Raw genomic sequence first — 144,179 nt, forward strand, 5'->3', positions numbered from 1 at the left:
GTATGTAGTATGTATGTGGTATGTATGTAGCATGTAGCATGCATGTAGTATGTATGTAGTATATATGTAGTATGTATGTAGCATGCATGTAGTATATATGTAGTATGTATGTAGCATGTAGTATGTATGTAGCATGCATGTAGTATGTATGTAGTATGTATGTAGCATGCATGTAGTATGTATGTAGCATGTAGTATATTTGTAGCATGTAGTATATATGTAGCATGTAGTATGTATGTAGCATGCATGTAGTATATATGTAGTATGTATGTAGCATGTAGTATGTATGTAGTATGTATGTAGTATGTATGTGGTATGTATGTAGCATGTAGCATGCATGTAGTATGTATGTAGTATATATGTAGTATGTATGTAGCATGCATGTAGTATATATGTAGTATGTATGTAGCATGCAGTATGTATGTAGCATGCATGTAGTATATATGTAGCATATATGTAGTATGTATGTAGCATGTAGTATATATGTAGTATGCATGTTGCATGCATGTAGTATATATGTAGTATGCATGTTGCATGCATGTAGTATATATGTAGTATGTATGTTGCATGTAGTATATATGTAGTATGAATGTAGCATGTATGTAGTATGAATGTAGCATGTATGTAGCATGTAATTTTTTTTTTTTTTTTTTACATTCAACACATTAGCCGGATGATGGGACTACTACTGTCCCATCATTGGCTAATGTGTCAATCACTGTCATGGTAGCAGGCATCGCCCGATGGGACTTGTAGTCCCATCGGACGATGCCTGCACAGACCCCCGAAGCCTGCACAGCCCCCCGGCAGGCCTGCACAGCCCCCCGGCAGGCCGGCACAGCCCACCGGAGCCTGCACAGACCACCGGCAGGCCGGCACAGCCCACCGGAGCCTGCACAGCCCCCCCGGCAGGCCGGCACAGCCCCCCGGCAGGCCGGCACAGACCACCGGAGCCTGCACAGACCCCCTGGCAGGCCGGCACAACCCCCCCGAAAGGCCCGTACAGACCCCAGAGAGGCTGTACAAGGCAAAAACAGGGTTTTTCTTATTCCGATACCAGAAGTCCCATAGACTTGAATGGGACTTCCGGTATCGGAATCGGCGATACCGATACTTTTTTTTAAGATCGGCCGATCCATTCCGATCCGATACTTTGAAGTATCGGACGGTATCGCTCAACTCTAGTCTTTGCTCATGCACTAGGTGGATGAGTTGTTCATTTTCTATATCCAGAATGGCTGGTTCCCATTGTGAAACCTATAGATGAAATAGAAAAACAAATTTTTAAGTAAAACTGAAAAAATTGTATTCCAACTCTGATGAAACAAATACTTACACCCCTGTCTTTCCTCCCGAGACACATGAGCCCGACGACCCTGGGAAAATTCCTCTCCACTGGACTGCTCCTGCTCTTCATCATTGCCAGGTACCTGTAAAGAAATTACATGATTTAACACATGTGGAGTATTGTCAGTCAATACATACCAATCAGTAAAGCGAAGGTGATTACATAATCTTTGTCCACTCCACCCAGGGAAGAAGTCTGGTCTTCAGTGGAGGACATGGTTAAAGAGCAGGCAGTAGCCAAGTGAAACACTACAGAAAAAAACTGAAGAAAAATTAAACTTGTAAAGATCAAAAAACAATGTAGACCAAAAAAAAAAGAGCAACAATACTTACATTACAGGCAGTAATCCAACATCACAGCAGTCTGCACAGGCCAGGGACAGATGCAGCAACAGGAGCCAACCACAGCACCAGGAGATGACCACAGGAAAACCGCTGCACCAGGAGAGACACCCACTGCACTACAGATAATCTAAGGTAGTCTCAACCTAGAGCTGGATGACACCTTCTACTTTATTTAGGGCTTCTCCATCAATATGGAGGTGAATGAGCTACGCTGTTAGTTTGCCATGTGTTAGGCGTCGGATTTCTGCGTTTACTCCGCAGGGATCCAGACCCTCACATTCTGTAGTCTCCTGCTGTTTATCTACTGCAGAGGAGATTGCCTTGCAGCAAATCTCTCCTGAGGCTAAGTCCTTCTGTCCTCCTACTGAGCATGCTCATGGGACGGTCTCCCTTTAGAGATGGTTCTCCCACAAGCCGTAGGGGGCAACATGGAAGAGGTGTTCGTGGTGCACACAGCCGAAGTGGCGTTGGACACAGGGGTTTCATGACCATGTTGTGGACTGATTTTTCAAGTACCGCTCACACGACTGGTAATACTGCATCGATTGAAAGTGACAGGAGACAGCAGTTGTCAACGATGGTTACAAACTACTTCTCCTCCCATATCGATGTTCTCCCTCACAGGTCAGTCCCCTTTGACTATTGGGCCTGTAAACTGGACACCTGGCCTGAATTGGCACAATATGCCTTACAGGAGTTCGCTTGCCCTGCTGCTAGTGTGCTATCTGAAAGAGTCTTCAGTGCTGCTGGATCAATCCTGACAGAAAAAAGGACCCGTCTGTCGATCCAAAATGTTGATGATCTAACCTTCATTAAAATGAACCATGCATGGGTTTCAAAAGATTTTGTCCCACCTTCCCCTGCTGACACGTAGGTTGCCAGAAAAATGGCTCGCTTTTTTCCTCCTCTTCCTCGGACTTCTCCATTTCCTCCATTTGCAGCTGCTGAATGTCTAACATCAACATATGCCATTTTTTCAACCTCCCTAACTGGGCTAACTCCCCCCAGGACTGGGGTTACAACCTGGGCCACGCACCCGTGCGAGTGCCGTTGCCCTGGACAGGTGGGTGGGCCCACTCTTGGGCGATGGCACTGGCACAGGGTCCCTCATAGTACAATCAAGTGTCTCTGATGGTGGGGGTACACACCCGCCGTCAAACACATCGGCGTACTATGAGGGGCCCTGTGCCAGTACCGCCGCCCACGAGTGGGCCCCCCCTGCTTGCTCAGGGCCCCAGCACTTGCAATACTTACCTCTCCCTGCTCCACCGCTGTGTAGTCTGGGCTGTTATATCCTTTACTGGGACTGCCACTACAAATTTGGTGAGCTGATAGATGATGGTTAAGGTGTAGCTATGCCCTGTCCTGCTGGGCTCTATCTTCAGATGATCAATGGCTTCCATTTGTTATGGACGTCGACTCACAATGAGATGCAGTGGTGGTTTATCATCAGCTTTCACTGTTTTCCTACTCACAGACGTGTGACATTCCTGCCCACATTTTTAAATGTGTCCTCTCATGCCAATCCAATAGAATCGCCTACGGCCTGTGGCTTCTGTCTTTTGCACTCCAAAATTACCTGACAGATCATGATAGGCAGTGAGGACAATGTCTACATCTCTCCCTGTGATCACAATTTGATGGAGATGAGTAACGGTGATGGAATTCACGGTACTGCGATACAGCAAACATTTCTTCACAAGAACTGTTTTCGCTGTCTCCACAGACAAAGTAATTGAGGGTCAGCATCGCCTCTGAGAATTCTCCCGGGAGTTTTTCCTGTGATTAGCAATTCCAAAATTTCTGCAATCACTCGACTTTCCGTCTGTACTTGTATCCATCTCGTTTCCTCTTGCGGAGAGTCTGGACTGTCTTACTGAGACTGAAATATATATGAAGATTGAAAAATACCCCAACAGTGTATACTGGTGCACGCTTCAAATACATTACCCTTTTTCTACTTTTTAGATTCTTGTCTAATCCATACTGAGGCTGTGAGTGTATTTGTCGGACTCCGGAAATATACACGGAGATTTTTAATGTTTAAACTATGCTATATACACTCACTGGCCACTTTATTAGGTACACCTGTCCAACTGTGTGTTAAGACTTAATTTCTAATCAGCCAATCACATGGCGGCAACTCAGTGCATTTAGGCATGTAGACATGGTCAAGACAATCTCCTGCAGTTCAAACCGAGCATCAGTATGGGGAAGAAAGGTGATTTGAGTGCCTTTGAACGTGGCATGATTGTTGGTGCCAGAAGGGCTGGTCTGAGAATTTCAGAAACTGCTGATCTACTGGGATTTTCACGCACAACCATCTCTAGGGTTTACAGAGAATGGTCCGAAAAAGAAAAAAAATCCAGTGAGCGGCAGTTCTGTGGCCGGAAATGCCATGTTGATGCCAGAGGTCAGAGGAGAATGGGCAGACTGGTTCGAGCTGATAGAAAGGCAACAGTGACTCAAATTGCCACCCGTTACAACCAAGGTAGGCAGAAGAGCATCTCTGAACGCACAGTGCGTCGAACTTTGAGGCAGATGGGCTACAGCAGCAGAAGACCACACTGGGTACCACTCCTCTCAGCTAAGAACAGGAAACTGAGGCTACAATTTGCACAAGCTCATCGAAATTGGACAGTAGAAGATTGGAAAAACGTTGCCTGGTCTGATGAGTCTCGATTTCTGCTGCGACATTCGGATGGTAGAGTCAGAATTTGGCGTAAACAACATGAAAGCATGGATCCATCCTGCCTTGTATCAACGGTTCAGGCTGGTGGTGGTGGTGTCATGGTGTGGGGAATTTTTTCTGGGCACTCTTTGGGCCCCTTGGTACCAATTGAGCATCGTTGCAACGCCACAGCCTACCTGAGTATTGTTGCTGACCATGTCCATCCCTTTATGACCACAATGTACCCAACATCTGATGGCTACTTTCAGCAGGATAATGCGCCATGTCATAAAGCTCGAATCATCTCAGATTGGTTTCTTGAACATGACAATGAGTTTACTGTACTCAAATGGCCTCCTCAGTCACCAGATCTCAATCCAATAGAGCATCTTTGGGATGTGGTGGAACGGGAGATTCGCATCAGGGATGTGCAGCCGACAAATCTGCGCCAACTGTGTGATGCCATCATGTCAATATGGTCCAAAATCTCTGAGGAATGCTTCCAGCACCTTGTTGAATCTCTGCCACGAAGAATTGAGGCAGTTCTGAAGGCAAAAGGGGGTCCAACCCCTTACTAGCATGGTGTACCTAATAAAGTGGCCAGTGAGTGTATACCAGGTGTCCAGTGATACTGTACCCTTTCTCAACTTTCTACAATCTTGTCGAATCCATACTGGGCCTGAGACCGTCTGAGTCTGTGTCCTGATATATAGACATAGATTTTTAATGTGTAAACTATGCTACATATATACCTGTAATCCGGTGATACTGTACCCTTTCTCAACTTTCTACAATCTTGTTGAATCCATACTGGGCCTGAGACCGTTTGAGTCTGCCTCCTGATATATAGACATAGATTTTTAATGTGTAAACTATGCTACATATATACCTGTTATCCGGTGATACTGTATCCTTTTTCAACTTTCTATAATCTTGTCGAATCCATACTGGGTCTGAGACTGTCTGAGTCTGCCTCCTGATTAGAGATGAGTGGTGTTCGAGTCGACCTGTTCGCCAAGTTCAAATTTGAACTGTTTTGGGCGGTGTTCGAGCCGTTCGTCGAACTCGAACACTTTGCTTAAAATTCGGCTGTTCGAGGTTCCATTCGAGAACGGTTTGTTCACCAAAAGCGTAACTTTATTTTCACATTAATAATGGTTTTCAATGTTAATAGACAATTTCATGGCATAGTAGCTGTGTCTGGTAGCCAGCGGTGTAGTACACCTGTCAAGGAGCTACACCGTGTGTGTTTCTAATAATTTTTTATCGCATCTTGTCCCGAAAATCCTTTTGGGCCTTGTAGCACTGTCTGCTACTCAGCAGAGGAGCCCACCCGTGAACCTAGCTATGCCGGCTGTTTATGAAAGAACCAGTTTTTGACTGCATTTAGCCCAGTTAATACTTTGGGTCTAGTAACTGTGTCTGCTACTCAGCAGAGGAGCCCACCCGTGAACCAAGCTGTGCCGCCTGTTTATGTAAGAACCATTTTTTAACTCCATTTAGCCCAGTGAATACTTTGGGCCTAGTAATTGTGTCTACTGCTCAGCAGAGGATCCCACCCGTGAACCTAGCTATGCCGCCTGTTTATGTAAGCACTGTCTGCTACTCAGCAGAGTTGCCCACCCGTGACCCAAGCTATGCCGCCTGTTTATGTAAGAACTGCGTGCTACTCAGCAGAGGAGCCCAGCTGTTAAGCAAGCTACAGCACCTGTGGTTTGGACACTTAATTTTTTCACATTCTTTCTGGAATGCCGGTTAGGCCTAATTCTGGAATTCCGGTTAACCTGCACTTACTAGGAAATCCTCGTTCGCGGGGAAGAATTGGAATCCCAGATCCCCATCACTAATGGGGTTCAGCGGGTTATCTGCACCTGTAAGCGACACACGCTGGTCCTTTCAGTGTAGCGCGCATGCAGCCCCGGACAGGGTAAGGGCATGACAGACCTGTTATTGCTCGATCTCGCATGCCAGAGCCTCGTGTGTTCCTCTAGCAAGCTGGATGCGGACCGCGGGGGCATGCCGGAGTCTTGTTCGTTAACGTAATTAAGCTGACAAATCGCTAGCACAACTAAAAACGGCCATGCACCACCACCCACAGAATCGAAAAAGCTTGCAATCTGTCCATCTTTTCCGTGGCTGGCATGGTTGAGGTTGCCAGTGTGGAGTCCAATTAAGCCGCAGGCTCCACTCCTGGTGGTGTCCTTCTGGACATCCTTTAAGGTTCAGCTTTGCAACCATACTGCCCCCGGAAACCAAACACTTTGCCTTCATGGACGCTGTTTGGAGGGTTGTGGGAATAACGCCGCCCGATCGGCAGTTGGCATAATTTATGGTGGGAAGTCCAACGGTATATGATCGTCTTCGATTTTAGAATTTTAGACTTTTTTTTATTTTAGATTTTTAGTCCAGCCTTTCTTGACTTTATAAGGGCATGACATGCCTATATCTGTGTCTCCTCCTCCACCTCTTTTCTATATGTAGTTGCCCTTTTCCATATGTTATTTTTGTCTTCTGAGCATTTTGTCTGCTTTTGGACACTTTTTAAGGTGTTTTGTAATTGTTTTCTATGTATTTGTATGTGTTTGTGTTTGCCTGCCATTGTTTTCAATGGGGTTCGACGGTGATCGTCGAATGTTTGACGAACATTCGACAAACTTGCCTCCTGTTCGACGGACCAAACTGAACCTGAACACTAGCATGGTGGCTCAACACTACTCCTGATATATATACGTACATTTTTAATGTTTAAGCTATGCTATATATACCTGGTATCTGGTGATACTGTACCCTTTCTGCCAGGAAGTCCTCCTCCACCCACCACTCTAAGTGTATCATTGACACCTGGAAATTTGGCACACATGTGTGATTATTTCTTGCAGATCTTCTTTTTATATTGTGGTGTGATCCATCCTGAGCGTGTGAGAGTCTGTGGGTTACACCTGCAATTTATATGTAGATTTAAAAATTACCCCAACACTGTATACAGCTCTACGCTTGTGATACATTACCCATTTACTGCTTTTTATATTCTGGTCTAATCCAAACTGACCAAGTGAGAGTCTGTTTCTGATTGTCGAAATAAATACTGAGATTGACAATGACCCCTACATTGTGTACAGCTGTATGCTTCAGATCCATTACCGTTTTATGGCTTTTTATATTGTGTTGTAATCCATACTGAGCCTGAGAGCGTCTGTGTCTGCCTCCTGAAATATATATGGAGATTTAGAATGTTTAAACTATACTATGCAAACCTGGTATCTGATGATGCTGTACCCTTTTTCTACTTTTTATATTCTTGTCTAATCCATACTGAGCCTGTGAGCGTCTCTGTGTGACTCATGAAATATATAGGGAGATTGACAATTATCCTTTGACTGTATACTGTACGCTTCTGATACAGTACCACATATCTGATGTCATTTTGGGTACATTTTCTCCAAAATTTGGAAGTATGGTGGAAGAGGCCGCGGACGTGGACGTGGGGGGGGCCAGCTGGTACTGATGGTGGTGGTGCATCTGCTGGTAGTGGCAAAAGCACAATAGCAGCTAAGGCAGGAGGTGTTGAGCCTGCATCATTGTCTAGCTCCGGAACACCTGGAAGGCTACCATTTCTGGAAGTAGGTTAACCGCTTTTAAAGCTGGAGCATCAGGAACTGGTTTTTGGCTTACATTGTCGAAACAGACTCCAGCAAATATGCCCTCCTCTTCTGAAGTTTCAAAAAATGCAAGCACTGAGTCGTCAAGTGCTGGCTCCTGGTCAGGAAGAACCCCTTTCCTTGTGTTCTTCACCCCCACCAAAAGTGAATGATGCAGCAGGCCACACTTCACATTAGTCCATGTAGCTCTTTCTCACATACCATGCCTAGGTTATCAAGTCAAATCATGAATTCCCCGGTCCAAGATGAATCTGACATGGAGTGTGGGTGGCCAGCCAGGGCAGTGTGGTTAATCGGTACCGGGCCGGTGTCTCAGAGGGATGTGTCACGGTGGTGGTGACCCAGTCCGTGGGTTTGGGCGTCCATGCAAAGGGGTGAATAACGTTTATAGGTGAATGATACGTGACGCCACCTGTGGTTTCTGATCAGATTGACCCGCGCTGCAGTGTCGCTTCTCTGGGACAGATGTTGTGGTGCAGCTAAGATGTAGAAGCCCTGCACAGGTAGGGCCGTAGTCGCAGGGCAGATGAAAGAGTTGGTAGATGGTGTGCAGTACAGGATGAAGCAGAGCAATGCACCAGGTGCAGGAGAAAGATGACAGACACAGTCGTGCAGTTTCTTTACCTGTACTTGGCAAGTGCCGTCCAGGACCCAGAGTTGGTCAGCCTGGAAGCAAACTAGCAATTCTCTCTCTGCAGATAGGTAGTGTGGCCTCCGTTCTAGCGCTTATCTGAGGTACTCGCAGTACTGAGTTCACTGAAGTTCCCCCTGTTGACTCTTTTTTGAAAATTTCTCTTATGGCAGGCAGCCGTAGCCTTTTCCTTCTGGCTCACACAAGTCGCTGTTGGGGCCTCCGAGCCTTAGTTGGGAACAGAGCATTTACAGCTGCTACTTCCTCCGGTTTCTGCTGCAGGACCGTCAGTGTACCTACAAACTCGGAGACCGGAATCCGGACCATGCGCTCCAGCTAGGAGTGAGCCTTAACTCTGCTTATCCTCCAGCTCCCCTTCTCACATCCACACACTTCCCCTTCCCTTCACAGACTGCCCTAACTTCCCTCCTCCCGACCACAGAGAGCAGCTCTTCAGCAGTCAGGTTCAGAGGTCTCCCTGCTGGCCTGGAGTGGGAACTGTGTTGTGTGTTGGTTTAACTGCTAGAGAGATCCTTCGTTGCCCCCAAGCATGACATCACACTCCCTAGGAGGAAGGTAATGCCACTGTGGCGACCGTACTCCTGGGGGCGCCACAAGTGCACTGTTGCCCAGCCACTGCTAGATGATTCTGCTGGTACATTGACCCAGACCACTACATTCCCCTCGCACTCTACACAGCCAGAATCTGACCCTGATGAAACTCAGGTTCCCCTTCCCGCATACTATACCACCTTACACGGTGACAAAGAGGAAGGTGCAGATGAAAGTGCAGGTTCCTTGAGCAGGTGGGGGGCATACTCATGGGCGACGGCACTGGCACAGGGCCCCTCATAGTACGCAAAAGTGTCTCTGCCGGTGGGAGGGCCCGGGCCCACCCGCCATCAGACACACCACCGTACTATGAGGGGCCCTGTGCCAGTGCCGTCGCCAACGAGTGGGCCCCCCCTGCTTGCTCAGGATCACAGCACTTGCAAAGTTGAAATACTTACCTCGCCCTGCTCCACCGCCGTGACGTCTTCCGAGTTTCCTGACAGTGACATTCTGGTCAGAGAGCGCGATGACATCACGTCTGTACGCCCTCTGCCTAAACAGTCCAAGTGCAGAAAGATGGAAGATGGGGACGACGAGGAGTCCAGACTAGTACAGGGATTCCCTAGTGAGGAGACTTATTTAATTGTTTTAAAGGTTGGGAGCAATTTTTGGGGAGCACTATACTCTGGAGAATGATATATGGGGCCCACCATACACTGGAGCATTCCAAAGGTGGACATCAGACACTGGAGCAGCATTTACAGGGCCCATTATACACTGGAGCATTAGAAATGGGGCCAATTATATATGGAGCATTATTTGGGCCCATAAGACAGTGGAGCTTCATCCATGTTGACCAACATATACTGCAGCATTATGTGGAGCTCATCATATACTGTATGGAACATTATATGGGACCAATGATTCTGTATGGAGAAATATATGGGCCTCATTACTCTGTATGGCGCACTATGTTATGGCCATAATATTGTCTGGAGTTATATACTGTCCCTTTTTGGAGCTATTGGAGAATTTAAAATGGATATCAGTCATGTGATGTAAGAAGTGAAGTATTTTTCATTGTACTATACCGCTATTTCTCTGCCGTATCAGAGGATCATGAATTTTGGCATGTGTTAAAGGAGCCCATTGACACTCTTTGGCACTGGGCCCGCGAAAATCTGGAGCCAGCCCTACCTCCCCCACAACTTTAGCCAAATAACCCCCAGTTTTTCAACGCCTAACTATTATTATAAAGTAAATTAAGGTTGACAAGCTTAAGTAAAAAGAATTGATGTTTTTGGCATTAAAATGGGCACTGTAGGTGTGTTTCCTGTCCTCCACTCACTGCCAACTTTTCTTCCCCATTAACTTGCATTGGGTTTCATGTTTCAGTCGGCCTTTGACTTTTCACGATAATCGGTCGATTACGTTCGACCCGAAAAAAGGCAAAGTCGCTCATCTCTAGTGTAGAGATGAGAAAGTTCACCTTTATAAAGAAGCCATATGTATTGCCTCCTAAGTAGTAGAGTGGAATGATCTGCAGAGGAACGAGTTTTAGTCGAGTTTCCTGAAAACTTTGGTTTTACACGCAAAAAAAAAAAAAACCTTGCCCTGGCACTAATTTTTACACTGATGAAACACCAGAGAGCAAGCCAACGTCATTTTACATTGCCATACAGACCTCCCTATAATTTTCTACAGCTATGACAACTAGTGGATTATCATACCCTGTACAATGGTGGTCAGTACCGGGGCCATCACAGATCAGCGATTTGTACGACATTGCATCAAATAAATTCAGTATGAATTGAATCCCAAAGGAAGAAGTGAACAAAAAAATCTTATACTCGCCTCGGCCCTCTTGATAGCTCTTTGATTCCCCCATTTGACTTCTCTGTCTTCTCTTCCCCGCTTCTGGACCTCCTATTGACACATGTTGCGTAACGCACATGACTGCAGTCACTTATGTGCATCATTCTGATGTTACAGAGTTACAGAGCAAGGCCTAGTGGAGGATAATAGTGTTGATATCTCGTAACTGGAGAAAACAGAAGAAAGATGGTAGAAAAGAGAAGACAGAGGAGGAGGAACATTTGGCAATTTGGCATGGCAGAAATGAGGCGGATGAAAAGACAGGTAAGATAAATAGATTGTTTTAACCCTACTCTTCCCTAAACATTCCAGCAATATGGCGACTGTACGACTGTATGATCCTCATTCTGCTGGAGCTTGCATGAATAGAACCTTAGGCGAATCTGAATTTTCAGAAAATTTGTAGTAAAATAATTGATTTAGCAATATTGACAGCTAGAACTACCTTCATACAAAATATCTGTGTTTTACTCAACCCCTTCATAGAATGCTTTTCTACATTCCTTACTTTTCCTTCTCGTGCTCTTCTAAACAATGGTTAGCCACATTATTTCGCAATGCTGAACACACACTCTTCCTCACAGGCAATAGCTCTAGTCACAGTGTTGTATTCTCATGATAAACTGGAGTCACTACAGTCTATTATGTAACACAACTGAAACCCTACACTTAACCTATACTCGCCCAACCCTTCCGTAGGAATCACATGTTGTTTATGATGTTCCCTGTCTCAGCTTTTTCTTATCAGGATTAAATATCCATACATTGTGCACGTTTGGGTAACGGTAGGATGGCAGTGAATATTACTGCTACGCTATTGGTAACTATTGGAGTCACTATCCTGATATATCTTATTAAATGGAGGAATAGAATGAAACAGAAGAATCTGCCTCCAGGACCAACACCTTTACCTCTCCTGGGGAACATGCTGCAGATTGGCACGTCTGATCTACCACAGACTTTAGTTAAGGTATGTATTTTTTTTAACTATTGTAAGCATGCCCATAGAGTTGAGAGAATAATTTAAAACTCAAATTCGCTAACTTTGCAAAATTTCCCCCAAAAAGTTGATTTAATTTCTATACCGCGAATCACAACTCTGGAATGCTTCTAATTGCTATGAAAATACATGTATAACACTCTGAGGTCTTCTAGGGCTTTATTAAAACCCTTTTGAGATCCTTAATGCAAACATTATTAGCGTCCAAATGACCTCAACCTATCTGGCTGAGGGAACTTGGTTGGTAACGAATAGCCTATTAGACAACACACTGCAATATTATGGTCCAAAAAAAATATCTGTTTTGGGGGACTGGTGTCTGACTTTCTGATGTTTATACACAGGGAGTGCAAATGAAAGAAGCTGAATCTTTTTCACATGGGACGATGCAAAAAATATCCTTGTTTGAGGAATGTCAAGAGCATTTTTCTTTGATAAATGAAGAATTTTTTTCATAAGGCATCCAAAAATTATCCCTTTATTTGGGGAGCAGGAACAGTTTGGCAGCATTGAAAGTGAAGAAGTATGACTCGTGAACTAGGATTGGAAACTTATCATTTTTTTTAGATCCGCAACAGGTTCGATTCTATTTAACTAGGACACGTGTAATTTTGGTTTTTTTCACTAACGGACGACCAAATGCATGTTTATTGGCAGACAAAGGGTGAAACAATGATGCAATACAGGAAGTGCAGGATGAAAACATAAGGAAGCATAGTAGATGAGGATTATTACAAGAACAAGATATTATTTGTGAGTGCAGAATTGTTACCAGAATGACGATCACAAGGAGAAAGGCAGTTTAACTCATCCTCATCTTGCTGGTCAGTTTGTTTTTCCCACATGTGATGTATCAGGCGTGGGTATGGTAGGAGGCAAGTTGTGGCAATGCTGCACAGCCAAATGAGATAGCAGAGCTGGATATATCAGTAAGCACACTGTTGCAATAAAACAGAGCATAATTGTGTAGCTGAGCTTGGTATATAAGGATGCACACTGCAGTGAAGTACCAGAGCCAAGCAGTGTAGTATTGTTGAGTTTGTCAGGAGTGTCACCATGGCAGAACAGCAAAGTTGAGTAGATCTGGAGGCTATCTTTGGTGAAATAACAGAGTGGATTCAGCAAACTGGAACTGTCTACTAAACCTGAGTTTGCAATGAAGTTCTAGGGACAGGTGGCAAAGTATTGTAAGGATTGGCATGGATGTCAACTACTTGAAGTCTCACTTGGTGATCAACCCTTAACCTAGCCTATAAGGCCTGTTTCACACTTCAGTTGTTTGACGTCAGTCAAAATCCACCATTTTTAGAAAAAAACGGATCCACCATTTTTTTTGGCGGATCCATTTTTTTCCCATAGACTTACATTAGTGACGGATTGCGACGGATGGTCATCCGTTGCATCCATTTTTTGACGGATCCGTTAAAATTTTGGCATCCACTGTCTTGAATGGACAGACAATGTAACGTTTTTTGCCTGCATTGAAATGGTGGATAGCAACGGATCCGTCGCTAACTGCCATGTGACATAATGGACGCCTGTAATTTAACCCCAAAACCCATAAACAATCTCTCTCTCATTTTGACTGACGTCAAACAACTGAAGTGTGAACCAGGCCTAAAGGTACTGTCACACTTAGCGATGCACCAGCGATCCCGGCAATGATATGACTCGGTCAGGATCGCTGGTGCATCGCTAAGTGGTCGCTAGTGAGCTGCCAAACAGGCAGATCTCACCAGCGACACAGCAGCAGTTGGCAGTCGCTACTTACCTGTCAGACGAGGCGATGAAGACATCCTCCCGCCCGCGTCCACGCGTCGCTCGTCGCCACAGCCGGAAGCTGACGACGAGAAACGGCCCAGGCCGTTCTCGCGCAATCAGCGATAACCAGCGGGGGAGCCGGTTAGAGGTAAGTATCACACATAGCAATATCGCTGCTGCGTCACAAAACCAGTAACATTATAGCAATATTGCTAGCGATATCACTTAGTGTGACGGGCCTTTAAGCCCTAAAATCATGATGCTGGAGGTGTGCAGTGGATAGGACATGAAGAGCTGATACAGCAAATGAAAGGAGGCAGCAGCACCTAAATTTGGAACCAGAATAGGTGAGTATCTGTAGGCTAGTGCCAGCTCCCCTTCATGGTGTTCTGTTCCCCATCCATGCAGGGACACTGGCTTACTCACTGCCCTGGCCTTCGGCGTAGTAGTCCCCCGATGTGCTCCTGCCACCTCCTGAAGTATCCTGTGCATGCCGTGCTGTGTACCAGTGGCATGCTTAGTGCACGCGTGCATGTCCCTGTTCTTAAAGGGGCAGCATGCGCATTAGCTAAGTGCTCCCAACTAATAGCTGGGTGGCACTTAGTTAAAGTTCTTACTTCCAAGGTGTCTCCTAGCCAATTCCTGAGAGACATTTGTATAAAAGGCACCCTACCCTATTGGGAGATGCCTGAGCGACCACTATAGTTTAGTGTTAGGTGGCTAGTGTGTGCAACTGTATATTGTCAGGTTCCCTGTCCTTAGTCTGTGTAAATGGTTCCTGTATCTTGTGTACCATTAGTCCAGTATAGTTTGTCCTTGACTGGCACTTTGGGGGCTGAGTACCCAGGCCTGAACCCTGATACTGAAACCACATTGGCGGTGCCTGAACTGTTTCCTGAGACCAGTGTGTCTATACTTGTCCCTGTAGCCATCCTGTTGGCACAAACTGAACCTGTCCTGTGGGCGTCCTGTCTGCTATCCGGAGACTGCATGTTCTGAACCTGTCCCCGTGGAAATCCTGTCTGCACAGACTGAACTTGTCCCAAGTGTCTGTCTTGCCCTATTGAGAATCTGAACTAACGTCTCTGCCCTTTGGTGTCAGTAGCTACTGACGGACGACACCCTGGAGTGGCACCTGGCAGCACAAGTCTGACCTTACCACTAGAGGTTCCAGCGATCACCAAAGTAGCTGCTTAGTCACGCTCCTCCAGGGTAAGTTTGGTCTATGGTTCAGTGGGTCCACGTACCAGTTTGCCACCTAGGAGCGTAACAATAACACTTGCTTTTTGCACTTTTCTCAATAAATACATAGACTTCCCCTTATTTCCTTCAGGTCTTGTTTATTTGTGGAGAGATATAAGGTATGGAAAACTATCCTGCAATAGTACTCTTTGTTAAGGTCAATTGATACTGTGGTTGCTATTGAATATGCCACTAAAACGTTGAATGGCTAGGACTACAGGTTCTTCTGATTCTGAACAATATATTGGGAATCCAGTTGTCAGCCATATTGAGGTTTCTGCTGAAAATCTCACTGGAAACGGAGATTGCTGGTAAAAAAAAAATTAAGTAAAAAAATTGGTTTTATTATTATATTTTAAATTTCACATTGCTCCTTTTCACAATGACTTCCTAGTCTTTCACCTACATCTCTTCCTACCATGGTCTTAGCCTTTCCTTTGCACAAAATATTATTTAAAATTCTAGTCTACAAGCTTTTACAACATGAATACCAAATAATAAATACTCATGCCAAATACCAATTTTTATATTCCATTGTAGCTGAGTGAGAAATATGGACCTGTGTATACCATCTACTTTTCCAGCCAAAGTGCAGTCATACTGATTGGCTATGATGCTGTGAAGGAGGCACTGGTTGACCATGATGATGAGTTCAGTAGTAGAGCAGAAATCGAAATACCAGGTTTTAAGGATTATGGTAAGATTTAAAGTCTATACCTTTCTAAATAAGTTTATTTCACACTCATATTATTTTTATACAAAAACAGAGTTCTAAAAATTCCTTATCCTTATATCTGAATACTTTCTCCAAGGCTCCCGGACACCTAGGACTTCTCTGGTGATCTCTGTTCCTTCAACCAGAGTTCTTCTTTCTTCTACTGCAAATGAAAAAATCTTAGTTGCCATATGACTATACATTTTTCTTTTTTGGAACATTGATCACAATGGATTTGCACTTGCTAGTCTATAGTGCCACAATATGAAGACACATGTGAACCTTCTATAAAAAGAAGCTGGAGTGATCAGCCTTGTTTGCTGGGAAAAGTCCATTTACCCTGAAGTGGGCACTGCACAGGTGACATTAAAGGGAACCTGTCACTAGATGCATTTTGCCCAAACCATGGGCACTACAAATCAGAACCTGGCTTTACAATTGCAGCCTAGCATCTTTTCACTCTGAAATACTTTGACATGTCAGAAAAAAACATAGTTTGAAGAACTAGGAGGTATAGGAAGATACATGACTAGTCCAGTGTGGTCTGTGGACATCTTCCAGTTGATTCACTTGTCTCTCCCATGTGTGTACATGGGGATCTTGCAGTTCGGCTCTGAATCATGCTGCTTCTGGTTTGCCGGAACAGAACAGATGCACGACACCTCTGGTAGTGACATATCCCTTGAAAACAAAAAGGATTGGAAATTGAAATTCCAACTGACTGATCCATCTCTTCTCCAACGTTATCTGTTAGGGGAGATTCAGGGGGTCCACGCTCAAATGCAGTTGGCTTTCCCACTGAAATTGGTGATTTTGGCTGACTTTCGTCTGATTTATGTGAAGGTCATGTATTGAGATTGAGTCCACCACTTGTGGCCTGGAAAGATCCGACATGCAATAAAAATGTAATGTTTCACTCACATGTTGTGCTTTATTTGGCTATCAAAATAGATTTTTGGGCGTGTAGCTATAGAGATTATAGAATTAGATGTCATAACTGAGCACTGCAGCCTGAAGGGTCCCAGAATGTACTTCTGTATCATAAGATAGCGGTATAAAGATAGAAAATGATAGAAAAGGCTTCTGAAGCTTCAAATTACCATAGGTTTTTTCTCGTAGGGTATTTCTGTCATAGAGAAATCACTATTAGTAATAGTAGAAGCATTTCAATGGCTGAGTATGAAATAAATTTTAATTTCTTCTAATACTAAACTTTTAGGGATCATTATGAGCAATGGAGAAAGATGGAAGACTCTTCGTCGATTTTCTCTTATGACTTTGAGAAATTTTGGAATGGGAAAAAGGAGCATTGAAGAGAGAATCCAAGAAGAAGCCCGGTGTCTTACAGAGAGATTTATGAAAATAATAGGTAGGTGATGATTAGAAATGATGTAAACAACAATTGAACATCAATGATACTTAGACAGCTGTAATAAACAAGGTTGGGTTATCATTAGGGTAGGGATTTTTTTTGCAACAGTTGACTGCCCATGTTGGAAAAGGAATATTTAATGGGTTTACCACTAGAATTATATTAATGACTGACTTAACAGTAGACTAGATTATTAATATCTAAATGATTGAGGTCTAGCACCCAGCACCTCACTGACCAATTAATTGATAATCTTTTTGATTCTGTGCCCGGAGTTTATGGCAGATTTGAAAATCAGACGAATAATGCATATTATGAATTCAAATACTGTACAACTTTAGATTAATTTCTGTAACAAATTCAAGATGATGAAGTATTTATATAGTCACTGACTCTTTCTAAATAATTTATTACAGGCACCCCAATTGATCCAACGTATTTATTAAGACTTGGTGTTTCTAATGTTATTTGCTCCGTTGTGTTTGGTGTGAGATTTGAATATGAAGACAATAAATTTATGTCTCTCCTATCATATATTCAAGCCTTTGATAAGCTGCTCAACAGCCGTTGGGGACAGGTAAGTGATGAAAAAATTCTTGAATGGTACAAAACATAATCTAAACCCCAGGTTGTATGTTTTGTAATCACTTCTTTTCAGCTTTTTTATGTATCTTTTTCCCATAGATCATAATTAGACTTACCTGTAATTTGATTTTCCACTAAACTTCATAATGTCATTGATATTACTCTGCTCTCATAATCACACAGAGTTCTGCAATCAGAACTAACACAGCACAGCAGAACTGAATTATGCCTCATTACAAATGCATTTGTAGTTGCCCTCTCACACTGCTGTCAGCTCTGATGCGCTGCCCCTACTCCCACACTGGCTGCCTGAGGCACTTTGAGATGGCAACTGCAGCTGCAAAGTGTTTGTAATGAGACAAAGTTCACTTCTGCTGTACCGTGTTTGTAGTAAACATGCACAGATATGCACTGAGATCAGAAGAGCAAAGTGTCATTCATTACATGTCTCACACTGGTATCACTCCCTTTCATTTAAAATTAACTCTGGAGGCAGATTCTCAAGAAGATCTATGTCCAGCCCATAGATCTTAACATCTCATTTACATATAAAGAACAAACATGGATTTCTCTGGAATAAGACATTATAATGTGGATATCAGGGTATCATTTGGGGTTGAACCTACTGACAGATTCCCTTTAATGACTTTTGCCCACAACAAACAGAGTAACATGACTGAACACAGGAGTCACTTCTATCTACAGCATCCAACAGGCATTGCCGGAAAAAACAGACTGTCCCTACCTTAACCACACACCTGCAAAAAACATCTCCTACCAGACCCTAAGAGATTGGAAGAAACTAAAGTAAATAGCAAGGAGGGGTCTTTTATTTGCTGTCATTAAATTATTTCCTGTCATAGTGGGGGTGTTTGGGAAAAAATCTGCCAGGGGCCCCAGTATTGGTGATACTGCTGTACCATCTATATACTGTAGGTCCAATTCTATTCTAAAGCCTGTTCAAATTGAATATCTCCATGATGCGGATTATAGAAGACTTTGCATATTATTAGTGTACAAAGAAGAGAGGTAATAATAAAAATAAAAAGTTTCCATTCTTGCCTTATGCTGGCCAGTCGGACAATAGGGTCTGATGATATTACCTATCCAGACATTTTCAATGAGCATTGGGCTGCTATGGAAGATTTTCTTCAGGCCACTTACTAAGGTGTCAATATGAGATAAATATTGTTCAATTTGGAGTTTTTAATATAAGCAATTCAGAAGAAAAAAAAATTGGAGCCTAGGCAGGCATATTTCAGGAAAACAATATTTTGAGAAGCTATAAGGCAGCAATAATCTAATGAATAATCTGCCTAATAATTTAGACATGACATTTGAATTCAATTTGAAATATGGTCAATAATTTTTTTCACATTGTAATTGTAACCTTGTTTTTTTATTTTTTATATTTAGCTTCTTAGCCTATTTCCAAAACTGATGGCCCGTATTCCTGGCCCTCACCAGACACTCTTTCAAAGTATGGAAAAGTTAAAAGGATTTGTGACGGATGAAATGAAGGCCCATCAGGACACTTTGGATGAAAATTGTCCTCGGGATTTTATAGATTGCTTCCTCATGAGGATGAAAGAGGTGAGATTGTGCATAGGAAATTTAAAGTACCAGCTTAACGTTTTGTAGAATGGTTGGGTCCACTGTTTCTGGTTTCCATTTATACTCTTGTTACTTTTATCAGTGGTGAAGGATGTCATTTATTATTATTAAGCTAATGTTAGAGTTGAGTGAATCTTATGAAATTTGATTCACCAGATTTGCTCAACTTCTCCTGGGAAATTAGATTGGCACTAAATGTATTCAATGACTAAAAAATATTGCTCGTTAAAATATATTTTTTAATAATCTGAGGTCTCTCCAGACCTCCGAGCATAATAAACAGAGAGGTTAAAAAAAATTATACTCACCTCACACCCCTCACACGTTCTGGCACCACAACTCGCCGCCTGGTCCTCTGCCGACTCACTTCCTCCCTCCAGCTTCTGTCCGCTCTTCTGTTCTCAGTCTTCTTCACTCCTTGGCATCTCTGGTAATCAGTAGGCCTTATGCAACGTCTTGACATGCATCACCCCACGATGTATTTATGCCTGTGAAAGGAGTAGGTTCTACTCTGAAACGCGTTGTAATAAGTTGGACGTTTTTATAGAGCACCAGAGATCCACCGTACTCCTTCATTATGTCACTTGAGCCAGCACCATAGGCACCTATAAGTGAAGACTGAAGAGAACACTAATTGGAGACAGAGAGGGGATCATGTGGGGACCTGCTGTGCCAGGATATGTGAGGGATGAAGTATTTTTTTTTTATTATTATTTCACCCCTTTCTGGCTATTGAAAGAAACAAGCACAATGGCAGCCTGAATTGAGAAAACCAAATGTCAAAACCTCAAGTTCTGGTGAAACCAAATTTTTCTGTCATTTTGAAGCAAATTTGTTCTTCTGTAATTAAAATGTAAATATGTTTTCAGGAGGAAAAAAATCCAAACTCAGAATTTCATGAGATGAACCTGCAGGCAACAGTCATAGACTTGTTCTTTGCAGGAACAGAGACTGTTAGTTTGACAGTCAGATATGGCTTCCTCATACTGATGAAATATCCAGAAATACAGGGTAATAAACGAAGATAAAGTACACAACTAAATTATATATAAATATATATAGATATAGTGTATGACATTTCCTTTTTCTGTAATTAGACAAGATACACAAGGAGATTGATCATGTCATTGGCAACAGTCGGTTTCCATCAATGGAAGACAAGAGTAAGATGCCGTATACCGAAGCTGTGATTCATGAGATTCAAAGATTTGCAGATATTGTCCCTGTAGCAATGGTTCATGCTGCAAGCAAAGATACTACATTCAGGGGTTACCATATTTCAAAGGTAAGCTGATCTTCTAAAAGAAGCTCTCTCATCAAAGTTGTTATCCTCTTAATATATTGCAATCATCATATTATACAGCACTGTGCACTTATAATTGCACATTTTGCCTTTCTACCCAGATAATTCTTCTCTTTTCTTTGCTCAATGTAGAAACAGGAAGTCTCTTTTCCCTGCATTTATCATTCCCCTCTTTAACTCCTGACCCAGCTGCTACTGTCTCCCCCTGCCATTGTCACGATGTGACTTGGCCCTGTGTGACACGACCCAACGATCAGTCGGTCACTAAAACAACCAAGACAGACAAGGGGAAACCGGGGACACAATTACAATGGTGGGACCTGCAATAGGGAAAGGGGAAAGGGACTCCTCCTGCACTCTCCTGAGTCTGTGTCCCTGAACTAGCCTGACGTCCCTATACGGCTTCTTTCAAACCGTCGCCGACCAGGATACCTCAGTCCTCACTCACCCTGCACCTATCCCTAGGGAATTGGTAAGTGCGGACACTGGTCCCACCGCTGCATTAATACAACACAAGGGAAAATGGACAGGGAAAAACAAACAACTTAGCTTTGTCTGCTGCCAATGCTCCGAGGCAGCAGAGTAAGGCACCCGAACTCAGCTTTCAGCAGAATCACCACTGCTCCAGATAAGCTGAAAAAAGCACTGCTCCAGATAGCTCTTCTCTTCTCAAAGGTTGGTTTGCAAAGGACCTGCTATTACCAACAGTCAGCTGGTGTACCAGGTGACCTTATATAGGAAGGCGGGCCACCAGCAGACTAAACATGTAGTAACACCAGCGGCCACTGGGAGCAAAAACTGATATTAACCCCCAATGGCCTGAAAGGAAAAAAGTTTATATCAGAGAATCCGGAATCTGACCGATCCAAAAATGGATCATGACAGTCATAGATGTTTGCTTTGACTCATGAGTTATGCATAGAAAACTGACCTCTTGTTTCTAAATAAAGCTTAGAAGGATTCAGCTAGTCAGTTTTTATTCATGTGATGTCATTGACCTAATGGAAAATAATTAGTGAATAGAAAGGGGAAATGAGCAATTGTATGAACAGAGTGCTGAAAATATGATGACTGCAATATATTAAGAAGGTATTAAGAGGATAAAACTTTTGTAAGGGGATCGAAGAGGCAGCGAGTACCTGCGTGCTGGGTCCGGAACTAGAGAGGCTGCATCCACTGTTCCTGGGGGGAAGTTTGAGTGAGGCAGACCTTTCCCTGTTGCCTGGGGGAAGCTCTAGAGAAGAGGGGCTTTCTGCTGTCAGAGGTAGGCGGAAGAGGAAAAAGGGAAAGAACGCGAAGAAGGTCAGTTTGGCGCCAGGGCAGAGCAGCGCACAAGCAGGGGAGTGGTGCGCTCCACTCCCCATCCTGGCACAGAGTAGTGGTGCTGCGACAGGTAGGCTGCAGATGATCAGAAGGGCAGGGACTACTGTGCTGAGGGAAGCAGTGTGCTCAGCAGTAATCCAGAAAGAGAGAGCCATGGAGAGGAAAGCTGTGCAGAGCAGAGCTGTGCAGAGCAGAGCCGTGCAGAGCAGAGCCTTGTAGAGCCATGCACACAGAGCTGAGCTGAGCCGGGTGTTGAAGCAGCCACAGAGAGTAGTGCTCCGTCCGGGAGCACCAGCACCAGCGCCAACCAGATCAGCGTCACCCGCCACCAAAAGCGGGGACCAAGGACAGCGAGACGTGCAGTGTGTGTCCAGTGACCGCCAGAGAGAACTAGGTGCAATACACTACATGACCTTGAATACCGCACATGCACTGCCCAGAAGGGACCACGTATTAAACTGACACTTGCACCCTTACGTTGTCAGCAGATAGTTGCCCTGACACTTGTGATCTGACTGCACCAGGAGCCACGTTGGGTTCCTACAGGGCTGTAACCCATTCATTTTTAACCACCTGCAGTATATATGGACTAGGGGCAGTGGAAAGTACCGGAGACCGACCACTGCCACCACAAGACGGACCATCGTCTACGGTATAATTCTGGAAAAGACACTGCGCCCGCCGTTGCCAGCGCTATTGAGCACATAGCAGGAATTAAGGACTTCCTGATACAAGTGCTACCGAGCTGCTTTGTTCTTCATCTCTCCATATCTTTTGTCATTTATTCTGTTTAACCCTTTACCTCCCCACGTGGAGTATTCCTCTGTAAATAAATCTGTTAACCCTTGCTCTGCCTCCCATCCATCACTGCATCCCACAACCTGCTTACAATTTGATGGGAGGAAAGCTTTTTTAAAGTGGATCTGTCACCAGATTTCACTGTAAAATATGCTAAGTTTATTAAATAGATCTCATAAACCTAATACAGAGAGTGTACAGAATGGATCTACACAATAATCCTAATATTAAAATGATAAGTTCAACTGTGGAGTGAAAAAGATCATTAACTCAAATGTATTCATACTTTACCCACCCAGATGGACTGACAGCTGCAGCTTGTACTGAGCAGTGGGAGATCTCAGCAGCAGTAGGAGGCAGGACAGTTAATGGGGTATTGTCAGTCAGATGAAGAGGATGGGGGGATTGAGGCTGCTAATGTGGGTCAGCTCACTGTTTCCTTATTGACTCAGATTTTCCCACTTGATATCCTTCTAAGATTATTCTAAATTTTCAATTTTTTTTGCAATTTTTACCTTCACTGGCTGTATAGATGTCTCATGTTTAGGATCATGTGATTATTTTGTTTTAAAGCACAACCACAACCGGCATGTTTTCCAGTTGACTGATTAAAATTTCCCACTGTGAGCATTTTTATTATATAATATTGCGGCATGGCCAAATTTATTATATACCATTAAGTTGCAATTCCTGATTCAGTCCATGGACAAAAGTGGCGTTGTTTCTGAAAAAAAATCTAATCTCAGAAATCACTATGTACCATACTCATTAACAAAGGCTGATTTATTTGTTTCCATTATTTTTTTATGCTTGTTCACGTATTTCATACTTTTACTTTTTAGGGAACTTTGCTATTTCCAGTCCTGACCTCCATCCTTAAAGACCCAAAACAATTCAGAAGCCCCGATATGTTTGACCCTGGACATTTTTTAGATAACAATGGTGGCTTTAAGAAAAATGATTCATTTATTCCATTTTCTGCAGGTATTATAATTATTACTTATATCCCATATCATAAATCTTGATGGAGATTTATCATGTAAATGTGGACAAAACTTAGGTGTAGGTGTTTATGCAATGACGGTTAATTGTGTATAATCGTTATGCTTCCTTAGGAAAGCGCGTGTGTATGGGAGAAGGTCTGGCTCGCATGGAACTCTTCCTCTTCTTAACTACAATACTGCAAAAATTTACATTAAAGCCCACAGTGGATAGAAAACACTTGGACATTACACCTGAACCCAATACCAATGGCTCAAGACCCCGATCATATGAGATGTTTGTTGTCCCTCGCTGAGAAGGTCCTCTCTACTTTAGTAGCTCAATCGAAAACCTTCATGTTTCTCTTAAATCGGGAAACAAAAATATAAATCATATAATTTGATAAATTCTATGGACCTGATATAATTCCTGGTTTTTGACATTTCTGTTTTAAAAATCTTTTCTGTACCAAAATCCTTGTAGTGTATAAGACCTTACCCACATCTACTGTTGTTATGCCTCCTTACAATGTTCTGGTCTAGACAATTCTAGGCAATCGTTGGACCTTAATATAACACTTATGCTTCCAAATGAACCTTCCAATATCATGAGCTGAGTAAATAGTAATAATATATGTATATGTAAATAACATAAAGTTATTAGTCAATACTTTTGTGATAAAAAAGCATAAAAGCCATCAAATTGCAACCATGTGTACCCCAATCAGGATGGTCCTATCTCTAGCTTTAGAATCTCACCTTGTGTCAGTCAACTTCAATTTAGATGGGGATAAAGCAGGACTGGGGTCCGACTGTTCAGACACCTGCCCATAAGCATTTCATCTATTGTATAAGGCTTCCTATCTCAAAAAGGGGGAGCTACGCACTTAGTAGGACCGTCCCGATTAGGTGCACCTTCTCAAGGTGTGATGGCTTTTACACTTTTATGATCAAAATAGTGTTAACTTTAATGATATTCACTTGTATTATTACTATTTACTTACTATAGTGTATATGCTCATTTGAGACTTTTTTGGGATTTTATTATTTCTAAAAAGGAAGGGAAAGTATTCTTGGTTACACCATGATGGAGTAGTCCGAAACGTGTAGTGTGTTACAGTTTACAAGACACGTTGGTTGAATATCTGTATACTTTGATTGAATAAAATAAAGGAAAAATACACAATTTTTCAGTCAGTGTTGTCATCAGTTTTTTTCCAATATTGATAAAGAAACAATTAGATTTAAAAGAAATAAATTATAAAGCTTCTTCTATACTTTGCAATGTTAAACACGGCAGTACACGTACAGCACATGAATCGCACATGAATCCCACCTGTGTACTGTACGTGGTTCTCACAGACTAATAGACTTGTATTAGCTGTTATCATCCATGCTAATGGAAAGAAATGGACATATCTTCTAGTGTTTTGCATGTACACACGGTCCATGTAAAAACAAGGACATGTGCATAGCAGCATAAGTTATAATGAGTACGCGTGTTATCCATAAAAAAAAAAGATACCACATGAACGCGAAACATGGACATGTAAAGGAGACCTTATAGCCACGAGCAGAGCCTGCAACTGTTAACCTGTCAAATGGTGCTGTATAGTTTCGAAATGCTGTGAAGAAAACATTGGTAATCCACAGTGATGCGTTCAGTTAGGGGATACATAGGAGCAAGAGAACTTTTTAGCAAGGATTTTGTTAAGTCAAGATATTAAATGCAAATATTTTTAAAATGCTATATACAAAGTATACATTTTGGTAAAATATGTGATATTTAAAGGGAACCTGTCAGCTGCTTAGGCCGCTATAAGATGCGGCCACAGCCTTTCAGGGTTTATCTACAGCATTCTATAATGCTGTAGATAAAGCCCCCGGTCCGACCTGAAAAATAAGAAAAATACGTTTTATTATACTCACCCTGGGGGGCGGTCCGATGCGGTCCGGTCCGATGGGTGTCGCAGATCCGGGTCTGGCACCTCCCATCTTCTTGCGACTCTGCCCTCCTGTTTGTTTCCTCGTTCCTGGCATCGCAATTCTGCACAGGCATACTTCTCTGCTATGTTGAGGGCAGAGCAAAGTACTGCAGGGCGCAGGCACTGGGAAAGGTCAGAGAGGCCCAGTGCCTGCGCACTGCAGTACTTTGCTCTGCCCTCAACTGGGCAGAGAAGTACGTCTGCGCAGAAGTGTGATCTCAGGATCTATGAAGCAAGAAGGAGGATGGCGTCGCAAGAAGATGGGAAGCACCAGACCCGGACCTGCAACACCCATCAGGCCTGACCGCCCCCCAGGTGAGAATAATAAAACTTATTTTTCTTATGTTGCAGGTCGAACAGGGGGTTTATCTACAGCATTATAGAATGCTGTTAATAAGCCCTCAAAGGCAGCAGGCGCATCTTATAGCGGCCAAAACAGGTGACAGGTGCAATTTAACAGATGGAGGAATCATAGAATCATAGAATCATAGAAACATAGAATCGTAGAGTTGGAAGGGACCTCCTGGGCCATCTGGTCCAACCCCCTGCTCAAAGCAGGATTCGCTAAATCATCCCAGTCAGATGTCTGTCCAGCCTCTGTTTGAAGACTTCCATTGAATGAGAACTCACCACTTCTCGTGGCAGCCTGTTCCACTCATTGATCACTCTAACTGTCAAAAAGTTTTTTCTAATATCTAATCTGTGTCTCCTCCCATTCAGTTTCATCCCATTGCTTCTAGTCTTTCCTTGTGCAAATGAGAATAAAGTTGATCCTTCTACAATGTGACAGCGCTTTAGATATTTGTAGACAGCTATTAAGTCTCCTCTCAGTCTTCTCTTTTGCAAACTAAACATTCCCAAATCCTGCAACCTTTCCTCATAAGGCAGGGTTTGCAGACCGGTCACCATTCTGGTCGCTCTTTTCTGAACTTGCTCCAGTTTGTTGATGTCTTTTTTAAAATGTGGTGCCCAAAACTGGACACAATATTCCGGATGAGGTCTGACCAAAGAGGAGTAGAGGGAAATAATGACTTCACGTGATCTAGACTGTATGCTTTTGTTAATACATCCTTGAATTGCATTTGCCTTTTTTGCTGCTGCATCACACTGTTGACTCATATTCAGTCTGTGATCTATTAGTATACCCAAGTCTTTTTCACATGTGCTGTCACTTAGCCCTATTCCTCCCATTCTATATATGCTTTTTTCATTTTTATTGCCCAGATGTAGTACTTTGCATTTCTCCCTGTTAAAAACCATTCTGTTAGTTGCTGCCCACTTCTCCAGTTTATTTAAATCTTTTTGAATCCTCTCTCTCTCTTCTCTAGTATTAGCTATCCCTCCTAGCTTTGTGTCATCAGCAAATTTAATCAGTTTACCCTCAATTCCTTCATCTAAATCGTTGATAAAGATGTTGAACAATACAGGGCCCAGGACAGAGCCCTGTTGTACCCCACTTGAGACATTCTTCCAACTGGATGTGCAGCCATTTACGACCACTCTTTGGGTCCGATCACTAAGCCAGTTATGAATCCACCTAACAGTTGCCTTGTCCATTCCATACTTAGTCATTTTTTCAATAAGGATTGTATGAGAGACTTTGTCAAATGCTTTGCTGAAGTCAAGATATACTATATCTACAGCATTTCCTTGATCCACCCAATCAGTGATACCGTCATAGAAGGAAATTAAGTTAGTCTGACATGACTTATTAGTTACAAACCCATGCTGACTCTGTTTAATCACTTCATTCTTATCCAGGTATTGACATACATGTTGTTTAATAATTTGTTCAAAGATCTTTCCTGGTATAGAAGTCAGACTCACCGGCCTATAGTTGCCTGGGTCCACCTTCTTCCCCTTTTTGAAGATGGGAACAACATTTGCTCTTCTCCAGTCTTCTGGCACTTCTCCTGTTCTCCAAGAATTTTCAAAGATTATGGAGAGGGGTTCAAAAATTTCTTCTGCTATCTCCTTCAGTACTCTGGGGTGTAATTCATCTGGACCTGGAGACTTGAATTCATTTAGGTTAGCTAAGTATTTCCTCACTATCTTTCTGTTTATAGATATCCTGGATTCTTCTATTCCCTTAATAGGACAGTGAATAACAGTTGATGTTACATTTCCTTTCTGAGAGAAAACAGATGCAAAATAGGAATTTAAAAGTTCAGCCTTCTCAACATCCTGTCTTACCATTTCATCATTTTCATCCTGTAAAAATCCTATAGCATCTTTGACTTTTCTTTTACTTTTGACATATCCCCAAAATCCTTTATTATTGCTTTTGACATCTCTTGCAAGCCTCAATTCATTTTCAGCTTTAGATAATCTGATCTGTGCCCTGCAGGTTCTGCAGACAGCATTATATTCTTCTTTAGATATGCCTCCCTCTTTCCATTTTATAAACATTTTTTTCTTCCTTTTTAGCATGTGCTTAAGTTCTGTGTTCATCCATCCTGGTTTCCTTAAATGCTTCCTATTCTTCCCTCTTTTCGGAATTGTTAACAACTGTGCTTTGAGAATTTCATTTTTCAAGATTTCCCATCCTTCCTGGACATTTTTGTCTTTAAGGATATCCAGCCATTGGATCCCTCCAATTCTCTTTCTGAATCCCTTAAAATCTGCCTTTCTGAAATCTAACCTTGACGTCTGAGTCTTCACAGGTCTTCCACCTCTAGTTATCCAAAATTCTAAAATAGCATGGTCGCTACCTCCTAGGGTCCCAGCCACTTTTACCTCCTCAACCATTTCCTCCCTGTTTATAAGGATTAGATCCAAGGTAGCAGTTCCCCTTGTTTTCTCCCCTACCTTTTGGAAGATAATTCCGCTCTGTCCAAGAACTCTTCACCTTCCTTAATGATCTTCAACGTAGCTAACCTCTCTTCGAGATTTTGCAACTTTTCCTCCAACAGGGACACAAGCTTGCATTTGTGGCATGTGAAGTTTGGCTTTTCCACTGGTAAATCTGTGAACATGTAGCAAGAAATGCAGCTCACCAAATGGCTCCTGGCCTCTTCCATCTTGAGATTTCTTAAAAACGATGAAAGATGAGCCAAAATTCGCGCGCCGACAGGCGCGTGGTTTTTCCGATTTCCTCTTTTCAGCTGCAACGGCCAAAACCCAGTGATCGTTGAGCTCGCGGAGACTCTTCACTTATCCCAGAAGACACTGGGAATATGCAAATGATCTCCTCAAGACTCTTCCCCTGGTACATTTCTTTCACGTTTCTTATAAACCAAATATTAGAGAAGAAAATTCATGGCCATTCTTGAAACTGTCGGGTTAATTCTTTTGTTAGCAGTATCACGGGTTTACCGTGATAGAGAGGAGACAGAAGACCGCAGCATCTGATTTCTCCTACTCTTGCACTAATTAGGCTGGTTTCACATTTGCGTTTTTTAGCGCTGGAAAAAAACGCATATGTGCGCATGCGTTTTTTCCCCTATATTTAACATGGGTGCGCATACCTGCGCGCTTGTAAGCGCATGTATGCGATTTTCATGCGCTGCGTTTTTTTGGGGTGTGCGTTTGTATTTTCCAGACGCAGCATGTTGCATTTTTTGGCCCTGCAAAAAAGCGCATGCGCACATATGCGCACGTTTTGCGCTAAAAATGGCCATTATAGCCTATGGATGCGCATATGTGCGCACTGGCATGCTCATGTATGCGTTTTTTTGCATATGCGTTTTTTTTTTTTAACCATGGAATTTAGGGGTTTGGGTTAGAGTTAGGGTTAGTTAAGGGGGTTTAGGGTTAGGGTTAGGGTCAGGGTCAGGGTTAGGGTTGGGGTTTGGGTCAGGGTTAGGGTTAAGTATGGTTTGGTTAAGGGTTAGGGTCAGGGTTAGGGTCAGGATTAGGGTTAAGTATGGTTTGGTTAAGGGTTAGGGTCAGGGTTAGGGTTAGGGTTAGGGTTAGGGTCAGGGTTAGGGTTAGGGTTAGGGTTAGGGTCAGGGTTAGGGTTAAGTATGGTTTTGTTAAGGGTTAGGGTCAGGGTTAGGGTCAGGATTAGGGTTAAATATGGTTTGGTTAAGGGTTAGGGTCAGGGTTAGGGTTAGGGTTAGGGTCAGGGTTAGGGTTAAGTATGGTTTTGTTAAGGGTTAGGGTCAGGGTTAGGGTCAGGATTAGGGTTAAGTATGGTTTGGTTAAGGGTTAGGGTCAGGGTTAGGGTTAGGGTCAGGGTTAGGGTTAGGGTTAGGGTTAGGGTCAGGGTTAGGGTTAGGGTTAGGGTTAACTATGGTTTTGTTAAGGGTTAGGGTTAGGGTCAGGATTAGGGTTAAGTATGGTTTGGTTAAGGGTTAGGGTCAGGGTTAGGGTTAGGGTTAGGGTCAGGGTCAGGGTTAGGGTTAGGGTTAGGGTTAGGGTCAAGTATGGTTTTGTTAAGGGTTAGGGTCAGGGTTAGGGTCAGGATTAGGGTTAAGTATGGTTTGGTTAAGGGTTAGGGTCAGGGTTAGGGTTAGGGTTAGGGTCAGGGTTAGGGTTAGGGTTATGGTCAGGGTTAGGGTTAGGGTTAGGGTCAGGGTTAGGGTTAAGTATGGTTTTGTTAAGGGTTAGGGTCAGGGTTAGGGTTAGGGTTAGGGTTAGGGTTAGGGTCAGGGTTAGGGTTAGGGTTAGGGTCAGGGTTAGGGTTAGGGTTAGGGTTAGTTAGGGTTTAGGGTTTGGGTTAAGTATGATTTGGTTAAGGGTTAGGGTCAGGGTTAGGGTTAGGGTCAGGGTTAGGGTTAGTAAAGTCATGGTTTGGGTTAGTGTGAGGGGCCACCTAATGTTGGAAAAAAATGCAAACGCGGTAAAAACGCACTAAAAACGCATACAAACGCATAAAAACGCTGCGTTTTTTTCATGCATGCTCATAAAAATGCTTGAAAAAAACGCAGCAGTTGTATGCTTTTGTATGCGTTTTTTCAATGCGTTTTTTTGCGGGAAAAACGCGCTGCAAAAAAAAGCAAGTGTGAAACTAGCCTTAGAAGCACTTCACCTTCATATTAAATGGTGTGAGTTTCTTTTGGCAGTAAAAGGATTAATATGCTCAATTGAGAACTGCTGTCTCAGCTGTGCACTGTTAGCCACTCCCATCTCCTATATAATCTGGGTCCTGGCTAGCACTCACTGTCATAGCTGGCTTATGCTGCATGGCTGGAGATTGTTGGTGGTTAATATTGGAGAAGGGGTTTGGTGGATTTATCTGTGACTGTTGCTAGGTTTTGAGTGTGTGATAATTCCCTTTCTTCTACTACTTTGGTTTAACTCCAACCTACACTACCCGGTGCATTCCTCTGTTGCATGTGTGAGTATAGTTGTATGTTTTGTATTTTTCGTTACCCCTGTTCGCATTACCTTGTTAATCTGGTTGGTGTATTTTGGTATACTACTACTCCTTTCTTCGCTGAGTGAGGGAAGGGTACAGACTGAGGGCGGATTCAGGAGTTAAGACAAGGTACGGCGTCTTCACCATCAGAAGTAATCAAGGGAACATGGAGAGCTAGAGCTCCCCTTGCGTTAAGGATAGGGAAGGAGCCCCTCATACCAGGACACCCGACAACAGAGTCTTGACAATCTGTTTTTTTCTGTTGTGCTTTCTCAGTTGTTCTGAACCTTTTATCAGAACCAGTGCCACTTATGGCTGTGTTTACTGTGTCTAGTATTGCATTGTATACATTATATACCTATAAGAATTGCTTAAGCAGAGGTGTTCTGTTGCGACTTTAGGTATCACTGACATGGGTTCCTCTATGGGTGTGTGATGTTATTCCCTTCAGATGTTTTTCACTCAGACTCTCAGGTCCAGCCTACACATTGCCTCTTCAACCTTACTTCGAATGTGCTGTCTCAGGGTTACCCACAAACCACAGCTGTACCTTCTTAGTCTTCCGTACCCCTCTATAGTTGAGGACTCTTTCCTTGTATGTTCCACTTCTCAGAATACAGGATGTTTTGACGATATTAAGATTTATACTGCCTTTTTATCTAGTACGGTTATAGGGCTTGCTATATCAAAAATCTCCTCTTTGCACACACATCCAATATCTGGCTTGTTCAGTGTCCATGCTATAACTGGCTTCACTTTTTTCATTTCACAATTAATTGCTAACTAGGAAGGAACTATCATCTTCCTCCCAAAATCTACTCCCCACTGCAGGGCTAGCTGACTGTAACAATTTCTTTACCCAGTGCCAGTGTAAAGGGGTTAAGTAAAATGTTCAATGTTGTATTTATTATTGTTTGTAAATGGTACTGCTACATGTTTACATGTATTACCACACATATGGAATGGTACTGCTACTCCTTTTTGGGTATTACCATTGTTGGTCTCTGTGTCTTATTGTTATTGTTGTTTTTATCTGCACATAAGTATAATAATGTTTACTACACTTCAAGGTTTGCCATTTATAGAATAAGGAAAGCGTAGAGCTCCTTTTGGACACTAGAGGGGGCACTCTAGTATATAGAACTCTTAGTGGCATAGGGTTAAGTGTAGGAGGGGCTGCCGGGAGTTATAGTTAGATGAGGAGGGAAGTTAGTTCAGACGGGGTCATCCCCAGGACGGCTCAGCAGCCATGCAACATTAAGCAGCGACAGTCCAAATTATCCACATCAATACAGTGGGCCAGTGCAGTAGAGAGAAGATGTGGCAACTCATAGCCTGGACGGATGCTTTTAGGGTGGGAGTTGGATGGAGTGAGGAACAGAAGGATGCTGAAACTTCACAGGGAGCAGTACAGATGGATTGGATGCTTTTCCAGAGGCAACCAAACCAGGTGGCAGATGATTTCAAGTCTGGGACGAAACAGGCAGAAGGAATTGTCATCATGGCGAGGTTAGGCCAGAATGAAGCTGAGAAGCAGCCTAAGACAGTCCGGTCTGGGCACGTACCGTATAGAAGCATCAGCAAAGTAGGGAGAGCTGAGGAAGCAAGAAAAGATGAATGTGCATTGTACGATGTGCCAACTGTGGATATCATATATTTTGTGAAGTTATCAGTAAAGAAACCATTCAACTTACTATGGACTGTGTCTCAGTTACTAGGAGTCACCCCAGAGAGGGGCCATCGCCATTTGGGAAGCGCCCAGGGGGACCCAAACCTGGAGACGCTGGTACGCCAAACAGTGGATTGCAATTTACTGTGCGGGAAGGCTAGGACACTGATGCTTTTAGTGTCTCTGGCCATGACTATAGTCCTGGCCGACCCTTACACCTACAATGTCACTGTCATTTTAACAGTACTTGCGCATTAGGAAACATTAATTAGCTCATGACCAGCCACATTTTCAAGTGTTCTTGTATGTGCACTCTTAATGGATCTAAAAAAAATGTTCTCTTTCAAATATTAAAATTATTTTTGCCTCATTTTTATATTTTTTTTTAGCTGAAACCTAGGGGAAAAAAAACAAGTTATATATATATATATATATATATATATATACTGTATATATACACATATATGTTGCAAGGAGGCTAATGGCCACGTAATCTATGGGAGGTATGTGTCACAGGGATGGCTGCACCCTGTGATGTAACCCAGAGAATTTGTCTTTAGTGCACGTAAGCGCTAAGATGTCATTTACTGCACCTGGGTTGGGGTTGCGGGTAGCTATGAGAGATGGGCAAGGTCTGGCTACCCACATACCTTACCATGGGTGTTGTTACAGCCTACATATTCGAGGCTGTTGTTTAGCACAGGGTCTGTGTGCAGAGCGGTAGGAGACTTCCTGTGAATAAACCCGCAAGGACCTTGCAAAGAAACGCGCCTCCTGTTTTCATCCTGACACACCTGAGTGAGTACAACCCCTACTATATATATATATATATATATATATATATATATAAAATACATGTTTTTCACATGTTTTTAATTCTTTTTTTTTTTGCCTACCACATTGGACCTCTGAAAACATTTTAAATTTTGTTTTCCTTTCCGTACAAATACATTTTATACACCCTACATATTTTCTTCCAATTAGGATGGGGGTTAAAAGCAATGTTTCCTATTGGCAATATTTTTCTGTTTTGTTTTATTTATTTTTTATCATGCTTTTTTATTCACTTACCGTATATACTCGAATATAAGCCAAGATTTTCAGCCCATTTTTTTGGGCTGAAAGTCCCCCTCTCGGCTTATATTCGAGTCATATACACCGGGGGGTCGGAGGGGGAGGGGGGGCGGGGGTGTCAGGTCAGGTCATACTCATGAATATGAGCATATTCATGAGTTTTAATGAGCGGTATCACATGACTGCTAAAAGCAGGAAGAGAGAGCGCGGAGAAGCTGGGGGCTCAAGAGACAGCGTCAGGATGGGTTAGTATAGCGATACTCACCTGTCCTGCGTCCATGGCTGCTTGCTGCTGTCTGTCATCGGTCAGTGACTTCAGACAGCAGAGGGCGCGGTGACGTGATTAGTGCGCCGCGCCCCCTGCAGTCTGAACGTCACTGACCGATGACGTGGCAGATAGCGGTGAGCAGCTATGGACGCAGGACAGGTGAGTATCTGACACCCAGCGACGGAGAGGTGAGTATGTCATTTTTTTTATTTTTACATGCAGCAGCAGCACATGGGGGAATAATCTAAGGAGCTTCTTATGGGGTCAGCATAAGAGGGAATAATCTAAGGAGCTCCTTATGGGGTCAGCATATTGAGGAAAAATCTAAGGAGCTTCTTATGGGGTCAGCATATGGGGGAATAATCTAAGGAGCTTCTTATGGGGTCAGCATATGGGGGAATAATCTATGGAGCTTCTTCTGGGGACACCATATGGGGGAATAATCTATGGAGCATTTCCCACCCTAGGCTTATACTCGAGTCAATAAGTTTTAACAGTTTTTTGTGGCAAAATTAGGGGGGTCGGCTTATACTCGGGTCGGCTTATACTCGAGTATATACTGTATTTATTTTTTTATTTTGCACACCGTACTCTCAATAAAACCTATAGGGGCACTGTAACATATTTGTTTTGTTTATAATTTTCCTTTTAAGTTAGACTGGTATATTTTCCCCAGTCACAAGAGAACATCAGTCTCTTCTTTGCCTACCATAGCTGTCTGGGCTTCCTAGGCCCCAACAGCTCATGTTCTATCATTTCTTCTGGGTCTGGAGAAGGAAGCATGATCAGTGCTTCCTCAGCTGTATACACAGTGCCTGCTCAACACTTTATTTTTGTTTCTATTTTTATATCTATATATTTATACTTATTTATTTTATTTTTCTTATAGTCTTATTTCTTCTTTTTCTTTATTTTTATATTTTTATTTTTTTTGTTTTTTCCTCTAGCACTTTTCTAGTATCTCATTATATTTTCTATTATTTCCTTTTTTCTTCCTTACCCATGTATCTGTCAGGACCTTCTGGTCACCTGACAGTATTCTACCAATGAGGTTTGTTCATTAGGATATTCTGCTTATTCTGCAGGATCTTCTGGTCACCTGATTATATTTAACCAATGACGGTTGTTTATCTGGATTGTCTTTTCACCTCGCAGGACCTTCTGGTCACCTGACTCATACCCACCAATGATGGAGGGCCAGGAGGAATGCGCGCTGACGTCGGCATCCCAGGGATCTCAGTCTGCCGCATCCACGTCCCCTGTGATCGTGATGTTTATTTGCGGCTGCGGGGATCACGTGGGGCGGAGGGGCGGGATCTCCTGGTGGCATCTGACGGCGGCGTGCATCACACCACTCTGTCCCCTCTCTCATTGGCGCCTCATTACATAAATACCTACCCATTCCTGGATGACGCCACCCCCTGACGAAGGCAGACGCCAAAACGCGCGTCGGGGTCGAGCGCATCCTAAGAATCCCTCACCACCAATACCAGGTACTTGCTGGGCATTTCTTTTGCATATACTGCTTTGGTTTCGGGCATAATTCTACTGAGATAGACACATAAAACGGCCATTGTGCCTTTACCTTATATGCCTATGTATGCACGTTTTAATATGTATCACCTATTTTTTCTGCGCAGCATATATTCAATAGGTGTTTAAAGTGGCCATTATGCCTGTACTTTTCTAGCACATATCACCTTATTTGTGGCGCAATACATCTTAAAATAGGCATCCAAAGCGGCTATTAGGCCTTTACATGTTCGTATATGCATTTATCTTGGCACCTTTTTTGCATTTGCACTTTACATATTGAGTATTATATTCTTGCCCTTATTTATTTTTTTTGTAAGTGAAACTTCACAAAATGTATGTATATGATCATTTTATGGATATACATAAGGAAAAATTTTTTTCTGCATTGGCACTTTAATTATTGTATTTATTCATATTTTTGTGAATTGATTTTTTTCACCTGGTTAACACTCTGTGCATATTCTGAAGCACTTTGGCACTTTATAGGTATAGTTGCACATTTTTATATTGATTAATCCATTTTTCATTCATTATATTCATATGCTTCATTGTGGTGTTATATGGATTCCTAGGTTTTGCCCCTTTTCCATTTGGTATGTGTTTCCCACCATTTTCTGTATGTTATTAATTTTATGAATAAAATTTCTATTTTAATTATTGGACGTTTGCTTTTCGGATTCTTCGCTGTTATATAATTCAAATTTCTGATTTGTCCTTTTTTCCAATTCTGTATAATTGTGCATTTGACTATTTTAGTTTATACTATGAACAATATAGGTTAATATGCACATGTGCCTTGAACTTTTGTTGTAAGCAACCAAGAAGGTAGACATTATAATTAATCATGTTTTCCTTCTTTGCAGGGAGTCTAGCAGTGTTTGACAGTCACATCCCTGCTATCGAGGCTGTACAATGTGTGCAGCAGGTCTACTATGTAGTGACGTTATTGAAAAACACTGCAGAATAGAACGAGGCCCATCCGGATGTTCAGGCTACGTTACCATGATGAATTTTTGCTGCTGCATATTTTCACTGCATCAAAATGCAGCGACTAAGGCTGTGTGCACACGTTGCGGATTCTGCTGCGGATCGGCAGCGTTTTTGGCCCTGCGGATCGGCAGCAGATTTTGCTGTGTACAGTACCATTGTATTCAATGGAAATTAAAAAACGCAGTGCACATGATGCAGATTTTTCCGTGCGGATTTGCTGCGGTTTCAAATCCGCAGCATGTCAATTCTTTGTGCCGAATACACAGCGGTTTTACACCTGCTCCATTGTACAGGTGTGAAACCGCTGGGGAAAACTGCAGGCTAATCTGCAGATAAACTGCAGGTCTTTTCACCTGCGGATTTTGCCAAATCCGCGCTGAAAAATCCGCAGCACCATCCACTACGTGTGCACATGGCCTTAAAGTTCCAAAAAAGTGGATGGGATTTATAGAAATCTCCTGCCCACTATGCTACTATTTTACTCAGCATAAACTGACCTGTGGTGTATGTTTCAAATTTGCAACATGTCAGTGTCTTGTGGGTACGCTGAGTTCTTTGGGTGGATTTTTCACATAGACTTGCATTAGATGCTGAAAATCTGCAGGTAAAAACACATGCGTTTTTTAGTGCATTTCTAAGTTATAAGTATTAAACACTAGCTGAAGAGCCCGGCGATGCCCGGGCATAGTAACTAATTATGGTTAGTTATAACAAATTATAATGATTATATCTATATATAAAGCTGATTGCAGAGCCCCACCCACTCCGCATAGCCACATTCACTATAATATCCCACATCATCCCATCAGCCAGAGCCACCGGACTACTACCCCTAATATCCCACATCATCCCATCAGCCAGAGCTACCAGACTACTACCCCTATTATCCCACATCATCCCGTCAGCCAGAGCCACCGGACTACTACCCCTAATATCCCACATCATCCCGTCAGCCAGAGCCACCGGACTACTACCCCTAATATCCCACATCATCCCGTCAGCCAGAGCTACCGGACTACTACCCCTATTATCCCACATCATCCCGTCAGCAAGAGCCACCGGACTACTACCCCTAATATCCCACATCATCCCGTCAGCCAGAGCCACCGGACTACTACCCCTAATATCCCACATCATCCCGTCAGCCAGTGCTACCGGACTACTACCCCTATTATCCCACATCATCCCGTCAGCCAGAGCCACCGGACTACTACCCCTAATATCCCACATCATCCCGTCAGCCAGTGCTACCGGACTACTACCCCTAATATCCCACATCATCCCGTCAGCCAGAGCTACCGGACTACTACCACTATTATCCCACATCATCCCGTCAGCAAGAGCCACCGGACTACTACCCCTAATATCCCACATCATCCCGTCAGCCAGAGCCACCGGACTACTACCCCTAATATCCCACATCATCCCGTCAGCCAGTGCTACCGGACTACTACCCCTAATATCCCACATCATCCCGTCAGTCAGAGCCACCGGACTACTACCCCTAATATCCCACATCATCCCGTCAGCCAGAGCTACCGGACTACTATCACTAATATCCCACATCATCCCGTCAGCCAGAGCCACCGGACTACTACCCCTAATATCCCACATCATCCCGTCAGCCAGAGCTACCGGACTACTACCCCTAATATCCCACATCATCCCATCATCAGAGCCACCAGACTACTACCCCTAATATCCCACATCATCCTGTCAGCCAGAGCCACCAGACCACTACCGCCAATGTCCCACATCATCCCATCAGCTAGAGCTACCGGACTACTACTCATAATATCCCACATCGTCCCGTCAGCCAGAGCTACCAGACTACTACCCCTAATATCCCACATCATCCCATCAGCCAGAGCCACTGGACTACTACCCCTAATATCCCACATCATCCCGTCAGCCAGAGCTACCGGACTACTACCCCTAATATCCCACATCATCCCATCAGCCAGAGCCACCGGACTACTACCCCTAATATTCCACATCATCCCGTCAGCCAGAGCCACCGGACTACTACCCCTAATATCCCAGATCATCCCATCAGCCAGAGCTACCAGTCTACTACCACTAATATCCCACATCAACCTGTCAGCCAGAGCTACCGGACTACTACCCCTAATATCCCACATCATCCCGTCAGCCAGAGCTACCAGACTACTACCCCTAATATCCCACATCATCCCATCAGCCAGAGCCACTGGACTACTACCCCTAATATCCCACATCATCCCGTCAGCCAGAGCTACCAGACTACTACCCCTAATATCCCACATCATCCCATCAGCCAGAGCCACCGGACTACTACCCCTAATATTCCACATCATTCCGTCAGCCAGAGCCACCGGACTACTACCCCTAATATTCCACATCATCCCGTCAGCCAGAGCCACCGGACTACTACCCCTAATATCCCAGATCATCCCATCAGCCAGAGCTACCAGTCTACTACCACTAATATCCCACATCAACCTGTCAGCCAGAGCTACCGGACTACTACCCCTAATATCCCACATCATTCCGTCAGCCAGAGCCACCGGACTACTACCCCTAATATTCCACATCATCCCGTCAGCCAGAGCCACCGGACTACTACCCCTAATATCCCAGATCATCCCATCAGCCAGAGCCACTGGACAACTACCACTAATATCCCACATCATCCCGTCAGCCAGAGCCAACGGACTACTACCCCTAATATCCCACATCATCCCGTCAGCCAGAGCTACCGGACTACTACCCCTATTATCCCTTCATCCCATCAGCCAGAGCCACTGGACTACTACCCCTAATATCCCACATCATCCCGTCAGCCAGAGCTACCAGACTACTACCCCTAATATCCCACATCATCCCATCAGCCAGAGCCACTGGACTACTACCCCTAATATCCCACATCATCCCGTCAGCCAGAGCTACCGGACTACTACCCCTAATAACCCACATCATCCCATCAGCCAGAGCCACCGGACTACTACCACTAATATCCCACATCATCCCGTCAGCCAGAGCCAACGGACTACTACCCCTAATATCCCACATCATCCCGTCAGCCAGAGCTACCGGACTACTACCCCTATTATCCCTTCATCCCGTCAGCCAGAGCTACCAGACTACTACCCCTAATATCCCACATCATCCTGTTAGCCACAGCTACCGGACTACTACCCCTAATATCCCACATCATCCCATCATCAGAGCTACCGGACTACTACCCCTAATATCCCACATCATCCCATCAGCCAGAGCCACCGGATTACTACCCTTAATATCCCACATCATCCTGTCAGCCAGAGCCACCGGACTACTACCCCTAATATCCCACATCATCCCATCAAAGCCAGTAAAAGTAGAATAGTGAAATTGCGCAGAAACATGGTTCACTAAGATCCCAGGTTTTCTACTGATCAGGCTGATATTCTCACTTATCTGCCACCATAAATATCGCAGTCACGCTTTTCACCAATGGACAGGCACAAACCTTATACATTAGTACAGTAGAGAAACCTTCACACACATTGTCATGCACCGTCACCTTGTAATTTGTCCGGCTGAGTTGCTCATGGATGTACAGCATCTGTATGCAGTATAGTATCATATTTAATGGGTTGTTATGGGAAAAGCATTAAGTGTTATATGGGTACATTCAGGTGAATTATGGGGAAAGCAGCACTTAAAAACGCATAGCATCAGAGCATAGTAACACATCAATAATGCATAAAAGTGTCTGTGAGAAAATATTAAATCCACATGACATTTAATATGTGCACTTTCCTACATTCATGTGTGTCACTTAATGATACCACACGGGAGGGGAGGATTTATTTCTGTCATGTACTCACTGCTCCTTTCTGGGGGACAGACGATGGCTGGAGCTTATGTTCCTGGGGATGCTATATTTCTCCCACCATGTCAGTGTCTGCTTCTGCTTCATCTTCTGCTGAAGTGTTGTCAAGTGGGAAAACTTGCGCATAGCAACCAATCACAGCTCAGCTACTTTTAACCAGCTCTGGCGAAATGAGAGATGCTTAGTGATTGGTTGCAAGGAAAACTGTTGGTTATAGCAACCAATCACAGCTTAGCCTCTTTTCAACAGCTCTGGTGAAATGAAAGATGCTTCGTGATTGGTTAGTGATACACACACACATACACACACATTGATTTTTATATATAGAGCTTGACCAGTAATTTCTCATTTTTCAACAAAATTTACAAAACCATTTTTTTTAAAGTGACTTTGAGGAGTCTATATGACAGAAAATGCTCAAAATTGACACCATTCTAAAAACTGTACCCATCATGTACGCTAAGCCACATTTAAGAAGTGTATAAACCCTTCAGGTGCTTCACAGGAATTTTTAGAATGTGGAGGCAAAAAATGAACATTTAACTTTTTTCCACAAAAATTTTACTTTAGAACTATTTTTTTTTTCATTTTCACAAGGGTAACAGGAAAAAATGGACAACAAACTTTGTTGTGCAATTTCTCCTGAGAATTTTGATACCCCATATGTGGGGGACAACTTCTGTTTGGTTGCACGGAAGGGAAGGAGCACCCTTTGACTTTTTGCATGCAAAATTTGCTGGAATAATTAGTGGACACATGTCGCGTTTGGAGAGCCTCTGAGGTGCCTAAACAATAGAAACCCCCAACAAGTGACACCATTTTGGAAACTGGATACCTCAGTGAACTTATCTAGATATGTGTTGAGCACCTTGAAGCCCAGGCGCTTCCCAAAAGTTTATAACATTAAGCCAAGAAAATGAAAAAAATCACATTTGTCCCACAAAAATGTTTTTTAGCCACAAATTTTGCATTTTCACAAGGGTAACCGTAGAAATTGCATTGTACAATTTGCTGTACAATTTCTACTAAGTACGTCAATACCCCATATGTTTGGACGCATGTCAAGGCTCAGAAGGGATGAGCGCCATTTGACTTTTTGAATACAAAATTTGTTGGAATAATTAGCGAACCCCATGTCATGTTTGGGGAGCACCTGATGTACCTAAACAGTGGAAATTCCCCAAAAGTAACACCATTTTGGAAACTAGGCCCCTCAAGAAACATATAAATGGGCGGTGAGCACCTTGAAACCTCAGGTGATTCACTAAAGTTTATAACATAGAGCTGTAAAAATAAAAAAAATAAGATTTTTTTCCACAAAAATTTTCTTTTTCTCCCCAAATCTTTTATTTTCACTAGATAACAGGAGAAAATGGATCACAAAATATCTTGTGCCGTTTATCTTGAGTCCTCAGACACCCCATATGTGGTGAAAACTTTTGTTTTGGTGCAGAGCATGGCTCAGAAAGGAAGGAGTAATGTTTTTGAATGCAGATTTTGATGGAATGGGCTGCAGGTTTCATGTCGCGTTAGGAAAGCCCCTGATGTGCCTAAACAGTGGAAACTAGACCCCTCAATGATTGTATCTAGATGTGTGGTGAACACATTGAACCACCATGTGCTTCACAGAAGTTTATAACATAGAGCCATAAAAATTAAAAAAAATCACATTGTTCCCACAAAAATGTTTTTAGCCAAAAATTTGGCATAAAAACAAGGGTAGTAGTAAAAATTGCACTGTATAATTTGCTTTGCAATTTCTACTAAGTACATCAATACCCCATATGTTTGGGCACATGGCAGGGCTCTGAAGGGAAGGAGTGCCATTTGACTTTTTGAATACAAAATTTACTGGAATATTTAGCAGACTCCATGTCGTGTCTGGAGAACCTCTGATGTACCTAACAGTGGAAACTCCCAAAAAGTAACACAATTTTGGAAACTAGTCCACTCAGGGAACTTATCTAGATGTGTATTAAGCACCTTGAACCTCCAGGGGATTTACAGAAGTTTATACCATAGAGCCATGAAAATAAAAATTCACATTTTTCCCACAAAAATTTTCTTTTTTTCCTAAATTTTTTATTTTCACAAAGTAACAGGAGAAAATAGATCACAAAATTTCTTGTGCAGTTTATCCTGAGTACTCAGATATCCCATATGTGGTGAAAAACTACTGTTTGGGTGTAGGGCAGGGTTCAGAAAGGAAGGAGTAATGTTTTTGAATGCAGATTTTGATGGAATAGACTGCACATTTCGTGTCGTGATTGTAGAGCCCTTGATGTGCCTAAACAATGGAAACTAGACCACTCAATGAATGTATCTAGATGTGTGGTGAACACCTTGAACCAACAGGTGCTTCACAGAAGTTTATAACGTAGAGCTGTAAAAATGTAAAAAAAATACAATTTTTCCCACAAAAATGTTATTTTAGCCCCAATCTTTTATTTTCACAAGGGTAACAGGAGAAAATGGACACCAATATCTGTTCTGCAATTTCTCCTGAGTATGCGATACCTGATATGTGCGTCAAACTTTTTTTGAGGCACAGTGCAAAGCTAAGAAGGGAAGAAGCGACATACTGGAATTAAGATTTTGCTTGCTGGTTTATGTGTGCCATGTCACATTGGCAGAGCCCCTGATGTGCCAGAACAGCAGAATCCCCATAAGAGACATCATATTACAAACTACAAGACTCAATGAATTCATCTAGGGCTGCAGTGATCATATTGACACCAGACACCAAATGTAGGTCACAGAATTTTATATCATTGGGAAGTGAAGAAAAAAATAATTATATTTTTACCACCAAAATTTTGTTTTAGCCCCGGATTTTACATTTACATTTTCACACCGGGAAATGGGTAAAAGTGGCAACAAAATTTGTCCCACAATTTCTGCTGAATGTAGAAAAACCCTGTACAGTACTGCTTAGCCACATGTCGAGACTCGTGAATGACTGAGCGCTATATGTGTATCCTGGAGCCCAGATTTTCCTAGAATAGCTTGCAAACGCCATACACAGAGCCCCTAAGTGCTAGAAGACCAGAATTTCCTCTCAAGTGACAACATTTTAGAAATTATACCCCTTTGAAAATTTATCTACAATTGTAGTCATAATTTTGACTTCATGGGTGTTATCCAGAAACAAGCAAAAGTGGATGTTACAGGGTAAAAATGTAAAACTCACATTGTAGTGACCAGTACTGGAAACATGCACATGTAAATTAGATGGGCTCTTATCACTACTGAAATGTCAAACATTTGGATTCCAAATGTTGTTTAGGCACACTGTGGGGCTCAAAAAGGAGAGAGGTGTTTGGATTTGGAGTGCAGAATTTGGCTGAATTTCTTTTAGGGTGGAGAGGAGCTATTTAGCTTTTCCAGAGCCTTTGAGTTACCAGTAATGTGGAGGCCTCCTATATTTCCATTAACAGAGGACGGACCTTAGAAAGGACTTTTTTTGTGGATTGAGTTGAAGCTTTTATTGGGAATATTTTACATAATGTTTTGGATCACATTTATCTGGCGCTCTATGCTGACCACTTTCTTTAGGGTTTCCATCCAAATCTCTGAGTGAAGTGATTCAGGTGAAACCTCCAAAGGATCCCTGCACTATAATGAAGCAGCAGAGATACTCTGGTCTGGCCTATGTTCAGCAGTATCCTTTTCAGAGGTGCACAAAACTGTGGCGGACCATGCTTTTATACACGATAAAAAAGACGAGCACCGTCCAATCACAGGCCAGACTGCAATACAAAGTGTCTCCATCTGCCTCATTATAGGGAATTTTCCACCGGGGGTTCCGTCTGAATCATGTATTTCAGAGATTTACACAGAAATTCTGGTGACACGCTCAGCGCAGGACACAGGATAAATGTGAGATGATCTTTACTGTGATCTGTGGGAGGCATCATGAACAAATCAACATCAAGTGAAAAATTAGTTTTATTTATATATAATAACAAATATACACACTGGCACTTCCTGGTGCAGATAGGAATGGATATGTGCAATGCAGCTACTGCTGGTATATATACTGGGTCTGTGCACACCCAAAGAAAAAACCATATACAAATAAAAAGAATACCTGCTCTGGCTAACTACTGTATATCCAAAAAACTACCAATAAAAGTGAATGTGGATTGTTATACCACTCACGTCATAAAAGTTGCAGAACTGCAAATGGATCCAGCGTGCACCACGTGTGGAGATAACCGTGCCGTGGTGGTGAAGAACAGAGATGCAGCACCAAGGAGGCGTCCCTCCTATAAGTGGTGGTGCAGTAGCGTCTCTGGAACTGGCAGCTGCTGGGCGTGATGAACAATGGCGGCGCACTCCGGCCGAGAGGTGCCGCCGGCGTGCAGCGGCTAGGGCGGGGAGGAGGGATCAGGTGACGTCACCGGGATAAAAGGGAAGGGAGCGCGTGCAGGCCAAACTAGAAGCCAACGTGTTTCTAAGATCTACGGACCTTCTTCATCAGCTGAACATACCCATCATGTCCAGGTGTGTAACAGGCGCCGACTTGTGTACCCCTACGTGCGTTTCGCGGTATGCAAGACCGCTTCCTCGGGGGGCGTGGCTATAGCTGTGATCGTCCCAATTAAATGTCTGGCTGAGAATAGTCACCTGGTTGTTGTACACCTATCAGAGGGATGAGCTCCGCACATGCGCAGTACTGACGGTGCTGCTTCCTGACATACTGACGTCATCTGGGGGCGGCCAGTCAGACCACTACCCAGGCAACGGCAGAACCAGGAGTACATGGGTCGCAATGAACAAGCGTCACGTGGGGGCGGCCGGCGCTAGACCGTCACCCAGGCAACGCTCGCCCCATGTATTGCATCCTAATAACGTACTACTATCGCATGTGATAGGCATTCATCCCTCCATGATAGAGTCATTATCACAGAAGGTGACTAATCTCCAATGAAATAGGGCAAAAGAGGGGAGAGGAAGGGTACAGGAATACACTTTGTGTGCATTAACCCTACATGTGCTAGGCAAAAATAACATATATGTCAAAAAGACCTTTGCAGATTCTAAAAGACAGACAAAAAATACAAACAAAAAATATATATTTGTGCATCCATCAGGCGAGGGGAATAGTTGAGAACAGACTTAGTATGATCACAAATAAGTATCCTCCTATTCATATTGAGTCCTCATTCCAAATGCTTCAAATGTTTCTTCAATTAGTGCGCCAAGCACATGATCATGTGTCATTTCTGGTAAGATGATAATTTTGCCACGTAGATCCTGTGCCATATGTTGTTGAAATCTCAATTAACATCTCCAATCCAGTGCATCAAATGGTATGAATCATATTGTCTAAAGCCAGACAAGTAAACAAATAAAATAAATACAGGGTGCAAAAAAACACCCCCCCAGACCATTCCATCATTCATTCCGGCATTCTGGAGAGGTTTGGCTGGCCATGTGAAGGATGCTCTGGCCACCAGGGAGAGTCCCGCTACACTGGAGGAGCTTATCACTGTCTCCACCCCTATTGATCTTCACCGAGCGAATGTTGGAGCGGGCCCAGTGTAGGCAGAGGTTTAGGTTGGCACCTAGCTTTGCTAAACCTCCTGAATCTTCCGATCGGACGTCCGAGCGTCAGGGGGCTTCCCGTGAGGGATCCAGGCCCCAGTCCGCTCGAGCTCCTGTGAGCTGTCATGTTTGCCGGCAGTCCGATCACCCTGCAAACCGGTGCCCAAAGCAGCAGGGAGAATGCTCGCGCCTAGTGGCCGTAGGAGGCGGCGCACTAGAATCAGCGACGTTTTCCTCCAAGCTGTCCTTTAAGGGGACACTTGAGGTTGATTCTTCCACTCTGGCGGTGGAGGTTTGCGTGGATTCCGGGGCAGGGGGCAATTTTATGTCGTCAACCTTCGCTCAACGGCACGCTATACCTCTGGTTATGATGTCTACACCAGTCACCGTCAGAGTGGTGAGAGACGCCACTCTACCCTCACAGATAACCCACCAGACTACCCCCTTGTTACTCTCAGTGGCTCCATCTCATCAGGAGACGATATCCCTCCTCATCATGCCCGAGGGTATTGACCAGGTACTTCTAGGGGTCCCCTGGTTGCGGTGCCACTCCCCTCATATAGAGTGGTCCTCAGGGAGGATTATTGGGTGGAGTAAATCATGTGAGTGTAGATGTCTGAGGGAGTGCATTCAGGTTGCCTCCACCGAGGCTCCCGCAGATCTCTCCTCGCTCCCCAAACACTATCGACAGTGTGCGGATGTGTTCTCCAAAAAGGCGGCGGAGACCCTTCCACCGCATCACCCCTATGACTGTCCTATTGACCTCTTGCCTGGTGCTGAGCCTCCCCGGGGTCGAGTCTATCCCTTATCTCTCCCGGAGACAGAGGCCATGTCTCAATACATCAGGGAGAATCTGGCAAGAGGATTCATTAGGAAGTCAGTGTCACCAGTGGGGGTGGGATTCTTCTTCATCCAGAAGAAGAGTGGGGAGCTACGTTCTAGCATTGATTACAGGGGTCTTAACGCCATCACTGTTAAGAATAAGTATCCTCTGCCCCTGATATCAGAACTGTTTGATAGGCTATGGGGAGCGAGAGTGTTTACCAAACTTGATCTGCGGGGGGCTTACAATCTGATTCACATCCGTGATGGGGATGGGCACTATGAATACCTGGTGATGCCCTTCGGCCTCTGTAATGCCCCGGCCGTCTTCCAAGACTTTGTGAACGATATCGTCCGGGATATGCTTACCACCTCGGTTGTAGTCTATCTGGATGATATTCTCATCTACTCACCAGATATTGACTCCCACCGGAGAGATGTTTGCAAAGTTTTCGATCGCCTGCGGGCAAACTCCCTCTATACCAAGTTGAAGTGTGTGTTTGAGCAGGAGTCCTTGCCTTTCCTGGGCTATATCACCTCCGCCCGGGGGTTAGCCATGGATCCTGCCAAGCTACAGGTGGTGATGGATTGGCAGGAACCTCATTCTCTGAAAGCGGTTGTTAGGAATCTGTGTCTTGCCATACATATGCAGAGATCCAGATCCTCACATTTGTCTCCAGAGGCTAAGTCCTTTCAGCCAGCTTCTGAGCATGCTCGTGGAATGAGTTCCCATTGGAGTTCAGGAGGCAGGTGCTCAGGTCCTGCTCCTGATTCCATTGGTTCAGCTCAGGGCTCTGGAGATTTCTGGCAGGTCCTGTACGCTATAAAAAGTGCGCATGGCCGTTCCGCCATGCGCTAGTATTTTCATATTACTGCTGTATGTATGGTGATGGATGCTTGATCTGGTGACTGACTTATTATGAAACCCCTTCCCTCTGATATTACGATTGTGTGAGTGATTGGGCAGCCACCAGTAGCAGCGCCAGCGCGCCTAGCTCCATCTTAGTCAGTAGCTTAGTGTCTGCATTGCACCAGCCGTTTGCAGCGTCTTGCCTGCGGCTCTCGCCGCGCTGCAGTTGCAGGCTATACCCGCGTCCGCAGTTGCGACGCCTCGTGTCTTATCAAATGGTAGGTCTAGAGGGAGTAGTCCTGCCTGCCTAAGGCTACTTCTGTGACTGTAAATACCGTGACACTTTCGCTGAGACTCTGTGAGTCTAAAAACAGACTCAGCGTTATTACACATGTATGTATGCTTGCAGCTCTGTGGGTGTAACAGAGCTTGTATGTGCTTGCAGCTCTGTGAGTGAAACTGAGCTCGCTCCAGCATTACTTTATATGTCTTTATGCTTGCAGCTCTGTGTGTGTAACAGAGCTTGCTTTCTGCATCTGGGTCTCGTCCAAACCCTGTGCACTTCACCGCCTGATAGCTCTGCAACCATCTAGCAGCGGTTTTTCCAACTACCGCACGGTGGACCCTGAGCGGTGAACGCACTTTATTTATAATTTTATTTAGTGCGTTCCACCGCTCATAACAGCGGTGCAGCGCTTTATGGGGTTCATAAATTACTATCGCCAATTCATCTCCCACTTCTAGACTTTGGTAGCACCCTTGGTAGCCCTCACCAAGAAGGATGCAAACCCCAAGTTGTGGTCGGAACCGGTCTCCAAGGCCTTCTCCTCCATTAAGTCCCATTTCGCTAGCGCTCCCATTCTACATCGCCCCGATGTAGATAAGCCCTTCATTATGGAGGTGGATGCCTCTTCCGTCGGTGCTGGAGCGGTCCTGTTTCAGAAGGACACGCAAGGTCGGAAGCACCCATGCTTCTTTTTCTCCAAGTTCTTCACTCCAGCAGAGAGGAATTATGCCATCGGGGACAGGGAGTTGCTAGCGATGAAGTTGGCCTTCTCGGAGTGGAGACACCTCCTGGAGGGGGCTCGCCATCCTTTCCAGGTGTTCACCGACCACAAAAACTTGGTGTATTTACAAACAGCCCAGCGGCTAAATTCTTGCCAGGCTAGATGGTCTTTGTTCTTTTCCCGGTTCCACTTCACCCTCCATTTTCTCTCCGGGGAGAAGAACGTCCGGAACGATGCCCTCTGCTTGGTGTCATCGGAGGAAGAGGAGGAGGAGCCCCGGCTGATCATCCCATCCAAGAGCCTGAGGACTGTGGCTCCGGTTGCCCTTGAGTCAGTACCTCCGGGCAAGACATTTGTCCCTGCCAGTCTGCGACCGGAGGTCCTCTCTTGGGCTCATTCGTCCAGGGTGGGTGGACATTTTGGGATAAAACGGACCTCTGAGCTTGTGGCGAGGACTTACTAGTGGCCGCTTATGGCCCGAGACGTCAGGGACTAAATTCAGGCGTGCGTCTCTTGCGCCCTGAAAAGGTCCTCTCGGCAGCGGCCCGCTGGGCTTCTTTTTCCTCTGCCAGTAGCGGACAGGCCCTGGGAGATGGTCGGTATGGATTTTGTGGTGGGGCTACCCAAGTCCAGTGGCAGCACAGTCATTTGGGTTGTCACCGACCATTTCTCTAAGATGGTGCACCTGGTACCTCCTCCCGGTTAGCTTCTGCGCAGGGCCTGGCAGTGTTTATTAAGCACGTTTTCCACCTGCATGGCATGCCGGACAAGATTGTCAGTGACCGGGGTCCTCAGTTTGCGTCCCGGTTTTGGAGAGAGCTTTGTTCCCTGCTCAGCATTGAGCTGAATCTCTCCTCGGCCTATCATCCCAAGACGAACGGGTTGGTAGAGAGAGCCAACCAGACCCTGATTACATATCTTCGACATTTTGTCTCGGCCAGGCAGGATGACTGGGCATCCTTGCTGCCGTGGGCAGAGTTCGCTTTGAACAATGCTGTGGCCGACTCCACCGGTCAGACCCCATTCCTCCTAAATTACGGCAAGCATCCACGCGTCCCTGTGCCCATGCTCGTGTCATCCACCGACTCCAGGGTGGCAGACTGGGCGGTGGAGACACACGACATTTGGGATCGCACCCAGGATGCTATCCGGGCTTCCAAGGAGAGAATGAGGACCTCCGCTGATGCACTTGGTGTGGCTCTCCGCCCGAAACATCAGGCTGCGGGTGGAGTCCGCTAAGTTCGCACCGCGCTACATTGGCCCCTTCAAAGTCCTAGAGCAGATTAACTCTGTGGTCCACCACACTTGGCTATCTCTGATACATTCCACGTGTCCCTCCTTAAGCCTGTTCACTTGTCCCGGTTCTCCGAGTCATCTGCCGGGACATCAGACTTGTCTTCGGACGAGTTTGAGGTCAATGCCATCGTGGGATGCAAGGTAAAAAATTTTATTTGGTGGATTGAAAGGGTCATGGTCCAGAGGCTCCAACCTGGGAGCCAGTGGAGAACATCCACGCTCCACTCCTCATTGCGGCATTTGAGCGTAGCGAGGCTCAGAGGGGAGGGGCCCTAGGAGGGGGGTAATGTTAGGCGTCGGGATCCTGCCACTGAACAGCAGGAATCCAGAGCCTTGCACCCAGCAGTCTCCCATTCTTCTTCAGCCGCAGTGGAGCCTGCTCAGCAGATTCGTCGGTCCCAGCGTTCTGCCCAGGCCAACTCCGTGGTTTTGCTCGCTGCTGCCACCTCTGGCACAGCTATGACAATGCATGCTGCTCAGGAGCGAGATTCTCCAGGGACTAAGTCCTCATATCGGGCCACTGAGCATGCCCGTGGAGTGATCTCCCATTGGAGATCGAGGGTCACGTGCTCAGGTCCTGCTCGTGTTCGGATTGGCCCTTCCGAGAAGCCAGGAAGGTCCTGGACGCCTGTGGCTATAAAAGGTTCGCATGGCCGCTCGCCCATGCGCTAGTGTAGACTATATTTACAGACTATGTGGAGTGAGTGATGTATGCACGTATGAATGTCTCTGGTGAATGACTCATTAAGAAACCCCTACCCTTGGTACGCATGTGTTGTGCAGCCTAGCCTGCTAGCGCCCAGGCTTAAGCGTAGGTAGGTCTGAGATTGAGTCAGGCATCTGGCCTCACCAGAGACTCAGCAGGCCTCAGTGCACGTGCTCCATAGCCAGCGTCTATAGCGGCGCTCGTGGCAGTGACCCCGCGCGTTCAGTGGGCCTAGAAGGACTCTAACCCCATGTCCTTGGGGTAGAGTTCTGTGGCCATACACTGTGCGCTCTTTTGGCCGAGCTCTGTGAGTTAACAGGCTCCGGCATCTACTTTCAGCGGTGGTGCGGTTCTGTGCAGTAACAGAGTTCGCCATGTTCACATTGGGTGACGTAACCCATGTGTGACTGGTTTCACACCGCTTAATTCTTCCGCCATTACTTAGCAGCAGTGTACCACCTCTGCACGGTGGACCCCAGGCTGCGAACGCACCTACTATTATTTTATAATTTGGTGTGTTCCGCCAGCCCTAACAATATGGGTACTCGACTATGGGATGGAGGATATGTATGATGAGTATATGGGCACGGGCCTATGGGATCGTGGATATGTATGATGGGTATATGGGCACGGGACTATGGGATGGAGGATATGTATGATAGGTATATGGGCACGGGCCTATGGGATCGTGGATATGTATGATGGGTATATGGGCACGGGACTATGGGATGGAGGATAATTATAATTTGCTATAACTAACCACAGTTAGTTACTATGCCCGGGCAGCGCTGGGCTCTTCAGCTAGCATCTATATATGTATATAAAGCTGAGTGTATAGCCCCGCCCACGCCGCAAAGCCACATTCACTATAATATCCCACATCATTCCGTCAGCCAGAGCCACCGGACTACTACCCCTAATATCTCACATCGTCCTGTCAGCCAGAGCCACCGGACTACTAATATCCCACATCATCCCGTCAAAGCCACCGGACTACTACCCCTAATATCCCACATCATCCCGTCAGCCATAGCCACCGGACAACTACCCCTAATATCCCACATCCTCCCGTCACTGCCGCCAGACTACTACCACTAATATCCCACATCATCCCATCAGCCAGAGCCACCGAACTACTCCCTCTAATATCCCACATCATCCCATCAGCCTGGGGTCAGAACCAGAGCGCTGAGTGGATTAGCGCTAACTTCCATACCAGGAATCCCTTTAATAGAAGCCTAGGGTGAAAATGAGAGTGCTGAGGGATTTACCCTAACTTCAGTACCGGAGAGCCCTTTAACCCCTTCACCCCCAAGGGTTTGCACGTTCATGACCAGGCCAATTTTTACAATTCTGACCACTGTCCCTTTATGAGGTCATAACTCTGGAATGCTTCTATGGATCCCGGTGATTCTGACAGTGCTTCCTTAATAATTATCCAGAGTTAACATCCCTGCTCCATAAGGTGTGAAGACTGTGCTCGCACATCCATCGTTCAAACATCCACTCCACTAGTATGCAGAAGCTGCAGCGATTGCTTCACCTCCCCAAGCACCGCCTAATCATAGACATTGCAACAAGGTGGAACTCCACCCTGCACATGGTTGAGAGGCTATGCAAACAGAGGCTGGCTGTAATGCATTTATGGGAGGATAGACGGGCAGGCAGTTTGAGGGAAGACATGGAATTGTTGGGTGTGCAGTGGTCAAAGCTGAAAGACCTCTGTAAAGTCCTTCAGTGTTTTGAGGAATGCACACGGCTGGTAAGAGCAGACAACGCCATCTTAAGCATGAGCATCCCACTTATGCGTCTGCTCATGCAAAGTTTAATGCACATTAAGGATCAGGCGTCTGCAGCGGAGGAGGAGGGAAGCCTTGATGACAGTCAGCCATTGTCTGGTCAGGGAACTGTCCTGGACGAGGTGGAGGAAGAGGAGGAGGATGAGGGGGATGATTATTTTTTGCAGGAGGATGCTTCTCAGGGGGCAAGAGAAAAATGTTGGCATTCCAAGGTCAGGTACAGTGTTTGTGCGTGACTGTAGGGATGTGGATTTGCCAGAAAGTGCTCCTCCACCCACCACTGGCAGTGGATGAATGACACCTGGAACATTGGCCGACATGTGCAATTATGCCTTGTGGATCCTAAAAAGGGACCCCCACATTGCCAAAATGATGAGGGATGATGACTACTGGCTGGCCAGCATCCTTGATCCATGCTAGAAAGGCAAATTACACAACATCATGCCACAGGAGAACCTAGAGATAATATTGGCTAACAAACAAGCAACTCTGGTAAACCGTTTGTTTGAGGCTTTCCCAGCACACAGCAGAGTTGCTGGTTCTCCCACGAGCCGTGTACTCAAGAACCGCTCACACGACTGCTAATACTGCATCGATTAAAAGTGACAGGAGACAGCAGGTGTCAACTATGGATACAAACTACTTCTCCTCCCATATCGATGTTCTCCCTCACAGGTCATTCCCCTTTGACTATTGTGCCTCTAAACTGGACGCCTTGCCTGAATTGGCACAATATGCCTTACAGGAGCTCGCTTGCCCTGCTGCTAGTGTGTTATCTGAAAGAGTCTTCAGTGCTGCTTGATCAATCCTGACAGAAAAAGGACCCGTCTGTCTACCAAAAATGTTGATGATCTAACCTTCATTAAAATTAACCATGCAGGGGTTTCAAAGGATTTTGTCCCACCTTCCCCTGATGACACATAGGTTGCTAGAAAACTGCCTCGCTTTTGTCCTCCTCTTCGTCGGACTTGCCCAATTCCGCCCTTTGCAGCAGCTGAATATCCAGCCAACACATCAACATATGCCATTTTTGAAACCTCCCTATGTAGGCTGCCCACCCCCCCTTGGCTTGGGTCAACACCTGGCGCACCTGGGCAAGTGCCGTTGCTCTGAATAGGAGGATGGGCCCACAGATGGCCTACGGCACAGGCACAGGGCCCCTCATAGTACAATAGTGTCTCTGACGGTGGGGGTGCCCACTCGCTGTCAGACACACCAGCGTACTATGAGGGGCCCTGTGCCAGTACCGTCGACCACGAGTGTGCCCCCCCTGCTTGGTCATGGCCACAGTACTTACAAGTTGCAATACTTACCTCTCCCTGGTCCACCGCTGTGTAGTCTGGGCAGTTACATCCTTCACAGGGACGGCCAATAGAAATTTGGTGTATTGATCGATGATGGTTAAGATGTAGCAATGCCCTGTCCTGCTGGCCTCTACCTTCAAATGATCAATGGCTACCATTTGTAATGGACGTCAACTTACAAGCGGATGCACTGGTGCTTTATGATCACCTTTAACAGTTGAAAAATGAGGATGATTGACCTCATGGAAATCAACATCCAACACTGCGGAGACACCATCACGTGTTTCTCAACACAGTGATTCTAGAGCACTGCCCCCATCCCTCATGGGAAATATGCAAAACATAAGCCGCGGAGACACCATCACGTTTCTCAACGCAAGCAATGACTAGCCAGGTCTTTCACCGGGAAGGAACAACCACGGGAAGGGCAGTCTCCAATGAAGGAAACCACCTATGCCAAAACATGGCATCCATCCACAGACAGCTGTTTCGGGGTATTTGCCCCTCATCAGTGTGGAGTAGGAAACTGGCTAGTGGGAGCAATGCCTAGTGGAAGACTATGAAAAATGAGGATGATTGACTTCATGGAGATCAACATCCAACACTGCTGAGACACCATCACGTGTTTCTCAACACAGTGATTCTAGAGCACTGCCCCCATCCCTCATGGGAAATATGCAAAACATAAGCAGCGGAGACACCATCACATGTTTCTCAACGCAAGCAATGACTAGCCAGGTCTTTCACCGGGAAGGAACAACCACGGGAAGGGCAGTCACCAATGAAGGAAACCACCTATGCCAAAACATGGTATCCATCCACAGACAGCTGTTTCGGGGTATTTGCCCCTCATCAGTGTGGAGTAGGAAACTGGCTAGTGGGAGCAATGCCTAGTGGAAGACTATGAAAAATGAGGATGATTGACCTCATGGAGATCAACATCCAACACTGCGGAGACAACATCACGTGTTTCTCAACGCAGTGATTCTAGAGCACTGCCCCCATCCCTCATGGGAAATATGAAAAACATAAGCCGCGGAGACACCATCACATGTTTCTCAATGCAAGCAATGACTAGCCAGGTCTTTCACCGGGAAGGAACAACCACGGGAAGGGCAGTCTCCAATGAAGGAAACCACCTATGCCAAAACATGGTATCCATCCACAGACAGCTGTTTCGGGGTATTTGCCCCTCATCAGTGTGGAGTAGGAAACTGGCTAGTGGGAGCAATGACTAGTGGAAGACTATGAAAAATGAGGATGATTGACCTCATGGAGATCAACATCCAACACTGTGGAGACACCATCACGTGTTTCTCAACGCAGTGATTCTAGAGCACTGCCCCCATCCCTCATGGGAAATATGCAAAACATAAGCCGCGGAGACACCATCACATGTTTCTCAATGCAAGCAATGACTAGCCAGGTCTTTCACCGGGAAGGAACAACCACGGGAAGGGCAGTCTCCAATGAAGGAAACCACCTATGCCAAAACATGGTATCCATCCACAGACAGCTGTTTCGGGGTATTTGCCCCTCATCAGTGTGGAGTAGGAAACTGGCTAGTGGGAGCAATGCCTAGTGGAAGACTATGAAAAATGAGGATGATTGACCTCATGGAGATTAACATCCAACACTGCGGAGACACCATCACGTGATTCTCAACGCAGTGATTCTAGAGCACTGCCCCCATCCCTCATGGGAAATATGCAAAACATAAGCCGCGGAGACACCATCTGAAACAGCTGTCTGTGGATGGATACCATGTTTTGGCATAGGTGGTTTCCTTCATTGGAGACTGCCCTTCCCGTGGTTGTTCCTTCCCGGTGAAAGACCTGGCTAGTCATTGCTTGCGTTGAGAAACATGTGATGGTGTCTCCGCGGCTTATGTTTTGCATATTTCCCATGAGGGATTCGGGCAGTGCTCTAGAATCACTGCGTTGAGAAACACGTGATGGTGTCTCCGCAGTGTTGGATGTTTATCTCCATGACGTCAATCATCCTCATTTTTCATAGTCTTCCACTAGGCATTGCTCCCACTAGCCAGTTTCCTACTCCACACTGATGAGGGGCAAATACCCCGAAACAGCTGTCTGTGGATGGATACCATGTTTTGGCATAGGTGGTTTCCTTCATTGGAGACTGCCCTTCCCGTGGTTGTTCCTTCCCAGTGAAAGACCTGGCTAGTCATTGCTTGCATTGAGAAACATGTGATGATGTCTCCGCGGCTTATGTTTTGCATATTTCCCATGAGGGATGGGGGCAGTGCTCTAGAATCACTGCGTTGAGAAACACGTGATGGTGTCTCCGCAGTGTTGGATGATGATCTCCATGAGGTCAATCATCCTCATTTTTCATAGTCTTCCACTAGGCATTGCTCCCACTAGCCAGTTTCCTACTCCACACTGATGAGGGGCAAATACCCCGAAACAGCTGTCTGTGGATGGATACCAAGTTTTGGCATAGGTGGTTTCCTTCATTGGAGACTGCCCTTCCCGTGGTTGTTCCTTCCCGGTGAAAGACCTGGCTAGTCATTGCTTGCGTTGAGAAACATGTGATGGTGTCTCCGCGGCTTATGTTTTGCATATTTCCCATGAGGGATGGGGGCAGTGCTCTAGAATCACTGCGTTGAGAAACACGTGATGGTGTCTCCGCAGTGTTGGATGTTGATCTCCATGAGGTCAATCATCCTCATTTTTCATAGTCTTCCACTAGGCATTGCTCCCACTAGCCAGTTTCCTACTCCACACTGAAAAGGGGCAAATACCCCAAAACAGCTGTCTGTGGATGGATACCATGTTTTGGCATAGGTGGTTTCCTTCATTGGAGACTGCCCTTCCCGTGGTTGTTCCTTCCCGGAGAAAGACCTGGCTAGTCATTGCTTGCGTTGAGAAACATGTGATGGTGTCTCCGTGGCTTATGTTTTGCATATTTCCAATGAGGGATGGGGGCAGTGCTCTAGAATCACTGCGTTGAGAAACACGTGATGGTGTCTCCGCAGTGTTGGATGTTGATCTCCATGAGGTCAATCATCCTCATTTTTCATAGTCTTCCACTAGGCATTGCTCCCACTAGCCAGTTTCCTACTCCACACTGATGAGGGGCAAATACCCCGAAACAGCTGTCTGTGGATGGATACCATGTTTTGGCATAGGTGGTTTCCTTAATTGGAGACTGCCCTTCCCGTGGTTGTTCCTTCCCGGTGAAAGACCTGGCTAGTAATTGCTTACGTTGCGAAACATGTGATGGTGTCTCCGCGGCTTATGTTTTGCATATTTCCCATGAGGGATGGGGGCAGTGCTCTAGAATCACTGCGTTGAGAAACACGTGATGGTGTCTCCGCAGTGTTGGATGTTGATCTCCATGAGGTCAATCATCCTCATTTTTCATAGTCTTCCACTAGGCATTGCTCCCACTAGCCAGTTTCCTACTCCACACTGATGAGGGGCAAATACCCCGAAACAGCTGTCTGTGGATGGATACCATGTTTTGGCATAGGTGGTTTCCTTCATTGGAGACTGCCCTTCCCGTGGTTGTTCCTTCCCGGTGAAAGACCTGGCTAGTCATTGCTTGCGTTGAGAAACATGTGATGGTGTCTCCGCGGCTTATGTTTTGCATATTTCCCATGAGGGATGGGGCAGTGCTCTAGAATCACTGCGTTGAGAAACACGTGATGGTGTCTCCGCAGTGTTGGATGTTGATCTCCATGAGGTCAATCATCACCATCTTTCCTAGTCTTCCACTAGGCATTGCTCCTACTAGCCAGTTTCCTACTCCACACTGATGAGGGGCAAATACCCCGAAACAGCTGTCTGTGGATGGATACCATGTATTGGCATAGGTGGTTTCCTTAATTGGAGACTGCCCTTCCCGTGGTTGTTCCTTCCCGGTGAAAGACCTGGCTAGTCATTGCTTGCGTTGAGAAACATGTGATGGTGTCTCCGCGGCTTATGTTTTGCATATTTCCCATGAGGGATGGGGGCAGTGCTCTGGAATCACTGCGTTGAGAAACACGTGATGGTGTCTCCGCAGTGTTGGATGTTGATCTCCATGAGGTCAATCATCCTCATTTTTCATAGTCTTCCACTAGGCATTGCTCCCACTAGCCAGTTTCCTACTACACACTGATGAGGGGCAAATACCCCGAAACAGCTGTCTGTTGATGGATACCATGTTTTGGCATAGGTGGTTTCCTTCATTGGAGACTGCCCTTCCCGAGGTTGTTCCTTCCCGGTGAAAGACCTGGCTAGTCATTGCTTGCGTTGAGAAACATGTGATGGTGTCTCCGCGGCTTATGTTTTGCATATTTCCCATGAGGGATGGGGGCAGTGCTCTAGAATCACTGCGTTGAGAGACACATGATGGTGTCTCCGCAGTGTTGGATGTTAATCTCCATGAGGTCAATCATCCTCATTTTTCATAGTCTTCCACTAGGCATTGCTCCTACTAGCCAGTTTCCTACTCCACACTGATGAGGGGCAAATACCCCGAAACAGCTGTCTGTGGATGGATACCATGTTTTGGCATAGGTGGTTTCCTTCATTGGAGACTGCCCTTCCCGTGGTTGTTCCTTCCCGGTGAAAGACCTGGCTAGTCATTGATTGCGTTGAGAAACATGTGATGGTGTCTCCGCGGCTTATGTTTTGCATATTTCCCATGAGGGATGGGGGCAGTGCTCTAGAATCACTGCGTTGAGAAACACGTGTTGGTGTCTCCGCAGTGTTGGATGTTGATCTCCATGAGGTCAATCATCCTCATTTTTCCTAGTCTTCCACTAGGCATTGCTCCTACTAGCCAGTTTCCTACTCCACACTGATGAGGGGCAAATACCCCGAAACAGCTGTCTGTGGATGGATACCATGTTTTGGCATAGGTGGTTTCCTTCATTGGAGACTGCCCTTCCCGTGGTTGTTCCTTCCCGGTGAAAGACCTGGCTAGTCATTGCTTGCGTTGAGAAACATGTGATGGTGTCACAGACGTGTTACATTCCTGCCACCATTTTTCAATGTCTCCTCTCATGCCAATCCAATAGAATCGCTTTTGGTCTGTGGCTTCTGTCTTTTGCACTCCAAAATGACCAGACACATCATGATAGGCAGTAAGGACCATGTCTACATCTCTCCCTGTGATCACAATTTGATGGAAACGAGTAACGGTGATGTGATCCACGCTACTGCGATAATGCAATCCTTTCTTCACAAAGAACTGTTTTAACTGTCTCCACAGACACAGTATTTGAGGGTCTGCATCGCCTCTGCAACATCTACTGGGAGGTTTTCCCGTGATGAGTAATTCCCAAATTTCTACTAACACTCGACTTTCCATCTGTAATTGCATCAATGTAGTTTCCAGTAGCGGAGAGTCTGGAATGGCTTACTGAGATTGAAATATATATGAAGATTTAAAAGTACCACAACACTATATACTGTTGTACGCTTCGACTACCTTTCCCTTTTTCTACTTGTTAAATTCTGGTGTAATACATAGTGAGCCTGTGAGTGTCTGTGTCTGACTCCACAAGTATAGACGGAAATGTACAATTACCCCTAGACTGGATACACCTGGTAAGTGCTGATACAGTACCTTTGTTCAAAATTTTGTATTACGGTATCATCCATAGTGAGTGAGCGTATGTGTTTTACGCCTTCTATATATACGGTGGATCGGAGATACCATTTTTTTTTACCCTATACTCGATACAGCTTGTATCTTGTTATACAGTACCTTTGTTCGACAATTAGTATTACGGTCAAATCCATACTGAGTAAGCATCTGAGACTGACTACGGGACTATATATACAGAGATTTCAATTGTACCCTATAATAAATATATATATATATATATATATATATACAGTGGGGCAAAAAAGTATTTAGTCAGTCAGCAAGAGTGCAAGTTCCACCACTTAAAAATATGAGAGGCGTCTGAAATTTACATCATCGGTAGACCTCAACTATGGGAGACAAACTGAGAAAAAAAAATCCAGAAAATCACATTGTCTGTTTTTTTTTTCATTTTATTTGCTTATTATGGTGGAAAATAAGTATTTGGTCAGAAACAAGCAATCAAGATTTCTGGCTCTCACAGACCTGTAACTTCTTCTTTAAGAGTCTCCTCTTTCCTCCACTCATTACCTGTAGTAATGGCACCTGTTTAAACTTGTTATCAGTATAAAAAGACACCTGTGCACACCCTCAAACAGTCTGACTCCAAACTCCACTATGGTGAAGACCAAAGAGCTGTCAAAGGACACCAGAAACAAAATTGTAGCCCTGCACCAGGCTGGGAAGACTGAATCTGCAATAGCCAACCAGCTTGGAGTGAAGAAATCAACTGTGGGAGCAATAATTAGAAAATGGAAGACATACAAGACCACTGATAATCTCCCTCGATCTGGTGCTCCACGCAAAATCCCACCCCGTGGGGTCAGAATGATCACAAGAACGGTGAGCAAAAATCCCAGAACCACGCGGGGGGACCTAGTGAATGAACTGCAGAGAGCTGGGACCAATGTAACAAGGCCTACCATAAGTAACACACTACGCCACCATGGACTCAGATCCTGCAGTGTCAGACATGTCCCACTGCTTAAGCCTGTACATGTCCGGGCCCGTCTGAAGTTTGCTAGAGAGCATTTGGATGATCCAGAGGAGTTTTGGGAGAATGTCCTATGGTCTGATGAAACCAAACTGGAACTGTTTGGTAGAAACACAACTTGTCGTGTTTGGAGGAAAAAGAATACTGAGTTGCATCCATCAAACACCATACCTACTGTAAAGCATGGTGGTGGAAACATCATGCTTTGGGGCTGTTTCTCTGCAAAGGGGCCAGGACGACTGATCCGGGTACATGAAAGAATGAATGGGGCCATGTATCGTGAGATTTTGAGTGCAAACCTCCTTCCATCAGCAAGGGCATTGATGATGAAACGTGGCTGGGTCTTTCAACATGACAATGATCCAAAGCACACCGCCAGGGCAACGAAGGAATGGCTTCGTAAGAAGCATTTCAAGGTCCTGGAGTGGCCTAGCCAGTCTCCAGATCTCAACCCTATAGAAAACCTTTGGAGGGAGTTGAAAGTCCGTGTTGCCAAGCGAAAAGCCAAAAACATCACTGCTCTAGAGGAGATCTGCATGGAGGAATGGGCCAACATACCAACAACAGTGTGTGGCAATCTTGTGAAGACTTACAGAAAACGTTTGACCTCCGTCATTGCCAACAAAGGATATATCACAAAGTATTGAGATGAAATTTTGGTTCTGACCAAATACTTATTTTCCACCATAATATGCAAATAAAATGAAAAAAAAACAGACAATGTGATTTTCTGGATTTTTTTTTCTCAGTTTGTCTCCCATAGTTGAGGTCTACCTATGATGTAAATTACAGACGCCTCTCATCTTTTTAAGTGGTGGAACTTGCACTATTGCTGACTGACTAAATACTTTTTTGCCCCACTGTATATATATATATATATATATATATATACTTGCTATCTTGTTATCCAGTACCTTTTTTACAACATTTTTTACTATGGTCAAACCCAGACTGAGTGAGCGTCTGAGGGTGACTCCGGAAATATATACCGAGATTTCAAATTTGGCCAACACTGTATACAGCTGTACGCTTGTGTTACATTACCCATTTACAGCTTTTCATATTCTTGTGTAATCCATACTGGGCCTGAGAGTGTTTGTATCTGCCTCCTGAAATGTATGCAGAGATTCAGAATGTTTACAGTATACTATATATACCTTGTATCTGGTGATACTGTATCCTTTTTCACCTTTTTATTTTATTGGGTAATCCATACTGAGCCTGTGAGCGTCTGTGTATGACTCATGAAATATATATGGAGATTTACTGTTATCCCTAGACTGTATAAAGCTGTACTCTTCTGATACAGTACCATACATCTGCCAGTATTTTGGGTCGATTTTTCTAAAACATGAGGAAGTATGGTGGAAGAGGACGTGGGCATGGGGGGCCATGTGGTACTGATGGTGGTGCATCTGCTGGTAGTGCCAAAAACACAATAGCAGCTAAGGCAGGAGGTGTTGAGCCTGCGTCATGGTGTAGCTCTGGAAGGCCTGTAATTCTCCATTTTCTGGGAGTAGGTAGACTGCTTTTAAAGCCAGAGCATCAGGAACTGTTTTTGGCTTACATTGCTGAAACAGCCTCCAGCTCTATCGCCTCCTCTTCTGAAGTTTAAAAAAATGCAAGCACTGAGTCGTAAGTGTTGGCTTCTGGTCAGGAGCAACAACTTTCCTTGTGTCCTTCACCCACACTAAAAGTGAAGGATGCGGCAACACACTCTTCAGATTACTCCATGGAGCTCTTTTCACATACCGTGCCTGGGTTAGTTAAAAATGGGGCCCATCATATACTGGAGCATTCAAAATGGGGGACATCTGTCACTGGAGCATCATCCTTGAGGCCCATTATATACTGGAGGATTCTAAATGAGGCAGATCAGACACTGGAGCAGCATATATTTGGCACATGATACACTGGAGCATTAGAAATGGGGCCCATTATATATGGAGCATTATTAGGGCCCATGAGACACTGGAGTATCATCCATGAGGCCCATCATATACTGGAGCATTCCAAATGGGGGACATCAGACACTGGAGCAACATTTACGGGCCCATTATACACTGGAGCATTAGAAATGGAGCCCATTATAAATGGAGCATTATTAGGGCCCATCATACACTGGAGCATCGTCCATGGGGACCATCATATACTGTAGCATTATGTGGAGCTCATCATAAACTCTATGGAACATTATATGTGGCTAATTATTCTGTATGGAGAAATATATGGGGCTCATTCTGTATGGCACACAATGTGGTGGCCATACTACTGTATGGAGTAATATACTGTCTTTTTTTTTAGCTATTGTACAATTTAAAATAGATCAGTCATGTCATGTAAGCAGTGAAGTTTTTGTCATTGTACTACACCTATATTTCTGTGCCGCATCAGAGCATCATGAGTTGTGGTATGTGTTAAAGGGGCGCACTGTCACTCTTTGGCCCAGGGCCCACGAAAACCTAGAGCCAGCCCTACCCCCCCCCCACAACTTTAGCCAAATAACCCCCTGTTTTCAATGCATAAATATTATTATGAAGTAAATTAAGGTTGACAAGCTTAAGTAATAAGAATTTATGTTGTTGGCATTGAAATGGGCACGGTAGGTGTGTTTACTGTCCTCCACTCCCTGCCGACTTTGCTTCCCCATTGACTTGCATTGGGTTTCGTGCTTCAGTCGGCCTCCGACTTTTCCTTATAGTCGGCCGATTTAGTTCGACTCGACTTTTGAGAAAGTCAGGTTTCATGAAACCCGACTCAACCCTGAAAAAGGTAAAGTCGCTCATCTCTATTGAGAAGCTAATCACATATCGTTTGATTTTGCAGACTTCAGCAATTTGCAGAAAACGCTAAAAAAAATTGATTTGCATCAAATCTACTTACTCTTGTCTAATCAGAGCCCCTGATACTGGTTCTAAATAGCTTTGTCTGTTCTCACCCTCCCTTTTCTGTTATAGACAGCAGTATAAAGGAGAACGTACATGTATCTCCACAGCGTGGAAAGGAAGGAAAGTATCCACAGCTTGAGAGAGGACAACGAAAACAGGCTATAGAAATAGAAAAACACATAAAGATTAAATAAATGCAGAAAAGAAATTGTGCTGATATTAGCAAATGAAGACCACAGCAAACTTGATACCCACAAACCTCGCATCCTGCCTATATTACCAAAAGGGTCACTCCCACAAGAGAAATTTGAAATTTGGCTCAGGCTTCAAACTGCAAAACATAATATCTGGAAAATGAATGACAGAATGAAGATTGCAGACTGAAATATTTTTGCCATATGAAACGTGTGCAGTTTTATTTGTAAACCTCATATTTTTTCATTGACTCAAAAAATGAAAAAGATGAAAAAAATATTTTTATTTAAGAGGTTCCAAAATGGTTTAGTCTTGAAGAAGCCAAGATTAACCCCTTTCTGACATCAGACGTACTATCCCGTCCATGGGACCCGGGCCCCTATGCCCATGGACGGGATAGTACGTCTAGCGCGATCAGCGGCGCTCACGTGGTGAGGCTGCTACCTGATATCCCACCACTATTGCCCTACTATAGCTCTATAGTGCTATTAACCCCTTACTGCCATCAGACGTACTATCCCGTCCATGTGCCCTGGGACTTAATTCCTAGGGACGGGATAGTACGTCATAGCGATCAGCGGCGCCCACGTGGTGAGCGCCGCTGATCGCGGCCTGGTGTCAGCTGATTATCACAGATGACACCCGTTGGTCACGGATCTCCCCCGACATGTTAACCCCTTGCACACCGCGATCAAACACGATCTGGGTGTATCGGGGGTTAAAGAGCAGCATCGGCAGGAAGGGGGCTCCCTCCGTGCTTCCCTGAGCCCCCCACAGCAGCTCAATGTGCAGCGCTGCTGCGGGGGGGCTCCATCCCTGCAGGTCCCCGAATCCAAGATGGCGACGGGGACCTTTGGGGGCCTGCAGGGAGCTGGCTTCCTCAGTGCCTGCAAAGCGATCTGTCACATGACAGTTATGTCCCCCCTGGGACAATGTAATAAAGTTAAAAAAAAGTGTAAAAATTTTTAAAAAATCGCTAAATAAATTTAAAAAAAAATATTGCCTAATAAATTCATTTTTTGGAAATAAAAAAAAAACAATAAAAGTACACATATTTGGTATTGCCGCGTCCATAACGGCGCGCCCTATAAAACTGTCCCATTAGTTAACCTCTTTAGCGAACCCCTTAAAAAATAAAAATAAAAAACGAAGCAAAAAATAATGATTTATTATCATACCACCGAGCATAAAGTGCAATAACGCGCGATCAAAAAGACGCATATAAATATCCATGGTACCGCTGAAAACGTCATCTCGCTCCTCAAAAAACGAGCTGCCATTCAGCATCATCAGCAAAAAAATAAAAAAGTTACAGCTCGCAGAATAAAGCGATGCAAAAATAATTATTTTTTATATAAAATTGTTTTCATTGAATAAAAGCGCCAAAACATAAAAAACGACCTAAATGAGGTATCGCTGTTACTGACTGACCTGAAGAATAAAACCGTCTTATCAATTTCACCGCACGCGGAACGGTGTAAACGCACCCCCCAAAAGAAATTCATGAAACGCTGGTTTTTGTTCATTCTGCGTCCCAAAAATCAGAATAAAAAGCGATCAAAATATGTCACGTTCCCGAAAATGGTACTAATAAAAACGTCAACTCGTCCCGCAAAAAATAAGACATCACATGACTCGGTGGGTCAAAATATGGAACAATTATAGCTTTCAATATGTGGTGATGCAAAAACTATTTTTACAATAAAAAGCGTCTTTTAGCGTGCGACAGCTGCCAAACATAAAAACCCCCATAAATAGTAAATCAAACCCCCCGTTATCACCCCCTTAGGGAAAAATAATAAAATTAAAAGAAAATGTATTTATTTCCATTTTCCCGCTAGGGCTAGAGTTAGGGCTGAGATTAGGGTTAGGGGTGTGTTGGGATTAGGGTTGGAGATAGAATTGGGGGGTTTCCACTGTTTGGGCACATCAGGTGCTCTCCAAATGCAACATGGCGCCTGATCACAATTTCAGCCAATTCTGCGTTGAAAAAGTCAAATGGTGCTCCTTCCCTTCCAAGCTCTGCCATGCGCCCAAACAGTGTTTTACCCCCACATGTAGGGTATCAGCCTACTCAGGACAAATTGCAAAACAACTTTTGGGTTCCAATTTCTCCTGTTACCCTTAGGAAAATGAAAAATTGGGGGCAAAAATATCATTTTTGTGGAAAAAAATGATTTTTTTATTTTCACGCCCGGGCGTTATAAACTTCTGTGAAGCACTTGGGGGTTCAAAGTGCTCACCACACATCTAGATAAGTTCCTTAGGGGGTCTAGTTTCCAGAATGGGGTCACTTGTGGGGAGTTACAATAGTTTAGGTACATCAGGGGCTCTCCAAACGCACATGACGCAGACCATTCCATCAAAGTCTGCATTCCAAAACATCACTACTTCCCTTCCGAGCCCTGAAGTGTGCACATACAGTAGTTTTCTCCCACATATGAGGTATCAGCGTTCTCAGGACAAGTTGGACAACAACTTTTGGGGTCCAATTTATCCTGGTACCCTTGGGAAAATAAAAAAATTGGTGACTAAAAGATCATGTTTGTTGAAAAAATAGGATTTTTTTATTTTCACGCCCGGGCGTTATAAACTTCTGTGAAGCACTGGGGGGTTCAAAGTGCTCACCTCACATCTAGATAAGTTCCTTGGGGGGTCTAGTTTCCAAAATGGTGTCATTTGTGGGGGGTTTTCACTGTTTTGGTACATCAGGGGCTCTCCAAACGTGACATCGTGTCCGATCTCAATTCCAGCCAAAAATGTCAAATGGCGCTGCTTCCCTTCCGAGCTCTGCCATGCGCCCAAATAGTGGTTTACCCCCACATGTGGGGTATCAGCATACTCAGGACAAATTGCACAATAATTTTTAGGGTCCTGTTACCCTTGGGAAAATTAAAATTGGGGGTGAAAACCTTTTTTTGGAAAAAATGATTTTTTTAATTGTACCGCTGTACGTTATAAACTTCTGTGAAGCCCTTGTGGGTTCAAAGTTCTCACCACATAACTAGATAAGTTCCTTGTGGAGTCTAGTTTCCAAAATGGGGTCACTTATGGGGGGTTTCCACTGTTTAGGTACATCAGGGGCTCTCAAAACGTGACATGGCGTCCGATCTGAATTCCAGCCAATTTTGCATTGAAAAAGTCAAACGGCGCTCCTTCCCTTCTGAGCTCTGCCATGCACCGAAACAGTGGTTCCCACCCACATATCAGGTATCAGCGTACTCAGGACAAAGTGCACAATAACTTTTGCAGTCCAATTTCTCCTATTACCCTTGGTAAAATAAAAAAATTTAACCTGAATTATTTTTTTTGTGAAAAAAAGTTAAATGTTCATTTTTTTTTAAATATTCAAAAAATTCCTGTGACGCACCTGAAGGGTAAATAAACTTCTTGAATGTGGTTTTGAGCACCTTAAAGGGTGCAGTTTTTAGAAAGGTGTCAATTTTGGGTATTTTCTATTATATAAACCCCTCAAAGTGGCTTCAAATGTGATGTGGTCCGTAAAAATAAAATGGTGTTGCAAAAATGAGAAATCGCTGGTCAACTTTTAACCCTTATAACTTCCTAACAAAAAAAAATTTTGGTTCCAAAATTGTGCTGCTGTAAAGTAAACATGTGGGAAATGTTACTTATTAAGTTTTTTGTGTGCCACATCTCTGTGATTTAAGGGCATAAAAATTCAAAGTTGGAAAATTGCGAAATTTTCAAAATTTTTCCAAATTTCCATTTTTTTTCACAAATAAACGCAAGTTATTTTAATGAAATTTTACCACTAACATGAAGTACAATATGTCACTAGAAAACAATGTCAGAATCACTGGGATCTATGGAAACATTTCAGAGTTATTACCTCATAAAGGGACAGTGGTCAGGATTCTAAAAATTGGGCTGGTCATGAACGTGCAAACCACCCTTGGGGGTGAAGGGGTTAATCATATCGCAAAATAATAATTAAAGCAGGAAGCTATCTAGTAAGACATTGTGCAATTCTCTGAGGACACAACATAATTGTCAGCTTCTGATTTGGCCTAAGTCATGATTATAGCTAAAGCACTGCCTCGCCCTTACTAGAGAGATCATGTAATCCTGCCCTTTGTAACTAACTTACAAGCTTTGTACATTGGCATCGCGTGAGAAGAATTCACGGTTTCAGAGATAAAGGATCCTGTTTGCTCTTAGTATGCATTTACCAGTATGGCAACTATACAGAACTCTTCCTGGACTGTCTAAAGATGGAGCTGGGAGTCTCAGGAACTCTTCTACTAGCCATCTGCATTAGTCTTTTCCTATATTTCTTCCAATGGAGGAGAAAATTGAGGACGAAAAACTTGCCCCCTGGACCACCCCCTATACCTATACTGGGCACCATGCTACATATGAGCACCAGTGAAATGCCAAAGTCCTTGGTGAAGGTGAGTACTGATAATATCAATAATTATGTTGCATTTGGATTTAATTTGCATCTTTGAAACAGGCAAAATGAAAAGTGGTCTTCAAGATGCACTTAAAGGAACTAACCAAAATAAAATCTATATTTTAATCAACAATTTCTCAAAGGCAACTAATCCCTAACTAAAGACTTAAAATATAACTTTTAATTCAACTACTAAAGGAACTTGTAAGATTAAAAATTGCACTAATTATCTTAGTAGTAAGAGGACACTAATACCTATTCATTGGACTCATGTCTTATACTGTAATGAATGGAAGGCACAGGTGATGAAGTTCACATTAGTTTTTTATTTTTTTGAGTGGAACTTCGGGACGTCGGTCTGGGGGGCTCCGAAGGGCGTAACTAGTGAGCCCCAGGTATCCTTAGTAAGATCCCTTGAACAGGACCAAAGTGGAATACCTGGGGGACACAGACACTACCTCCAGTTAGACCCCGAACACGTGGCATCTGTCCCAGCGGGACAAATGGGTAAACAGAAATTACAGATATAGTGGAGCTGACCGGCAGACACCGGGTATGAGAGATTAAGCTGGCTCTGGCGAGGGTAGTCAGATTCCGGGTAGATGGGAGGAAGCTGGCTCCAGCAACTTTAGCATTGTCTAGAGGTTTGGATAGAGAGTGGCGGAACGGGATGGCACTTGAGTATATAGGTACAGGTGTCGTCTTAGGATAGCCAAACAACTGGTCACTGGTATTCTGTGGAAACAAACAGTATAAGAGAATGCAAATGGAATGCTATAACAGCGCAGGCAGAACAGGAACAGAACCGGATATAGCAAGACTGGATACTCATTGCTCAGGCACCCTCCCTATGATGGAGGGGCCAGAAGTAGTAATCAGTGCGCTGCCATTGGTTAATTGAATTGTTCAAAAAATGCGCACTATCCCTTTAAGAGACTGGAGCTAAGCATACACGGGTCCTAAGTATTCTCCCTGGAGGCCTGCTGGCAGCGTGCCAGGAAGTGGGGGAGAGAGGAGCAGCAGCAGGATGGCAAGGGACAGAGAGCGAGAATCCAGACAGGGATTTCGCAGAGGTACAGGGGCAACCTTGGGAGCCGGAGCGGGTGAGGGATCAGAACTGGGGGCAGCGCCAGAACCGGGTGTAGCATATATCATGCTTATTGTCCTAATATTTAATTAATAGGCTTATGGATCAAGATGAGGCTGCTACCTGATACCCCACCACTATTGCCCTACTATAGCTCTATAGTGCTATTAAAATTTGCTCTAAGCCTCCCTGACATGTTTCGTCAGCATGACAGAGGTCATCGGGGGATTGTAAATAGTGCGATTTTTTAATCTTACAAGTTTCTTTAGTATTTGAATTTAAAGTTATATTTTAGGATAGGGATTAGTTGCCTTTGGCAAATTTTTGATTGGTCTTACTATCCTATGCTGGCTTAGGACAGCTTTTTGGTGTGATTATGATAATTCTATATTTTGCGTCCTGTTGCCCTTTTTCATACTAGTATTTTTTTCTTTTCAGATGAGTGAGCACTATGGGCCAGTTTTCACCATCTATATGGCTAATAACCCAATGGTGATCCTAGCCGGTTATGAATGCGTAAAAGAGGCCTTAGTGGATCGCAGCGATGCTTTCAGCGCAAGAGCTGTCACAGATTTAGGTCAATTGATTTTCAAAGATTTTGGTAAGTTTTTTTTCATGTTCAATAATAATACAAACATCAACAACAATGTGTATATACAGTGTGTACCGTAACTTTGTTATATGCCTTTAAGCTACATTTATATTAAAAAAGTAGTAAAATGGTTTGCTTTCCTAGTGCAGCCAATGTTAATTTCTGCACTTTTGTTATTCCTTCCTCTTCTTCTAAGGGTCATGCCTTTTTTTCTATTTCTCTGCCGTCATACCTACAGTATAAGGGATTGTTCTTGCAGGACCGGTTGGAGTTTTGAATTAAACTTTTATTTTTACTATATAATTTACTAGAAAATGGGGAAAAAAATCCAAGTACAGTGAAAAAAAAGAAAAAATACAATTCTACCTTTTTTTAGTTTTCCTAATTGTGCAGGAAAAAAAATGACTTAGCAAGATGATTTTCCAAGTGAGAACAATTATGGTGATTCCAAACTTTTCTTTTCATTTTGGTGATCATTTTCATCGATGTTGTTTTCATTGATGTTGCTATAAACCTTCCATTATATACTGCAATACATCAGTAGTACAGAATATTGGGAATTTATTGATTTGCTTTGAAACCCAATCAAAGCCTGGATTTCGCAGGAATATAAAGAAGGCTGTGACAGGTGCTTTCTACTGCTGTTACAGGAACCTATCCACCTATCCTATGTGGTTTTGATTACTATGTGTGATCTAAAATTTAGTTATATCTGATAAGATATTGTAGCTTAATGGAGATCTGTTGCATATTCTGTCACATGCGGGGCTGGGATGCTCCAATCCATTGACCATTGGTTTTTGTGGCTCTAATATGCTCTTTTGGGTATTGTGCTAATCATTTATTAACCGCGTGTACTGTACAGATCAGCTCAGCCCAGCATATGTTGTATTCCGTATGAAGTGAGTTTGATATTGGGATTTTACTAGTTTTATCATGTCACTTGTGGTCTTTCTTTCGTTAAAAATATTGTTGTAATATTTAGGTGTGCACATTTCTGAATGTATTTCTGCTCTTGTCCAAGCATGAAGTCACTTGACTTTTAACACGTTCACTTGTTACTGACCAAAAGGTGTAATCCTGAGCAACGGGGAGCGCTGGAAATTGATGCGCCGATTCACTCTCACCACACTGAGGAATTTTGGGATGGGGAAAAAAAGCATCGAGGAAAAAATTCAAGAAGAAGCTCAATGTCTAGGGGAGAAATTAAGCAAAGCTGGAGGTGAGTGAACCCTCATAATGTCCTACATTTAATAATGCGGCCTACATTTATATCAAAGGCTTTGTCCACCATTTTGCATTTCACAGTGGCTTCATCTTTGGTTAGCAGTTGAGATAAAGAACTTTATTGTATCTAAACTCAAGATCTCATGCTTATTCCTCTACCTAGATACCCCTTTCGATCCTACTGATCTGCTACGTCTGGCCGTCTCTAATGTCATCTGCTCCATTGTGTTTGGAGAACGATTTGACTATCAGGATGAGAAGTTCATGACTTTGCTTTCCTTACTAAAGGAATTATTCCTAACTCTTTCTTCTCCATGGGGTATTGTAAGTATAGATCTTCTCTGTTCATTTACGTGTGTTAGCTGGGAATTAAGATCTTGTTGACTGACAGAAATTGGGTCCGTTCTTTGGCCTTGTGCCCGAGGGATAGGGTCAGCCATTTGATGTAAACCAGTGGTGTAGTATAGAGTGGCTCTTCTATGCTGAAATCATGTCTCAGAGCATTAAACTGCATTTCTTTCCACAGCTTCTTAATGTCTTCCCCAAGACCCTTTCGTACATCCCTGGTCCTCATCAGAAGGTCTTTAAGAATCTTGCAAAATTAAAAACATTTGTTCTAGAGTCTGTGGAAAGTCATAAGAAGACTATTGATTTCAGCTGTTCTCGAGACTTCATTGACAGTTTTCTAATAAAGATGGAGGAGGTGAAGTTGGCTGAATCCACTCAACGTTATGTACTATAGTGATTCAAAAAGCCTGCATCTCAAAATATTTTGCACATTACTTTCCACAGGAAATGGACAATCCAAAGAGTGAATTTCACTTTGATAACTTATTCGGGACTGTAATTGATCTCTTTTTTGCTGGAGTAGAAACCACCAGCACCACCCTAAAGCACACTTTCCTCATACTGCTCAAGCACACAGATGTGACAAGTAAGAAATTATCATTTATATGTTAAATTCTATCATGGATGGGTCTCTGTTTTTGTCCTTCAGTAATAGCCCACCTATTATTCATAGCCTATATCTGATATTTCAACTCAGCCTTCTATAGTTCTATTTATTGGAAAGATATTATATGCAGCCAAAGGTAAAGAATTAAATGTATTGTCCCATCTGGACTATCCATGGAGACCAGGTAATCAAAGGAAAGCTGCTGCAGACGACAATACTTTACATTGCCAAATAGGCCATATAGACAAGGGTAGATGCAATGGGGTAACTCGTTTAACCCCTTTATGACCAAATAACAGAAATGTATGTCATTTAAATAAAGGAGGTATATGTAGAGTGGTAAGAAACTTAGCCCGCATCATACCTGGCAAATGGAGGCAGTTCAAGACAGCCGACATCTGTCTGTTGCATTAGCGACTGGCACTTGCTCTAATCACTGCTACTTAACCCTGCTGTTCTGTTCCCATGTACTGTACTATACACTTGTATTGCTCCCGGGTCACTATGACCCGGTTTATTAAATCTTGATTTTAGATACTCTATCTCAATTATTTTTATACCTTTTGCTTACTAGACTGTATGGGAACATGTTTGGTAATAAAAAAAAAGTAAAATGAAATTGAAATCTTCATTTTTTTTTATTCAGAAAAAACTTAGTAATAAGCAAAACAAAAAATAGCAAACTACACATATGTGGCAAAAAAAAAAATAAACCAAAACAAGCAAATCAAACATTTTGTGAAAAAAAATTAAAGATAATAAACACTTCAATTTGAACATATTTACATGGTAATAATACTTTTTGTATTCTTGCATGAAGAACAATAAACATGGGCTTTGCATAAGAATTTTTTGCATCCAGAACATGTAATACTTGTTTTATTATCACAAGAATAAGGGCAATAGCTGCACCTTTTTCATTTTATTCTTGAAGCACCGCTGGTAGAGGCCATGGGGGTAGAAGTGCTTGTGGAGGTCATGGTTTCACTTTCCTGAGCATATTGCTGGATGCTCTGTACAAGGCCTGCTGCTCCTTCCGTTCTGGGTGTGACCTTTCCTCAATATACGGCCTAACCAGTGATTTTCCAATAATAATAAAATCTGAGAAAAACACAACCTGCTTCAAAAACAATAAGAGCTTCTATACTACATCAAAACATACCAGTGCTCAATGTCCAGGCATCTAACATGCTGATCATTCAGTCAGAGCAGTGAGAATACTACACCACTTGTAAAAACATTGAGTCTTTCAAATGTAAGTAACCCCCTGCTTCAACAAAGAAGGAGCCAAGGAAAAAAAAACAGCTCTTAGCTGAAAAAAGTTTGTCAGCTTTGCAGACAGTATGCAGTGACCTATAGCTTACAGAATCACACAGTAATAACACTAAGTACATGTAAAAAAATACAATAAAAGTATTCCTTTACAATATACAATCTACCAACAGAATTGAATAAGAAAAGCATAACAAGCTAGATACCTGTTAAAAGCTAAGATGCAGCCTGGAACAGAGATGTGTACAGAGCTGCTGTCCAAAGAAACTGAAAGGTCAAATGGCTAAGTGTGCTAGCATATGTGTACTGATAAGATCAGAGAAGATAAGAACCCTTCTGAAAACTAGGAGATAAGCCAGGAAGACAGACTTAAGGGGGTTTTACACATAGCGATATCGCTAACAATATCGCTAAAGCATCACCGATTTGGTCACGCAGCAGCGATATCGCTATGTGTGATACTTACCTCTGACCAGCTCCCCCGCTGTCCATCGCTGATCGTACGAGATCGCGCAGCTCCATTTCTCGTCGGGCACTTCCTGCTGGGCTTCCAGCTGGCGCCGACAAGCGGCGCGTGGACACGGACGGGAGGACGTCAGGATCGCCACATCTGAAAGGTAAGTAACGACCGCTAGATCGCTGCTGCATCGCTGTGAGATCTGCCTGTGTGGCAGCTCACTAGCGACCATTTAGCGATGCACCAGCGATCCTGACAGGGTCGTATCGTGGTCGGGATCGCTGGTGCATCGCTAAATGTAATGGGGCCTTTACTTAGCAAAAAAAAATCATTTGGAGGCCTTTAGAGCTCAGCTTTACAAAATAAGGCCCTCTTACACAGCGCGTTCTGCGCAGTTCGTTCTGCGCAGAATATACATGTGCAGTGCACACCTAGTGATCTCTCTGGATACGCTCTACATTTTAGTATAGACAGCGCACCAAAAATAATCAATATAAAGCCTTTTTTATGGTGCGCAGATCTCAATGCATACACCCGGCAGAGCGTGTGTACGACCCCATTGAAATAATTTAGGAAATAAATAAATTGATATACAATAGTGGATGCAATAAATAGACCCAACCTCAAGTTTTAGAAACTTATAGAACAATGTATTGGGCAACACGGTGGCTCAGTGGTTAGCGCTGCAGCGCTGGGGTCCTGGGTTCGAATCCCACCAAGGACAACATCTGCAAGGAGTTTGTATGTTCTCCCCGTGTTTGCGTGGGTTTCCTCCGGGTACTCCGGTTTCCTCCCACACTCCAAAGACATACTGATAGGGAATTTAGATTGTGAGATTGTTAGATTTTCAGTGATGAAAATGTGTGCAAACTGTAAAGCCCTGCGGAATATGTTAGCGCTATATAAAGATTATTTATTATTATTATATCTGCAGGGCCACACAAATTCTCTTACGGGTCACTATGACCCGAACATAACAGCAGGGTTAACCATTTGGAGAGTGGCATTTAAATAGCTGGATTGTCACTGCATGTCCATGGCAGCCAAAGGTAGCCTAGAATTCCGGGGGCCTACTGCAGGCTACCATGTTGGTCCACTTATGAACACCAACTTGAAAGTACTTATAATGCATACAGTAGGAGAGTATTAATTTTACTATGTACTGCAATAATGCAGTATTCATATATATGGCAGAAGTGATCAAGTGATAACAATTTCAAATCCCCAACTGGGGCCAAAAAATAAAGTGAAAAAAAAAATGTTGGAAAATGAACAAGGAAACTTGATTTGGGTGGAGAAAGCATCAGGACTTGATGGAGAAGTCTTCAGGTATAAATATAGCCAAATTCTTTAGGCAGACAACAAGCTGCAAAACATATAACAGATCGTTAAGCTTACGGATTGCCATAATGCAAATGAAAACATTGTTGCACTATGGCATTCCGGTAAGCTTATATAAATGAGACCTATTTGGTATGATCATGTCATCAAAAAAGTCAGATTTATTTAATAATATTAGTTGTACCACATGTTAAACAGCAAAAAGAATAAGGCTTCAGGTTTACCAATTTTTGTACTTCTCCAAAAAAATGCAATAAAATCTTTTCATGCAAAAGACAAGCCATGCACAGATTAGCTAATGTAAAAGTAATAGAGTTATGGGTGCCAGCAATGGCAACACAAATCAAATATTTTACCGAAATTCATGTTTGCGTTAACCACAAAATACAGCTCTGGCAAAAATTAAGAGACCACTGCAAAATTTCCAGTTTGTCTGATTTTTCTCTTTATAGGTATATTTTTGAGTAAAATGTTAATTGCTGTTTTATTCTATAAACTATTGACAACATGTCTTCGAATTTCCAAGCACTAAATTTTGTATTTATTTTCAGAAAATGGGAAATGGTCAAAATAACAAAAAAATGCAGAGCTTGTAGACATCAAATAATGCTAAGAAAACAAGTTCATAATCATTTAGAAACAACAATACTAATGTTTTAACTCAGGAAGAGATCAGAAATCAATATTTTGTGGAATAACCATGATTTTTAATCACAGCTTTCATGTGTCTTGGCATGCTTTCCACCAGTCTTTCACACTGCTTTTGGGTGACATTATGCCACTCCTGGTATAAAAATGTAAGCAGTTCTTCTTTGTTTGATGGCTTGTGACTTTCCATCTTCCTCTTGATTACATTCCAGAGGCTTTCAATGGAGTTCAGTTCTGGAGATTGGGCAGGCCATTACAGGGATTTGATGTGGTGGTCCTTCATACACATATTGATTGACCTAGCTGTGTAGCATGGTACATTGTCCTGCTGGAAAAACCAGTCCTCAGAGTTGGGGAACTTTTGGGGAACTTTGCCTGAGCAGAAGGAATCAACTGTTTTTCCTTGATAACCATGTATGCGGATTGATTCATACGTCCTTTGCAAAGATTAACCTGCCCAATTCCAGCCTTGCAGAAGCATCCCCAGATCATCACCAATCCTCCTCCAAATTTCACAGTGGGTGCTAGACATTGTGGCTTGTACACCTCTTCAGGTCTCCATCTAACCATTAGATGACCAGGTGTTTGGCAAAGCTGAAAATTAGACTCATCAGAAAAGATTACCTTACTGCAGTCCAATCCTTATGGTCTTTGGCAAACTTCAGCCTGCTCTCCTTTGCTTCTCATTGATGAAAGGCTTTTCTCTACCTTTACATGACATGAGCCCTACCTCTAGAACCATGTTACAAACCGTTCTTGCCATGCACTTCACCCCAGCTGCCATTTGCCATTCCTTTTGTAGGTCACTTGATGTCATCCTGTGGTTTCTGGATGAAAGTCATTCTGGTCAGTGGAGAGTCATTTTCACCCTCTGCCATTCTGTAGCTTTGTTGTCTCCAATTTCTGCTGCTTGACCTTGTTGTAATGAACTGCCGTATTAGAAATTTTAAGGATGGAGGCAACATGACGCTCACCGTATTCCTCTGCTATTAAAGCCAGAATTGAGCCCATCTTTTCCTCACTCAAGACTTTTGCTTTCAACTCCTTTGGCATGGTTAAAGGTTATTTTTTCATTCCTATTACTTTTGGGATATTACTAGCACTTGTTTTGCCATCCAGCTTGTCCTATTGCAAGAGGATTGTGAACATCACAGCAAGGTTTTTTTTTATACTTTTCTATGTTACATAAGATTTGGTTCAGGTGATCACCTAATCAGAAGCATATCAAGTAGAATTAGGTGTTCTCTGGTTGGAATTCAACTGACACAGAGAAGCTGATTTTATGAAACTGTGCAGTGGTCTCTTAATTTTTGCCATAGCTATATATATATATATATATATATATATATATATATATATATATATATATATATATATATATTAGAAAAAGTAGGCAGGCTGCTTGAGAACCAAAACATCACCCCCGCCATATGTGCTAAATAAAGTTCAGTTGCTAGTTTTTATTTCGCCGCAATATAATTTTTTTTAAACTAGAATTTGTCCTACCCTCATATGGCTATCATCAGAAAGATAGAAAAAACGTATGGCTCATGAAAGCAGGGAAGGAAAAAGTGAAAGTACCAAAAGGAAATGTTGCGATGATTAGAAGGAATTAAGTGCATTTTGCAACTTTTGGTCAGTAGTTAAAAATATATTAAAATGGTATTCCTAACTTTGGAAGTTATTCCCTATCCATAGATTAGAGAATAACTTCCCAATTGCAGGGGCCTGACCACAGAGTTAACCATCAATCCTGAGAATTGGCGCCATGAAATAATGTTTTTTTTATATATATATATTTTCAGTTTTTTTCCAGGGGACATGGGCTTCAATGAATTAGACATTAGGTGAGTATAATTGTTGTTTATTGTGTTTTACCAGGTGACACAAGCTTCATTGAAATAGGCATATGTTGAGTATAAATGTGCTTTTTGAAATATATGAGTCTGTGTCTGTCTTTCAATTAAAGGATTTTACTATGGCTATGTCTTTTTTACAATCTAATTATGGGGTTAGTAATAGGGGTGTTTTATAGATGCCTCTCCGTTCCTAATCTGTGGGCTTGATGTCAGTGGCCATAAAATAGCTGACATCAACCCCACAACAATTACCTCACTTGCCACCACACCAGGGAAAGTGAGAATAGCTGGGCAAAGAACCAAAATTGGAGCATCTAGTAGATGCGCCTTTTCTGGGGTGGCTGCGGGTTGCTATTTTTAAGCTGGGGGGCCAGTATCCATGGCCCATTACCAGTCTGAGTATACCAGCACCCAGCTGTCTGGGAGTAGTTCTCTCTCATCGGCCGACGAGTCTGACCAGAAGTAATATTTTTACTGCTGATCACAGCTGCTGGCTCACACTGTCATCTGACAGCATGGGAAACGCAGCTCTCTGACCAGTGGTAATGATCTTACCACCGATCAGAGCCCATGTTTGCCGCACAGATGGCAGCATGGCAAATAACTGATGTTCAGGCCCCCCAGTCATCAGAATGTGGTATGGCTTTGAGTACCCAAACTTTAACTTTTTTTTAGATGTTTGGCTGAACCTGTCGGACCCAAACATCCATGGGTTCACCCATCACTACATCACTATTTAGATCTCCAGCGATCATAAAGTTGAAACCTAACCAATGGATAGAGGATAGCTTCCAAACTTGAAAATACCTTTTAGATAAAAAAAATATAGAAACATAGTTAAGTTACATCTGAATTTAACTGTTTTGAAATACAATATATTTACCTCCATAGAAAAAATCCAGGACGAAATTGACAACGTGGTTGGACAGAGTCAATGCCCTTCAGCAGTGGACCGGGTCAAAATGCCATATACTGATGCTGTCATTCATGAGATCCAGAGATTTGCTGATATCACACCTCTGGCCGTTCCACATGCCACTAGCAAGAACATAGTATTCAGGGGATACAACATACCAAAGGTCAGAAGATTGAGATATAACAATTGTACAGAATAAGAAACACATTGCAGAAACACAAGCACTATTTTCAAAGGAATTGGTATAAGCAATACCAAATATAGTCATTGGATAAGAATGATGCTGTCATGTAAATGTACTATAACTGTACGTGGACCACACATTCAGAAATCGCTTGTTCAAGGTCAGAGACCCACTGAGAGGTTCACCGCAAAATAGATCAATGTATGATTCTTGGCTGAGCAATCCATGTCTTTTTCTAGAGGTATAGCATAATATTACAATATATTACCTAATGCAGAAATATTAACTAGCAAAGTAAATGTTTTACCGCATCTTAAGGGAAAACTTCGATCAAATTTTAATTCTCAACCCATTATCTACCAATGTCCTTTTTTGGGACACCTAATCTTTTGCTTCTAGCAACTAAGATTTTATAATTGGGTCCAATTTTTTGTGTTGTGTTTGTAAAATGAATGTTTTCAAAACAGGAAATCATGTCATTGTCATTTTTAATTGAATATTCTTCCACCCAGAGAGCTTTCAAAGCACCTATTTTCGAGGTTTTTTCAAAATTAGGATCATAAGCTGAAATTATTATTTAAACTCACAGTTCTGTGATCACAAAGTTATTAGAACTATTGTTTATACTTGATGGAAGGTATATAATGCAATGGCATTGATGTAAATTTACCAAGGCCAGAGTTATATTCAAGTGAAATTGCCGTCCCATTTTTGGGACATTGGCAGAATCTATTTTCGATGTTTTTTTACATGGAAATTTTTGTTTGATTCACTAGTTTTTATACATAACGCTAAATCATTTACAACTGATATGGCAGGCAGAGGTCTTTTAGTTTCATTTCTTCCTTCTTACCAGATAGTCTGGAAACCCTCACCCCTCCACCCCCCTTCCCCAGTACCTTTCTGACTATATATGCTTTATAAAACCTGATATCTCAGCTGTACTGGAGACACTCAGGAGAACAGACCCTGTAACTTGCTGGCTTGTCAGACATCGTTTACGATTGCATCACAGTATATAAGGTTGGTATTTATGTTTTTATTCATCACAATTGTTTATTTAGCTTGTTTTATGAATGGATAGTGAAATATATTTATATATATACACTCACTGGCCACTTTATTAGGTACACCATGCTAGTAAGGGGTTGGACCCCCTTTTGCCTTCAGAACTGCCTCAATTCTTCGTGGCAGAGATTCAACAAGGTGCTGGAAGCATTCCTCAGAGATTTTGGACCATATTGACATGATGGCATCACACAGTTGGCGCAGATTTGTCGGCTGCACATCCCTGATGCGAATCTCCCGTTCCACCACATCCCAAAGATGCTCTATTGGATTGAGATCTGGTGACTGAGGAGGCCATTTGAGTACAGTAAACTCATTGTCATGTTCAAGAAACCAATCTGAGATGATTCGAGCTTTATGACATGGCGCATTATCCTGCTGAAAGTAGCCATCAGATGTTGGGTACATTGTGGTCATAAAGGGATGGACATGGTCAGCAACAATACTCAGGTAGGCTGTGGCGTTGCAACGATGCTCAATTGGTACCAAGGGGCCCAAAGAGTGCCCAGAAAAAATTCCCCACACCATGACACCACCACCACCAGCCTGAACCGTTGATACAAGGCAGGATGGATCCATGCTTTCATGTTGTTTACGCCAAATTCTGACCCTACCATCCGAATGTCGCAGCAGAAATCGAGACTCATCAGACCAGGCAACGTTTTTCCAATCTTCTACTGTCCAATTTCGATGAGCTTGTGCAAATTGTAGCCTCAGTTTCCTGTTCTTAGCTGAGAGGAGTGGTACCCAGTGTGGTCTTCTGCTGCTGTAGCCCATCTGCCTCAAAGTTCGACGCACTGTGCGTTCAGAGATGCTCTTCTGCCTACCTTGGTTGTAACGGGTGGCAATTTGAGTCACTGTTGCCTTTCTATCAGCTCGAACCAGTCTGCCCATTCTCCTCTGACCTCTGGCATCAACATGGCATTTCCGGCCACAGAACTGCCGCTCACTGGATTTTTTTTCTTTTTCGGACCATTCTCTGTAAACCCTAGAGATGGTTGTGCGTGAAAATCCCAGTAGATCAGCAGTTTCTGAAATTCTCAGACCAGCCCTTCTGGCACCAACAATCATGCCACGTTCAAAGGCACTCAAATCACCTTTCTTCCCCATACTGATGCTCGGTTTGAACTGCAGGAGATTGTCTTGACCATGTCTACATGCCTAAATGCACTGAGTTGCCGCCATGTGATTGGCTGATTAGAAATTAAGTCTTAACACACAGTTGGACAGGTGTACCTAATAAAGTGGCCAGTGAGTGTATATATATATATAATAATATATATTTTTGCCTATAGTTTTCTAAATGTTACTATACTAATTTTTGTTTTTGTTGTATCAACAGTAAGAACATGACATATCGATACAAAAAATGACTTAGTGTTGATGAAATACTAGGTTATCTTGAGGAATTAGAGGACCAAGAAGACGAAGTTTCTGATGTTGAAGTAGTGATTGTGCCTCCTGACCCTGATGAGGCAACTGATGAGGAAGATTTTCAGGACAATGAGCATCTTGCTCATGAATTGAATGATGTAGCAGGAACTTTGGAGGTATTGCACACTTCAACAGAAATTGAAGAGGCTCCTGAGGTGGAATCAACTGAGAATTTACCATCCACCTCAGCAGGAACTTCAAGTACCAGTAGCAGAAAACGACCAAGGAATCAAACTTCAAAATCAGTTGTGAGCAAGAAAAAAAATGCAACAGAAATATTACAATGTGCAGCAACTGGAAAAAATGTCAACCAACATATGAAAGCAGTGCGGACCGGAATACGTCCGAAATAAGCAACATTTGTGACCTTTTAGAAAATAAAAATGAAGTTGAAGTATTTGAAGAGTTTTTTTCCCATGATGGTAAGGATATTTTGACCCAAAGCATGCTATATGCAAACCAAAAAAATAAACCCTCCTTTTCCATCAGCAAGGAAGAATTACAAGTTTTCTTAGGCATATTATTACTGTCTGGATATCATGCCCCCAAGAGGATATGTACTGGGAACAAGCTCAAGATGTGGGCGTTCCATTGGTGTACAAAGCAATGTCAAAGAACCGTTTTAGGGAAATTAAAAAATATATACACCTAAATGACAATTCTAAAATTGACAAGTCTGACAAGATGTACAATGTTAGTTTATTCTTTGAAGTACTGGGGAAAGAATTCCTGAAATTTGGTGTATTCCACCAGGAACTTTCCTTAGATGAAATGATGGTCCGCTACTATGGCAAACACCCTACAAAACTGTACATGCGAGGTAAGCCAATAAAATTTGGCTACAAAATTTGGTGTCTGTGCAGTTCCAATGGCTACCTCTATAAATTTGTGCCATACTGTGGTAAGTCTGACAAAGAGGAAGGACCGTTAGGCTTGAGAGTAATTTCACAACTTACAAATGTAATTCCTAATTCCCAGTCGTTCAGTTAAAAGTTACTTTTTGACAATTTCTTTGCAAGTATTGATGCTCTGGTGATGCTGAAAATCGAAAACATCCAAGCTACTGGCACTATGAGAGAAAATAACACAAAACAGTGTCCTCTTATGCCAAGCAAGGAGATTGAAAAACAAAAGGAAAGAGGATTTTGTGATTACCGGTTTGATAAAGCAAATAACATTCTTGTGGTGAAATGGAAGGATAATAAGGTTGTCACATTTGGCACGAACTTCAGCACAATAGAGCCTTTGCCAACAGCTCGTAGGTACTCTCAAAAACATAAATAACATGTCCAAATCTCAATGCCGCTGATGGTTCAGGAATTTAATTCCCACATGGGGGGAGTTGATTTATTGGACAAACAAATCTCCCTGTACCGTGTCAGAATCCGTTCCAAAAAGTGGTGGTGGCCCCTTTTCACTCAAATGATAGACACTGCCGTTGTCAACACCTGGAGGGCATATCAAAAAGCAAATCCAGAAGAAAGTGTGCCACTGCTAAGTGTAAAGAGGAGGATTGCATTGGCCTATCTAAGCAAAAGAACACAATCAACCCCAAAGCGATGTGGACCTATTAGGTGGCCGAGTTAGTGATGACGTCAAATTTGATCCTGGTAATCATTTGATAGAGCCAATTGCTGCACAAAGAAGGTGTGCTTTATGTAAGAAAAAAACAACCAGAATTTGCAAACGGTGTGATGTTCCCCTTCATGCTAAGTGTTTTGCTGTATTCCATTCCCCTAACTGAGTTATTTGGAGAATTTTGTAATATAATATTTTGAAAAAAGTGCATAAACATATTGTTTGCATAATAGTTTGTAAGCAAAAATGCAAAAAAATAAAGTTGAATAAGTTCTATCTTTTCTGAGTTTTTGCTATCACTTTCTGCCAATGTCCCAAAATTGGGGCTCCCTTTTCTGAAAAATCCGTACTTGTAAAAATTTGGCAAATTATGTTTCTGATTCATTAGGACCCAAATCATTAAAAATCTGTCATTTGAAAATTGCTAATTTGGCAAGTAATGCAATCATCATATTATACAGCACTGTGTACTTACAATTGCTCATTTTGCCTTTCTACCTAGTTAATTCTTCTCTTTTCAATTAGGTCTATAATATCGTGAGGTTAAAAACTGACTAGCTGCATTCTTCTAATCTCTGTGTAGAAACAGGTCAATTTTCCCTGTATGAGTCATAATAAGTCACTGCAAAAGTCCCTGGAAATGAGGGAGCCACTGAGTCAGGAATTGAAGAGGGGAAAGATTCATGCAGTTAAACTAAACTTCTTGTTTATACATAGAGCAGAGATAAAATAAATAACTAGGTTAAAAGGAAAAATTAGCAATTGTAAGTACGCAGTGCTATATAATATGGTGATGGCAATATATCAAGAGGATAAAAACTTTGTTGGGAGTGTTTATTTAATTAAAAACTTGGTATCACCCAAATTGTAAGTCAGTCACACTAAATACAGTAATTCAAGTATTATTGCCAACTGATTACAAATTTTATATTTTAGTCAATCATTTTATTATCATCATTTTTACTTTTAGGACACCATTGTTTCTCCATTACTGACTTCTGTATTAAAAGATCCTAAGTATTTCAAGAACCCTGAGCAATTTGACCCAAACCACTTTCTGAATGAAGCAGGATCTTTCAAGAATAATGATGCCTTCCTGCCATTTTCTATTGGTAATAATAACTTTTATAATAATGTACATACTGTATTATAGTGATTAAGTATTGTAAAAAATATGACACTTTTAGATGCTTGTCTGCATTTATCTCTGCATTTCATATCCATACACAAAGATGGTTTAAATGTAATAAAATAATTGTATATTGCTATGATATGCTGTCACTTCATGAGTAGTGTTGAGCATTCCAATACTGCAAATATCGGGTATTGGCCGATATTCGCGGTATCGGAATTCCAATACTGAGTTCCGATACTTTTTGCATATCGAATACCGGAATCGGAAGTTCCCATAATGCTATGAGCCAGTTTGATTTGATTCAGCCAATGAGGAAGGAATCCTAAGAAGTGTGGGCACATCCTTTAGGCATGTAGGCATGTTAACTAATGGCATGGCTGTGATTGGCTCAGAGCAGACCACCCAGCTGCTCCTCCCCCAGACACACGCTGAACAGTGATCTATGGAAAGTGAAACTAGTGAGGGAGGAGGAAACGAGCAGTTCTCATTTCAATGCCAGAACACATCCCCCCTGAATGTTTATCGTAGAAGCAAGAGATGATATCTGCAGACTAGCCACAGAAGGTAAATTACTTATTGTCAGCATTCTGCAGCCCAGATATGCACTGCGATTATGTGAAAAGCCCGGACAACCTGTTCTGTTATGTATTTCCGAAAGTTGGATCGCCCGCCAGGGCTGGTGGGGTACTCAGTACCAGGCCCGTTGGTTTCAATGGGAGATGTCACGGTAGCTGTGACCCGGTTCGTGGCCCTGGGCGTCCATTGTTGAAAGGAAATGTTGAACGTGTGGATGATGATTAAAGTTTATGAGTGAATGATTCGTGACTAGAGTTGAGTGATACCGTCCGATACTTCAAAGTATCGTATCGGATGGTATCGGCCGATCTTTAAAAAAAGTATCGGTATCGCCGATTCCGAAACCGGAAGTCCCATTCAAGTCTATGGGACTTCCGGTATCGGAATAAGAAAAACCCTTTCCTGCCCTTGTACAGCCTCTCTGGGGTCTGTACGGGCCTTTCGGGGGGCTGTGCCGGCCTGCCAGGGGGTCTGTGCAGGCTCCGGTGGTCTGTGCCGGCCTGCCGGGGGGCTGTGCAGGCTCCGGTGGGCTGTGCCGGCCTGCCGGGGGGCTGTGCCGGCCTGCCGGGGGGCTGTGCAGGCTCCGGGGGGCTGTGCCGGCCTGCCGGGGGGCTGTGCCGGCCTGCCGGGGGGCTGTGCAGGCTCCGGGGGGCTGTGCCGGCCTGCCGGGGGGCTGTGCCGGCCTGCCGGTGGTCTGTGCAGGCTTCGGGGGTCTGTGCAGGCATCGTCCGATGGGACTACAAGTCCCATCGGGCGATGCCTGCTACCATGACAGTGATTGACACATTAGCCAATGATGGGACAGTAGTAGTCCCATCATCCGGCTAATGTGTTAAATGTAAAAAAAAAAAAAAAAAAATTACATGCTACATACATACAACATGCATACTACATACATGCTACATTCATACTACATACTACATACATGCTACATTCATACTACATAAATACTACATGCAACATACATACTACATATATACTACATACATACTACATATATACTACATGCATGCTACATACATACTACATGCTACATACTACATACATACTACATGCATGCTACATACATACTACATGCTACATACATACTACATATATACTACATGCATGCTACATACATACTGCATGCTACATACATACTACATATATACTACATGCATGCTACATACATACTACATGCTACATACATACCACATATATACTACATGCATGCTACATACATACTACATGCTACATACATACCACATACATACTACATGCATGCTACATGCTACATACATACTACATATATACTACATGCATGCTACATACATACTACATATATACTACATGCATGCTACATACATACTGCATGCTACATGCATGCTACATACATACTACATACATACTACATACATACCACATATATACTACATACATACAATACATTCATACAATACATACATAGACATACAGTACATATAACATAGAGTAACATACTTACCAATACTTGTCACATTGTTCCCCGAAGCCATTGTCGTCTACGGAATAAATATTAACATAACAAACCACAAAAATACTCACCCACGATCCGAAGCAGTCCACGAGTGTGTCCCACGACGATCTTGGGTAGAGAACTGCAGCATCAGATGATGCTGCCGTTCTCTACGGGCTGCAGGAATCCAATGACGGAAGGTAGGTATCCTTCCGCACTGTATTCCTCCGCCACTTAAAAAAAAAAAGTCCCTAGTCTCACTTTATGCCATTGCTGCGTGGGAAATTCCCACACAGCAATGGCATAAAGTGAGACTAGGGACTTTTTTTTTTTTATGTGGTATGTATGTAGCATGCAGTATGTATGTAGCATGTATGTAGTATGTATGTAGTATATATGTAGTATGTATGTAGCATGTAGTATGTATGTAGCATGCATGTAGTATGTATGTAGTATGTATGTAGCATGTATGTAGTATGTATGTAGCATGTAGTATGTATGTAGCATGCATGTAGTATGTATGTAGTATTTTTTTTTTTTTTTTTTAACATTTAACACATTAGCCGGATGATGGGACTACTACTGTCCCATCATTGGCTAATGTGTCAATCACTGTCATGGTAGCAGGCATCGCCCGATGGGACTTGTAGTCCCATCGGACGATGCCTGCACAGACCCCCGAAGCCTGCACAGACCACCGGCAGGCCGGCACAGCCCCCCGGAGCCTGCACAGACCACCGGCAGGCCGGCACAGCCCCCCGGCAGGCCGGCACAGCCCCCCGGAGCCGGCACAGCCCCCCGGCAGGCCGGCACAGATCCCCACAGGGTGCACAGACCACCGGCAGGCCGGCACAGCCCCCCGGCAGGCCGGTACAGACCCCGGGCAGTCCACACAGCCCCCCAGCAGGCCGGCAGAGACCCCCGGAAGGCCCGAAATGATGGCGCATCATGATGCGCACACACCGCGCATCATGATGACGTCAGTCTGTCAATCAACTTTGAACTTCCGATTCGATATGAAAAAAGTATCGGAACTAAGTATCGGAATTCCGATACAGCTAATTTCGGCCGAGACCCGATACTTGCGGTATCGGAATGCTCAACACTATTCGTGACGCCACCTGTGGTGTTCGCAAATGAAGATGTTAAGCCGACGCTGCGGACAGATCCTCTGGGACAGATGGTGTGGTGCAGCTTTGATGTTGTGGCCCTCCACAGGTAGGGCTGTAGTCCCAGGGCAGTGTAGATGGATAGGTAGTGAAGAGACGTAGATGGTGCAGTGCCAGGCACAGAGATGTAGCAGTGCTGAGTGTGTTGGCGCAGGAATAACTGGAGGACACTAGGGCATGTAGTTCAAAAGCTTTACTCACAGTGTGTTGTGCATACAGGTGCCCGCATCCGTGCCGTGTCCTCCGGGTCTGGGGCTCAGTCAACCTCCAAGCTAGATGAAGCACTCCGTTCCAACACTCCGCCAACATGTGCCTTTTCTGAACGTCTCCCTCTATTGCTACACAACCCCTTTAACATAGTTAATATCTTTGTAACTCCGAACGTCTTAAAAAAAAAAAATTAATTTCTGCTATTCCATTTGATTGGGCTAAACCTCTATGCCTTTAATGTCTCCTCCACCTCCTCCAATACATTCTACATTATTCTTAGTTGTTTTCCTTCAATTAGAATTAACCTACAAGGAAAGAAAGGGTTTATTTTAATTCCGATATTTCTGTCCCATTGACTTGCATTGGCGATATCCGATACTTTTTGGGTATCGGTCCGATCCGATATTTCCCGATATCGGAAGGTATCGCTCAACACTATTCATGAGTGGATGAATAATCACTTGGATACTTTTTGAGCCTGAGATTTAACCGTGACTTTCACTTGAAAAAAAAAGATGTCATTGGGAATAAATTTCTAAATTCCTTTAATTAGCTAATCCACTAGTTTTGTTAGATGTCATTACTACAGGATATTCAAATAGCTGTCACCAGATTACACTGTTAATATGGTGACAGCTATTATGTTAATAGGACTAATGCTTGTGTGCCTGGAGAGTATGAAGTGCCACCTTTTCCCTTCATGTGTAGGAAAATGTTCTCCAAGGGCATAATTAGAAATAATAAAATAGAAACCAAAAGTGTTGAGGTAAGAAGAGGCTACTCATATTACTGTCTACCTTGTTTATCTGAACTAATACTGAAAATACCGCGGTGCTGAGGTAAGAGGCCGCTCACGCTGCTGTCCACCCAATCTGATCAAATACTGGAGATACCAGGGGTGCTGAGGTAAGAAGAGGCTGCTCACACTGCTGTCCACCCTGTATATCTCTATCTAATACTGGAGATACCAGGGGTACTGAGGTAAGTAGAGGCCACTCACACAGCTGTCCACCCTGTCTATCTGATCTAATACTGGAGATACCAGGGGTGCTGAGGTAAGAAGAGGTCACTCACACTGCAGTCCACCATATGTCTGATCTAATACTGGAGATACCAGGGATGCTGAGGTAAGAAGAGGCTTCTCACCATGCTGTCCACCATGTCTATCTGATCTAATACTGGATATACCAGGGGTGCTGAGGTAAGAAGAGGTCACTCACACTGCAGTCCACCATATGTCTGATCTAATACTGGAGATACCAGGGATGCTGAGGTAAGAAGAGGCTGCTCACCATGCTGTCCACCCTGTCTATCTGATCTAATACTGGAGATACCAGGGGTGCTGAGGTAAGAAGAGGTCACTCACACTGCAGTCCACCATATGTCTGATCTAATACTGGAGATACCAGGGATGCTGAGGTAAGAAGAGGCTGCTCACCATGCTGTCCACCACATGTCTATCTGATCTAATACTGGATATATCATGAGTGCTGAGATAAGAAGTTGCTCACAATGGTGTCCACCCTGTCTATCTGACCTAATACTGGAGTTAGCAGGGGGGTGCTGAGGTAAGAAAAGGTGCTCACCTTGCTGTTCAACATACCTGATCTAATACTGGAAATAGGCATGCTGAGGTAAGAAGAGGTCACTCACACTGCTAGAGATTCCAGGAGTGCAGAGGTAAGAAGAAGCTACTCACCAGTGTATCTGATAACAAGGGGCTAGTGTTGAGTGATACCTTCCAATATCGGGAAATATCGGATCGGATTGGATCGGACCGATACCCCAAAAATATTGGGTATCGCTGATTCCGATACCGGAAACCAATGCAAGTCAATGGGACACAAATATCGGAATGAAAATAAACCCTTTCTTTCCTTGCACATCCAGTTCGGGAAGGGGGAAGAGTGTGGTCGGTGCTGTCTGCGGAGACTGTGCATGTCTGTGTGTGCGGGTGGGGTCTGTAAGGGCCTCTTGGGGGTTTGTGTGGGCCTGCCGGGGGTCTGTGCTGGCCTGCCGGGGGTCTGTGTGGGCCTGCTGGGGGTCTGTTCGGGCCTGCCAGGGGTCTGTGTGGGCTGCCAGAGGTCTGTGCGGCCCTGCCGGGGGTCTGTGCGGGCTGCCGGGGGTCTGTGCAGGCCTGCCGGGGGTCTGTGCGGGTTGCCGGGGGTCTGTGCGGGCCTGCCGGGGGTCTGTGTGGGCTGCCGGGGGTCTGTGCGGGGCTGCCGGGGGTCTGTGCGGGCCTCTCGTGGGTCTTTGTGTCTGTGTGCAGGCATCTTCTGATGGGACTGCAAGTCCCATCGGGCTATGCCTGCTACCATGACAGTGATTGACACATTAGCCAATGATGGGACAGTAGTAGTCCCATCATCCCCCTAATGTGTTTAATGTAAAAAGAAAACCACAAACATACATACTACATACATACATACATACTACATACATACTACATACAACATACTACATGCATACTACATACATACATACATACTACATGCATACTACATACATACTACACACTACATACAATACATTCTTACAATACATACATATAGACATACAGTACATATAGCATAGAGTACATTCTCACCATCACTTGTCACTTTGATCCCCGAAGCCAGTGTTATCTGTAAAAAATATTAAAATAACAAAAAACCAATATACTCCCTGATCCGCAGAAATCCACGAGTGCTCCACGACGATCTCCCGTGGAGAACAGCAGCATCAGCTGATGCGACCGCTCTCTAGGGGCTCCAGGAATACAATGATGGGAGGAAGGTATCCTTCCGCACTGTATTCCTCCACCACTGTAAAAAAAATAGTCCCTAGTCTCACTTTTAGCATTGCTGTGTGAGAAAGTTCCCATGCAGCTTTTGCCATAAAGTGAGACCAGTGAACTATAGTAACCTCTCAATGATACACTGTAGGAGCCATTGTCTCCTGTCAGTGTGTCACTGAAAGTCCTATACATGTTACTGTTCTATAGGGGAGATCGTCGTGGAACACTCGTGGATTTCTGTTGATCAGGGAGTATATTGGTTGTTTGTTATTTTAATATTTTTTTACAGATGACACTGGCTTCGGGGATCAAAGTGACAAGTGATGGTGAGTATGTACTCTATGTTATATGTATTGTATGTGGTATGTATGTAGTATGTATGTTGTATGTAGTATGTTGCATGTATGTAGTATGTATGTAGTATGTATGTTTGTGTTTTTTTTTTACATTCAACACTTTAGCCGGATGATGGGACTACTACTGTCCCATCATTGGCTAATGTGTCAATCACATTCATTGTAGCAGGCATAGCCCGATGGGATTTGTAGTGTCATCGGACGATGCCTGCACACACACACAACCCCCGACAGACCCCCGGCAGCATGCACAGACCTCCGGCAGGCCCGCACAGACCCCCGGCAGGCTCGCACAGGCCCCCCACGGTCACGCACAGTCTCCGCCCACGCACCGCCCACACTCCATTATAACGCATCATGATGACATGATTTCAGCGTGCCTAACAGGATGTGCCCACACTTCTTAGGAACCTCAACTGGCTCATTGCATTATGGGAACTTCCGATTCTGGTATTCGATATTGTAAAAATATCGGAACTCAGTATCGGAACTCCGATACCGCGAATATCAGCCGATACCTGATATTTGCAGTATCGGAATGCTCAACACTACAAGGGGCAGCTCACACTACTGTCCACCCTGTATACCTGATCTAATAAAGGAACACCAGGAACGCTGAGTTAAGAAGAAACTGCCCCCCACTACGGCCCACCCTATATTATCTACATAGGTACTAAGAGGCTGCTCATACTGTTGTAGAATCATAGAATCATAGAATCGTAGAGTTGGAAGGGACCTCCTGGGCCATCTGGTCCAACCCCCTGCTCAAAGCAGGATTCGCTAAATCATCCCAGTCAGATGTCTGTCCAGCCTCTGTTTGAAGACTTCCATTGAAGGAGAACTCACCACGTCTCGTGGCAGCCTGTTCCACTCATTGATCACTCTAACTGTCAAAAAGTTTTTTCTAATATCTAATCTGTGTCTCCTCCCATTCAGTTTCATCCCATTGCTTCTAGTCTTACCTTGTGCAAATGAGAATAAAGTTGATCCTTCTACAATGTGACAGCCCTTTAGATATTTGTAGACAGCTATTAAGTTTCCTCTCAGTCTTCTCTTTTGCAAACTAAACATTCCCAAATCCTGCAACCTTTCCTCATAAGACAGGGTTTGCAGACCGGTCACCATTCTGGTCGCTCTTTTCTGAACTTGCTCCAGTTTGTTGATGTCTTTTTTAAAATGTGGTGCCCAAAACTGGACACAATATTCCAGATGAGGTCTGACCAAAGAGGAGAAGAGGGAAATAATGACTTCACGTGATCTAGACTGTATGCTTCTGTTAATACATCCTAGAATTGCATTTGCCTTTTTTGCTGCTGCATCACACTGTTGACTCATATTCAGTCTGTGATCTATTAGTATACCCAAGTCTTTTTCACATGTGCTGTCACTTAGCCCTATTCCTCCCATTCTATATATGCTTTTTTCATTTTTATTGCCCAGATGTAGTACTTTGCATTTCTCCCTGTTAAAAACCATTCTGTTAGTTGCTGCCCACTTCTCCAGTTTATTTAAATCTTTTTGAAACCTCTCTCTCTCTTCTCTAGTATTAGCTATCCCTCCTAGCTTTGTGTCATAAGCAAATTTAATCAGTTTACCCTCAATTCCTTCATCTAAATCGTTGATAAAGATGTTGAACAATACAGGGCCCAGGACAGAGCCCTGTGGTACCCCACTTGAGACATTCTTCCAACTGGATGTGCAGCCATTTACGACCACTCTTTGGGTCCGATCACTAAGCCAGTTATGAATCCACCTAACAGATATATACTATATCTACAGCATTTCCTTGATCCACCCAATCAGTAATACCGTCATAGAAGGAAATTAAATTAGTCTGACATGACTTATTAGTTACAAACCCATGCTGACTCTGCTTAATCACTTCATTCTTATCCAGGTATTGACATACATGTTGTTTAATAATTTGTTCAAAGATCTTTCCTGGTATAGAAGTCAGACTCACCGGCCTATAGTTGCCTGGGTCCACCTTCTTCCCCTTTTTGAAGATAGGAACAACATTTGCTCTTCTCCAGTCTTCTGGCACTTCTCCTGTTCTCCAAGAATTTTCAAAGATTATGGAGAGGGGTTCAAAAATTTCTTCTGCTATCTCCTTCAGTACTCTGGGGTGTAATTCATCTGGACCTGGAGACTTGAATTCATTTAGGTTAGCTAAGTGTTTCCTCACTATCTTTCTGTTTATAGATATCCTGGATTCTTCTATTCCCTTAATAGGACAGTGAATAACAGTTGATGTTACATTTCCTTTCTGAGAGAAAACAGATGCAAAATAGGAATTTAAAAGTTCAGCCTTCTCAACATCCTGTCTTACCATTTCATCATTTTCATCCTGTAAAAATCCTATAGCATCTTTGACTTTTCTTTTACTTTTGACATATCCCCAAAATCCTTTATTATTGCTTTTGACATCTCTTGCAAGCCTCAATTCATTTTCAGCTTTAGATAATCTGATTTGTGCCCTGCAGGTTCTGCAGACAGCATTATATTCTTCTTTAGATATGCCTCCCTCTTTCCATTTTATAAACATTTTTTTCTTCCTTTTTAGCATGTGCTTAAGTTCTGTGTTCATCCATCCTGGTTTCCTTAAATGCTTCCTATTCTTCCCTCTTTTCGGAATTGTTAACAACTGTGCTTTGAGAATTTCATTTTTCAAGATTTCCCATCCTTCCTGGACATTTTTGTCTTTAAGGATATCCAGCCATTGGATCCCTCCAATTCTCTTTCTGAATCCCTTAAAATCTGCCTTTCTGAAATCTAACCTTGACGTCTGAGTCTTCACAGGTCTTCCGCCTCTAGTTATCCAAAATTCTAAAATAGCATGGTCGCTACCTCCTAGGGTCCCAGCCACTTTTACCTCCTCAACCATTTGTCCTCCCTTTCTATCTGATGTATTACTGGAGATATCAGAGATGCTGAGATAAGAAGAGGCTTCTTACACTGCTGTCTGCCCTGTCTATCTAATTGAATACTGGAGGTACCAGGAGTGCTGAGGTACAAAACGGCAGCTCACACTGCTGTCCACACTGTTTTCTGAATGCTGAACAGCCTTGCTAAACATAGCTTGAGCTTCATACTTCACATGTCTGTAGGCACCTAACCTTTTCTAATAACATTCTAAGACAAGTTTTTGTTAATGGTAGTTGTTTTTTTTCTACTCCTGTAAAACCTCTTTAAAGGGAAACAACTACATATGCTGTGTTCCTTTAATTACCAGGACTGGTGCACCTTAAGGAACTTGAGCTTTTTGAGGGGCTGTCTCACTAAAGGTACTGTCACACTTAGCGATGCACCAGCGATCCCGGCCAGCGATATGACGCGGTCAGGATCGCTGGTGCATCGCTAAGTGGTCGCTAGTGAGCTGCCACACAGGCAGATCTCACCAGCGACATCGCAGAGGTCAGGGATCGTTACTTACCTGTCAGACGAGGCGATTCTGATGCCCTCCCGCCCGCATCCATGCGTCGCTCGTCGACGCCACAGGAAGCCCAGCAGGAAGCTGATGACGAGAAACGGTCCAGGACGTTCTCGCGCAACCAGCGATAACCAGCGGGGGAGCGGTCGGAGGTAAGTATCAGACATAACGATATCGCTAGCAATATCGCTGCTATGTCACAAAAAACAGTGACGTTATAGCAATATTGCTAGCGATATCGCTTAGTGTGACAGGCCCTTAAGACGAACCCTTTCTATATGCCCTACTATGGTAAATGGACCTCATATTGGTAAAGTGGCAAATATGTATTATTTCCTACAAATGTTCAGCATGAAATACTACTGCTCCCTTCCATTGAATTAATAGCTGTCTTGCACAACCAGATTAGTGGGTTATTCTTATCTTATAGCATAATCTGAATGAGTTTAGGTTATGATACTTCAAATCTTCTCAGTAAAAAAACATGGTTCATTTTACTATCTGCAGGAAAAAGGAGCTGTCTCGGAGAGGGATTGGCTCGTATGGAGATCTTCCTTATTTTGACAACTATATTACAGAAATTTATCCTGAAAACAAACAAAGCTCCAGAAGATCTTGAAATTACACCAGAACCAGGAAAAAATGGAGTGGTAGCTAAGACTTATGAGCTCTATGTGGAACCCCGATGATAACAATTTTTCAACTGTATCAATAATAAAGCTTTTTTACAATTACATTTCAGAGAGTGTTGTCTTGTACATAAACTGTATATATGGACAATACACTGAGTATAATATATGGCAACTGCTTTACAGGTGCTTCTCCCAAAATCACCTCTCAGTTAATTCCCCCTGTCCAGGGTTACCTCTTAGCTGCTTCTCACTCCGGATGTTCTTTCCCTCCTGGGGATTGTCCAATACACACAGGCCATTATACACAGGCCTCTCCCGGTTCAGCAGCCTCCGCACGTGTTCTTCAGGAAGGCAGCACACCTTCCAGTACATCGGCCTTCCGAGACCTTCCACACAGACCAATCAGATCCAGGCACTCTCCCCCATGTGACCTACCCTGGTCACCTTATATGGTCCGGAGCCACGCCCACTGGTGAGATACGGATCACATGGCTATGACCTCATCGCAGGTCCTATTTTACACAGCCACACACAGGCTTTATTCTGGGCATTCAGACCCACGCCCCTGGGTGGGTTTGTAGGTGACTGGTCCCACCCATCTCACCAAGTCACCTGGAAGCTTTCCCTGATACACTGTAACAAAACCTCAGCAGTATCTCAGCTGATCAACACACATTCAAGCTTCCATCACAAGGCACCCACACTTGTGATACATATCGCCCATTCACAACCCTGCCGGTCACCATTTTCTCTATTACAATGAAGGAATGCCTGCATGCATGTCCCATACAGTGCCCCCTAGCTGTCACAGGGGTCACTGCATCACAGTGCCTCGGCTTATACTCAGGTCAGCTTATACTCAAGTATATACGGTAGAATATCAAAAAGTTAATTTATTTCAGTTCTTCAATGCAAAAAGAGATACACATATATTATATAGAGTCACTATATTTATTACTGTTAATGATTAAGACTATGGCTTACAGCCAATGAAAACACAAAAGTCATTATCTCAGTAAATTAGAATAAGTAGCAAAAACACCTACAAAGGCTTTCAAAGTGTTCAAAAATGCCCCTTAGTCTCTTACAGTAGCTCAACAATCATGGGGAAGACTGCTGACTTGACAGATGTCCTAAAGGCAGTGCTGTATCCAAGCATATTAAAGGAAAGTTGAGTGGAAGGAAAAAGTGTGATAGAAAAAGGTGCACAAGCAACCAGATAAGCGCAGCCTCGAAAGGGTTGTTAAGAAAAGGTCATTCAAAAATTTTGGGAGCTTCACAAGGAGTGGACAGCTGCTGGAGTCATTGCATCAAGAGCCACCACACACAGACGTATCCAGGACATGGGCTACGAATATCGTCTTCCTTATGTCAAGCCACTCATGACCAATAGATAACGCCAGAAGTGTCTTACCAGGGCCAAGTAGAAAAAGAACTGGACTGTTGCTCAGTGATCCAAGGTGTTGTTTTCAGGTGAAAGTAAATTTTGCAGTTTTCTGTAGGGGAAGGACTGGACATAGATGTTTCAGTAATTCAGGTCACGACTACAGTCCTGTCCTCCCCTTACATTTGGCTTAGTCAGCAGGACGCGACTATCTCGCAATGCGGAGAACCAACATGAAGAAATAACATAACATAGTAACATAACATAGCTTTGAAGGCTGAAGGAAGACCTTATGTCCATCTAGTTCAGCCTATTTTTAGTGCAGCTGTTCTGCATTGTTGATCCTGGGGAAGGCAAAAAACCCACAGAGTAGAAGCCAATTTTCTCCATAGGGAAAAAAATTCCTTCCCCTAAGCTGGGTCAACCATCTATCTATAATATTCTGTTATTCGTAACCTTCTATACTGTTACTCACAAGAAAAGCATCCATTCCTTTCTTAAATTCATTCAGTGAGTTGGCCATCACCACTTCCTCAGGAAGAGAATTCCAGAGCCTCATTGCTCTTACCGTGAAGAACCCTCTTCTATGCAGGTGCAGAAATTGTCTTTCCTCCAAACAAAGAGAATGCCCCCTTGTTCTTGTCACAGTCCTTGGTACAAACAGTTCATTGGAGAGATCTCAGTATTGCCCTCTGATATACTTGTACATATATATTAAGTCTCCCCTAAGTCTTCTCTTTTCTAGAGTAAATAGACCTAACTTTGATAACCTTTCTGGGTATTGTAATGAACCAACTCCATTTATCATTTTAGTAGCCCACCTTTGAACCCTTTCAAGTTCAGTAATGTCTTTCTTGAGCACCGGCGTCCAAAATTGCACACAATACTCCAAGTGTGGTCTGACGAGTGATTTGTACAGAGGGAGAATTATGTTTTCATCTCATGTCCCCAGACCTCTTCTAATGCATCCCATGACCCTATTTGCTTTGGTGGCAGCTGCCTGACACTGGGCACTCCAATTTAGCTTCTTATTGACTAAGATGCCTTAGTCTTTTTCCACGTCTGATTTCCCCAGCAGTCTCCCATTTAGTAAGTAATTGTAGCATCTGTTTCTCCTTCCCATGTGCATAACTTTACACTTATCTGTGTTAAACCTCATTTGCCATTTTTCAGCCCAATTCTCCAATTTACTCAAATCTGTCTGTAGTTGCAAACTGTCCTCCTTTGTGCTAACTACCTTACATAGTTTTGTATCATCTGCAAATACTGATATTTTACTGTGTAAGCCATCCACTAGATCATTAATAAATATATTAAATAGTAGGGGGCCCAATACAGAGCCCTGTGGTACCCCACTAGTAACCCTGGCCCAATCTGAGTATGCACCATTAATAACCACACTTTGTTTTCTATCACTAAGCCAGCTACCTACCCATCTACACACATTTTCCCCTAGCCCAAGCTTTCTCATCTTACTTACCAATCTTTTATGTGGGACAGTGTCAAATGCTTTAGAGAAGTCGAGATAAATGACATCCAATGATTCTCCTTGGTCCATTTGAGAGCTTACATCCTCATAGAAGCTGATCGGGTTAGTTTGACAGGAGCGATCCTTCATAAATCCATGTTGATATGGAGTTAAACATTTATTAACATTGAGATATTCCATAATGGTATCCCTTAGAAACCCTTCAAAAATTTTACCCACAACAGATGTTAAGCTTACCGGCCTATAGTTTCCAGGTTCCCTTTTACACCCCTTTTTGAATATTGGTACCACATTTGCTTGCCGACAATCAAAATGATTATGAGGATGTGTGTGCAACTGCTATGCCCCTGGAAGATGACTGGGAGAAACAGCAATTACTTGCTCTATTTGAGGAAGAAATTGTGAATGAAACACTGGATTTTCCTACTACCAATTTTGTGACTACACTGGACTTGACTACTGAATTGAACTTAACTGACTGGAAAAGAAAATCTAACATCTCTACTGTGACCAAAATGGCGGCAGTGAGATTGGTGGGAGATGGTGGAGAACAAGACAAACAACAACGAAAACCGCGTCCTCCATGGGTGTTGCCGTCATCTCCAGTCACCAAAACCTGCCTATCAGTATGCCGTGGTCCGCCCCTGGTGGGTGCGGATTAGGGTGACCGGATCTCATATGGGGGGAAAAAAATGTCGGAATCTTGTTCGTCTGGACCCCACAAAATGATTCCCCTTTCCAGATATTAAGATAGCCAAAATTTGAGCTCGATCAAACGACGTTAACCCATGCCGCTCGTTGCTCAAAGTTTGAAAAAATCCAAATTTTTGGCCAAAAAGCTGACATATGGAGCCATAACTCAAGAATGGTAAATAATAAAAACACGCTTAATATCTCAAAAGAAAGCTAATGTTGTTCTTCAAAATTTATATGTTACACACAGGGTGCATGTAATTTCTATTTTAGGGATGGTGATTTTACTTCAGCGTACAACCAACCTTTTATTTATTCAGTTTAGTTTCTAAAGTGCCTTTGAGCTGGTTAGATCGAACAATTATCCAGTGAAGATATTTTAACGTTTTTTTTAAATTTTCCAAGTGTGTGTGTTATTGTTTTTATAGCTATTATTATTATTATTATTATTATTTATTGTTATAGCGCCATTTATTCCATGGCGCTTTACATGTAAGGAGGGGTATACATAATAAAAGTACAATAATCTTAAACAATACAAGTCATAACTGGTACAGGAGGAGAGAGGACCCTGCCCGCGAGGCCTCACAATCTACAACATGTGGGTGATAATACAGTAGGCGAGGGTAGAGCTGGTCGCGCAGCGGTTTGGTCGATCGGTGGTTACTGCAGGTTATAGGCTTGTCGGAAGAGGTGGGTCTTCAGGCTCTTTTTGAAGGTTTCGATGGTAGGTGAGAGTCTGATATGTTGTGGTAGAGAGTTCCAGAGTAGGGGTGATGCACGATATTATAGTATTATTTTAAAATATATTTGAAAATATTTTATTGAAATTAAAGTTTGTAATATATTTTGTTAAGTTTTTCTAGTTAACTGTTATTTACCTATTGGACTCTGAAATGACATTCACATCAGGTGTACAAAGCCGGAACAGGGATAAATTATTTCTTGTGGGCTATCCCATTCACCAGATCACCGGTTGTAAGCTACCCTCAAATCGTCAAGTCTTATGTGCTTTATTTTATAATTTACGTACTGTGAAATTAACTGTAAGAGAATCAGCAAAACTGACCATACGAGAAGTGTTCATTTTTTGGGGGAAAGCTCGAATCCCGACTAAACATGAGCAAGATGCAATTACTAAGCTGGAAAAACTTCACGCCGAGTGGAGAAGTCTTCAAAAAGACCGGAAGAAAACATTGGAAACGGCCAAGAACAAATTTAAACAGTTTGTTGAAAAGTTGAATGATCTCTTTGATATTGCTCAACAAGATGCCTTGGCTCTGATGAAATTGGAAGAAGATAAGGCATTTTTCGTGAAACAGAGGCAGAAGGGCCGCCCAGGTTCCATGGCTGGAGTGGATCTCAAGTTGTCTCGAGCTGAAGAAATCAAGGCGCAAAAGGAACTTGCAAAAATGAACCGACAAATCCAAGAAGAAACTTTTGATATTGGTGAGTTTATTTTATTATTATTATTATTATTCTAAAAAGTAGATAAACAAATAAGTAAATAGTTTCATTATAATTGAAAGAAAATTGTACATGAGAGCATCATTTGGCACCTTTATGATTGAGTTTATATTCTTAAAATAATACCTATTGATAATTAGAAGTAGGTAATTTAGTTCCTATGTATTATTACTATTCTGCTAAAACGACAAGTTTTTATAGTCTTTTTTTTCTCTTTCTTTTGTTGCTTCTTAGAGACGGATGATGAAGACAAGCTCGAAGAAGGAAAAGAAGAAGATACTGAAGAGGACAGCATCTACCAGGAACTTGAGAGCTTGGAGGAAATGGACATCCCTGAAGAAGCTGCAGAAGATCCAGGACCATCTGAGAGCAAGAGGATGAAAGTTTCATTTGCAAGGGGCGTTAAAGAGATTTTAAACATGAAATTATCCATTGTGTTAGATCGATGTAAGGTATCCGACAGAAATGCCACAAGAATTTTAATAGCCACTCTAGAAGCACTAAACCTTGACCCTCTTGAGTACAAAGTCTCGAAAACTTTATTACATTCTAGAAGGCAAATGTTCAGAGAACAATATACTAAATTTTTTTAGATAAAGTAAACATTCCTGAAAAAGAGCCCGTGGTTGTCCACTGGGATGGTAAACTTTTACCGGGTATTTTAAAACATGAGCAATGTGAGCGAATAGCTATTGCTATTTCATATGGCGAAAAAGAACAGCTGCTGGGAGTTCCTGTAACAGCAAGCAGCTCTAGAGAAGAGCAAGCCGTAGCCGTATATGAATGCCTACAGGAATGGGGTCTTCCCAACACCGTCAAGGCGATGTGCTTCGACACTGCAGCATCGAACACGGGAAGACTCTAAGGAGCATGCGTCCTATTGGAGCAAATGTTAGGAAGAGAATTGCTACACCTAGCTTGCCGTCACCATATCTTGGAAATTGTGTTAAGAGGCATATTCGACACAAAAATGGGATCAACCACTGGACCTCATCGAGACATTTTCAAAAGATTCCTCACTGCGTGGCCCAAGATAGACAAAGGAAAATACGACACAGGTATCAGTGACAATCTAATACAAAAGCAGCTATCTCCAGAAGTAATTGCAAATGTTACTGCTGAATTCGAGACCAAATTAACTGAGAGCCACCCCAGAGATGACTACAAGGAACTGTTGCAGTTGGTTCTCGTATTTGTTGGATCACTAGATGGCAATGTTGTGGGTTTTAGAACTCCAGGAGCCATTCATCACGCTAGGTGGATGGCAAAGGCTATTTACTGCTTAAAAATGTTCATTTTTCGTCGTCAATTTAAGATGTCTAAAGAAGAAGAAAGTTCTGTGCGTGCCATTTCTGTTTTCCTAGTTAAAATTTATTGTAAAGCTTGGTTCAATGCTCCAAAAGCTCATCTTGCGCCAAAGCAAGATTTAGGTATTTTGCATAGTCTGTTAGACTATAAAGAATGTGACAACGACATTGCAGAAATAGCCCTGACCAAATTTTCAAACCATTTGTGGTATTTGAATGCAGAGTTGGTGGGATTATCGTTTTTTGATCTCACCATTACAGACGATGAAAAGTTGTTAATGGCTAATAAATTGCTCAGTAGCACAGATGAACCATCAGAGCACGCTAGGGTTGTAAATCCAAAAGTTAGGAAAGAAAAATTAAAAGAGGTAGTTGATGGAGGATTGGTAAATTTACTTACCAAAGAAACATTTATATTCTTTGACCGATTTAATATAAAAACAGATTTCCTAAGACAAAATCCAAACACCTGGCCTCAAAATAATGACTTCCAAGAAGGATTGAAAATTGTCAAAACATTAAAAGTAGTTAATGATATGGCTGAGCGTGGTGTTAAATTAATAACCGACTTTAACGACCTTCTGACAAAAGATGAAGAACAAAAGCAATATGTCCTGCAAGTTGTAAGCAAATGCCGAACATTATATTCTGACGTTTCAAAAACTACTTTAACAAAAGCTCTAGAATAGATTAGATAACTATGTAAAATTATCAACTCATGTAGGTACTACATCTGTATCTTTTCTGTGTCTGTTTTGTATGTATTATATACCTCATTTTTTTATTTTAAAATAAAAAATGTCATTAGACTTATCAGTATTACTTGTTTTTTTGTTATATTTCTACTTTAAACTCAAAAATATACCAAAAAAAAACAAAATTTATCACTTAATAACAAAATATACGAAGTATGCTCCATTGCTCCTAATGGTAACAGGTCACGTTCTTGGGGCTAAAAGCTGTTGTAACTCAGTTTGACTTAAAATAACAACAATTATGTATAAAATATAAATTTTGAAGAACAACATTAGCTTTCTTTTGAGATATTAAGCGTGTTTTTATTATTTCCAGGTATGTTTTATTATGTTCCAGGTGTCAATGTTGCACTGCCACTGCTGGGTGGAGGAGCACTTTCTGGCAAATCCACATCCCTACAGTCACGCACAAACACTGTACCTCACCTTGGAATACCAACATTTTCTCTTGACCCTTGAGAAGCATCCTCCTGCAAAAAATAATCATCCCCCTCATCCTCCTCCTCTTCCTCTTCTTCCTCCACCTCGTCCAGGACAGTTCCCTGACCAGACAATGGCTGACTGTCATCAAGGCTTCCCTCCTCCTCTGCTGCAGACGCCTGATCTTTAATGTGCGTCAAATTTTGCATGAGCAGACGCATAAGTGGGATGCTCATGCTTATGATGGCGTTGTCTGCGCTTACCAGCCGTGTGCATTCCTCAAAACACTGAAGGACTTTACAGAGGTCTTTCAGCTTTGACCACTGCACACCCGACAATTCCATGTCTTCCCTCAAACTGCCTGCCTGTGTATCCTCCCACAAATGCATTACAGCCTGCCTCTGTTCGCACAGCCTCTCAACCATGTGCAGGGTGGAGTTCCACCTTGTTGCAACGTCTATGATTAGGCGGTGCTTGGGGAGGTGGAGCAATCGCTGCATCTTCTGCATACGAGTGGAGTGGACGTTTGAGCGACGGATGTGCGAGCACAGTCTTCGCACCTTATGTAGCAGGGATGTTAACTCCGGATAATTATTAAGGAAGCACTGCACCACCAGGTTCAAAGTGTGAGCCAGGCAAGGTATGTGTGTGAGTTTTGCACGGGCTATGGCTGCCACAAAATTACGGCCATTATCACTGACTACCTTGCCTGCCTCAATATGTAGACTGCCCAGCCATGACTCAGTTTGTCGCTGCAATTAGTCGGCTAGTACCTCCGTGGTGTGTCTGTTGTCGCCTAAAGACATCATCTTTAACACAGCCTGCTGACGCTTACCACTAGCTGTTCGATAGTGGGACACCTCGTGTGCAACACTGCCAGCTGCGGATGGTGTGCTCGTGCGACTGCACTCTGTGGACGAGCTTTCGCTGAGGGAGGAGGAGGAGGGTTGAAAGCCTACAGCCAACTGTTTTCTATACCATGGGCTAGGCAGCACTGTTCCACCGCCTCTGTCCCCTGTGGAGCCTGCATCCACCACATTAACCCAGTGCGCAGTGATGGACACGTAACGGCCCTGGCATGCCTACTGGTCCATGCATCTGTTGTGAGGTGCACCTTTTCACTCACTGACTGTTTTAGTGCATGGACAATATGGTCTTTCACATGGCGGTGGAGGGCAGGGATGGCTTTTTGAGAAAAGAATTGCCGACTGGGTAGGTAATAGCGAGGGACAGCGTAGGCCATGAGGTCGCAGAAAGCTTCGCTTTCAACCAAACGGTAGGGCATCATCTCTAATGAGATTAATTTGACAATGTAGGCATTCAAACACAGTGTACGCGGATGAGAGGATGAGTACTTTCTTGTCCTACTCAGAGTGTCTGGTAGGGTGAGCTGGACTGGAGAGCTGCATATAAGGGAAATAGCGGTGGACCGGACGGAGTGAGAGGGGGTTGGTGAAGGTATTGGTGGTGATGGCCTAGATTCAGTGTTGTGTTGCAAAACCATTGTGATTCCCTGAGTGCTTTGGCCTTGCGACAACACCACCACATTTAGTGCTGGTGGTGTGCTTAATGATGGCGGTGGTCTTACAGTGGGGGAAGCGATGGAGCTTTGCTGGCTACCTTCAGTCGGAGCAGGTGCCCATGTGCTACCTGAGGTTTTGTAGTCCGTCCACGCTTGCAAGTGCATGTTGATTAAATGTCTAAGCATGCAACTGGTATTCAAATTTCTGAGTTGTTTACCTCGGCTAAAGGTCCCTCCGCTCTTCTTACAGGTAACATTTGCCTCATCAGTAGGATTGTGGACAAAGAAGTGCCACACTGCACTCTTCCTACTATGATATACATTTTCTGGCCTTGCACACTGTGCTAATTTGACCATCTGGCCAAGCTGTCCTGCAACTCTTTTAGTTTTTGGTCCACGTTTTTGGACAGCTACGGGCCTGCCAGATAACCGCTGCTGCGATGTCAATGCCTGCTGCTGATCCTTCTCCTTATCTGAACTATTGCCAGCGCCACCTTCCTCCCCAATGGATGCCAATCCGGGTCAATAACTGGGTCATCCATCACCTCCTCTTCAAAGTCATCTGCACCTTCCTCTTTACCTTCCTCTGTGTCACCATGTAAGGTGGTATAGTATGCGGGAAGGGGCACCTGAGTTTCATCAGGGTCAGATTCTGGCTCAATAGACTGTGAGGGCAATGTAGTGTTCTGAGTCAATGTACCAGCAGAATCATCTAGCAGTGGCTGTGCATCAGTGAACTCCATATCAGATTCATCTTGTACTGGGGAATTCAGGATTTGACTGGCTAACCCTGGCATGGTATGTGAAAAGAGCTCCATAGAGTAATCTGAAGTGTGGGCTGCCACATCCTTAACTTTTGGTGGGGGTGAAGGACACAAGGAAAGGTGTTTTTCCTGACCAGAACCCTGCACTGATGACTCCGTGCTTGCAGGTTTCAAACGATCAGAAGAGGAGGCAATAGAGCTGGTGGCTGTTTCGGCAATGTACACCAAAACCTGTTCCTGATGCTCCGGCTTTAAAAGCGGTTTTCCTACTCAAAGAAAAGGTAACCTTACAGGCCTTCTTGGGCCAGACGTTGACACAGGCTCAACACCTCCTGCCTTAGCTGCTATTGTGCTTTTGCCAGAACCAGCCGATGCTCCACCACCATCAGTACCAGCTGCGCCCCCCTGACCACGTCCGCGGCCTCTTCCACCATACTTCCTAATGTTTGGGAAAATGTACCAAAAATACCAGCAGAGAGATGGTACTGTAAGAGGAGCGTCCACCTGTGTAAGGTGTATTAAAAAAATTAAATCTACGTGTATATTTTGTTAGTCACAGACGCACTCACAGTATGTATTTGACCGTAATCCAACAAGCAGATATACGGAACTGTATCAGAAGTGTACCGCTGTATACGTTTTTTGCGTAACTAACAATATCCGTATATGTATTTACGGAGTGTCACACAAACACACACTGACTCTGTATAGATGTAATGTGAACGGCAGACATACAATACTGTTTGAGAATCGGACAGCTCTATAAGGTGTGTATGGAAAATTATCAATCTCCTTCTATTTGTATAGGGACTGACACACGCTGTCTCTGTCTAGTTTTGACCGTCATCAAACAGCAGATACACAAAACTGTTTGAAAAGCGGCAGCACTCTAAGATGTAGGTCTGGAAAAGCGGAAAAACTCCTTGGCTTGTTTTTCCAGAGTGACCCCCAGATAGCTTCTGTTTGTCCGTGATACAAGGCGGTACACGGCAGTGTGTGAGGAGCGTACACCACTATACGGTTCCTGTATGGAAAATTGTCAATCTTCGTCTATTTGTATATGGACCGACACGCTGTCTCTGTCTAGTTTTGACCGTGATCAAACAGCAGATATACGAAACTGTTTGAAAAGCGGACAGCTCTAAAAGGTGTAAGTCTGGAAAAATGGAAAATCTCCTCAGCTTGTTTTTCCAGAGTCACACCCAGATAGCTTCTATTTGTCCGTGATACCAGCGGGTACACGGTAGTGTGTGAGGAGCGTACACCGCTACACGGTGTCTGTATGGAAAATTGTCAATCTCCGTATATTTGTATTCGGACTGACACAAGTTGTCTCTGTCTAGTTTTGACCGTGATCAAACAGCAGATATACGAAACTGTTTGAAAAGCGGATAGCTCTATAAGGTGTAGGTCTGGAAAAATGGAAAATCTCCTTGGCTTGTTTTTCCAGAGTCACACCCAGATAGCTTCTATTTGTCCGTGATACCAGCGGGTACACGGTAGTGTGTGAGGAGCTAACACCGCTATACGGTGTGTGAAAAAATGAACGCTCAGTAACTCACCAGAACAAAATAATAAAAGTTGGAGTGCTTTGAAAAAAGCAGTTTGAACAGTAGAGTTCACACAGGAATTCAGCAAGCAGGTAGCCTTAAAAGGCAGCCTAATCACCACCAGCGCTGCTGCACACAACAAAAATCCTCCCCTTTCATTGCACACTAACTGTACAGTGAAAAGCACTATCAGCAGAAGCAATTTTGTTTTTCTTCTTCCCTGCCTAACGCTCTCCCTATTCAGAATCAGCAGCAGCAGCAGCAGCACCTCTCCCTATTCTAAGATCGGCAGAAGTAAGAAGGTGGTCGGCAGTCACGGCCTTTTATACCCACTGTGACGCCACACAAAGCCAGCCAATCACTTCAATGCCCTTCTCTAAGATGGTGGTGGCCACTGCCTATGTCATCGCGCTGCCCACAATGTGTGTCCTGCATCATTGGCTGAGAAAAGGCGCTGGAAGCATTGTTTGAAATGCGACTTTGGTGCTCTGATCGGCGACCTCATGGCCGACCTCACGCTCTGGTCGGGTTTCAATCGGCGAAACCCAACTTTAGCTAAAGTTGGCTATTTTTGAATTTGACCGACCCATTTCGCTGGATGAAAGATGCAAGAGTCTGTCTGGATCGCAGAAACTCACTCAACTTTTATGCACATGCACTGATTACAAGCAAACAGTAGATTTAGTAGCCATTCAAGCCCATTTGTGTCAAATTATGTGCGTGTTATCAGGCCAAAATCACCAGGTTATGTGAACTTTTGATCAGGATCATTTGGATGTTTTGGGTTGTCATTATGTTTTAAAAAGAGAAAACAAAGTAGTTTGACAATAAATGGCCTCACTTAACCACTAACCACGAGTGGAGAAAAAGATTTGGTGTTATCATTCATATTGTCTGAAAAAAGGCCAAGAAAGCAAATATTCTGCCAGGGTATGTAAACTTATATGTCCGGTATATACACATATGCATATTTAAGCACTGTAAAGCATCTAATTTCTTGGAAAAATAAACTTGGTGGAGAAGAGTGAGAGAGGATCCCATACATCACATGAGCTTACATTCTACAGTAGAGAAAGAGGATCCCGCAGATCATAAGAGCTTACACTCTACAGGAGAGAGAGACTTACCTAGTGACACAAGAGATAGAAAATGACTCTGCAGTACAAACTGTGCTCTCCTGGGAAATGCTGATTAATGATGGCCCCAGAACTGACCACAGCTGTACAACGTGTGATAATCCATTAAATTTCAGTTTTAGGGCATTATGGAGACACATAAAAAGACATTAGCCCACACTCTCATGCTCCAGGAGTGGGGAAAAGGAGCTGAACAAGTTTTGTTTTTGCAAACCGCTAACTGAACTTAAAGAACACTTATGATGCCTTTCCCCTTTTTGTGGTTCTTTGATGTATCTGGACTCCTGCCTTCTCCAGAACTAAGCAACACTGTCGCAAGTCTTACACACTCCAAACCACAGTAAGGTTTATACTACGGATATCCATCTCAATTCAATCCCTTGAACTTTGCTGCAGTCTTCTGACAATATTCTCCAGACCCTAATACACCTTGTCACAGGGCAGTCTCCTCCTAGACTCCTGTCTCCAGCCAGTCATTGGCCTCTTGCCAGTCTCCTCTCCTAGGTGCCTTCTGTCACCTTTTACCAACTGCCAAACCTTGACTCTCAATACAGCTGTCCCTAATGTAGACTACATGATTCCTGCTTGTGGAGCTATGCTGGCTTTTCTATGTCATTCTCCACAATGGGCATAGCACTTTTCTTCCTTTCCCGGGGCTACAAAAAGGACTCTGGTACTCAACTGTTACTTCAACATGGGCTGGCAGTATTTCGCTCACTCTTCCCTGTTCTCATATTGTCCTTTATCTCTACACATACTGATTCCACATAAGATAACGTCTCTCCCCATTTCTCCCCTTAGACTGTAGGCAAGCTGCACCAAAGACATCTCACATTCCATTTAAACAATCCTTCAATTGATCTCTAGTCTCAACATTCAGTGAAGGTGTGTCACCAACATCAGTTTGCATAGAAAAATATATTTTATGCAATGTAGAAAAAATGGTACAATTTTTATATATTGTATATATTATTCCATTGGCAACATGCCTGGTTTAAATGCCTTACTAACCTGATAGATCAGGATACAATAGCTGTAAGTCCATTGTGCATCAGTGCTCAAAGGGGGCAAATATTTTGCCAATTATGACACCACCTTAACCATGCATAGCACAATACAGCGCTATCATGCATTGTTATCCTATAAGATACATTTTAATATACATTGGCCATAGGATATGACATCGCTATCAGACCGGTGGGCATTCGACATCCAACAAATTGACGAATCAGCTATTACAAGCTCCAGCCGGTTGAAAATACATTAATTGGAGCTGCACTGTGAAGTTAGATTCAATGTGTAGTGGCTGCTGCTCTCAGTACTTCACAGCAGAGCTTGTAAATGCTACCCTGTGTCATATCTCCAACAATCTCTTTTCTCTTGGGAATAGACCATCAATATATTCTGACCAGACAGCAACTTTAATATTAAAGTCCCTGTTGGTCTAGGGTCTAGCTAAAATTCTCCTGATGCTCTAGGAGTTAACATTCCTTGTAGTCTGGGATATCTTAGGGGCCAATTTTTTGCTTTAAAAGTTAATATCAGAATTTCTTTGTTTCTTCGTGTATTGTGGTGAAGGAGTTAACCTCTTGGTGAATCCTGGCATAATTATGCATCATGGGATTTAGTTGCTTAGTAATTAGTAATTACCGCTGTTGCTTTCTATGCAATGTGTGTGTTAGAGAAATTAGATTATGGGCAATACGTCAGACAGGAACTGATGTGAAAAGTGAGTATTTTATACAATGGACTGGAATAAGTTGACTCTCTAAGTAATTTTCATAACTTTTAGAACCACATAAGGTAATGCAGCTGCTTATGATTTCTATATTTGGTCTGTTAAGTGGGTCTGTTGAACTGTGAACTAATGTATATGTTGCTTCATATCTTTCCCGGGAGAGATTTATGTTCATTGCCTCTATTCTCCTCCTCTGTGTCACTATTGTCAGCACTATTGACCTTTCTCTATGTTGTAGCGCTGAATAGAACAAGCTCAGTCAGATCTTGCAGCAGACATTTCATATATCGCAGGTCTTCCTCAGAAAAGTATTGGACTCACCTTTGAGGCTGTGTTCACACACAGCGTTTTTTTAGCGGTTTTTACCGCAGTTTTCACTATAAAACCGCTATAAAATCGCTAAAAATAAGGTGCACAGTCATTTCTATGCATTTTGCACTTTTTGTGCACATTGATGTGGTTTTTACCACGAAAAAAACGCATCGCGGTAAAAAACACAGCATGCTCATTAATTTTGCGGATTTTTCCGCGGTTTTGGCTACTTCCATGCATTTAGAAACTGCTGCGGAAAAAAACGCATCAAAAACACATCAAAACCGCGCAAAAAAAGCCACGGAAAAATAGGTGCGGTTTCTGGGAAGGGATTCAGGTTTTTGAGCAGAAATTTTCTGCAACGTGTGCACTTAGCCTAAATATAGTAAGTTGGAGTATAACCATGGCAAAGGTAACAAAAAGAACTTGAATAACACCATCAGGGTCCAAAAACCTAACTGCTATTGAGTTTTTACCAAAAACAAGTATACTGTTGACTTAGGAGACTGAACACTAGCTATCTGGAGGCTAATGAGAACTGGATGCTGAAAAGGTGGGCTTGCATTCTGTGTAGGCCACCATTGAGTCAGTTTTACCTGTTTCCATCATTATGCTATAGTGGCTATCTCTGAGAAGTCAGCTAGTGTAAGGGTCGGCCAGAAACATGTTGAATACGCAAGCCTTGTTTTTCTGTGCTGGCCTTTTAACCTCACCTTTGAATGGATTAAGTGAATAAAAGGATTTATAAAAATATTCAGAATTGAGAGTCCTCAGTAGTTGATACCTTTTAATGGCTAACTGAAAAGATGGTAACACATTTCAGTTAGCCATTAAAAGGTATCAACCACTGAGGACTCTCAATTCTGAATATTTTTCTATCTACTGGCTAACACGGTACAAAGATATACATCTTTCCTGTATCTAAAAGGATTTATATGTTTTCACTACATCCTGGAGCTGGATATTCCTTTCTTCATTGTTCTAATCCAAGCGCTTTGACAAATTGGAGCAAGTTCAGAAAAGAGCGACCAGAATGGAGACCGGTCTGCAAACCCTGTCTTATGAGGAAAGGTTGCAGGATTTGGGATTGTTTAGTTTGCAAAAGAGAAGACTGAGAGGAGACTTAATAGCTGTCTACAAATATCTAAAGGGCTGTCACATTGTAGAAGGATCAACTTTATTATCATTTGCACAAGGAAAGACTAGAAGCAATGGGATGAAACTGAATGGGAGAAGACACAGATTAGATATTAGAAAAAACTTTTTGACAGTTAGGGTGATCAGTGGAAAAGGCTGCCACGAGAGGTGGTGAGTTCTCCTTCAATGGAAGTCTTCAAACAGAGGCTGGACAGATATCTGACTGGGATGATTTAGCAAATCCTGCTTTGAGCAGGGGGCTGGACCAGATGGCCCAGGAGGTCCCTTCCATCTCTACGATTCTATGATTCTATGACACAGCAGCCTCGTGCTCCGATGTCAGGATGCTGTTTCTGGTGAGCTGGATCTTTTCATTGAATTTGCTGCTGTGTTCTGCAGTGTTGTCATCTGTGGCCCTCAGGCCCTGAAGGGCTGTGTCCCTGTCTTTAAACGTTACGTAGCTGACTTCCCTGTCAGGGCGCTCCCGCCCAACTAATTCAAATCTCAGCTGTTCCCCAGCTTAACAGCCATTAACTCCTCCTACTTTAACTATTTACAGGCTGAGTATGCGCTCCACCCCCATCTAGTGGCCTAACTGGGGTATTACGCTTGCCCAACAACTATAACAGTAGTTATACATAACATTAACATTACATTACACTTTTATCCCTTAAGGTAATACACATGAATGTGTAGCAGTACCAGTAAAATACGAGAAAGACATAAAAGATAGAACAATAACATTTTCCATTCCCTTACACTAGGAATCAAAATTTGTATGCACTTTATATATTACAATAATTATATTATATAACACTGTGTACTTACTATTGCTCATTTTACCTTTCGACACAGCTTCATCTTCTCTTTTCTTTTCTCTGCTCTATGTACAAACAGGAAGTCTCTTTTACCTGCATAAAATATTCTCCTCTCCAACTCTAGACCCAGCTGCACCTTCCCCTCCAGGCAATGCATTTTTGCATTGATGTATGACTCATGCAGAGAAAATGTACCTCCTATTTTTACATAGAGCTTAGAAGGATACAGCTAGTCAGTTTATAATCACATGACTAGAGAAGAATTAGCTCGGTAGAAAGGCAAAATGAGCAATTGTAAGTACACAGTGCTGTACAATATGATGATTGCAATAATAAGAGTATGAACATTTTGATAGGAGTACTTCTTTAACTATAGTTATGATTAGTGTTGAGCTTTCCGATACCGCAAGTGTCGGGTATCGGACGATATTTGCCGTATCGGAATTCCGATACCGAGTACCGATACTTTTTTCGTATCGGATATCGGAATCGGAAGTCCAAAATGCAATGAGCCACTTTTGTGGCTCTGATTGGCTGCCGAAATGACATCATCATGATGCGCTGTCTGTGCACATCATGATGCGCCGTCAGTTCGGGCCTTCGGGGGGGCTGTGCCGACTGTCCGGGGGTCTGTGCCGGCCTGCCGGTGGTCTGTGCAGGCTCCGGGGGTCTGTGCCGGCCTGCCGGGGGGCTGTGCCGGCCTGCCGGTGGTCTGTGCAGGCTCCGGGGGTCTGTGCCGGCCTGCCGGGGGGGCTGTGCCGGCCTGCCGGTGGTCTGTGCAGGCTCCGGGGGGCTGTGCCAGCCTGCCGGGGGGCTGTGCCGGCCTGCCGGTGGTCTGTGCAGGCTCCGGGGGGCTCTGCCGGCCTGCCGGTGGTCTGTGCAGGCTCCGGGGGTCTGTGCAGGCATCGTCCGATGGGACTACAAGTCCCATCGGGCGATGCCTGCTACCATGACAGTGATTGACACATTAGCCAATGATGGGACAGTAGTAGTCCCATCATCCGGCTAATGTGTTGAATGTAAAAAAAAAAAAAAAAAAAAAAATTTACATGCTACATACATGCTACATACATACAACATGCATACTACATATATACTACATGTAACATACATACTACATGCAACACGCATACTACATACATGCTACATACTACATGCATGCTACATACTACATACATGCTACATACATACTACATACATAATACATATATACTACATGCATGCAACATACATACAACATATATACTACATGCATGCAACATGCATACTACATATATACTATATATACTACATGTAACATACATACTACATATATACTACATGCTACATACATGCTACATACTACATACATAATACATATATACTACATGCATGCAACATACATACAACATATATACACTACATGCATACTACATATATACTATATATACTACATGTAACATACATACTACATATATACTACATGCTACATACATGCAACATACATACTACATACATGCTACATACATACTACATACATAATACATATATACTACATGCATGCAACATACATACAACATATATACTACATGCATGCAACATGCATACTACATATATACTATATATACTACATGTAACATACATACTACATATATACTACATGCTACATACATGCAACATACACACTACATGCTACATACATGCAACATACATACTACATACATGCTACATACATACACACTACATGCTACATACATGCAACATACATACTACATACATGCTACATACTACATACATGCTACATACATACTACATATATACCACATGCATGCAACATGCATACTACATATACTGCATATATACTACATGCATGCAACATACATATATACTACATACAATACATACATATAGACATACAGTACGTATAACATAGAGTACGTACTCACCGTCACTTGTCACTTTGATCCCCGAAGCCATTGTCCCCTTGAGGAATAAATATCAAAATAAAAAAACACCAATATACTTACCCCGATCCGCAGAAGTCCACGAGGGTCCCACGTCCATCTTGCGTGGAGAACAGCAGCATCAGCTGATGCTACCGTTCTCTACCAGCTCCACGAATACAATGACGGAAGGTAGGTATCCTTCCACACTGTATTCCTCCACCACTTTAAAAAAAAAAAAAAGTCCCTAGTCTCACTTTATGCCATTGCTGCGTGGGAATTTCCCAAGCAGCAATGGCATAAAGTGAGACTAGGGACTTTTTTTTTTTTTTAAAGTGGTGGAGGAATACAGTGTGGAAGGATACCTACCTTCCGTCATTGTATTCGTGGAGCTGGTAGAGAACGGTAGCATCAGCTGATGCTGCTGTTCTCCACGCAAGATGGACGTGGGACCCTCGTGGACTTCTGCGGATCGGGGTAAGTATATTGGCGTTTTTTTATTTTGATATTTATTCCTCAAGGGGACAATGGCTTCGGGGATCAAAGTGACAAGTGACGGTGAGTATGTACTCTATGTTATATGTACTGTATGTCTATATGTATGTATTGTATGTAGTATATATGTATGTTGCATGCATGTAGTATATATGCAGTATATATGTAGTATGCATGTTGCATGCATGTGGTATATATGTAGTATGTATGTAGCATGTATGTAGTATGTAGCATGTATGTAGTATGTATGTTGCATGTATGTAGCATGTAGTGTGTATGTATGTAGCATGTATGTAGTATGTATGTTGCATGTATGTAGCATGTAGTGTGTATGTTGCATGTATGTAGCATGTAGTATATACTGTATGTAGTATGTATGTTACATGTAGTATATATAGTATATATGTAGTATGCATGTAGTATATATGTTGTATGTATGTTGCATGCATGTAGTATATATGTATTATGTATGTAGTATGTAGCATGTATGTAGCATGTAGTATATATGTAGTATGTATGTTACATGTAGTATATATAGTATAGATGTAGTATGCATGTTGCATGCATGTAGTATATATGTTGTATGTATGTTGCATGCATGTAGTATATATGTATTATGTATGTAGTATGTATGTAGTATGTAGCATGTATGTAGCATGCATGTAGTATGTAGCATGTATGTAGTATGCATGTTGCATGTAGTATATAGGTAGTATGTATGTTACATGTAGTATATATGTAGTATGCATGTTGTATGTATGTAGCATGTAATTTTTTTTTTTTTTTTTACATTCAACACATTAGCCGGATGATGGGACTACTACTGTCCCATCATTGGCTAATGTGTCAATCACTGTCATGGTAGCAGTCATCGCCCGATGGGACTTGTAGTCCCATCGGACGATGCCTGCACAGACCCCCGGAGCCTGCACAGCCCACCGGCAGGCCGGCACAGCCCCCCGGCAGGCCGGCACAGACCACCGGAGCCTGCACAGCTCCCCGGCAGGCCGGCACAGCCCCCCGGCAGGCCGGCACAGACCACCGGAGCCTGCACAGACCACCGGCAGGCTGGCACAGCCCCCCGGCAGGCCGGCACAGACCCCCGAAGCCTGCACAGACCACCGGCAGGCCTACACAGACCACCAGAGCCTGCACAGACCACCGGCAGGCCTGCACAGACCACCGGAGCCTGCACAGACCCCCCGGCAGGCCGGCACAGGCCCCCGAAAGGCCCGTACAGACCCCAGAGAGGCTGTACAAAGCAAAAATAGGGTTTTTCTTATTCCGATACCGGAAGTCCCATACACTTGAATGGGACTTCCGGTATCGGAATCGGCGATACCCGATATTTTTTTTAGATCGGCCGATACCATCCGATACGATACTTTTAAGTATCGGACGGTATCGCTCAACACTAGTTATGATTAAATGATTTTTTACTCAAAAAAATATAAGCAGTGTGGGTTTTCTTTCTAATATGTGCAAATACTTCCATTTTTTATCTTGCATCATTAAAAACTAAGTTTTAACTATTTTCATTTGCTGCTGGAGACAATTGAGTTCTATTTGACAGCACCTGGACCCGTAGAAGCTAGTAATCGCGAAACGGCCATTGTCCGGCACTTCCCTCCCCTAGCATTCCTCTAACGTACTGCATGTCCACACATTTGATGGAATTTCAGTTTTTCAGCTATATCGGTGAGTGCTGCATATTTCTTCTTTTTTCGCTTCACATTGAAATATTCATGTTTTTTCATGCAAGCACCTCCATTTTTTGACTGAATTATATGCCGCAATACTTCCGATAGATAGCTCTGTCTGGTAATGTGGTGATTTGTGTGCCCTAGTTTGCCGTTCATCTGTTTGCTCTTTGCTGGGATCATTAAAAACTAAGTTTTAACTATTTTCATTTGCTGCTGGAGACAATTGAGTTCTATTTGACGTGAACTACACCATGACCACAGACCGTTTACCTTGAAATTCTCCTGAATTATTGATTTCAAGCACATAAATGATGAGCTGAATGGACACTTTTTCTATTAACCCCTTCTCGACACATGCTGTACATGTACGGTGCTGCAGGAACTGTGATCATGCAATCCACCATCATACATGTACGGCGCCACGACCGCACGGGCTCAAGCTGAGTGCCGCCTTGATCAGTGCGGGTGTCAGCTCTATGTGAGAACTGACACCCTGAAGCAATGCGAACAATCAATGCTAGCACCGATCGCGAACGTTTAACCCCTCTGATGCCGATGTCAATAGTGACAGCGACATTATGGAGCATCGCACTGGGAGTGAGTTGTCTGTGTGCTCCCATTAGCACAACACAATACGATCACGTTGTACTGATTGTCTCAATGGTGACCCCCCCACAAGATGGCTATGACCTCCTTCAGGGTCCTGAAAGGGAAAGTGGTTTTCGAGCACCTGATAAGAACAGGAGCTGACAGGTCTCCTTCACAGCTTATCAGATGCTAATCTAATCTCCATGTCCTGAATGACAGTCTCTAGAAAACTGTCCCACTAGTTAACCCCTTCAGTGAACACTGTAAAAAATATAGAAAAAACAAAACAATGCTTTATCATCATACTGCCAAACAAAAAGTGCAATAAAATGAAATCAAAAAGACAAATGTAAATAAAAATGATACTGCTAAAAACAACATCTTGTCCCGCAAAAATCAAGCCACCATAGAGCTCCTTCAGGGGAAAAGAAAAAATTTATAAATGTCAGAATAAAGTCATAAAAAAATAATAATTTTTTCTATAAAATAAAACATGAAAAAATGATATCAATGGGATGTCGCTGTAATTGTACTGACCCGAAGAATAAAGCTGCTTTATCAATTTTACCACACGTGGAACAGTATATAAAAAAAGAAAGAAAAAAACAATTGCTGGTTTTTGTTCATTCTACTTCCCAAAAATCGGTATCGAAAGCGATCAAAAAATGTCATGTGCCCGAAAATGATTAAAAATGTCAACCCGTCCTGCAGGGAACAAGCCATGACATGACTCTGTCAGCTGAAATATGGAAAAATTATAGCAGTCTAAATATGGGGATGCAAAAACTATTTTTTGCAATAAAAAGTGACTTTTAGTGTGAAACAGCAGCCAAACATAAAAACCTGATATAAATCTGGTATTGCTGTAATCACACCAACTCGAAGAATAACGTTGTCTAGTCACTTATATTGCATGAGGAACAGCGTAAAAAAATAAATAAAACCAATTCTTCACTAGCTGTTGATTTGTTTTATTCTGCCTCTCAAAGATAGCAGTAAGGGCCCCGTCACACATAGCGATCTCGGGCGTCCCTTAGATACCCGATGTGTACGTTTGTTATCAGCGCGCTGATGCAGGGAGCTGGTAACTAACGTACACATCGGGTATCTAAGGGAAGCATGAGCCTTGGATACCCGATGTGTACGTTAGTTACCAGCTCCCTGCATCAGCACGCTGGTAACTAACGAACACAGCGATGCCGCGCGCTCGGCATCGCTGGTGCTGATCGCTGGTGAAGCTGTCTGTTTGACAGCTCACCAGCGATCATGTAGCGATTCACCAGCGATCCTGACACGCTGATATCGTTGTCGGGATCGCTGGTGAGTCGCTATGTGTGACGGGACCTTTAGGCTTGGCTTACATTTATCCTGTACTCTGCTCTGAGCACTTACACCGGGGTTTCCATGTAAATCTCTGAAACACAAGATTCAGATGTAATCCCCGGCAGAGCATTCCCTATAATAAGGCAAATGGAGGCACTGTGGACGCCATAGGACCTGTGATCTAGTGGTGTCTATCTTTTCAGGCGTGCATAAAAGTGCCATTGGCACAGTTTTGTGCACTTTTGAAGAGAAGGCCAACTCTGAAAAGAGGCTAGACTAAGTCCAGAGTAACTCTGCTGCTTCATTATAGTGAATGGATCTCTAGGCAGTTTCATCTAAATCACGTTGTCACGGGGTTACCGCGACAGAACAGAGCCAGAAGACCACAGCATCCGATGGCTCCTGCTTTGCCGCTGAGAAGAAGCACTTTTCCGGTGTATTAAGGGCGTTTGTTTTCTTTCAGCAGGACAGGGGTTAATCGGCCATGTGGAAATCCCTGCTTTCAGCTGTGCTTGGTTAACCACTTCTCTCTCCTATAAAAACTAGGTCTGCAGGACAGATCATCGTCTGAGATAGCATTTGCTACAAGGATCTGGAGAGAGAGGGGAGCTGGTGTTTGAAGTGCTGGAGGAGTTTATTGTGCGACGGTTGCTTGGTTTGTATGCTTGGAGATTCCTCATCCTTTCCTGCTTTATTTTCTTCCCCCGTCCTTCACACCCTGGTGTATACCTCTGTTGCTTGTGAGAGTATTATTTGTGAGTGGAATTTTCTTTTACCCTTGTCTCGTTCCCCTGTCTGTCGGGTTGGTGTACTTCGGTACACAGTAGCGCCCAGGGGTGGACACAAACTGTAGTGGGCTGCTGTGCAAGAAATTTTTCGGGCCCCCCTACTAGCAGCAGATCCGGCAGACTTCCGCATCTCTGCCGCCTAACGGGCGACTTGTGGCACCGATCCGGCAAGTCCCATTCATTCTCTATCGGGCTTGTGGCCAACCGCGGCAAGTGCAGTTGTGCTAGATCCGCGTTACATGGTGCCACTAAAATATACAGCGGATATGCTGCATTTTTTAGAGCGGGAAAATCTACACAATTTTTGCTGCGGATTTTCCCACCGTAAATGTACTGTATATCTAATATTGAGGCTATGCAGGGCTGGATATAGTATCTGTAGGGTGCTGCTGGGCTGTATTTATTATTTGCCAGTTGCAGCCTCCAAATAACATATATAGCCCACTAGCCCAGCATTGTCTCTAGTTGTTAATATATACAGCCCAGCACAGCCTCCAAATAAAATATGGTATACAGCCGAGCATAGCCTTCAGTTAATATATACAGTTCAGCACAGTCTTCAGTTAATATATACAGCTCACCACAACCTCCAGGTGATATATACAGCCCAGCATAGCCTCCAGTTAATATATACAGCCCAGCACAGACTCCAGTTAATATATACAGTACAGCAACAGCCTTCAGGTAACATATACAGCGCCCAGCACAGACTCCAGGAAATATATAATACAGCCCAGCAAAGCCTCCAGTTAATATATACAGTTCAGCACAGCTTTAAGGTAACAGATAGTGTTGAGCATTCCGAAACTGCAAATATCGGGTATCGGCCGATATTCGCTGTATCGGAATTCCGATACCGAGTACCGATATTTTTTCATTATTGGATACCGGAATCGGAAGTCCCCTTAATGCAATGAGCCACTATTGTGGCTGTGATTGGCTGCTGAAATGATGTCATCATGATGAGCGGTCTGTGCGCGCATCATGATGCGCGGTCTGTGCCGACTGTGGGGGGCCTGTACCGACTGCGGGGCGGCCTGTACGGGCCTGCCAGGGGCCTGTGCCGGCTGTCGGGGGTCTGTACGGGCCTGCCGGGGGATTGTACCAGCTGGCGGGGGTATGTGCGGGCCTGCCGGGGGCCTGTGCCGGCTGTCGGGGGTCTGTACGGGCCTGCCGGGGGCTTGTGCCGGCTGCCGGGGGTCTGTACGGACCTGCCGGGGGCTTGTGCCGGCTGCCGGGGGTCTGTACGGGCCTGCCGGGTGCTTGTGCCGGCTGACGGGGGTCTGTGCGGGCCTGCCGGGGGTCTTGTGTGTGTGCAGGCATCGTCCGATGGGACTACAAGTCCCATCGGGCGATGCCTGCTACAATGACAGTGATTGACACATTTGCCAATGATGGGACAGTAGCAGTCCCATCATCCGGCTAATGTGCTGAATGTAAAACAAAAAAATATATATATATACTACATACATACTACATATATACTACATTCATACTACATACATACAACATGCTACAGACATACAGTACATACTACATTCATACTGCATACATACTACATATATACTACATTCATACTACATACATACAACATGCTACAGACATACAGTACGTACTACATTCATACTACATACATACTACATATATACTACATACATACTACATACATACAACATGCTGCAGACATACAGTACATACTACATTCATACTACATACATACTACATTCATACTACATACATACTACATTCATACAACATACATACTACATACATACTACATACATACAACATGCTACAGACATACAGTACACACTACATTCATACTACATACATACTACATATATACTACATTCATACTACATACATACTACATATATACTACATTCATACAACATACATACATACTACATACATACAACATGCTACAGACAAACAGTACATACTACATACATACTACATTCATACTACATACATACTACATACAGTCATGGCCAAAAGTATTGACACCCCTGCAATTCTGTCAGATAATACTCAGTTTCTTCCTGAAAATGATTGCAAACACAAATTCTTTGGTATTATTCTCTTCATTTAATTTGTCTTAAATGAAAAAACACAAAAAGAATTGTCCTAAAGCCAAATTGGATATAATTCCACACCAAACTTAAAAAAGAGGGTGGACAAAAGTATTGGCACTGTTCGAAAAATCATGTGATGCTTCTCTAATTTGTGTAATTAACAGCACCTGTAACTTACCTGTGGCACCTAACAGGTGTTGGCAATAACTAAATCACACTTGCAGCCAGTTAACATGGATTAAAGTTGACTCAACCTCTGTCCTGTGTCCTTGTGTGTACCACATTGAGCATGGAGAAAAGAAAGAAGACCAAAGAACTGTCTGAGGACTTGAGAAACCAAATTGTGAGGAAGCATGAGCAATCTCAAGACTACAAGTCCATCTCCAAAGACCTGAATGTTCCTGTGTCTACCGTGCGCAGTGTCATCAAGAAGTTTAAAGCCCATGGCACTGTGGCTAACCTCCCTAGATGTGGCCGGAAAAGAAAAATTGACAAGAGATTTCAACGCAAGATTGTGCGGATGTTGGATAAAGAACCTCCACTAACATCCAAACAAGTTCAAGCTGCCCTGCAGTCCGAGGGTACAACGGTGTCAACCCGTACTATCTGTCGGCATCTGAATGAAAAGGGACTGTATGGTAGGAGACCCAGGAAGACTCCACTTCTTACCCCGAGACATAAAAAAGCCAGGCTGGAGTTTGCCAAAACTTACCTGAAAAAGCCTAAAACATTTTGGAAGAATGTTCTCTGGTCAGATGAGACAAAAGTAGAGCTTTTAGGGCAAAAGCATCAACATAGAGTTTACAGGAGAAAAAAGAGGCATTCAAAGAAAAGTACACGGTCCCTACAGTCAAACATGGCGGAGGTTCCCTGATGTTTTGGGGTTGCTTTGCTGCCTCTGGCACTGGACTGCTTTACCGTGTGCATGGCATTATGAAGTCAGAAGACTACCAACAAATTTTGCAGCATAATTTAGAGCCCAGTGTGAGAAAGCTGGGTCTACCTCAGAGGTCATGGGTCTTCCAGCAGGACAATAACCCAAAACACACTTCAAAAAGCACTAGAAAATGGTTTGAGAGAAAGCACTGGAGACTTCTAAGGTGGCCAGCAATGAGTCCAGACCTGAATCCCATAGAACACCTGTGGAGAGATCTAAAAATGGCAGTTTGGAGAAGGCACCCTTCAAATATCAAGGACCTGGAGTAGTTTGCCAAAGAAGAATGGTCTAAAATTCCAGCAGAGCATTGTAAGAAACTCATTGATGGTTACCGGAAGCGGTTGGTTGCAGTTATTTTGGCTAAAGGTTGTGCAACCAAGTATTAGGCTGAGGGTGCCAATACTTTTGTCCGGCCCATTTTTGGAGTTTTGTGTGAAATGATCAATGTTTTGCTTTTTGCTTCATTCTCTTTTGTGTTTTTTCATTTAAGACAAATTAATTGAAGATAATAATACCAAAGAATTTGTGTTTGCAATCATTTTCAGGAAGAAACTGAATATTATCTGACAGAATTGCAGGGGTGTCAATACTTTTGGCCATGACTGTATGTATGTAGTATGTATGTATGTAGTATGAACGTAGTATGTATGTAGTATGTATGTAGTATGTACTGTATGTCTGTAGCATGTTGTAAGTATGTAGTATGCATGTTGTATGAATGTTGTATATGTATGTATGTATGTAGTATGAACGCAGTATGTATGCATGTAGTATGTATGTAGTATGCACTGTATGTCTGTAGCATGTTGTATGTATGTTGTATGAATGTAGTATGTATGTATGTTGTATGAATGTAGTATGTATGTAGTATGTATGTTGTATGAATGTAATATATATGTAGTATGTATGTAGTATGTATGTATGTTGTATGAATGTAGTATATATGTAGTATGAATGTAGTATGTATGTTGTATGTCTGTAGCATGTTGTAAGTATGTTGTAAGTATGTTGTAAGTATGTTGTAAGTATGTTGTAAGTTGTAGTAAGTATGTAGTAAGTATGTATGTATGTTGTATGAATGTAGTATATATGTAGTATGTATGTAGTATGTAGTATGTATGTAGTATGTGTATATATATATATATATTTTTTTTTTTTTACATTCAACACATTAGCTGGATGATGGGACTACTACTGTCCCATCATTGGCTAATGTGTCAATCACTGTCATTGCAGCAGGCATCACCCGATGGGACTTGTAGTCCCATCGGGCGATGCCTGCACACACACAAGACTCCCAGCAGGCCCGCACAAGCCCCGGGAGGCCCGTACAGACCCCCGGCAGCCGGTACAAGCCCCCGGCAGGCCCGCACAGACCCCCGGCAGCCGGCACAAGCCCCCGGCAGGCCCGCACAGACCACCGGCAGCCGGCACAAGCCCCCGGCAGGCCCGTACAGACCCCCGGCAGCTGGCACAAGGCCCCGGCAGGCCCGTACAGACCCCCAGCAGCCGGCACAGGCCCCCAGTAGGCCCGCACAGACCCCCGGCAGCCGGCACAAGCCCCCGGCAGGCCCGTACAGACTCCCGGTAGCCGGCACAAGCCCCTGGCAGGCCCGTATAGACCCCCGGCAGCCGGCACAGGCACCCGGCAGGCCCGCACAGACCCCCGGCAGCCGGCACATACCCCCGGCAGGCCCGTACAGACCCCTGGCAGTTGGCACAAGCCCCCGGCAGGCCCGTGCAGACCCCCGGCAGCCGGTACAAGCCCCCGGCAGGCCCGAACAGACCCCAGCCAGCCGGCTCAAGCCCCCGGCAGGCCCGTACAGACCCCCGGCAGCCGCACACACACACACACACACACAGTGTCCGCCCACGCACCGCCCACACTCTTCCCCCCTCCCGAACAGGATGTGCAAGTAAAGAAAGGGGTTTTTTTCATTCCGATATTTCTGTCCCATTGACTTGAATGGGACTTCCGGTATCGGAATCGGCGATACCCGATACTTTTATTGTATCGGGCCGATCCAATCCGATCCGATATTTCTCTATATCGGATGGTATCGCTCAACACTAGTAATAGATACAGTCCAGCATAGCCTTCAGGTAATATATACAGCCCACCACAGCCCCAGGTCAGCATAGCCTCCACTCCAGGTAATATATACAGTTCAGAATAGCTTTAACGTAATAGAAACAGTCCAGCATAGCCTTCAGGTAATATATACAGTCCAGCATAGCCTCTATATATTATATAGAGCCCAAGACAGCCTCCAGGTAATATATATAGGCACCCCCATTTCCCTTTGTTTCATAATGGTCTCCCCCAAATGCAGCCTACTTTTGGCAGTGCTTCTCGCCCTATGTGGTACCCCCAGTTTATGCTGCTTCTCCCCATGTGGCCCCCCCAGTTTATGCTGCTTCTCCCCCTATGTGGGTCGCCTGATTTAGGTTTCTTCTCCCCCCATGAGCTGCCCCATTCATGAGCAGCCAAGCATCTCTCCCAGGGGCCCAACATTCATGAGCAGCCAAGCATCTCCCCCAGGGCCCCCCCATTCATGAGTAGCCAAGGCCATGCTTATCCCCAGGCCAGGGGCCCCCCCATTCATGAGCAGCCAGGCCATGCTTCTCCCCATCCCAGGGCCCCCCATTCATGAGCAGCCAAGCATCTCCCCCAGGGCCCCCCCATTCATGAGTAGCCATGCTTCTCCCCAGGGGCCCCCCATTCATGAGCAGCCATGCTTCTCCCCAGGCCAGGGGCCCCCCCATTCATGAGCAGCCAAGCATCTCCCCCAGGGCCCCCCATTCATGAGCAGCCATGTTTCTCCCCAGGGGCCCCCCATTCATGAGCAGCCAATGCCATGCTTCTCCACAGACCAGGGGCCCCCCATTCATGAGCAGCCAGGCCATGCTTCTCCCCAGGCCAGGGGCCCCTCATTCATGAGCAGTCATGCTTCTCCCCAGGGGCCCCCCTATTCATGAGCAGCCAAGGCAATGCTTCTTCCCAGGCCAGGCCCCCCCATTCATGAGCAGCCATGCTTCTCCCCAGGGGCCCCCCCATTCAAGAGCAGCCAAGGCCATGCTTCTCCCCAGGCCAGGGCCCCCATTCATGAGCAGCCAGGCCATGCTTCTCCCAAGGTCAGGGGCCCCCATTCATGATCAGCCAGACCATCATGCTTCAGTTCTCCCCCAGGACGGAGTCCCCCAAAATCATGCCTGCCATGCTCCAGTTTTCTCCCCCACCCAAGGAGCCCCCCAAAATCATGCCTGCCTCCTCGGTCTCAGTCCTGCTCAGCTCCGGTGCTCTTACCTTGTGCAGGCAGGCAGGGCAGGCCAGAGTCCAGACCAAGAGGATCCATGCCACACTGTGTCCACTCCACTCTCCCGTCACAGTGTCTGCACTCCGCACATTCCTCCTGACAGAGCTGCTGCTATGGGCAGGGGCACGGCCACACAGACTCAGACAGACACATGATGTCACACACTGACCTGCGGCTGAACTGCAGCCACCGTCTGGCCGGCGCCACAGGGCAGGCAGTGTGAGTGACAGTCAGAAAGTCTGTCTACCCTCCTCTCCTCCCCCACGGCACTGATGCTGCTGGCTGATCTCTGATGATCTCTCACCTCAGCCCTCAGGGCTGGCTCCTCTGCACTGGGCAGTGCTGGCATGCAGCCTCAGGAGGAGTCAGACCCCTCCCATTGCTTCCTGCAGGGGGGCTGCTCTCATCTTCTCCTTGCTGGCTCTGCTGTGCTTGCGCTCCACAAGTCCACATGGCTAATTTGCATGAATAATTAGCCATGCTGTGCTGGAGGCTGGAGGGGCCCCCTCTCCCCTGGGGCCCCGTGCAATGAACCAGCTGCACGGGCGGTAGGTCTACCCCTGGTAGCACCTCTCTTCCCTGAGAGTGGGGAAGGGGACAGACTCAGGGCTAAAGCTAGGAGACAGGGCTAGGGCAGAGGCCCCTCGTCATCTGAGGTATCCCAGGGAACAGGGCGAATTAGGGTGCCCCCTAGTGTCAGGGACAAGAAAGGGGCCCCTGGTCCCAGTTTAGTCGCCAGCTCAATCGTGACACACGTCACTCAGAGATTTACAAAGTAAGTGATCAGCATAGAGTGACAGCTAAATGTGATCCTAAATAAAAAATGTTCCAAATAAAATATTCAACTCAATCCACAAAATGGCTCCTTACCCCTCAAAAGAAATTTAGCAAATTCTATGCTCCCAAATCCAAACTACCCTCTTTCTTCTGAGCCCCAGTTTGTCTAATCCACATTTAGCGCTCACATGTTTGACAATTCTGTAGTGATGTGAGCCAGCCTAATTTACAGGTGCGTGTCTCAAGAAGAATGAGCTGGGCATAATGAACTGGTCATTACGGCTTCTGCAGCGGCTCCTGCGCAGATGTACTTTATTTTCCCTGTTGAGGGCAGAGTAAAGTACTGCAGTGCGCAGGCGCCGGACTTCTCTGACCTTTCCCGGTGCCTGCGCACTGCAGTGCTCTGCTTTGCCTTCAACAGATATAGTACGCCTGTGCAGGAGCCGCAGCAGAAGCAAGGAGGAGGATGTCATCGCTAGAAGATGGGAGGCACCGGACCGGACTGTGACACCCATCGGACCGGACCAGACTCCCGGGTGAGTATAATCTAACTTGCTTTTATTATCTTTCAGGTTACATCGGGGCTGTAGATAAGCCCCTGATGGCGGTGGCCGCATCTCATAGGCCAAAAATGAGGTGACAGATTCCCTTTTACTATTTTGTGTGACATGACTCTTTGATTTAACGGCATAAAAAGTAAAAGTCTGAAAATTGCTAAATTTTCAAAATTTTTGCCAATTTTTTCACAAATAAATGTCATATCAAAGAAATGTTACCAATGTGATGAAGTACAATATGTCATGAAAAAAAATTCTCAGAATCAGTGGGATCCATTGAAGCATTCCAGAGTTATCACCTCAGAAATTGACAGTGGTCAGAATCGAAAATATTGGCATGCTCAGGAAGGTGAAAACAGGCTTTGAGTCAAAGTGCTTGATGGTAGTTAGCTATAGTTATGCCTTATTGAGGGCTGAAGATAGTTCCTATCCTTTTGAGCTATAGTCAAGTTGAGCTGCCCTGCAGGCCGTGTGTGTCATGAACAAGCATGGACTGAGTGGCGAACACTTAACAGGATGGCATAGTGGTATCGTTAAATGTCAGCACTAAAGTGGAATGGCAGTGCTAGTGTCCATGGGCGTGAAAGTCAAGTGGGCCTGAAGTATAGCCTATCTATTCTGTGCCGAAAACAGGTAGATGCCATTGAAGGAAAAGTAAGAGTGGACTGAGCCTTGAATAAGCTGGGTCTTGGTCAGAAAGACAAAGTCATGGGGAGCAGGGTCAGTGATAAAAGAGGGAGTACCGAATTTGAAGAAAAAATTGAGATATGCTTTGAGACTATGTGAAGCAACACAGTATTATGAGCAGTCCCTATGAGCTAAACAAAATCCCAGTCAAGAAGGTTACACAAACTGTTCTGGGTTTTATTATTTTGCTTTCTTTTGTAACATTAAAAATAATTTTTACAAAAATCTGTGCTCGGCTGATCTTCAGGGTTCACATTAAAAATGAATGTAGCAGCACTGTGCAACTGTGCGGATCATGGTGGTCGGACCCCAAGAGAACGAAGTTATCCTCTGTCCCACGGATAACTCACAAACTTAAGAGTGTCCCTTTAACCTAATAGCTTGTTGTGTTACAGAAACCACTGGAGCCATAGGCGGAGGAGGACATGACTTGGGGATGGGTGGACCTTTACTCCAGCAGCTTTTTTGGTATAGTGGTGTAGATTTTAAGCAAGAGTGATGTTGCTTTCAGAGTAAGAAGCACAGTATGTCTGTGTCTGGTGGGTTACTGTGAAGAGGGTGGGGTTTATGTAGAGCAGGAAATCTGTGTCTCTCCCTCTTTCTTACACAGGATGAACGGGAGGAAGCATGTCTGCAGTTTCAGGGAGTATAATACTGGGGTTATCACTAGAGTTGAGCGATACCAGCCGATACTTGAAAATATCGGATCGGAATGGATCGGCCGATCTTAAAAAAAAGTATCGGTATCGCCGATTCCGATACCGGGAACCAATGCAAGTCAATGGGGCCAAAATATCGGAATTAAAAAAAACCCTTTCTTTCCTTGTAGGTTAATTCTACATGAAGAAAAACAACTAAGAATAATGTAGAATGTATTGTGGGAGGTGGAGGAGACATTAAAGCCATAGAGGTTTAGCCCAATCAAATGGAATAGCAGGAATTAAACTTTTTTTTTAAAGATGTTAGGAGTTACAAAGATATTGACTATGTTAGCCTCATTTATATTTTGCCAGACATGTATGTCTTCTTCTTCTTTCTTCTTTCTTCTTCTTCTTCTTCTACTTCCTTTTTTTACATTCTTCTTCTTCTTCTTCTACTTCCTTTTTTTACATTCTTCTTCTTCTTCTTCTACTTCCTTTTTTTACATTCTTCTTCTTCTTCTTCTACTTCCTTTTTTTACATTCTTCTTCTTCTTCTTCTACTTCCTTTTTTTACATTCTTCTTCTTCTTCTTCTTCTTCTACTTCCTTTTTTTACATTCTTCTTCTTCTTCTTCTACTTCCTTTTTTTACATTCTTCTTCTTCTTCTTCTACTTCCTTTTTTACATTCTTCTTCTTCTTCTTCTTCTTCTTCTTCTTCTTCTTCTTCTTCTTCTTCCTTTTCTTACATTCTTCATATTCTTCTTATTCAACAATTATTATTCTACATATTCAGCTTCTTCATCTTCTTCCTATTCTTCTTCATCATATTCTTGTTTGTGTCAGGCATTCCTGTAGTTGTTATCTAGAAAAGTTAGAAGTTTACACCTTCCGTTCTGCCTGTCACAAAAGATTTACAACAGGATTTGTCCGCGTTCAGTTTGGCCTGCAGCAGCAGGCCTTTTCCAGGGGCACCACGAGGAGGAACGGACTCACCCCCATACACTGCTTAGTCTTCTTCTGCTTATAAATAAGATAATATCATTTGCTCAGAGTATTAGTCTTATGCTTAATGTTCTTCTGCTTTGTTTTTTTTATGCTTCTTTGTCTTCTCTCTCTTGTTGTTCTGCATCTTGGTGGTTGTCTTCCTGTTCTTTGTCCTCTTGAACCAGCTGACGGTACTGGCACCCGGAGGGGCAGCAGAAGGAACAAGAGCCAATGGCACTACCGAGGACCAGCTGACGGTGCTGGAACCCGGTTACTAAGCAGGAGGTACCTGTGCTACAAAGCACTACCAAGGACCATCAGACGTTGCCGGAACTCGGATACCGAGATGGAGGCACCTAGGCCAAAGGCTCTGACGAGAACCAGCTGACGGTGCTGGAACCCGGAGGGGTAGCATAAGCTGCAAGAGCAAATGGAAATAGCGAGGACCAGCTGACAGTGCTGGCACCCGGAGGGGCAGCAGAAGGAATAAGAGCCAATGGCACAACCGAGGACCAGCTGACGGTGCTGGAACCCGGTTACTAAGCAGGAGGTACCTGTGCTACAAAGCACTACCAAGGACCAGCAGACGTTGCCGGAACTCGGATACCGAGATGGAGGCACCTAGGCCAAAGGCTCTGACGAGAACCAGCTGATGGTGCTGGAACCCGGAGGGGTAGCATAAGCTGCAAGAGCAAATGGAAATAGCGAGGACCAGCTGACAGTGCTGGCACCCGGAGGGGCAGCAGAAGGAATAAGAGCCAATGGCACAACCGAGGACCAGCTGACGGTGCTGGAACCCGGTTACTAAGCAGGAGGTACCTGTGCTACAAAGCACTACCAAGGACCAGCAGACGTTGCCGGAACTCGGATACCGAGATGGAGGCACCTAGGCCAAAGGCTCTGATGAGAACCAGCTGACGGTGCTGGAACCCGGAGGGGTATCAGAAGTTACCCCTGAAAAGCAAAGTTGGCATGCCGCAAGCTGGCCGCAGTTACCGAATCACACAGTCCTACAGGGGGTGCTTGTCCTACTGGCACTATGGAACAAACCTTTCTTACCAGAACCCGCAGTCCACATAGGAAGCACCTAAACTGCTGGCACCCTAGCCTCGGCTAACCCAACCGCAACACGACATGGCAACTTGGGGTGGCAAACTGACATTGACACTTCCCGGAAACAGCAGGCAGGGCTGGAACCAAGCTGGGCAGGAGGGAGTACCCGTGCCAAAGTCAGTTATGAGCAGCAACTGGCGATGTTGGAGCCCAGGACAAGCACTTAGCAGGCTGAGGCCTGATGTGCTGTCAATTGGGAGGCAGCAGGACAGATTGCCATCAAAACAGCAGGGGAACAGCTGACGTTACTGAACCCCACAAACACAGGAGCTAGTGTTTTACTCTGTGAAGACGGCACTTCCGAGCAACAACTGGCTGTGTTGAAGCCCAGGGACAAGCACGGAGCAGGCTGAGGCTGCATTGAAGAAATTTTAAGATCGGTTGTAGACTACTAATTTGAACCAAGCTCCACTTAGGCCTGTGGCTTCACTGATTTTCGTATTTCCCCTGTCCTCCAACCCCGCCAGTTACAGCTCCGAAGTGGCGTCTGCACAATCCACACTTGTTCCTGTGTTCCAGGTGTTCAGTCCGGTCAGTTAATCCCCTGATGTGTGTCCGGCAATGTCGCCTGCTCTGTCCACATTCATGTGGACAGAGCAGGCGACATTGCCGGACACACATCAGGGGATTAACTGACCGGACTGAACACCTGTAACACAGGAACAAGTGTGGATTGTGCAGACGCCACTTCGGAGCTGTAACTGGCAGGGTTGGAGGACAGGGGAAATACGAGAGACAGTGGAGCCACTGGCCTAATTGGAGCACGGTTAAAAATCAGTAGTGGTACGACTGTGTAGGCAGCAGGAAACTTTGCCATCCACACAGCAGGGGATCAGCTGACATTACTGAACCCCACTGAGACACGGGAGCAAGTATCTCTTTCCGTGTGGACGGCACTTCCGAACTACAACTGGCTGTGTTGAAGCCCAGGAAATAGGAGGGTGTAGGCAGAGGCCTACTGTATTTTGAATGAGGTGACAGCAGGAGAGACTGCCATCCACACAGCAGGGGATCAGCTGACATTACTGAACCCCACTGAGACACTGGAGCAAGTATCTCTTTCCGTGTGGACGGCACTTCCGAACTACAACTGGCTGTGTTGAAGCCCAGGAAATAGGAGGGTGTAGGCAGAGGCCTACTGTATTTTGAATGAGGTGACAGCAGGAGAGACTGCCATCCACACAGCAGGGGATCAGCTGACATTACTGAACCCCACTGAGACACGGGAGCAAGTATCTCTTTCCGTGTGGACGGCACTTCCGAACTACAACTGGCTGTGTTGAAGCCCAGGAAATAGGAGGGTGTAGGCAGAGGCCTACTGTATTTTGAATGAGGTGACAGCAGGAGAGACTGCCATCCACACAGCAGGGGATCAGCTGACATTACTGAACCCCACTGAGACACGGGAGCAAGTATCTCTTTCCGTGTGGACGGCACTTCCGAACTACAACTGGCTGTGTTGATGCCCAGGAAATAGGAGGGAGTAGGCAGAGGCCTACTGTATTTTGAATGAGGTGACAGCAGGAGAGACTGCCATCCACACAGCAGGGGATCAGCTGACATTACTGAACCCCACTGAGACACGGGAGCAAGTATCTCTTTCCGTGTGGACGGCACTTCCGAACTACAACTGGCTGTGTTGAAGCCCAGGAAATAGGAGGGTGTAGGCAGAGGCCTACTGTATTTTGAATGAGGTGACAGCAGGAGAGACTGCCATCCACACAGCAGGGGATCAGCTGACATTACTGAACCCCACTGAGACACGGGAGCAAGTATCTCTTTCCGTGTGGACGGCACTTCCGAACTACAACTGGCTGTGTTGAAGCCCAGGAAATAGGAGGGTGTAGGCAGAGGCCTACTGTATTTTGAATGAGGTGACAGCAGGAGAGACTGCCATCCACACAGCAGGGGATCAGCTGACATTACTGAACCCCACTGAGACACGGGAGCAAGTATCTCTTTCCGTGTGGACGGCACTTCCGAACTACAACTGGCTGTGTTGAAGCCCAGGAAATAGGAGGGTGTAGGCAGAGGCCTACTGTATTTTGAATGAGTTTACAGCAGGAGAGACTGCCATCCACACAGCAGGGGATCAGCTGACGTTACTGAACCCCACTGAGACACGGGAGCAAGTATCTCTTTCCGTGTGGACGGCACTTCCGAACTACAACTGGCTGTGTTGAAGCCCAGGAAATAGGACGGTGTAGGCAGAGGCCTACTGTATTTTGAATGAGGTGACAGCAGGAGAGACTGCCATCCACACAGCAGGGGATCAGCTGACATTACTGAACCCCACTGAGACACGGGAGCAAGTATCTCTTTCCGTGTGGACGGCACTTCCGAACTACAACTGGCTGTGTTGAAGCCCAGGAAATAGGAGGGTGTAGGCAGAGGCCTACTGTATTTTGAATGAGTTTACAGCAGGAGAGACTGCCATCCACACAGCAGGGGATCAGCTGACGTTACTGAACCCCACTGAGACACGGGAGCAAGTATCTCTTTCCGTGTGGACGGCACTTCCGAACTACAACTGGCTGTGTTGAAGCCCAGGAAATAGGAGGGTGTAGGCAGAGGCCTACTGTATTTTGAATGAGGTGACAGCAGGAGAGACTGCCATCCACACAGCAGGGGATCAGCTGACGTTACTGAACCCCACTGAGACACGGGAGCAAGTATCTCTTTCCGTGTGGACGGCACTTCCGAACTACAACTGGCTGTGTTGAAGCCCAGGAAATAGGAGGGTGTAGGCAGAGGCCTACTGTATTTTGAATGAGGTGACAGCAGGAGAGACTGCCATCCACACAGCAGGGGATCAGCTGACGTTACTGAACCCCACTGAGACACGGGAGCAAGTATCTCTTTCCGTGTGGACAGCACTTCCAAACTACAACTGGCTGTGTTGAAGCCCAGGAAATAGGAGGGTGTAGGCAGAGGCCTACTGTATTTTGAATGAGGTGACAGCAGGAGAGACTGCCATCCACACAGCAGGGGATCAGCTGACGTTACTGAACCCCACTGAGACACGGGAGCAAGTATCTCTTTCCGTGTGGACGGCACTTCCGAACTACAACTGGCTGTGTTGAAGCCCAGGAAATAGGAGGGTATAGGCAGAGGCCTACTGTATTTTGAATGAGGTGACAGCAGAAGAGACTGCCATCCACACAGCAGGGGATCAGCTGACATTACTGAACCCCACTGAGACACGGGAGCAAGTATCTCTTTCCGTGTGGACGGCACTTCCGAACTACAACTGGCTGTGTTGAAGCCCAGGAAATAGGAGGGTGTAGGCAGAGGCCTACTGTCTTTGTAATGCGGAGACAGCAGGAGAGACTGCCATCTCCACAGCAGGGGATCAGCTGGCAATGATGAACCCCACTAACACTTGAACGAATGTGTTTGGCTCTGTGGAGACGACACTTCTGAACACCAACTGACGCTGTTGGAGCCCAGGATTAGGCGAGGAGCAGGCTGTGGCCTACTGGATTTTGGCAGGTGAAGGCAGCAGGAGACTTGCCATCTCCACAGCAGGGGAACAGCTGGCAGTGCTGAACCCCACTAACACTCTAACGAATGTGTTTGGCTCTGTGGAGACGACACTTCTGAACACCAACTGACGCTGTTGGAGCCCAGGATTAGGCGAGGAGCAGGCTGGGGCCTACTGGATTTTGGCAGGTGAAGGCAGCAGGAGACTTGCCATCTCCACAGCAGGGGAACAGCTGGCAGTGCTGAACCCCACTAACACTCTAACGAAGGTGTTTGGCTCTGTGGAGACGACACTTCTGAACACCAACTGACGCTGTTGGAGCCCAGGATTAGGCGAGGAGCAGGCTGGGGCCTACTGGATTTTGGCAGGTGAAGGCAGCAGGAGACTTGCCATCTCCACAGCAGGGGAACAGCTGGCAGTGCTGAACCCCACTAACACTCTAACGAAGGTGTTTGGCTCTGTGGAGACGACACTTCTGAACACCAACTGAAGCTGTTGGAGCCCAGGATTACGCATGCCGCATGCAGAGGCCAATGGGCAGCGGTTTTTATGGAGGTTGTGGACTACTACTGATTCTAACCATGCTCCACTTAGGCCTCTGGCTCCACTGTCTCTACTATTTACCCTGGCCTCCAACCCCGCCAGCTACATCTCTGAAGTGGCGTCAGCACAATCTACACTTGTTCCTGTGTTACTGGTGCTCAGTCCCGTCAGTTGATCCCCTGATGTTTGTCCGGCAAGTTCGCCAGCTCTGTCCTCATTCCCACTACTGGTTATGGGAATGTGGACAGAGCAGGAGACCTTGCCGGACACACATCAGGGGATAAACTGATGGGACTGAGCCACAGGAACACAGGAACAAGTGTAGATTGTGCTGACGCCACTTCAGAGATGTAGATGGCGGGGTTGGAGGTCAGGGGAAATAGTAGAGACAGTGGAGCCAGAGACCTAAGTTGGGCACGGTTAAAAATCAGTAGTGGTTTGAATGTTGATGGAGCTGGTGACTTTGCCGTCCACACAGCAGGGGATCAGCTGGCATTACTGAACCCCACTAACACAGGAGCTAGTGTGTTTCTCTGTGCAGACGACACATCTGAGCGACAACTGGCTGTGTTGAAGCAAAGGGATTATAGTTCAGGTGGTAGAAAAATGAACACACCAGCAGACCTGGATACAGTTGCCAACCACTAATTTAGTCTGTAAGAGGAATGGCAAAGTCTTTGGAGATCCAGGCCTTGTTCATTTTCAGAAAAGTCAGCCGGTCAACATTATCGGAAGATAGTCGCGTGCGACGGTCTGTTAGTACACCACCTGCGGCACTAAAGACACGTTCCGATAATACACTGGCAGCAGGGCAAGCCAGCACCTCCAATGCATACTGGCTAAGCTCTGGCCATGTATCCAGCTTAGAGACCCAAAACTTGAAGGGGGAAGAGCCATCTGGGAGTACAGCGACAGGGCAAGACATGTAGTCTGACACCATCTGACGGAAGCGTTGCCTCCTGCTGACTCGAGGCGTCGCTGATGGTGTAGACAATTGTGGTGGACACACAAAACTTTGCCACATTTGGGCCATAGTGGTCTTGCCTTGTGCTGCGGCGCTGCCTCTGCTCCCTCTTTGTGCAGACTTTCCTCCACTGCCTCGACGCACAGAGCTGCTTTGTAAAGCACTAGCAACAATGCTGTCGGGTGGAATGGAAAACATTATGGACTGCACCAGTGACTCTTCGTACTCCCGCATTTTACGCTCCCGGTTCAACGTTGGTATGAGCCTTTGTACGCTGTCCCGGTAGCGAGGATCTAGGAGGGTGTACACCCAATAATCAGCCGAGACGAGAATGTGGGCGATGCGGCGGTCGTTTCTCAGGCACTGCAGCATGAAATCAACCATGTGCTGCAGACTCCCAACTGCCAAAGAACCGCTGTCACCTGTTTGAGGCGTGACCTCGGCCTGCTCTGCATCACCCCACCCTCGCTGTACATACTGAGTAGAGGTTTGTGTACCTCCCTCCTCTGGAGAGATGTCTTCCTCCTCCATCGACTCCTCCTCATCCTCCTCCTCACAAAGTGTCCCCTGCCTAGGCCTTTGTGAGGAAACACGTAGCGCAGACTGTCCAGAAGCAGATGACATTTGGGACTCCTCATCCTCCACCTCTTCTGAAACCTCATCCCTTAGTGCTTGCAGTGTTTGTTGAAGCAGGCAGATAAGGGGGACAGTCATGCTGACTAGTGCATCATCTGCACTCGCCATACGCGTGGATTCATCGAAGGCACGCAAAACGAGGCAGATGTCCTTCATAGAGGCCCACTCAATGGTGCTGAAGTGTGAACGGCGCACAGTGCGACTTGTTTGCGCCTGATGCAGCTGGTACTCCATGACTGCTGCCTGCTGCTCACACAACCGCTCCAACATATGTAACGTTGAATTCCACCGGGTGGGTAGGTCACATATGATGCGATGTTCCGGAAGGCCAAATCGTCGCTGCAGAGCAGCGAGGCGCGATCTTGCCGTGCTGGAACGTCGCAAGTGAGCGCACTCTATGCGGACCTTGTGCAACAGTGCAGCAAGATCCGGATAGTCCCTCAGAAAGCTCTGCACGACCAAGTTAAGAACATGTGCCAGACATGGGATGTGTGTGAGGTTGCCTAGGCCAAGAGCTGCCACCAGATTTCGGCCATTGTCACACACTACCAAGCCCGGCTGGAGATTCGCTGGCCCAAACCACACATCGCTCTCCAGCTTGATAGCATTCCAGAGCTCCTGCGCTGTGTGGCTTCGATTCCCCAAAGAAATTAATTTGAGTACAGCCTGTTGACGTTTGGCCACGGCTGTGCTCATATCGGTCGTAACAGGCTCCTGCTCTGCTGTTTCTGAGGAACTTGAGTAGGAGGAGGAGTCTATGTGTACAGACTGGAGTCCTGCAATCCGTGGCGTTGGAAGAACATGTACAGCGCCACTCTCCAGATCCGTACCCGGCTCCACAACATTGACCCAGTGGGCAGTGAGGGAAAGGTATCGTCCCTGTCCATGGTTACTGGTCCACGCATCGGTGGTCAGGTGGACCTTGCTACTAACGGCGTTTAGTAGTGCATGTTTTATTTTGCCCTCAACATGTTTCTGCAGGGCAGGGACGGCTCGCCTGCTGAAATAAAAGCGGCTGGGCACGTTGTATTGGGGGACTGCCAATGCCATTAAGTCCCGGAAGGTGTCAGTGTCCACCAGCCTGAATGACAGCATTTCAACTGCCAGAAGTTTGGCAATGCCAGCATTCAGAGACTGTGCTCGGGGATGGTTTGCCGAGTAAGGGCGCCTTTTATCCCATGCCTGTGCTACCGATGGCTGTGATGGATGGGAACGTGCTGCTATGGGTGTAATCTGACAGGGTCTCCGGACAACAGTGGCAGAGGTTCTTCCTTGGCGATCCTGTGAGGAAGCCGAACCAGCAGTGTGTGAGCTGGAGGAAGAGGGCCCAACACGAACTGAAGAGGTGGTAGGTGGTGCAGTACGTTGGCCTACGTCTTCAGGGTGTCTCTGCAACTCCAACTCGTGCTTGGTGCGCACATGTTTCCACATATTTGTGGTATTGAGGTTGCTGACATTTCTCCCTCTTTTGACTCTCTGATGACACAGCTTGCATTTAACAAAGCAAATGTCATCTGCAACTGTGTCAAAAAAGGACCACGCACTGCAACTCTTGTGAGCGCCCGGTTTGCCTTTGGAAGGAGGAATTCTCCTAACGGGTGCCGAAGTGGAGGGTACAGGCAACCAAGTCTTCCCCCTCCCTCTGCCTCCTGTTTTGGCCGGTAGGGGAATCTCTTCCTCCGAGCTGCTCCCACCACCTTCCTGTTGCTCACGCCATGATGGGTCAAGGACCTCATCATCTTCCCTCCCCTCTTCAAACAGCTGCTTCTCGGGGGTTGTCTCGCCAGCACCGTACGCACCAGAAAGTGGCAACTGAGTCTCGTCATCATCTGATGCGTACTGAGGTGTGCTGACCATAGGCACTGGCCCACTCACCTCTTCAGATTCAGAGGGACAAAGAAGTTGCGCATCACTGCATACTCCCTCTTCTTCACATTCAGGAATGCTGCTTGGCTGGCCCCCTCTTTCCAAGCCAACAGATTCCGAGAACAGAAGTAGAGACTGTGATGGCTCCTGTCCATGTCTCTCTGACTGCCTGGGCACTTTGGCAGGTGGTGAAGAGACAGATGGTTGCTCTTCGGTGCTCTGACCCTGAGAGGATGCGGAAGTAATTGAAGTCGATGCGTTAGCTGCCATCCATCCGACAACGGCTTCAATTTGTTCCTCCCGCAGCAGTGGGGTACGTTGAGGTCCTACAAAGCTGCGCATAAAGGACTGTTGCCTGCTAAAACTGGGGGATGCTGATCCACTGGTGCCCGCAGCAGGCCCAGAATCCCCACGTCCTCTACCTGTAGAATCCCCACGTCCTCTCCCTGCAGAATCCCCACGTCCTCTCCCTGCTGAAACTCCACGCCCACGCCCACGCCCACGCGCCTTACTCCCTGCCTTCTTCATCTTGCAAGACTGCTTAAGATAGGCAAAAAAGTACAATGGGGGGCCTTAGTGTGCTTATTCCTGAACAGCTGGTTACAGGTACAAGAAACACTAATTTTATGAAGTGTGTGTGTGTGTGGACTAGACTTTAATAGGAGCTGATGTGGCCTACACAAGTTCAAAATGTAGTGTTTGGTGAACTTTTTTTGTGGTTTCTTTGTTGGAAACAAACTCAAAGTATGTGAACAAAGAATTGAAACTGATAGTATCACCAACTTTTTGGAGCTATTACAATGCAGGCAGGTAACCTACAATGCAAAAGATGAGGCTCCAAAAAAATTGGGTAATACTAATCTGGCTGCGCCGGCAGGGCACAAGCCAGAAAAAAAGGCTCCTCTATCTACTCCTATATAGTGTTTGCAACCAACCAATGTTGATGGATATGGATGGATGCACACTAATAGGAGAAGAAAAAATGAGCTGCACTCAAAGACAAATATGTGTGAGGCAGTGACGCACGTTGAGCGTCCTACAACCAGACGTAGCTGCAGGACACTCTACTCAGCGTGAGCTGCACTCACACACAGTCAGAGGCCTCTCAGACAGCCGTCAACAGTGCAGCTAAGTGGGCACTGGCACTGACAGGCTGCAGAAAGGCTCCGCTGTGTACTCCTTTATAGTGTTTGCAACCACCGTAGATGGAGACGGATGGATGCACACTAATAGAAGAAAAAATGAGCTGCACTCAAATAAAAATATGTGTGAGGCACTGACGCACGCTGAGCGTCCTACAGCCAGACGTAGCTGCAGGACACACTACTCAGCGTGAGCTGCACTCACACACAGTCAGAGACCTCTCAGACAGCCGTGAACAGTGCAGCAAAGTGGACACTAGCACTGAAAGGCTGCAGAAAGGCTCCGCTGTCTACTACTAGTGTTTGCAACCAACGTATATGGATACGGATGGAAGCACACTAGATTGAAATTATGTAAAAAATGCAGCTCAAAAAATAAAAGATGTATGAGGCAGCAGTGATCACACTGGGTGGCCTACAGCCTGACGTGGCTGCAGGACCCACTCCACAGCGTGAGCTGCACTCACACAGCCCTTGCAGACAGCTGTGAACACTGCTGCTAGGGCAAAGAAGGCTACAGTGGTGGTTTATGTAGCCTGGGTAAAGCACTAGATGTTTGGTGGAATCGCTATTTCTAACTGTCCCTCACAGTCTTCTACAGCAGCCTGTCCCTAACTGAATTCACAGCAGAGTGACCAGAAATGGCGGCTGCGGTGGCTTTTATAGTGCATCATGACATCATTTCGGCAGCCAATCACAGCCATGCCAATAGTTAACATGCCTACATGCCTAACAGGATGTGCCCACACTTCGGAGGATTCCCATTGGCTTAATCAAAGCAAGCAGGCTCATAGCATGATGGGAACTTCCTATTCCGATTCCGATTCCGGAATCCGATATGACAAAAGTATCGGAACTAAGTATCGGAATTCCGATACCGCTAATATCGGCCGATACCCGATACTTGCGGTATCGGAATGCTCAACACTAGTTATCACCTCACATTACAGATGATAGGAGCACATTCACCTCAGACATCATGTACCAGTGTAGTATCAGCTCCTACATTATGTATGGGATCAGTATTACCTCAGCAATTCATGTAGCTGCCATGTCCCTCATGTGCATGCTACATTTTCCTCACAGACTGTGAGACACCTTCTGTGTGACCTCCCTGCAGACATGTTTGATATACTACTCTGCATTCACCTCAGACATTGTGTAGTGTGTACTAGGGTAGTATCAGCTCCTACATTATGTATGGGATCAATATTACCTCAGCAATTCATGTAGCTGCCATGTCCCTCAGGTGCATGCTACATTTTCCTCACAGACTGTGAGACACCTTCTGTGTGACCTCCCTGCAGACATGTTTCATATACTACTCTGCATTCACCTCAGACATTGTGTAGTGTGTACTAGGGTAGTATCAGCTCCTGCATTATGTTTGGGATCAATATTACCTCAGCAATTCATGTAGCTGCCATGTCCCTCATGTGCATGCTACATTTTCCTCACAGCCTGTGAGACACCTTCTGTGTGACCTCCCTGCAGACATGTTTCATATACTACTCTGCATTCACCTCAGACATTGTGTAGTGTGTACTAGGGTAGTATCAGCTCCTACATTATGTTTGGGATCAATATTACCTCAGCAATTCATGTAGCTGCCATGTCCCTCATGTGCATGCTACATTTTCCTCACAGACTGTGAGACACCTTCTGTGTGACCTCCCTGCAGACATGTTTCATATACTACTCTGCATTCACCTCAGACATTGTGTAGTGTGTACTAGGGTAGTATCAGCTCCTACATTATGTTTGGGATCAATATTACCTCAGCAATTCATGTAGCTGCCATGTCCCTCAGGTGCATGCTACATTTTCCTCATAGACTGTGAGATAACTTCTGTGTGACCTCCCTGCAGACATGTTTGATATACTACTCTGCATTCACCTCAGACATTGTGTAGTGTGTACTAGGGTAGTATCAGCTCCTACATTATGTATGGGATCAATATTACCTCAGCAATTCATGTAGCTGCCATGTCCCTCAGGTGCATGCTACATTTTCCTCACAGACTGTGAGACAACTTCTGTGTGACCTCCCTGCAGACATGTTTGATATACTACTCTGCATTCACCTCAGACATTGTGTAGTGTGTACTAGGGTAGTATCAGCTCCTACATTATGTTTGGGATCAATATTACCTCAGCAATTCCTGTAGCTGCCATATCCCTCAGGTGCATGCTACATTTTCCTCATAGACTGTGAGACGTCTGTGTGACCTCCCTGCAGACATGTTTCATATACTACTCTGCATTCACCTCAGACATTGTGTAGTGTGTACTAGGGTAGTATCAGCTCCTACATCATATCTGGGATCAAGATTTCATCAGAAATTCATTTAGCTGCCATGTTCCCTCACTTATTGCAGAGGCAGCTTTTGTGTGACCTCCCTGCAGACATTTCTGATATACCACATTACTGCTGTATTATACAGTCTTCATGACCTCTGGGTATATGTATGATAGGACAGAGCAGGGACACATACAGTGTCTGCCATTACTATGGTGGAGCTGGGCAGTCACATGTATTAGAGACACTGGTGAGAGGAGCAGTCGGGGGATGGTACATGTATGATGATGAAAGGCTGCACTTCATGTCAGTGCACTGTATACTGACCCTGCTGTGTGCTGATTATCCCCCCTTCCCAGTCATGGAGTCTGATGATCTGTATGTGACCTCATCTCTGTTACCTACTTTGATGCTGGGTGTGCAGATCCCGTGTAACCAGGTTACTCACTATATGTGGTATATGTGTAAAGGCTCTATTCCTGTGCTGTATACTTCACCTGTACCACAGGTCTGTATAATAGTGATGGGAAGTTCGGCTCTTTTTGGTGATCCGGCTCATTCGGCTCCGCTCACCATAAAGAGCCGGCTCTTTTTTAAATAGAAATCTGTTTCCACAGTCATCGTTCTAGGTCTTTGCCTGTAAAGTGAGGGCCTCATTCTCCACCTGTATAAGGATCTAGTGATACAGTGCAGACTGTTATTCAGCATTGCTGTCTCCTCAGGTTGTCAGCTCTTGTGATCAGGCCCCTGCTCCTCGCTCCGGTCTCTCCTGTACAGTGAGGCCTCATTATACCCCTGTATACGGATCTAGTGACGAGGTGTAGACTGTTATTCAGCATTGCTGTTTCCTCAGATTGTCAGCTCTTGTGATCAGGCCCCTGCTCCTCACTCCGGTCTCTCCTGTACAGTGAGGCCTCATTATACCCCTGTATACGGATCTAGTGACGCAGTGTAGACTGTTATTCAGCATTGCTGTGTCCTCAGATTGTCAGCTCTTGTGATCAGGCCCCGTCTCCTCGCTCCGGTCTCTCCTGTACAGTGAGGCCTCATTATACCCCTGTATAAGGATCTAGTGACGCAGTGTAGACTGTTATTCAGCATTGCTGTTTCCTCAGATTGTCAGCTCCTGTGATCAGGCCCCGTCTCCTCGCTCCGGTCTCTCCTGTACAGTGAGGCCTCATTATACCCCTTTATAAGGATCTAGTGATGCAGTGTAGACTGTTATTCAGCATTGCAGTTTCCTCAGATTGTCAGCTCTTGTGATCAGGCCCCTGCTCCTCGCTCCGGTCTCTCCTGTACAGTGAGGCCTCATTGTACCCCTGTATAAGGATCTAGTGACGCAGTGTAGACTGTTATTCAGCATTGCTGTTTCCTCAGATTGTCAGCTCTTGTGATCAGGCCCCGGCTCCTCAGTTGTAGTCTTAACATGTATTGTGGCATTTTTTGTTCATGTCCTTTGTGAAATAGTAAATGCTGTGATATGTGTCGGTGCACATGATGCATCCTGATGCAAACGCAGGTCCGTGCGTCCCTATGTTAAGTATAGGGATGTAATCTGGATCAGGATGCATCAGGATTGCTACACATCACAATGCACCGTACCACAACGCTAGTGTGAACGCAGCCCCACTCGTGCAGCCCCTAACCAGGTGCCCCCATGTTATATACATGCTCCCAATACATTTTATTATCATTACCACAGCATAGCACAGGGCACAAGCCCTTCTAGTGAGGCGGGAAAGATCACTGTATGACAGAGCAGCATGCGGACATAGTCTATATAATATCTGCATACTGTTCCCATACAGCACATCCCTCGCTTCCGAGCATGCTCAGTGCCGCAAAATGGATTCCTGCACACGGAAGCACATGGATCCGTGTTGTCCTGGATCCGTGCTCCATAGAGCTCCATTTTAATTCCCGATGTGTAGCCGCGGATCCGTGCGTCTCCCTGTGCCTGCGTGTTTTTCAGATGACACAAAACTGCAACAAGTTGCGTTTTTGTGCATCTGATAAAATATGCAGACATGCGGATCTGTGGGAAAACGGTGACACCTGGATGCACACGCAAGTCCCATCCGTCACCACTGAAAGTCAATGGAGACGAAAACTTATCCGTGTGCATCCAAAATATCCAAGAGTGAGACCAGCGTAACCCTATATAATGACTGGGGCTGGACCTAGATCTCTCCACAGGTTTTGCCTAAAATCACTTTATATTACTTACGCTACCCTTAGGGCTCATACTCACTTGCGAGAGACTCGCGTGATTCTCGTGTGAGTCTCTCGCATGGAAACCTGGCACTTCCGCCGGCACTCGGACCAGAGGGGGTGACTGCATAGAAGTACATGTAACTGCACGCTCCGGTCCGAGTGCTGGTGGCAGTGCCAGGTTTCCATGCGAGAGACACGCACAAGAATTGTGTGACTCTCTCGCTAGTGAGTATGAGCCCTTAGCAGCAAAAACTGACGTCCTCCTCCCTGTAGTGTTGTCCTGAATCCTCCTGGCCCTGCGTTCAACGGGATCCGTTACATAGCAGCACTAACGCTATGTAGCAGATGCGTTAACGCACCCATTGGCCGCAATGATACTAACGCATCCAAAATCGTCATGATGCGTTACTTCATGACGCACCCTTGAACGCGGTCTGCAGCAGTCGGGGGTGCGTCATGAAGTAACACATCATGCTGATTTTGGCATCGTTTGAATACGTTAATAGCATTGCGGCCAATGGGTGCGTTAACCCGTCCGTTACACAGTGTTAGTGCCGCTTGCTATGTAACGGATCCTGTTGAACGCAGGGCCATTAACGCAATGTGAACCTGGTCTAACACTATGAGATGATATACCAAACAATGTGCTGAGTCTCTCCTCCTACACATACCATATACTGTATGTATACACCATGGATGAGGGGCCAGGAAAGTAGATCTTTATTCGGGACTAAAGGTATCGCACAGATCATTGCAGATGATGATGATAATGTGCTGAGTCCCTCCATGCCATAAATGCCATGGAGGAACTGGCAGTGTATATTTGGGACTGAAGGGTTAACTCCCCTGCATTTATTCACAGTCCTCTCCTAACTGCTCCTCCCCCAGATGAGTCACAGTCAGGCTTCAGTAAGCTGGGTCTGATAAGCTGCTGAGGCGCAGGAAAAAAAATGGCTCCTTCACCCTGCAGAGCCGGCTCATTTCGTTCACAGCAGGGAGCCGGCTCTTTGAATCGGATCGTTCATGAACGACACATCACTACTGTATACATGATATCACTCCTCACTCTGCTATATATGGATCATGCTGTGTATAAACATCCTGTGTCTCCAGGTCATTTTCCTGGCTGTACATATAATCTGGACATGACTTCCAGCTTAGTGCTTAATTTCTGTAGCTATTGCTGCCTTTATTCCTCTTATGTTACATGCTGTCCTGCCGGATATATCCATCCTGTTTCTGTATATTGTCTCCCTCGCATATTGCATGATCAGAGTATACCCACCAAGAGCTTATTTTATATTACCTAAGATGGTGGATAGAAAATGCCTGAATGGTTTATGTTTTATCATGTGTAAAATAAATAATTGGGGAGTAACTCGGCACATTTGAGTGGGCACTAATAACTCAGCACATGGCAGGCAGTGAGTGGGCAGTAATAACTCAGCACATGGCGGGCAGTGAGTGGGCACTCCTAGTGTGATGCTGCACATTGCTCTGGAAAACACATCATGGGCCCAGTTTTCAGCCCTGTCTCTCGTCTATTGTAAGTGTATGTAGTAGAGTGACTGACTGGGATACAGAACTTGCAGTTTTCTGCTCACACACCTATGGCTGCAGGCAGCTTATATTAGACCTACATATTTCTTACCATTTATGCGCAGCTGGTGTTTAGAGTCTGTCTGTAACTGCTGTAGAGGAGCAGGTGGCTTCTCATTTATTGTTATAGCATATAACACAGCATTGCCCATCTCTGTCTATTTCCGGACCTTACGGATGGGATATTTTCCATTATTAACATGTTATATACCTTGGTTGTAAACCTGCATGGTTTTCACCCTCACTTATCCCATATCTTGTGCGGTTGGAGGGGTCCTTGAAGTTGGTTAAATGTGGTCTTGGGGATTCAATGGGATATGGTTTCCTCCTTTTGGAATTTAATATGGTTCTGGATCTGGTGAAAGGTGGAGGGGAGTTTCGGCAAGGGTTTGTCAGATCCCCAGGAAATTCAAGTGAATATTGGAACCCTTGTGGTTATGGTGCTCCCGAGCTAGTGGGGTAACGGCTGGGAGTAATTGTTGGTACATTTTATGTTCACTTTATGTTTGGTAATCACCAGATTTTGGGAGCTTCAAGGACTCCTACCAGTGTGTTAATATTATTTATGCTTTGATGTTTTATTGTATGTTTGTTTTATTAAAGGTGTGAATAATAATTTTTTAAAAAAAAGGATCGGTGTATACCCACCAAGTGCTTATTTTATATTACTTAAGATGGCGGATAGCACAGGCCTGAGTGGATTACCTGGAGCCTGGTGGTTGGGGGGGTCCTTGAAGTTGGTTAGAAATTGGTCAGGGGGATCCATTGGGATATG

General features: G+C 44.3%; 2 protein-coding genes and 1 long non-coding RNA gene across 3 annotated transcripts; 2 read left to right on the forward strand and 1 right to left on the reverse strand.

Moving 5' to 3' along the window:
* Positions 1-11,742: 11,742 nt before the first annotated feature.
* LOC141052023 (cytochrome P450 2G1-like) lies at positions 11,743-24,966 on the forward strand. The gene is made up of 9 exons (XM_073549194.1): positions 11,743-12,050; positions 15,624-15,780; positions 17,018-17,167; positions 17,587-17,747; positions 19,172-19,348; positions 20,239-20,380; positions 20,467-20,654; positions 23,636-23,777; positions 23,909-24,966. Exons 1-9 carry the CDS (start codon positions 11,871-11,873, stop codon positions 24,088-24,090), a joined length of 1,479 nt encoding a protein of 492 aa, XP_073405295.1. The 5' UTR covers positions 11,743-11,870; the 3' UTR covers positions 24,091-24,966.
* On the reverse strand, positions 15,831-40,536 carry LOC141052024 (uncharacterized). The gene is made up of 3 exons (XR_012220728.1): positions 40,449-40,536; positions 19,678-19,857; positions 15,831-15,961 (listed from the first exon to the last, which is right to left on the reverse strand). It is a non-coding gene; the product is annotated as an uncharacterized lncRNA (long non-coding RNA).
* A 27,008-nt stretch (positions 40,537-67,544) lies between these two features.
* Positions 67,545-94,362, forward strand: LOC141052030 (cytochrome P450 2C8-like). Its single transcript, XM_073549206.1, has 9 exons — positions 67,545-67,880; positions 69,408-69,570; positions 70,634-70,783; positions 70,952-71,112; positions 71,315-71,491; positions 71,581-71,722; positions 78,212-78,399; positions 83,471-83,612; positions 94,134-94,362. The coding sequence occupies exons 1-9, from the start codon at positions 67,701-67,703 to the stop codon at positions 94,313-94,315; spliced, it is 1,485 nt and encodes a 494-aa protein (XP_073405307.1). The 5' UTR covers positions 67,545-67,700; the 3' UTR covers positions 94,316-94,362.
* Positions 94,363-144,179: the final 49,817 nt, after the last annotated feature.

Source organism: Dendrobates tinctorius, unplaced genomic scaffold (assembly GCF_039654945.1).
Source record: "Dendrobates tinctorius isolate UK_male_01 unplaced genomic scaffold, ASM3965494v1 ptg000158l, whole genome shotgun sequence".
Lineage (NCBI taxonomy): Eukaryota > Metazoa > Chordata > Amphibia > Anura > Dendrobatidae > Dendrobates > Dendrobates tinctorius.

Coding starts and splice junctions, on each gene's coding strand:
- LOC141052023 (XM_073549194.1), top strand. CDS start 11,871: ATGGCAGTGAATATTACTGCTACGCTATTGGTAACTATTGGAGTCACT. Junction 17,748..19,171: donor TCAACAGCCGTTGGGGACAG/GTAAGTGATGAA, acceptor TTTTATATTTAG/CTTCTTAGCCTATTTCCAAA. Junction 23,778..23,908: donor ATTTATTCCATTTTCTGCAG/GTATTATAATTA, acceptor ATGCTTCCTTAG/GAAAGCGCGTGTGTATGGGA.
- LOC141052030 (XM_073549206.1), top strand. CDS start 67,701: ATGGAGCTGGGAGTCTCAGGAACTCTTCTACTAGCCATCTGCATTAGT. Junction 67,881..69,407: donor TGCCAAAGTCCTTGGTGAAG/GTGAGTACTGAT, acceptor TTTTCTTTTCAG/ATGAGTGAGCACTATGGGCC. Junction 71,723..78,211: donor CAAGCACACAGATGTGACAA/GTAAGAAATTAT, acceptor TTACCTCCATAG/AAAAAATCCAGGACGAAATT.